The following is a 127408-nucleotide window of genomic DNA, read 5'->3' on the forward strand; positions in this document are numbered from 1 at the left end:
AGTGTATAACAACAATATATTTCCCCCTCTCTGCCTCAGTGAAATATTGCATATCGTTTTTTGACCGTGCACACGGTTTGAAACTGTCCAGACAGTTTTACGCAACTGTTAATATAAGCAAAGATGAGGGGTCGTAAGCTAAAATGATGGTGGGAGCCGAAGAATTCAATGCAGCTCCACAGAGGAATCAGACAAAAACTTCAAAGCAAAACACTTTGATGGTTTACTCAGTGAGTTTGCCAAATTACTTTTCTGGACTTTAAACTCTAGCTTTGCAGGTGATGTTTGCTTTTTCAGGAGCAGCTGTATCAGAAATAAAATATAAGCCACTGTATAGTGTTCCACTATTAATAAATGTGCAGTGAATATGTGAAACCCCTTTAATTATGTTTACTATGATAATCATTTGCACAGTGGTATATAAATCAATTTGGCGCCTCTAGATGAGTTTTCGCCTAGAAATCACAGCACAGAGAATAGTGACATTTCATCTAATGCTCAACTAGGCGTAGTAAAATGCAATGCTTGAAACGCTTCCAGAAACTGGCATTGTGCCTCTCCATAAACCCATTCTATTATTTTTTACTGCGGCAGCACCCTGTAATGCTGGTGTCACTACACTTTAGGTCATCAAGTGCAAGGCAGCAGTGGCCTGGGAGGCCAACAAGCCTTTGGTGATAGAGGAGATTGAGGTAGCCCCGCCCCAGGCCAACGAGGTCTGCATCAAGGTGAGACACGTCCACTTACAAGACTTAGAAATGTTGATACAATGCACTTTTGAGTAAGGGTTAGTGAATTTATTTCACGTAAATTGTTGAAGTTGTAGTAAATGGTTACTGAAGATTCACATCAAGGCGATTGAGCTATTTAACTCCCTCCATGGACCTCTTCACCTCTGGTGCCACGGCGGTTCGTCGACTGTAGTGCGGCATTGGCCAACTGCAGCTCGCCACATCAGATGGCTCTCTGATCACTGGACTCTTTTCTTTTAACGGTACAGATGCTAGCACTGGCCTGAAAAACCTTTAGGAGGCCAGCACTGCTAATCACAGTAACCAAGATAGCACACGGCGGTTAGACTTCCCAATAGGAACAACAAACAGTTAGCATGAAGCTGACTGTATTCTACAAGACAACAAACGGAGCGACCGGTCTCCTCCATACACACGGCTTATCGCGCTGTAACAGCAAAACAACAACGACTCAACCGGCATCACGCCGCACAAACAAAGACAGCATGCCTGCTTTTCTTTTCATCTCAATGGATTCGCCAGCTAAGCAGTATTTCCATTCATGAACTGACCCTCCACTGGGTAGTATATTATTAACTAACTAACTAATAACTTTACACGGCTAAGTAAGTATAGAACTGGTAGACAAGGTCATTCCTCTGATCATCCCTCAGTGTAGAGAATGTTGCTTCTGTAAGAGCCCAAAGACCAACCAGTGTGAGAAAGGATGGTGAGCTCACATTCTTAATTCCTAATTTCCTTATTTCATATAAGGAACCGCACAAAGCTGGTTCAAGTCCTATTTATCTGAGCGATCTCAATTTGTAAGTGTTAACAATAAATCCTCCACCGTCAGTTTTGGAGTTCCGCAAGGTTCTGTACTTGGACCGGTTCTATTCACCTTATATATGCTTCCTTTGGGCAATATTATAAGGAACCACTCTATAAACTTTCATTGTTATGCGGATGATACCCAATTATATCTATCAATTAAACCAGACGAAACCAATCAAATCGATCAATCGAAACGTATTTTCTAATGACATAGAAGCTCTGGATGGCATTAATTTGGCCTCCAGCACATCTGTAAGGAATGTTACGAACTCATCATCCGGGGTATGGTATGGGTATGATACCCCGGAGTTTCTGGGTCTCATGTGGCAGGTTGCCACTGATAAAGTTTATGTCCGGGTCAGGAATCGTGGCTGTGCCTGCTGCCCTGGTCCTGCTGGACACCTGGAAGCCTTTTTGACATTTTCCTGGATTCATCCATACTTTCTCTTTTTCAACACAACATAATTTCTGTCAAATGTTGTATTTGTACTATGTTGTTTATCCTGTACACACGACATCTATTGCACGTCTGTCCATCCTGGGAGAGGGATCCCTCCTCAGTTGCTCTCCCTGAGGTTTCTTCCATTTTTCCCCCTTTAATTATAGGGTTTCTTTTAGGAAGTTTGGCCTTGAGCGATACGAGGGTCTAAGGACAGAGGGTGTCGTAACCTGTACAGTCTGTAAAGCACACTGAGACAAATGTATAATTTGTGATATTGGGCTATATAAATAAATTTGATTTGATTTGTCCGGACGGGAGAGTCCTCAATCTCCGGCGGTGTTTCCACAAAGGGATTTTCCGGTCCCCTAGGAGTCTCTCGAACTACATTCTGCTGATGACGACCCTGTGAGCATCAAGCTTCCACAAGGTGAGAATCCTGAGCACGAATCTGCACTATCACCGCCTATAGAGAACCACTTGCCTGATTTAGGTCCTGGTTTTGAGATGGTGACGGACAGAGAGGAATCATCCATCCCTCTCAGGATGCACCGACCTGCCAGAAACCCCAGGGCCTTTGTCGGTCACTTTGAGGCATGCTGAGCTCTGGGGGAACAGGAGAAGAAGACGCTGCTGCTGCCGCTGCTCCCGCCGCTGCTGCCGCCGCTGCTGCCGCCGCTGCTGCCGCCGCTGCTGCCGCCGCTGCTGCCGCCGCTGCTGCCACCGCTGCTGCCGCCGCCGCTGCCGCCGCTGCTGCCGCCGCCGCTACCGCCGCCGCTACCGCCGCCGCTACCGCCGCCGCCGCCGCCGCTGTTCAGGGCAGGTGGGCGTGGATTCGATGCATGAGCAGAGACGACATATGGATAGGAGAGTTCATATTATGGGAAGCTGGAGCTCCCAGATTCGGCGAACAAAGTGACAGAGAGTATCCATATGAACCAGGTGTGACGTATTATGGTGGTAATATGTGGTGTGGTGTAAATTCTAATATTGTAATGATGTGTGGATTCTTAAAGTTCATATTTTCCTGGAGAAGGTCAGGCTGTGACTGTAGGCTCCTCCTGTCAGAAGGGGGTTAGGTTGTGTTTTTCTTTGTTGTTTTTATAGTTTTTAGTTCTACTTTATTTTTCTTTATTTTTTGCTAGTATTGTTTTTAGTTTCTATTGTTTTAATTTCTAAATTTAGTTCATTTTGATCTATTTTTCTTTCATATTATTTTCAAGCATTCAAAGTTGTTTTAATTCCTGTTTCTATTAAGTGTTTTTCTCTATGTACGGTATGGGTGATCCTGTTACATTAATGCTATGTGGTGTATTACATTTACACGGCATGTAAGGGCATCTCTATGTTGTACAATGGTGTGGGTTCCAGGTTCTCATGAAATGTATTCTGTGATAACAGGGGCTTACAATTGTTTTGTTGTTATCTGCTCTCACTGCTCAAGAGAGGGTGTTAGGTAGACTTATTTCAGTGTGTGTGTGCAGTGGGGCAGGTAATGTAGTGCTGCCTTAGGGTGGCAGGTTGCGGCGTAAAACGAATGACGTTCAGAATTGCATGAAAGGGTGTAGAGAGAAGTGGATAAGGGTGCAATTAATTTATTCATGTGTTCATTCATTAAGCTGTTGTTACGGCCTGATCCGTCGATGAGTGTTAAGGTACACTATTTAAATTGTAATGTGTCTTTCATATTGACTTAATTGACGATGTTTTATAAAAGTAATAGCCAACTTCCGGCCATGGTATGTTGTTATTTTATTACAGCTAACATAGCATGTTGTTTTCACCTGTAGTGAGACATTGCTTAAGTAGACGCTGGTCACACCAAATCCTTTTTGATTGGATATATCTCTGTAACTGCTCCCGAATTCAAGGTGAGTCATGAAAATGATGTTTGACTTTCACAAGAAGAGGAAAGATCGGGATTGTGACGTACAATTTCACAAAAATTTAATTTAACCAATTTTGCATAAAAGAGATACATGAAAAATCAACACAGGTGTTCTGCCCTTAGAGTGCGTATCCCTATGCGTAGCTAGATAGTTAGCTAACATTCAAAAGTCCTCCAATAAAGATGCAAGGTTTGCTTTCTTGACTTTACTGTTCTTCTTTTAGTTTGTAAAACTGTAACAATACAGAAATAAAACACATATAAGTATGCAGGCTTTACATAACATATAAGTAGCACTGTACAAACGACACACATAATTAGCTATCATTAGCATCACTATTAGCTATCAACGCAGACGAACACTGGTGGCGGCTGTATTGTACTTGCGGCGGCTGTATTTAACTTGTGACGTCATCACCCGAACATTGCCGAAGTGGATGCTCTTGGCGCAGCGATCAATTGTTGTTAGCGGATGTTATTTTTATGCTGTTATGATCGTGATTTATTACGAATACATCAATATTAAAAATATATATATGGCACATTTCACAACCTCTATCATATACCAAGCCCAATAACACTGACGAAATATTATTTCGTAGGCCCTTTAAGCAGGCTCATTTTTGTCTTAAATTGCTCATTTCAACTTGATGCAGGCCACCTGTTAAGACATACGTGCATGTTCATGATAAGCACCCACTGGCTTAATCAAGTCTCTTCAAATTGCTATACAAGGCTACATGTTCCACTATGTTTGCGTGCGACGGGGGACGCATGTGTGCGTGCGTGCGTGGTGCGGTTTCTCTTTAGTTCTCTCCACGCGGTTTCTCTGTAGCTCTCCCCTCTCCTTTCTTCCGCTCTGTAGGTGTGTGCGCACGTGTGTGTGCGTCAGGTGCGAAGCCCCGCCCTTCGCAAAACGGAGCGAAGGAGGGAATGTGAATGGCAAAGTAGACAGTACAAACTGAAACGTGCACATAAATTAGATCAATAGCATAAGTGTTTAGTTGTCCTCACCTTTTCTCCACCGTGACACAGTCACCTCTCCAAATATGTACAGAGACGGAGGTTGGATCATATTAATAGATAGATTCAGTGCAGGGAAACACTGTACTTTGTCCTACACACTTATTTCACAATATAGAAATAATAGGTCTTATATGCTTTGGCCTAAATATGAATAACACAATCATTAAAAAGATAAATCTGTCAAAGCGAACCCCATTTTAGCCATTTGCGCATGGTTGGAAATATTAGAGTGTGACACATCAAAGGCTCACTTCTAGTGTGAAGGAGAATAGCTATCTTACAATGACTAGGCTCAATAAATGTTAAGATTGATAACAGTGATACTATGTGTTATAGAGGGGATTTTGCCCGGATATGAATACAGGTGTGCCTTGAGATTTTGGCTTGGTCTTTAGTATGCCTTGGCCACAGAAAGTTTGGGAACCACTGCAGTATAGTATATAGTATAGGCAGTGGCGGGCCGTGCATTTCACACCTACGGGAGGACAGCGGGATAGAAGGAAAAATATGGGATAATCCCGGGAAAAACGGGAGGGTTTACAGGTATGGTGTATAATCGTTTATTGCAAAAATGTAACAACGCAGGCTGAAGAGATCAGGCCACAGGTGAGAGAAGAGGGGGAGGAGAGAAAAAAACACAGCAACAACAAAACACAATCTGCCTGCCACGTAACACTTAAAAACACACACACACACACACACACACACACACATACACACACACACACTCACACACACACACACACAGTCCCCGCCCATCTGATTGTTTGCACAACTGCTTTGTATGGAAGCAGTGTTTAAAACTCAAATCCAAGTTCTCTCCTCCTCACTTTCCAGTACAGCAGCTTTACTTTCTCAACTCCTTACGCACTTTCTGACACTCAGAAATGGCTACAGCTGGTAAGGTAGGTAGATAATACAATATGAGATTACTCTTATGTTAAACAGTGATGTTTTTCAGAGTATAGTATATGTATAGTAGGTTTTATATTTGCATTTATTCTGCAAAACGTGACATGTAAAGGGAGAGACTGGAAATGGGGGGGGGGGGGGGAGAGAAAGGGGTATGACATGCATTGTGGTGATGTGGCATGCACTGTAACCACTCGGTTAATACTCCATATTATGAGATTTTTAAGTGATTTATGGCTTCATAATGTGGATGGGTTAAATATACCAAGCTTTTTTTTATCAGGTTTCAGTGCTCTCGTGTGCAGTGTTAATGTATTTTTCTTTGCACACACGTTTTATTTTAAATGTTATTTTTACTGCAATAAAAAATTATAATGATGATATAAAATAATATATTTATGTCTCAGTGAAATATTGCATGTCTTTTTCTTTGCAAACATTTCAAAACTATCCAGACAGTGTTGTGCAACTGTGGATATTGGCAAAGATGAGGGGTTAGGAAGCCAAAAAGGATCATGGTGGAAGCCCAAGAATTTCTTGCTGTTCCAAAGTGGATTCAAAAAATATGACCAAAGACAAATCACTTAATTTACACAAGTGTGGCAACAACAACTCAATAGTTCTACTATACTATACTACTATAATACTATACTATATATAATACTATAATATATAATAATATAATATAATACTATACTATAGTATAACTCAGTGACACTAAATTTGCCAACCCAACAATAAATTATTCTGCTTTAATGAAAATGTATGTTTGCTAAATAATTGTGTCGACTTTAAACTGTTGTTTTTTATGTGATGTTTGCTTTTTTCAGGAGCAGCTGTATCAGAGAAATGGAAACTTATGTTAACATGTAATTCAGCCAATGCATTGAATATGTGAAAGCCCTTTGATTATGTTTGCTATGATGATTTGCATATCAATCTATTTGGCATTGAAATAATAGTGCAGAGGCTAGTGACTATGCATCTCAACTAGGCATATTAAATGCAGTGCTTGAAAGATTTCCGCAAACTGCCAAAGTGCCTTTTTTTAATCCGGCAACATAATGCTTGTGTCACTGCACTGTAGGTCATCAAGTGCAAGGCAGCAGTCGCCTGGGAGCCCAACAAGCCTTTGGTGATAGAGGAGATCGAGGTTGCCCCGCCCCAGGCTAACGAGGTCCGCATCAAGGTGAGATACGTCCATTTTTAATCCCCAAAAGGTGATATGTGTTATATGTGTATGTGGAAGAGAGAAAGAGTGTGTATGCACTTGTTGGACACCAAAAAGAATGTGTGCGCGTCTCTATATGATCTGTGTAGTCGTGCATAAACATGTAGGCTAGAAGACTAATGGAAATATTAGCGGGAGCATTGAGTCCTTATGTGTGTGTTGTTATGTTAAAAGACAATTCACAAATTATTGTGAGATCATAACGTGTATGATAATAGTGCCAGGTTAAGAAGATGGTTAGTGTGCATGCGTACAATACTAATACATGACCTGGTGAAACAACCTGATGTTACCTATTAGCTCAATACAACAAATTGCACAGCTTACACAGATTGCTTAGCTCTCAGCTGTTAGTTTAGCTCTCAGCTGTTATTTTAGCTGGCAAATGTATTGAAGGCTAGCCACCTCTGGCGGGCCACTGAATGCACTAAACTTGTTGACTTTAGACAGGCGCTCGCATCCTCTGCCATTAAGAAAAGAGTTCAGTCATCAGAGAGCCATCGGATGCTGCGGGCTGTGGTGTTATGCTTTCCGCAGGCCGCGGCCGCAATATGGTTGGGAACCGCAGTGGCACTGAGGAGGTCCATGGAGGGAGAGAGCAGAGCAGAAAGAGAGCGAACACATCTCTGTGTTCTGTTTTTATCAGCTGTGTTTTCACACCTAGGTGCAAAAGGTGCGATCAGGTTGCAGGAAGTGAGGGAGGATCTTGACACAATGCGTCGTGGGAGATTGAGTCCAATAGCTCAATCTCTATACTGTGAGGGTCCTAACAACAGTTTAATCCATTCACTTTCACTGTTGGTTTCGGAAAGGCACCACCTTCTGAGTTCCATAGATAGAGAGTTTCTACTTTCAATAGAACTCATTCACTGCTTCAGCATGAGGAGAATTCCAAAGCCTACAGAACTTATGTTTGCTGTGTTATGATTTCAATTTCGAGTTCAGCTTTAAAGCAAGCACAATACCAAACTGTTCAAAATAAACAAGGATCAGTGTTTTCATTGTGTGGTTGTTGTCTTCGGTGCAGATTGTGGCAACCGCGGTGTGCCATACCGACCTGTATCATCTGTTTGAGAGTATGCATAAAGACGGCTTCCCAACAGTCCTCGGCCATGAGGGAGCTGGCATCGTAGAGAGTGTTGGGCCTGGAGTCACTGAATTTCAACCAGGTCAGTTAGAGCTTACAACCTTAACAACCGTAGCGTATCAGATTTATTTTTGTGACAGCAATGTCACTAAAGGGGACACAAAGGCATAGTGGTGCCATTCAACCCAAAAAACCTGTTTCTCGTTTGATTTGTTTTGTAAATTGGCCTAAAAATCTTTTGACATGGCAATATTGTTTTTTAATTTCAGGAGACAAGGTCATTCCTCTGTTTATCTCCCAGTGTAGAGAATGTCGCTTCTGTAAGAGCCCAAAGACCAACCAGTGTGAGAAAGGATGGTGAGCTCACCTTTTTCTTCTCATCTCTTAATTTGCACTATGTCTCTACGTATGTCATAGTGCTCACTGTGTCAGTGGAGTAACTTTAGTTGGTGTCTGATGATGAACAGATTGTTTGGGGCTTTCGTTTTTTTGTTAAAAAACATTTGTTGCACCCTCTAATACAGTGGTTCCTAACCTGGGGTTGGGCCCGGACACCCCTGTGATCTTTGGTGCCCCCAAAGATCGCCAAGATTTGTCTGCTCTGAGGCTGTCAACATTTGATTTGCACATGTATAATTAAAATCACAATAACACACTTACTGGATACAAATACTATTTAAAAATGTATGTTTTTTAGTCCTAAAAACAGTAGGATACATGGTAGGCCTCTTCACTTTCAGCAGGTCAGATAGTTATCTTATCCTTGTTTTTCCTACTATTTTATGAATAAAACGTGATGACGTCAAACAACATTTGGGGATGTTTAGCTTTCCGTAGATACAAGTAGGGAGGGCTTCAAGGAAAAAAGGTTGGGAATCACTGCTCTAAGGAAACAGGTTTAATGCAAAAATTATAATACAAAATTCTCTATTCAGGGCTGCTGATCGTTACGATGTGATGTCAGCGGCAGACTCTAGGTTCACCTGTAAGGGGAAGAAGGTGCTGCAGTTTATGGGAACCAGTACCTTCTCTGAGTACACCGTGATTAACCAGATGGCTGTGGCTAAGATCGACCCCGCTGCCCCTCTGGACAAAGTCTGTCTCCTTGGCTGTGGGATCTGCACTGGATATGGAGCAGCAGTCAATACTGCTAAGGTGTGTATGTTTGACTGTCGGGGATAGTCCAACATTTTGAGGCTAATACCTGCTGTGATGAATTCCCCCCACATCACTCAGCTAAACATCAGACATCGGATATGAAACATACTAACTATTTAGGGAGAACTAGTGTTTTAAGAAATTATTAAGTGCAACATAAAGAGCCATGTTGATCAAAGTCTGTTATATTTTAGGTGGAACCGGGCTCCACATGTGCCGTGTTTGGCCTGGGGGCTGTGGGTTTGGCTGCAGTCATGGGCTGCAAGGCTGCAGGAGCCAAGAGGATTATCGCTGTTGACATCAATCCAGAGAAGTCTGAGAAGGCCAAGGTGTTCGGAGCGACCGACTTCGTGAACCCCAAGGATCACAGTAAACCCATCAGCCAAGTTCTGTCTGCCATGACTGATGGTGGAGTGGACTTCTCCCTGGAATGTGTCGGGAATGTGGGAGTCATGGTGAGGCAGAAAGAGAGGTTTCAGAAATATTTGAACACGCTCAAATGATTGGATTACAGGTACCGGCTGTTTATACTTATCCTGGAAAATCCAGTTTTTGTCATAGTGCACCTGCAACATGTAATAACATGAACAACAATCTAAAATGTATCCTTGGGGCAATTAAAATGTTTAATGTCCTATTTCCCTTCCAGTTGTTCTTGTTTTGGTTCATTTATCTGCATTACATTTGAACTTTCTACTATATGTATATATCTAATGTATTTCAGAGGAAAAATAAAAGTTGAATTATATTTTCTGAGCTTCTCTGCAGATTTGAAATCCTGTGGATACAAGCCCACTGATCTCACACAGTCTCCGCCCTCTACTGGACTCTATGGGATATACTCTTCAATCACGAGTACCACTGATATTTTGCAAGTAGTCGGCTAATCAGGACGTGCCTACCTGAATACGTGCGGTCCCTCACACATCGCTGTCTTTAATCCTTTTTCTGTGTCCTGGCCTTATCTACTGGAAGGACCTTCACGACTACTGCTTTGAGTGCCTCGGCGCAGACCACGGAAGTGATATCTTCACCAACCGATGCAGCACTCACTACCTGCTATGTTTCTCCCCCGCGCAGCAAGTCCCTGGGCACACAAGCAATGGCCAAGAAAGCAGCTTTATGCCTTGCAGCTCAGTCTTATCTCTCCCCTGTTGGAGAGAGTGAGACAGGAGCAGTTGTTGTTCAATCTGGTAGCCCCAGGTCACCACTCGGTGCTGTGGTATGTAGAAATGACAAAGATGATGGTGGCCAAATCCTGGACCATCCCCCGGTTCTTGGGGGCTCTGTCTCAGGATGCAGGTGCATTAGGTGCGTTGCCCACTCTGGGCCAACCTCTAAGTGTCAATATGGCGGCCCTTGTAGAGTTGGTGCTCACTGTTCTAGGCTTGCCACACCAGCATGCATTGCGATTCCACCGGAAGCCTGAAACTCCAATTCCGTCTATAAGAAACAGGGCAGTAAAGCAATGCAGTGTTTTTCCATTACAGTTCATCCTAATTCCTGTGGGCGAATGCATACTCGTGATTGGAAGAGAGTATAACCAATGAATCAGTGGAGGGCTCCACCTGTGCAAATGTAACTAGGATTACAATATCATAACCTTTGTTTCTCTATCTAGCGCAGTGCCTTGGAGTCTTGTGTAAAAGGTTGGGGTGTCAGCGTGCTGGTTGGCTGGACAGACTTGTCCGACGTTGCTACCCGACCCATTCAGCTCATCGCTGGACGCACATGGAAGGGCTCACTGTTTGGAGGTCAGACGCCCCTCTGTCAAATATGACCATCCCTACTAACTAATGACACACTAACTGTAACTGTCACATAATTCATTTTTTGATTGGTTATCAATCTCAAGAGGGGGGGTCTTTATAGTAATATGAGCAACAGCCTGCATCCTTTTCTTGTTGACTGGCAACCGAGGCATTTTTCATTTGTAAGGCCTGTTAGTAGCCGGTACAGCGATAAGGCTTAGTGGAAATGAAATCCCCTCATTTTACCACCACTACCTGAGCTGTGACAGTGACCAAAAGACTGTTGACTGGATCTCTGCAATCGTTCAACCAGTATTATTAAGATAAGACTCTATTTGCTCTTATTTTATTATGTGTGTGTTCTCTGTGGCTCAGGATTTAAGAGTAAGGACGGCGTACCTCAGATGGTTAAAGCCTACCTGGACAAGAAGGTGAAGCTGGATGAGTTCATCACTCACAACATGACCTTGGCCCAGGTCAATGATGCCATTGAACTGATGAAGCATGGCAAATGGTAGATTTATACTTTATCCACCATTGATAATTTACCAACCAGCTATTCAGACAAAGAATTAACAAGTGCAAGTCCTCTAATGTCTGTTTTGTTTTTGTTCCACAGCATCCGGACGGTCCTGAGTGTTTCTCCACAATAAGAACACTTAGTTGCTTTCAATGACACAAAACTCATTCCTGCAGCTAGAATGCTGTACAGAATTTATACACACTATTCGTAAACACAATACAATGCACATAGTAAGATGATAATAATAAGATCAAATTATGCACAGTATACATGCCTGACATATTGAAAATGTTATTAAACTAACCCTGCAGTCTAAAAAAAATATTAAAATCAGTACTTAAGTGTGAATAAAAGTAAACTTATTGATAATTATTTCATCTTGTCTTGATTTGCATATTTGGTATTGAGGTAATCTGAAAGTAATGTAAAGTTATCAAGTTACATTTTTATTATTTATTGTCATTACTTTTGTAATTTGATACTTGGATTAGGTTGCTGAAAAAATGTTTTAAACATATAATTAGTAATGTATTGGATTACATTTTTTAAGTAACCCTCCTAACCCTGACTGTAATTAACTGCTACAGCATACATATACAGTTTATATATTATATTATAAATTGTGATAATTTAAAGAAAAGCCTCCATATTGCTCTGAAATTGCTCAAATTGTTTAGTTCATTGTTCAGCTTTGTCCAGAAATGATGAATAAATGTCAAACTGGTCTTTCTCATCATACAGGTTTTAAGTTGTTTAGAAATATTGTTAGTTTATTAGCATATAGTTCCCAGCATGCATTATATTAAATCCTTCCTTTGTGTCACTTGATGAAAGTTACACAATGGGCTTGCTATGCTTGTCTTACAATGGGACCTCAATGTTTTCCCCTCTAGATGTTTAAGCCGGGTTAGTTAGATGCCAGGCCGACCTGTGCAGTGTCAGACCCAGATGTGAGTATCAGGAACTGATAACATGGCTGTACACATTTTTCTTTTTTCTTTTTTCCAGTTATGTATAACAAAGCCCACAGTCCCTGCCCATGTGAATGTTTGCATTACTGCTTTTTCTTGCAGCAGTATTCCAAGTTCTCTCCTTTTGGCTGTCTGGTCCTAAAGCTCTTTCTCTCTCAACTCTTTCCGCACATTTTGACTTAGCTTTGCTGCAGAAATGGCCATAGCTTTACAGGTAGGTGCATCATTCAATATGGGAGTTCTCTTATGTACAACTGTGATGTTTCAATGAGTTTAGTGTGAAGTATAGTAGGTACTTCACATTAACATATTTTACTTAAAAATTATGAGATTCTTAAGCGATCATAATGTTTTCATAATGTTTATTATTCACTCAAACCATCTTGAAATATTTGTTTTACAGCAATAAAAGTGTATAACAACAATATATTTCCCCCTCTCTGCCTCAGTGAAATATTGCATATCGTTTTTTGACCGTGCACACGGTTTGAAACTGTCCAGACAGTTTTACGCAACTGTTAATATAAGCAAAGATGAGGGGTCGTAAGCTAAAATGATGGTGGGAGCCGAAGAATTCAATGCAGCTCCACAGAGGAATCATTAAAAAGACAAAAACTTCAAAGCAAAACACTTTGATGGTTTACTCAGTGAGTTTGCCAAATTACTTTTCTGGACTTTAAACTCTAGCTTTGCAGGTGATGTTTGCTTTTTCAGGAGCAGCTGTATCAGAAATAAAATATAAGCCACTGTATAGTGTTCCACTATTAATAAATGTGCAGTGAATATGTGAAACCCCTTTGATTATGTTTGCTATGATAATCATTTGCACAGTGGCATATAAATCAATTTGGCGCCTCTAGATGAGTGTTCGCCTAGAAATCACAGCACAGAGAATAGTGACATTTCATCTAATGCTCAACTAGGCGTAGTAAAATGCAATGCTTGAAACGCTTCCAGAAACTGGCATTGTGCCTCTCCATAAACCCATTCTATTATATTTTTTACTGCGGCAGCACCCTGTAATGCTGGTGTCACTACACTGTAGGTCATCAAGTGCAAGGCAGCAGTGGCCTGGGAGGCCAACAAGCCTTTGGTGATAGAGGAGATTGAGGTAGCCCCGCCCCAGGCCAACGAGGTCTCTCTGTGAAGCACTTTGTAACTTTGTTGTGTGTATATGCAAGCGTTACTGTTCAGGTTGATCATTGTCTGTTCTTCTGTTGAAAATATGTTTCTACTGAGAGTTTTCTAAATCGTATGTAACTACTTCAGCTTCACTTACAGTATATATGGATGACATGTAACCTACATTTGTCCAGTGCCACGTTGTCTAGTGAAAGAATAGTATAAAAATGTGTACGATTCTCTAAGTTTTCATACACATGCTCCAGACTCATACTGTTGTTCAACAATATCATCTTTAAACTTCAAACACCAGTGTGTCGGTGTTTCTGTGTGTGTAATTCTTGAGTTACTAAGTGCTTTAGAAATGAATCGCCAGGACAGTAGAAATAAAATCTTATTTACTTACTTTCACGTATTTACATTACCTGAAGGCCTGGGAAGGGAGGGGTGACTGGAGTATTCAGTTAGTTGCAATCTGCAACCTCACCACTAGATGCCGCTAAATCCTGGAAACTGGTCCTTTAAGTTAGCCAGCCATGCTAATGTTTGCATGTTATGTTAGAGCAGAAATACACACAGTTTATGACATTGCATTATTCCACCACTTTCACTCTTGGTTTAGGAAACACCCCACCTTCCAAGTACCGTAGATAAAGAGCTTTTGCTTCCAATAGAGCTCCATGCACACTTGCTTCGGCAAGTGGGAGAAATCCAAAGCATGACAGGTCCTCCATGCCTACAGGAGTTACTGCTGCTTTACAATGTTTTAAATTGTGAATGCAGCTCTAAAGAAAGCACAATACCCAACGCAAAAAGCCACCGCTGCCCCTCTGGACAAAGTCTGTCTCCTTGGCTGTGGGATCTACACTGGATATGGAGCAGCAGTCAATACTACTAAGGTGTGTATGTTTGTCTGTCGGGGATATTCCAACATGTATTGTTGAAGGCTAATACCTGCTGTGATGAATTCCTCCAGGGCTGAGCAGTGAAGCCTATGTAGAAGAGCAAAACACTGCAGTTCCTTAAATGTCCACTTGGTGCTGGCTCCAAAATGGAACAATCTCCAGAGTTATAATGCCCAACTTTACAGCAGAAACAAACATGTCTGGTACAAAAAAACTGTTTTCGTCTTTATAGCTAATTATCCTATTCATGACAACCGTACGAGGGTGAATTTTTAAATATCTCACCTCTCACCTAATTAAGTTTAGTATTAGCTGTTAATGAAAACACTATACCTTTGTTAGTAGTAGGTAGTAATACTGATTGATGTCTGTGTGTCAGTTATGTTTCTTCATATAGATTCATATCTTGTGGATGGCAAAATGCCTCTTTTGTTTGCCTTTGATATCACTAACTTTGTCGTATCATTTACTACACATTATTGAAAAGTAAAACATCTGTTTCCATTGAATGTTTTCAGTTTAGTAGTTGGCTGGTCCTAGTAACAACCCTAACAAAATAAAAATAATTTGCCCATGTGTCTATTGTTGTATAATACTCAAAGTCTGCACTTTATGTCATTCAATGGTCATTCGTTCATTTCAAATCCAAAGTATAAAGCATTCTTAAATTCTTAAAACACAAAATGTAGAACTCTTATCAGTTATGGAAAAATAAATAAATGACGCCTGAAAATGTAATAATTTCCTAATAATGCATTATTACTTTTTCAGGGAATTATTACATCATTGATAACAATGTTATTACAATATAAGTCAGCTCATTTTATTTTATTTTCAAGAATTTATTACGTCATTGGGTGCTACAGGCCTCATTATGATACAGCCAATCAAATGTTGCATAAAGCAGTACTGTCAGTGTTCATCAATGGCAGAGCAAACTGCAGCCTGCTACACAACAGACTTTAAACTAAGCTAGTAATCTACAGCGTGCAATGATCTATGATTTATTCTTGATAACATATTCCCATTTACATTGTGAAAGAATGACTTGTACTTTGACCTCAATAAACTGTTTGAACAGAGATAGAGCCTACACTTACACATGCCCTCTGTTCAGGACATAGCCGAGATGTGAGGAGAAGTCTGAAACAGGATTTTATAAATATGTACCATGAAAGGTTGTGCTTTCTTTTTACCAAGACAAGTTTGAAGATGTGTAAAGGAGATTTCCCTTTTCTTCTTTAATAGCTCAGTAGATATCCAGGTTTGAAGCCAGATATACCCAGAGACAAACAATTATCTAAAATAAATCACATTTTCTTCTGATCAAAAACCTGGGTTAGTTTGGTGGAACAAAGGGCTGGAGAATGATGAGGGAAAGTAAGGGGATACTGTTTAACAGTAGAGAGTGGCTGAGAGAATGAATGACAAGTAATTGGTCGGAGAAAACAGAACAGACAAAGCAAGTTTACTTAAAAGCACCTCTCAAACACTGAGGCAATTGTGCAAAGAGTGCTTCACATAATACAAAATCTGGAAGAAAATAAACTTGCATTAATTGCAAAATCTTCAAATCAGAGTCCAAGTCTCTTTTATGTGGCTTCTATTCACAAAAGCCTAACCATGTTTTCTAACAGAAACTACCATGCAATCCCTCTTTATTTAATAGTTATAAAATAAATATTTTCACGCTTTATTTTACTGTAATTATCTTGTTGCGACGTGTCATCTTTGCCAAGCAGCAGCAACTGTGGCTAAGTGTTAAATGAATAGTTGGACATTTTGGGAAATACGCTTATTTACTTTATTGCCGTAAGTTGGACAACTCTTTACTCTATGTCGCAAGAGCCAGCTGCTAGTTAGCTTACATTCCCCTTTTTCCCTGAGGAAAGCTGTATCCAGGCTCTTTGTTAAGCACCAGCTACGTATTTACTTTACAGACATAACAAGTTGTTTTTTTAGCAAAAATCAAAAGCCTGTCTGTGGAAATGATTGTTTAATCAAACAAGTATTTTGGTGTAAAAAGAGTTGTACGTTCAGTTGTGGTGGTTGCTGCTTGTTTATTCCACACTAGGCTCCAGATGGGTTGCCTAGATTTTCTTATCTGGGAACTGTATGAATGGATAACAAGTCCCTGCCGCTGAATGTCAAAGTGTTTTATACTTCCTCAATATATGAGAACCTCGAGTCCAGGAACTCTTGTCTCCTCCTCATTCCTGTCCTGCATCTGCACTCCTCTCTTAACACCTCTCTCGCCTGTTTACTCTTATTTTTGCAGCAAAAATGGCTACAGCTGGTAAAGTAAGTATAATCCAACATTTGCACACGCATATTTACGTGTTTTCTTCTTCTTTTGCAATATGTGCGTGAATATTTGCTTTGTTACATGATATGTTGGACCAACCCGCCACACACACACTAAGAATTAGGGTGCTTTAAGTGATTATGAAACAAAACATCAGAAAGCCTGAAACAGTATCTCATTAATATAGTTTATGATGATTTATTACATGAACATTATCTATTGAAAGCGTTTCTGCTTGGTGTGCAGCTCTCATTTGTGTATATGAGGTTGTTTCGGTGTAATGCAAAGTTGATATCTGACAACACTATAAATAAGCACTTCAATGCTGTGCAGTATATCTGGTTACAGGCATGTAATACACTATGTAGTTTTAAAATATTAATATTAAATAAATAATATTAAAATAAATATCCTGTCATTCAGTCTCTTACTTACCATATATGTGTATCTGCCCATAGCTCATGTCCTGTTTTGACCTGGCACACAGTTTGAAACTCTCCTCTCAGCTTTGTGTAACTGTTGATATCGGCAAAACTAAGGGGATTGTTATCCAATAAATGAATATGAATTTGAGATAAACCACTTGAGTTATTAAAACTGATCATCCCGGATTATCCCGGATCTTCACAAGAGCAGTGGATTGAGTATATTTAGTGTTCAGAGTTCTACAAAGGGTCATGGAACTGTGCCTTTTTAATTTTGGGAACCCTTCCTAATATAGTTTAACAGGCCCCAGTATTATTTGTAATATCTCATTCTGAGTAATTTCATATGGTGCCCTGTAGGTCATCAAGTGCAAGGCAGCAGTGGCCTGGGAGCCCAACAAGCCTTTGGTGATGGAGGAGGTTGAGGTAGCCCCGCCCCAGGCCAACGAGGTCCGCATCAAGGTGAGATACGTCCAGTTTAAATGTATTATACAAGTAGCACACTCATTGTGCTACGTTAGCGAGCGAGTACGAAGTGAACAGTAACGTTATAGCTTTGAACGTAGTGCAGTGCAGTGCGTCTACAGTTTATTTGTTGGTAAATAAATGCTTTAAATCCTCAAGACCAAAGCCAAGTTCCTGTGACTTGACACCTGCTAATAAAAATAAATAAATAAAATATTATCATTGTGCTTTAATTATGCCACTGACAACTAACAACTATAGATTATAATAACAAAGTAGAGGAAACAACGTTTAACTGCTGGTGAGTAAAAGTAAAATGTATAAACTGTAATGTAAAATATGCTGAGAGTACAAAGGTTGTAAACAGTAAGTAACCAAGTAGTAAGTATTTAGAAACAGTGCAGTAGAATAATTATGTACATTAAGTATAGCACAAGTATGGCAGAAGTATCAAGCAGTAAAGTTTAAAGGAGGGGTGTTCAACATTTTTCAGGCCAACGATCCCCAAACTGATGGAGAGATGGAGCAGGGACCCCCTACTATATATATTGTATAACATTGTGTTTTATATTAAACTGGGCCTTCTGTCATGTATAACCATGGCTACCCTGTTATTGTGCATTCAATACTAAGCTATTCAATTATTCCTGAACGTGTGCATTGCTGACTGAAAGATAACGTCTTCTGCATACATTTATCCGTCCGTTACAATATGTTGGATTCATGTTAATGTGTATTTAAAGACATTTAAATTTGTGATTATTTTTTTTTATTGTCTAATCAACCAAAATGTTCGGACCCCCTGTTGAAGACCTCTGGTTTAAAGTAACACCCTTGTATTTGTGCTAGTGTATGCGTGAGTAAAGTGGCCTGCGGCATGAAGCTGTCCCTGACCCTGGTGGAGCAGGACCAGATGCTGCTGTACTGTCTGCCAGATGGCAGCAGGCAGAACCTTTTGTGGCTGGCGTGATGGGGTTTTCTGATAATCCTGTCTGCCTTTTTTCCTACATTGCTGGCATTGGGGTCATCTATTGATAGCAGCTCCGTCATGGGGAGATAATAAGGACGGCATCCGATCATGGAATGCTCTAGGTTAGGAGAACAGAAAGTAGAAATTATCTCCACAACTAGTTGATGATCATGAAGCAGAAACCTCCCCTGTTGGTCTTCCCCGATTCTAGTGTCTGTTGCTGGTGGTGGATGGAGAGCACCTCTCGAACAATGTCTGGGATGTGTCTGTGAAAATAAAAATGTTACCGTTCTTAGTGTATATTCAAAAGCCATCCTGCTCAACATTTCATCCAGATCCAGTGACATTGAACATTAGCTAAGAGAATACTCAGAAGAAGAGAACAGTTTGGACTTTTCCTCAGCCTGACCATCGTGTCTTCTACATTTTCTAGGTGCGACAACAAGTTATCCAAGCCATTGATATTCCTAATTATTCGTTTCTCATGTTGAAAGTGTTGTCAACCAACAATCTGAAGTGCAGAAGTTTTTCTCTATCATATTGTATGATAGGCTTTGAGGAGGAGCTTGAGATATGGCGCCATCTTTCCCACATATCCGTGTCTTCTCTGTTACTACAAATGTGTGACAAAGTGAGGCTGACATTAATGAAAGTGTGTAAAATTGTTGCAAGTACTGCTGAACCCACTCAGAGTGAACACTGTCATCAGCTGGCCCTTAATAATCTTAATGCTTTCAATGTGTGGTTACCGTCTTTGATATAGATTGTGGTAACTGCGGTGTGCCACACAGACCTGTATCAGCTTTTCGACAATACACATGAAGACGGCTTCCCAACAGTCCTTGGCCATGAGGCAGCTGGCATCGTAGAGAGCGTCGGGCCTGGAGTCACTGAATATCAGCCAGGTCTGTTTCGATTGGTACAACTTGTCTGTGTGTCTGTAAGGAGCTTGCCTGGCTCTGTCCAAAGTTGAGCAATACAGGGATCAATACTACTGTCACTTTTATTTGAAATTCAACTTTGATTTTACTTTTTGAAAATGTCACTGTCCTAGTGACAAAAACCTCTAAAGCTAACTATTAACAAGTTGTATCTCCTTAATTTAAATTTGAAATGGACAGTGTATACTTTAGAGTATTAGTGGAAGTGTATTAAGTATGTAAGCTGAGGCCTATCTGTGCCATGTAGCCAATAATTATTTTTTAAATGTTGTAAAAAGATGGCACATGGCAACATGGTTTTTGTCTTTCAGGAGACAAGGTCATCCCTCTGTTCATCGCCCAGTGTAGAGAATGTCGCTTCTGTAAGAGTCCAAGGACCAATCAGTGTGAGAAAGCATGGTGAGCTCAATAAGCACTCATCTCGTTTCATCCACTCCATTTAAAAAATAAATTAAAAAACATGTATTCAGTGAAAAAACTTGAAACTAAATTTGAGTCCTGCTCTTGCCGTGTAATATGATTTTTACATCAAAAGATTGTCTTGTTCAGGTTGGGACAACAAGACTCCAGGTTCACCTGTAAGGGGAAGACGTTGGTGCAGTTTGTGGGAACCAGTACCTTCTCCGAGTACACCGTGGTTAACCAGATGGCTGTGGCTAAGATCGACCCCGCTGCCCCTCTGGACAAAGTCTGTCTCCTTGGCTGTGGGATCTGCACTGGATATGGAGCAGCAGTCAATACTGCTAAGGTGTGTATGTTTATCTGTCGGGCATAGTCCAACATGTATTGTTGAAGGCAAATACCTGCTGTGATAAATTCCCCCCAAGTGGCAACCTCTGGGGCAGCAGTTAATACTGCTAAGGTGTACATGTAACGGAATAAGACGTTAGTGTTAACCTCTGACAGTGTGGGCGAATTTACCCGAAAATATCTACAAATGACATACCCAAAGTAAATTGAAAGCTGCTCTTCAACCATTTGCACCAGCTGCATAATTTTGGTCTCATTCAAAAGATTACTCTCTTATTGTTCTTGCAAAATAGTGAAGAATCACTCCAAGTGCTTCTGGCACTGAGTAATAGTGGTCTGAATATACTGAATTTGAAGAAAATACACTAGTTGAAAAAGATGCCTGAAAATAGGTATCGCTGGTAGTCCCGAGCTGGAAAAACACAATAGAAACATAGCACCAAGTGTTATCAAGTTCAGCTTCAAATTTCAGATAAAAGCAATAAAAACTTAACATATTAGACAGGTTTTTCTAAGATTAACACCAGGCGTTCACAAGCTGTGCATTTGGAGATATTATAATATTTATTAATAAAATATTATTTGTATTTCTCATGAATAACTATTATATAGTCATATTCCTTGTTAGTAGTAATCACACAGAGTAAGTGAAGTATAAACACATTTCTTTCAAAATGTTTTGTGTTTTTTTTATATTTTCTTCTGAACTTGAATATAATAAATATAATTTTGAAAATAAATAACATTTTGTAAACAATACATAAAACAAAACATAGGAAATGAGGTATCAAACGTTTCAGCCGTTCATTGGCTACACGATATGCCTGTCATTGGGAGAATCGGTTGCTATTGGCTCAGTCTGAAAACAAAAGAAGAGGGCTAGCACTTACTTATCAAGTTGACACTCATTGGCTCATGAAGGTTGTAGATAACCCATGGAAGCTCCGATTGGCTCAAATGAATGTCAATCTAACGCTAAGAGTCCGCCCTACATTCAGGAAGCGCCTGAACAGCGCTGAACGCTCGACATATTAAGTTTTGTTAATAAATCGATCAGCTGATTTCACAGATTAAAACAGTTGTTCATGGGCTTTTATCGATGTGACGATGTTCATGGTGGATATCCTTTTAACGGAAACGAACGTGTGAACAATGACAATTTTTTATTATTATTGCTGATTACAGGTAATTATGAGGCTTCATAGGTGAATGGGCTCAAAGTTATGATTTTGATTTTGAGTGTTCTTGCTAGTTTGAGGAGCTGATTGTACCTGCTGTTGTGATTTTGATCTCAAAATAGACGAGATTGTAAGCTTTCTAAAAATATATGACATGGGTACCACATCCAGCATGATGGAATGTACACAACGCACGCGGGCCTACGCATGATAAGAGATGTGCCTTTAAATTTGGAAATTCTTATGAGATTAAAGACTTTTCATTTAAAATTCTTGCCCAGATTGAAAAACCTCTGAAAGAGTAATTCTTTATTATTGGACACAAACCTTTTGTATTGGTATTAAATGTAAGGAGCATTAATAAGTCTAACCTAAAAAACATTATGACCAAAGTCTGTGGTACTTTAGGTGGAACCGGGCTCCACATGTGCCGTGTTCGGCCTGGGGGCTGTGGGTTTAGCTGCAGTCATGGGCTGCAAGGATGCAGGAGCCAAGAGGATTATCGCCGTTGACATCAATCCAGAGAAGTCTGAGAAGGCCAAGGTGTTCGGAGCGACCGACTTCGTGAACCCCAAGGATCACAGTAAACCCATCAGCCAAGTTCTGGCTGACATGACTGATGGTGGAGTGGACTTCTCCCTGGAATGTGTCGGGAATGTAGGAGTCATGGTAGGGAGATTTGATTTAAGATGGCTCAAGAATATAATGAAGAGGTGTTATCTAACTATTTAAACAAAAAGCTTTTATTCTGAACAAAATCAAGTAAGAGCATATGCTCTTTTCCAGGAGTATTTATTGGAGAAGAGAGTGATTCATCATACTGACAGACATCTGTGTGTGTTGTGTCATTTGTCTGTTAATCATTAGAGTGTTTTAGTCTATACGGAAGACTGAGATTTAATGGTGTAAAGATGGGTAAACTGAAGGTCATTATAGCAAACAGATAATTGTATTCTTGTGTCTGACTAACACCTGCCACCGTCTGAATTATGTACCCCTCCTTCCTCTAACCCTCCTTTCTCTACCCCTCCTTTCTCTACTCACTGACATTTTGGGACAATGGTGTCAACTTTGAAAGATAAGGAAGATGTATAAACTAAGAGGTGTGAGATTTGTAATTCAGTCACTCCATGGACTGACTCGGGTTTGCTGTACTGGGTTGATTCTTCAGTAAACTCCTTTAACTCTGTTGATTTTTGAAAGCAATACAGAAGTGTTGTTATAGTGTGGTGAAGATCCTGAGGACATCCGGCCCAAGCTTCAGGGATTTTCTCCCACACTAGTGGCCACTATTGATATTGATGACTATTAATATGTCTCTGTATGTTTTCTTTCACTAAATAATGCGCCTGTCCGTGCCATTCTGTTACCAGTGATACACAATTAAGATGTGTGTGTTAAACACGTTGCACGTTAACCCGTACCATGACAAAACATTTTCATGACAGCTTTTGCACACATGACGTGTAGACTGTAGCGTTGCTACCGTAAACGCGTGCATAGACTCACTTCGGAACTCAAGAAGCAACTAAGATAAAAGCAGGAGTATGCACGGACATCCAGAGCAAAGAGAGCAGGTGCTGAGCCGAAAATAGGGTGATCATGAAATAAACAAATAAATAACTTGCTATCACACTTCAGGGCTCTAATATCCACGTATTTATTACACCTAGGTGTCGTTTTGACTTTAAGTTACCCAGTCCACATTTCCTCAGCTAGTCCAGAGATTTGGACGGACATCCTTCTGGTTACATGCCCACTGACTTTGTCATATGTGTTTCCATCTAGCGCAATGCCTTGGAGTCTTGTGTGGTAGGGTGGGGTGTCAGCGTAATTGTTGGCTGGACAGACTTAGAAGACTTTTCTGCCCGACCCCTTCAGCTCATGGCCGGACGCACATGGAAGGGCTCTGTGTTTGGAGGTGAGACCATGACCACTGACTGATGAAACTAAATGGCTGTGGGCTTATGTTCTGAAATTCTTAAAACAGTTTTATTCCAGGTGAGACTACATTTCCTATTTTGTGATTTTGTGTCTCAGGCTATAAGGGTAGGGATTCCGTGCCTCAGATGGTTAAAGCCTACCTGGACAAGAAGGTGAAGGTGGATGAGTTCATCACTCACAACATGACCTTTGACCACATCAATGATGCCATTGAACTGATGAAGCATGGCAAATGGTAGATTTACACTCCCATACTTTCTCCACCATTCATGACTCAAAGACAACACAGATAACTTAATATGTTTAGGTCTGCTCATGTCTCTTTTCTCATCATCCACAGCATCCGGACGGTCCTGAGTGTTTCTCCACAATAAGACCAGTGTGTTGCTTTTAATGACCAAATGTAGTTCAGTAATTTACTACTATATTATATAAAATCTCATAATCAACGTAATATTTACACAAATGATGCAATGCGAAAGAGATCTTTCAAATGATAGCACACTATACATGCCTGATCTTGAACACACAACACTATCCAGTGGATTACGTGCAGATTGTAAGAGTCATCTGCAGTGCATGTAAGGAAAAGCTAAACATATCAAAAATGTTTATAGAGCAAAATAAATGGTCTAAACAGAAGGGGTCTGTGGCTTTCTTGTCTTCTGGTTTTATTGTGATTTAGATTTACACTCCCATACTTTCTCCACCATTCATGACTCAAAGACAACACCGATAACTTAATATACAGTATATCTCAAAAGTGAGTACACCCTTTAGATTTTTGCAAATATTCTGTTATATCCTTTCAGGGGATAACATTATCCTACTGAAACTTTGATATAACTTAAAGTAGTCAGTGTGCTGCTTGAATAACAGTATAGATTTATTGTCCTTTGAAAATTACTCAGTACACAGCTGTTAATGTCTAAACAGCTGGCAACAAAAGTGAGTACACCCCATAGTGAACATGTCCTAATTGTGCCCAATGATGTTGTTTTCCCGCCCTGGTGTCATGTGACTCGTTAGTGTTACAAGGATTCAGGTGTAAATGATAAGCAGGGCTGTTAAATTTGGTGTTTTGGGCACAATTCTCTCTGAATGCTGGACAACATGGCACCTCATGGCAAGGAACTCTCTGAGCGGCTGAAAAAAAGGATTATTGCGCTTCACAAAGATGGCCTTGGCTATAAGAAGATTGCCAACACCATGAAAATGAGTTGCAGCACAGTGGCTAAGATCATACAGCGGTTTTCCAGGACAGGTTCCACTCGGAACAGGCCTCGCCAGGGTCAACCAAAGAAGTTGAGTCCACGTGCTTAGCGTCATATCCAGAGGTTGGTTTCCAAAAATAGACGTGCGAGTGCTTCCAGCATTGCTGCAGAGGTTGCAGAAGTGGGATGTCAGCCTGTCAGTGCCCAGACCATACGCCGCACACTGCATCAAATCGGTTTGTATGGCCGTCGCCCCAGACAGAAGCCCCTTCTGAAACCGATGCATAAGAAAGCCCGCAAACAGTTTGCTGAAGACAATGAATCCAAGAACATGAGTTACTGGAACCATGTCCTGTGGTCTGATGAGACCAAAATAAACCTGTTTGGGTCAGATGGTGTCCGGCGTGTGTGGCGGCACCCTGGTGAGGAGTACCAAGACAAATGTGTTTTGCCTACAGTCAAGCATGGTGGTGGCAGCATCATGGTCTGGGGCTGCATGAGTGCTGCCGGCACTGGGGAGCTGCATTTCATTGAGGGACACATGAATTCCAATATATACTGTGACATCCTGCAGCAGAGCATGATCCCCTCTCTTCGGAAACTGGGCCGTAGGGCAGTTTTCCAACATGATAATGACCCTAAACACACCTCCAAGATGACAAAGGCCTTGCTGAAGAAGCTGAAGGTTAAGGTGGACTGGCCAAGTATATCTCCAGACCTAAACCCAATTGAGCACATGTGGGGCATCCTCAAGAGGAAGGTGGAGGAGTGCAAGGTGTCCAACATCCGTGCGCTCCGTGATGTCGTCGTGGAGGAGTGGAAGAAGATTCCAGAAGCAACCTGTGCAGCTCTGGTGAATTCCATGCCCAGGAGGGTTAAAGCAGTGCTAGATAACAATGGTGGTCACACAAAATATTGACACTTTGGGCACAATTTAGACATGTTCACTATGGGGTGTACTCACTTTTGTTGCCAGCTGTTTAGACATTAACAGCTGTGTACTGAGTAATTTTCAAAGGACAATAAATCTATACTGTTATTCAAGCAGCACACTGACTACTTTAAGTTATATCAAAGTTTCAGTAGGATAATGTTATCCCATGAAAGGATATAACAGAATATTTGCAAAAATCTAAAGGGTGTACTCACTTTTGAGATATACTGTATGCAGGTCTGCTCATGTCTCTTTTCTCATCATCCACAGCATCCGGACGGTTCTGAGTGTTTCTCCACAATAAGACCAGTGTGTTGCTTTTAATGACCAAATGTAGTTCAGTAATTTACTACTGTATTATATAAAATCTCAGAATACAGATATCTTGTAAATAATGCAGACTATACATGCCTGACTTTGAACTCAACACTATCCAGGTGATTACGTGCAGATTGTGAGAGTCACCTGCAGTGTTCATTAAGAAAAGGCGTTTCATGTTTAGCATAATAAATGGTCTAAACAGATGGAGGCTTTCTTGTTTGTGTTGGGATTTTGTTGTGTTGAAGTGTCAAAACTATTATGTTGTATTCTCTAATACATTGTGTTTAGTGTGACAAGTGTTCTTGTCAGTGAAACAAATGTCATTGCTTTGTCTGCTACAGCATACATATCTGCTCTGTAAATCACTTGTCCAGTCTTCTCTTTCGTGAAAAAAAAAAATCAGAAACCAGGTCATTGTTTCATTATGCACCCCCTAGTTTTGCAATAAATTGACAGAATAGCGTTAAGTATCTGTCTACATAAATGGAGACCTTATTACAATACAAATCTTGCAGAAAGCTGTAACATTTGTTTTCTATCATTGGCAAAGCAGACAGTCACACTGAGCCAAACAATCATTCACACGGGAAAGGTGCGCTTGCTGAAGCAGCATGTAAACTTACCCTTTGTCTCTCATTTCTGTTGCTGTCAATCAAACACAGAGAGCGGCCCCTCCCACCCGCTGAGATGAAAAGGAGTAGTCATCCACCTGACTTTTCAGTAGTATCGGAACAAATGGCAACATGCAAATTAATGTAAATAAAATAGCCAAATAATCAATGCAACGCTAGTTTGTGATGAAAAAAGAAATATGCTAGCTGGTAGTATACATTCCATAGCAACCATCATTCCTAAGCAACACCTGTGCAGGAAGCCAGCCTAGGGAGGGTCTATTTTATTGTAAACAGTATTTTTTAATAAAGAAATATTTAAATTGTAATGTGTCTTTCATATTGCCTTACTTGACATTGGTTTTTAAAAGTAATAGCTAACTATAGTATGTTGTTATTTTATTACAGCTAACATAGCATGTTGTTTTCACCTGTAGTGAGACATTGCTTAAGTAGACGCTGGTCACACCAAATCCTTTTTGATTGACTATATCTCTGTAACTGCTCCCGAATTCAAGGTGAGTCATGAAAATGATGTTTGACTTTCACAAGAAGAGGAAAGATCAGGATTTTGACATACAATTTCTCAAAAACTAAATTTAACCAATTTTGAATTCTAAAAGTTACTGGAAGCCAGTGTAGAGTGTCTAACACTGGACTGATGTGGTCTCTCCTCTTGGTTCTAGTCAGCAGCCTCGCTGCAGTGTTTTGGATGAGCTGAAGTCTCTCCGTTGTTGTTTTTGGAAGGCCGGTAAAGAGTGCATTACAGTAATCGAGTCGGCTTGAGATGAAAGCATGGATTAGTTTTTCAGCATCCTTTTGATTTTTAATTGTCTGATTTTAACTACAGTATATCTCAAAAGTGAGTACACCCTTTAGATTTTTGCAAATATTCTGTTATATCCTTTCAGGGGATAACATTATCCTACTGAAACTTTGATATAACTTAAAGTAGTCAGTGTGCTGCTTGAATAACAGTATAGATTTATTGTCCTTTGAAAATTACTCAGTACACAGCTGTTAATGTCTAAACAGCTGGCAACAAAAGTGAGTACACCCCATAGTGAACATGTCTAAATTGTGCCCAAAGTGTCAATATTTTGTGTGACCACCATTGTTATCTAGCACTGCTTTAACCCTCCTGGGCATGGAATTCACCAGAGCTGCACAGGTTGCTTCTGGAATCTTCTTCCACTCCTCCACGACGACATCACGGAGCGCACGGATGTTGGACACCTTGCACTCCTCCACCTTCCTCTTGAGGATGCCCCACATGTGCTCAATTGGGTTTAGGTCTGGAGATATACTTGGCCAGTCCATCACCTTAACCTTCAGCTTCTTCAGCAAGGCCTTTGTCATCTTGGAGGTGTGTTTAGGGTCATTATCATGTTGGAAAACTGCCCTACGGCCCAGTTTCCGAAGAGAGGGGATCATGCTCTGCTGCAGGATGTCACAGTATATATTGGAATTCATGTGTCCCTCAATGAAATGCAGCTCCCCAGTGCCGGCAGCACTCATGCAGCCCCAGACCATGATGCTGCCACCACCATGCTTGACTGTAGGCAAAACACATTTGTCTTGGTACTCCTCACCAGGGTGCCGCCACACACGCCGGACACCATCTGACCCAAACAGGTTTATTTTGGTCTCATCAGACCACAGGACATGGTTCCAGTAACTCATGTTCTTGGATTCATTGTCTTCAGCAAACTGTTTGCGGGCTTTCTTATGCATCGGTTTCAGAAGGGGCTTCTGTCTGGGGGGCCGGCCATACAAACCGATTTGATGCAGTGTGCGGCGTATGGTCTGGGCACTGACAGGCTGACATCCCACTTCTGCAACCTCTGCAGCAATGCTGGAAGCACTCGCACGTCTATTTTTGGAAACCAACCTCTGGATATGACGCTGAGCACGTGGACTCAACTTCTTTGGTCGACCCTGGCGAGGCCTGTTCCGAGTGGAACCTGTCCTGGAAAACCGCTGTATGATCTTAGCCACTGTGCTGCAACTCATTTTCATGGTGTTGGCAATCTTCTTATAGCCAAGGCCATCTTTGTGAAGCGCAATAATCCTTTTTTTCAGCCGCTCAGAGAGTTCCTTGCCATGAGGTGCCATGTTGTCCAGCATTCAGAGAGAATTGTGCCCAAAACACCAAATTTAACAGCCCTGCTTATCATTTACACCTGAATCCTTGTAACACTAACGAGTCACATGACACCAGGGCGGGAAAACAACATCATTGGGCACAATTAGGACATGTTCACTATGGGGTGTACTCACTTTTGTTGCCAGCTGTTTAGACATTAACAGCTGTGTACTGAGTAATTTTCAAAGGACAATAAATCTATACTGTTATTCAAGCAGCACACTGACTACTTTAAGTTATATCAAAGTTTCAGTAGGATAATGTTATCCCCTGAAAGGATATAACAGAATATTTGCAAAAATCTAAAGGGTGTACTCACTTTTGAGATATACTGTATATTTCTAAGGTGGAAGAATTATGTTCTTGTCACCTTGTTTATGTGGGATTTAAAGCTTTAAAGCTTTCCCTATGTTATTCAGCATCCTCTCTCTTTTTGTTACAGGACATACTAGTAGGATTTCAGTTTTGTTCTTGTTAAGATAAGCGAAATGAACAATGTCTAATTCATTAAGTTTACATAAGGAGCCCTATATAAAAATCCATACCATATGTAAATAACAAATATATGTTTTGACAACATGATCTCAAAGGTCATAAGAAGGTAACCATTGCATCTGGAATGGATTACCTTGGTGCCATGAAGTCTGAGGCAATGGAATGTGATTCAATATATGTTGAGTGGTTCGTGAGTTACAAGGTGTCAGCATTGGTTCAGCTCTTCTATATAAGGGGCAAGATTGTCTTTGTCTGAGGGACACTACGCGATTGTGCTTGGAAGCAGGTAGTGTTCTCATTATTATTGTTTGTTGTGCAACAAAATAATAATTAATCAATTGTATCTGTGTCTGTGCTTTATTGATTCCTCTCTGTTTCATACCACAATGTTGTGAGCGATAAATATCCACGACATTTTCATTTAATTTTAAGAAATTATTGCTCATCCATTTATTTATTGCTGACAGACAGGTGGTGATGGAGTTAATAGCTGTAGTATCATTTGGTTCAGCAGAGATGTACAGATGTGTGTCATCTGCGTAGCTATGGAAGCACACATTGTGTTCTCTAATGATGTCCCCCAGTGGTAGCATGTAGAGGGAGAACAGTAATGGACCGAGGCAGCTCCCTTGTGGAACTCCAAAGTGGGCATCATGCTTCTCTGACACATGATCTCCAAGCCTGACAAAATACTTTCTCCCTTTGATATATGTTCTGAACCAGTTTAATACACAGTCAGAAAGACCAACCAGTTTTTCTAGACGATTAGTCTGAGGTCACTAATTATTTTAGTCAGAGCAGTTTTGGTACTGTGGCATGCTCTGAAGCCTGATTGAAATTCCTCCAGGATGTTGTTTTCTTTAAGAAAGGAGTTTATTTGTTTATTTATTATTCTAGTATTTTGCTGATGAATGGAAGGTTAGATATTGGCCTGTTGTTGGTCAGCGTATTACTGTCTAGGTTAGGTTTCTTTAGCAAGGGTTTTACAACGGCTGTTTTGAAGGCGTCTGGGAAGATGCCCGTTAGAAGAGACATGTTTCTAATATTTAGGATGTGACTTGAAATACTGTTGAATATCCGCTTAAAGAATGCTGTAGGTATCGGGTCAACACAAGAGGTGGAGGAGTTAGATTCCGTCACAGTTTTATGAAGCTCAGTTAATGTGATGCAGGTGAATGTTCCCATGGTTACATCACAATGTTTGCAGATGTTCTCTGTGACTGCATCATAAGTGATGCTGGCTCAATAGCAAGATATTCAAATGATGTAAATTCACCCAGGTTAATATCATTACATACAAGCGACGCTGATAAGATAGCAGCAATCCCTCCACCTTTCTTATTTTGCCTGACTGCCTGATAGTATTTATAATTTGGAGGACACGTCTCAGTCAGTGTTGCCACAGCAGTAATGTTGTTTAACCAGGTCTCAACTAGAAACATATAGTGCAAGTTCTTTTGAACTATCAGATCATTAATGAAAAAAGATTAGTTAGACAATGATCTGACATTCAGAAGAGCCACTTTCAGCTGCATGGAGTCTGTGACAGGAGTCAAAGCCGGTCCTGGCTGTGCACTGATATATCTAAGATAACCAGATGCAGTGTGTACAGAGTGCTGATTATTTAGTCTGGTAGTAATCCAGACAGGAACGGCATGACCAGTTTGGGGGGGGTGATGACCTTGAGTGTCCATGAGTGGGCTTTTGGCATAAGCCGAGGGGGAGGTGCGGGGGAAGTCTGGGAGGGGGGAGAAAAATGGGGGGTGATGGTGGGGCATGATGGTGGGGCATGATGGTGGGTTATTTGGGTGGGGGGTTATTTGAGGTGTCAGTTTAAGAACACCTTTCACCAATGTGTTCATCCTGTCGTTAAAAATGAGGAAGGGAGAGGAAGATGAGAAGGAGGGGGAGGAGAGGGGGTAGGGTGTCTCAATATTACTCCATAGAGTTTCAACTTCATCCATGTCTGGCAGTGGAGTTGAGGGACTGGGGTCCTTGGTGTGCAGGCTTGATGTGGCTGGTACTGCAGCAAGGTCACTCGCTCCAGTTGTTTGGACGTCATCATGGTGGTTATCTGGTGGTGTGGGGGATGGTGTGTCCTTGCATTTAACCAAAGTTGGGTGGCTATTGGCGTGATCCATATTGGATGCGAACAGTTTTTCTCCAGATCTGTTGAGAGAAAGTCAATTTCTTCTGAAAAGGCCTCTACGCAGCCAGAACAGATGAAGTTGTCAATAAAGTTCACTTTGTGCAGGGGACAGGCAATTGATAGCCACCTGCTGAGCCCCAAAGTTCTGCTAAAACAATTTACTCCTGTATAGGGTGAACAAAGCAGGTTAAACCAGTCTGAGTCATTCTGAAGAGACAAAAACAGTCCAATTCACAAAGATCAGCGCTAATAGCCAAACGCAGTTACAGTGAAATTATTAGCGTCTTCAGAAAGTTGGTGGTAACTGAAGCGCATTTATAAGGGTTTATTGCTCAAACTCATTTATTTTGTGATGCAGTCACTAAATTGACACAGTGACAGCATGCAGTGATAGTTGGGTCATGAAAAGTAAATGAATAAAGAAAGTGTTCGCTTACCACTGAGAGACAGACTCTGCTTAAAGGTTTGAGAAAATAAATCTAAACTTGTCACTTTAAGTGTGTTTGCAGCACTAACATAATCAATCTGATTACAGTGTTAGCATTTGAATAAAACGAATAACATGGAAAAAGTATGCATTCTGTGTTAATAGGTACAAACATCTCACGCAGACACATCTCTAAAGTGAGCTTGAGTCCATCTCAATACAATACTCACACACATCTCACACACTCACACACCATATGCACATTGTAGAGTGAGCACAGTGGTGTGAGCACCCATTTATTAATAACAATTAATTAATAATTAATAATTATAAAATCATAAATATCAGTTGATAATAACGTGGAACTGCAACTGTGTAGGTGCAGTAGTTCAAAAGGTATTGAAATGGAGTTAGTCAGAAGGAGTCATTATTAAAAAAAATATTATTACCAACTAGTGGAGGAGTCTATAAACAAGAGGACCAAAGTGACTCACTCTCTGCCCTCTGACAAATCTCATGAATACCTACTGTCCCTCTGGGCTTTGTTCGTCTTATGTGTCACTGTTGCCCTCTATTGAGGACAAAGTTGAAATGTGATTTCTCAAAATGTCAAACTATTCCTTTGAATAATGTTCTCTCATGTGAGTTCATAAGTCTTGATAGCTGTTTGTGTATTCCACACAGGATCCAAAGCTGTTGCCTAGACCTGGGTTCAAATTTTACTTCTAACCAATGATAATCTCAAGCCAAAGTCAGAAGCATTGATTCCCTGCCAAACAGATGCAGTATAAAACCACAAAGTTTATGGTCTCTTGTTGTCTCCTCCTATGCTCCGATCCTGCAGCTTCAGTTCTCTCTTATCTCCTCTCACTTGTCTTTGCAGCAAACATGGCCACAGCTGGTCAGGTGAGTAGAGTCCAACGTAAGGCTATTTGTCTGTTATTATCAGTTTTTCAATTTTCAATTCAATCAAAAAAAATGTGTTGCATTGTGTTATGCATTGTATTTATGCACACACAATAAACATCAAAATGCAATGTAACAAATACCTTTCAAATAATTGTATTTATTTGAATATTATCCATTTGAGATTCTTTTGTGATCCTGTGTAGTGTGCAGTTCATGTTTGTGTATGCAAGGCTGATTCAGAGGCAGCAGTGTGGATCTGTGTAATACAAAGTCTATACCTGAAAAATATGTTTCCGTGCTTTCCGTGCTTTCTGTGCTTTCCGTGCTTGCGATGTATTTTACTGTGTATCTGGTTAAAGGTATGCAGGTACATAAAGTATTGAACCAAAGACAAAGTTTAATGTAAAAATCACTTTACTCACATAACATTTTATCACGTCAAAATCACATTTTATTGCAATATAATTTGTAATTGTAATTGAATAGCTAGGGAAGACTGTAGGAGCTTTTTTAAACTTTGTCAAATAATCAATGTGTTGAATTCAAACTGTTGCTTTTCATGAGACATTACAACCACTAGCGGTTTGTATGTAGTAAAAAATATAGAAGATGTAAAAAAAGAAATTGCTTGATATGATATTGTTTTACATGTAGCAGTCAGCCAATTTGAAATTGAAATGGGCCTCTAGATAAGCGTTTATTTTGAATTATACCACAAAGGATTGCAACATTTTATCCCAGTTCTTGTTAACGTAGCATGTTGCCTTTTATAATACATAAGAAAAGCTGACAATATGTAACCTATCTCCGCCTTCACAGTAATGGATTAAGTATATTTGGTGTTCAAAGTTCAACAAAGGCCCATGGCAATGTGACTAGTTTTTTCTGGAAACCCTTCCTAGTATTGCATAACAGTCCTCATAATAATTTCATATGGTTATGCTGCTGTCACTACACTGTAGGTCATCAAGTGCAAGGCTGCAGTGGCCTGGGAGCCCAACAAGCCTTTGGTGATGGAGGAGATCGAGGTAGCCCCGCCCCAGGCCAACGAGGTCCGCATCAAGGTGAGACACGTCCACAATCAGGACACACTTAGAGTGAACTCTCATCAGCCTGTCCCTGTTGTTTTTGTGTTTTTATTGTTTGGTTGCTGTCTGTAGATTGTTGCCTCTGCAGTGTGCCATTCAGACCTTTACCACCTTTTTGAGAGTATGCATAAAGACGGCTTCCCAACAGTCCTTGGACACGAGGCAGCCGGCATCGTAGAGAGTGTTGGGCCTGGAGTCACTGAATTTCAGCCAGGTCAGTTTCGATGAGTCCAACATTTTGGAATATATGCTTATTTGCTTATTTGTGTTCTTTGCAAGAGTTATGTAAGGATCGATATTGTGTGATGAGGACAGAGCCAGGGCATGTTTGGCTTACCTAAGCATTAAATACTGGAAACTGCTCTGTCCAAAGTACAGAAATAGAGTTACCAATTTGGCTGTGACAGCTTTAATGACCAAAACCTCTAAAGCTAACTATTAACAAGTTGTAACTCATTCAAAAAGGTCAATTTGGGGTATTAGAGGAAGTATATGAGGGATGTAAACTGAGGCCAATCTGTGCCATTAGGCCAATATTTCTTTTTACACCATTTTAAAAGTGGTCCCAAGATCATTTTGACTGTCACATGACAACATTGTTTTATTTTATTTCAGGAGACAAGGTCATCCCTCTGTTCATCTCCCAGTGTAGAGAATGTCGCTTCTGTAAGAGTCCAAAGACCAACCAGTGTGAGAAAGGATGGTGAGCTCAACAAGCACTCGTTTCATATACTCCATTTTCACTTTGTTCTTTGATTTCATTCCTTTTGAATGTGTTCATACAGTTATAGACAGAAACATTTATTTATTTATTTATTTTTAATTAAAATGCATTGCAAGGCAAAAGAAAAAACACTAAGAGAACAACAAGAGGATGACAACAGGATGTTTACAAAGTTAACAAAATGTTGTCAACGGATGCAAGGTTGATGTTATAATAATACAAATAATGAAAATAATAAAGATAATAAAAATAAAAATAACTACAATATTAATAATAACAATAATAATGCATACTAATGCTAATAGTAATCCTCCCTTTGCCGTGACCAAAGCCACTTCTAATACAACTAACAATACTTGAGTCAGGGGGAGTGCCACCTCTCTGGCATCAAAGCAGGGTCTGGCCACCGCCAGGGAGCTCCAGAATGGGACAGCAGGATCTGTCCAGCAGGGTCAAGCAGGTTATCCTGGTTTTTTTGTAGTTGGTGATAGGACATTGTATTTCTTCTTGTTTTTTTTGACTGATTGGTCCAGCTTTAGGCCGCCCCTAGACCTTTATAAGAGGGGGCTGGCACATTGTGGGCATGATCCCTTAAAAATACAGCTCTCAGACCCTCAGGAGGGGGCCTGTTTATTACAGATCGATATTCAGATTTATTTTAATCTAGAGATTTGAAACAGGTGAGGGGGATTGAGTTGGGATCATTGTGGATAAATCATTTATTTTTGTAAGTATTGTCATTTTGACAGTGGCTATTTTGCCCATAGGTGAAAGTGGTAGGTTAATCCAGCAGAGGAGGTCATCATTTAGGGGGTGAAGTTGGCTGTGAACAGCTCGGACAGCCTGGGGGAATTTTTAATGCCTAAACACGTGAAGTGACCCGGAAACATTTGATTCAACTCGTCTCTATCAGTGTAGTAACTTAATGTCTGAATATATCGCAGGACAGACCGTTTAGATCTTTATTTGTTTATTGCAAGTATTCAGTGAACCCTCTAATAACATAAAGCAGCACTCAAATGTCTTTTTCGTAATTTATGTTGTTCAGGGCTTCTGGTCGTCACAATGTGATGTCACCAGCAGACTCCAGGCTCACCTGTAAGGGGAAGAAGGTGCTGCAGTTTATGGGAACCAGTACCTTCTCTGAGTACACCGTGGTTAACCAGATGGCTGTGGCTAAGATCGACCCCGCTGCCCCTCTGGACAAAGTCTGTCTCCTTGGCTGTGGGATCTGCACTGGATATGGAGCAGCAGTCAATACTGCTAAGGTGTGTATGTTTGACTAACAGCACCTGTCAGTACCTGTGTGTGTGTCCCACTCGCTATATGTCGTTTACTGCAGATAACGTGATATCCCCCCAGGTTAACACTGTTTGTCAGCCTTGTTGCCATTGTTAGCACTGTTAGCACAGCTAGCCACCGCCATTTTGGCTCAGCCACCTCCGTGTCTGTGAAGTTAGAGGGGAGAACCAAGACTCTGAATGTTGTATAGTACCAAAGTGAACAATAATGTGTGTATCCGCCACGTAATATGGATTTGCTCCAAAGTTCTTCCTTGGCCCATGCTACACCCTGCCTCCAGGTTTCATGAACATTTGGCCAGTTGTTTTCTGTAATCCTGCTAACAGATAGACAAACAGAGCCATAAAATATAACCTCCTTAGCGTACACTTTATTCAAATTAATTCTGCCAATTTTTATTAGATTAGATTGATTATTATTGTAGTGAGCATTAACAAGTCTAACCTAGAAAACCATGTTGACCAAAGTCTGTGGTACATTAGGTGGAACCGGGCTCCACATGTGCCGTGTTCGGCCTGGGGGCTGTGGGTTTGGCTGCAGTCATGGGCTGCAAGGCTGCAGGAGCCAAGAGGATTATCGCTGTTGACATCAATCCAGAGAAGTCTGAGAAGGCCAAGGTGTTCGGAGCGACCGACTTCGTGAACCCCAAGGATCACAGTAAACCCATCAGCCAAGTTCTGTCTGCCATGACTGGCGGTGGAGTGGACTTCTCCCTGGAATGTGTCGGGAATGTGGGAGTTATGGTGAGGCAGATAGAGAGGTTTGCGTAAAGATTTGATGTGAGATGGCTCATTATATTTATTCTTTCCAAAGAAGAAGTTTTAACTGCTCTGGCCAGTGTTTACAAATCCAATGACTTTGTGCTGTTCCTCCATCTAGCGCAGTGCCTTGGAGTCTTGTGTGGTAGGGTGGGGTGTCAGCGTAATTGTTGGCTGGACAGACTTAGAAGACTTTTCTGCCCGACCCCTTCAGCTCATGGCCGGACGCACATGGAAGGGCTCTGTGTTTGGAGGTGAGACAAATATGACCATCACCACTGACTGATGAAACTAAATGGCTGTGGGCTTATGTTCTGAAATAACCTATCAAGTTGGATAAGACTCCATGCTCTTATTTTGTGATTTTGTGTGCATTTTGTGTCTCAGGCTTTAAGGGTAGGGATTCCGTGCCTCAGATGGTTAAAGCCTACCTGGACAAGAAGGTGAAACTGGATGAGTTCATCACTCACAACATGACCTTTGACCACATCAATGATGCCATTGAACTGATGAAGCATGGCAAATGGTAGATTTACACTCCCATACTTTCTCCACCATTCATGACTCAAAGACAACACAGATAACTTAATATGTTTAGGTCTGCTCATGTCTCTTTTCTCATCATCCACAGCATCCGGACGGTCCTGAGTGTTTCTCCACAATAAGACCAGTGTGTAGCTTTTAATGACCAAATGTAGTTCAGTAATTTACTACTATATTATATAAAATCTCATAATCAACGTAATATTTACACAAATGATGCAATGCGAAAGAGATCTTTCAAATGATAGCACACTATACATGCCTGATCTTGAACACACAACACTATCCAGTGGATTACGTGCAGATTGTAAGAGTCATCTGCAGTGCATGTAAGGAAAAGCTAAACATATCAAAAATGTTTATAGAGCAAAATAAATGGTCTAAACAGAAGGGGTCTGTGGCTTTCTTGTCTTCTGGTTTTATTGTGTTGTATGTCATTTGCATTGCATTTATGAGTCTCCAGCCTTGTCTGTTATCTCCTGGAATGCTCTAGTAAAATGTTTAAAGTGTCTGTCAAATAGTTTTCCCTCAGATTTAGTCAGACCAGACGAATTATATCAATGTTTGTTTAACTTGACAGACAGTGTTGTAATTATTCTGCTAGGATGGGCTCCAGGATTTGTCCCAGAGCAGTGCTTCTGCGTGTTTCTTGAAGAAGTTTTAATAAAGGACACACTGTATCATTAAACAACATGCACACTAAATGAAATGAAAAGTACACATAATAACAGATGATGTTTGGCACTGTGAGGTTTTATGGAGAATAAATTACAGTTCATGGTAGCTCTCTTCTACAGACACCAGGTGAGGCAGACAGTACTGTCTGCCTCACCTGGTGTCTCTTCACTGTGGTTTTATGTCACATCAGCAAGGCTTAATATGTTACACACATACATTACATACATTAACTGGACTATGGAAAGCCAGGACGCATAATAAAAGTGTCTGTTAACATTATATTGGCGACATACAGAGAGATAGCAACAGGCACGCGCCAAATGCATGCGCTCAACCTAGTTTGCGAGGGATTGCGCAATCCGAGGTGAGGCTCAGCTCGTCGCTGCCGCAGCTCTCTCCTGTTTCTGAACAGAGAATACGCAAATTCAGCGATTTTGACTATAAAATGATACATATGAAAATTGTTATTTGTTTTTTATGATGACGGGCTCTGCCTCCCCTGCATCCCCTGACCGCACGTCCCTGGGCTGAACCACATTGTCATCATTTCAAAATAACCTATTGCAATGTGACCTGATTTCGACTGTTGATTCTTGACAACTCCGATAAAAAAAAGGTGTTATATCAAAAATTGGAATTAGCTTTGTAACTCTGTAAATAAAACTTCGGAAATTATTATCTTAGTTTTAAACTAAGACAAACACTCTTTAATACCTTTGTGATTTTATTTCACTACGCTCATCTTCCCCTCTGTTAAACCATTGAAAGCAGGAAATAAGCATTGTGACAAGAGTGCATGGACACAGGCAGAGCCCTTCTTTGTGATTGGTACAAACTTTGATAAAACCTCTTACCATGGTCGTGTGAGCGAGAGTGCTGTTCTGAAACAACATGGCAACTGAAGGGAAGGTAAGCACGCTGACTTCTCCTCACATGCAATGATATCAGAATAATTAAAACTGTAAAAGTTTGAGTGGATTTGAGCTGTTCGATACACATTAATGCTGCTAGGATTTCCAGTTATTTTTCTCTACTCAGTCGAGTGTTAACGGAGCAGAGGGAATGTGTACTCCATTGGAGGGCGGGGTTTCAGCTGCTATTTATTGGAACATTTTGTTTAAATTCAACTGTAAACTCTGTTGCATAATCTGTACTTGGCAAAAGAGAAGTCCACGGAGAGTGTTGAGTGTTTCTTGCACAAGGGGGGGAAATGGTAAAAGTTTGCCTTGAAGACAGTTCATGGTCTGTTATTTTCAGCTTGTAGAGAAACAGAGAAGAAAAACTGATGGTGAACTGACCCTGACAGAAAGTTGCATTGTGTTTCCGCCATTATTTCAATCAAAGCTGCTCCCTGTACAGCCCTGAATGGGTTAAGTGTACACAGAATTGTTATCATGAGCAATGGCAGGCCCACTGAAGCTCCTGGATGTTGTGTTGTAGGTGATCCAGTGCAAAGCTGCGGTAGCATGGGATGCTGGGAAACATCTGGTTATGGAGGAGGTGGAGGTGGCACCTCCTAAAAGTGGGGAAGTTCGCCTCAAGGTAATGGATCAAGGCTTATGTGTCCGCTATTGACACTCATTTACAAAAGATTTGTGCATCTTCAAGAGAAATATGTTGCAGTAAACTCTTCAGTGAATATTCTGTTACTTAAAAAGTTAATTATCAATTAAATGAAGCATAGTGAGCCAAACATTTTAAATTGGTTTATGATCTGTAACATATAGGGGGAAAAGTTTTGCCATGTGAGTCTTTTCTTTTTTTGTCGCGAACTGTTTATTGTTGTAATACAATAAACGGGAAGGGAAGGGGAAAATCCATTAAAGTGACAAGTACGGGTGCACTTCAGCATCATGTGGCTGAAATTAGTATAACAACAAAAATTATCCTGGAAAAAAGAAAATCACCTGTCAAAACTTTTATTCTCTTGTTTTCACAGATGAAAACATCCAAAAAAAATTATAAAGATTATCCAGGTAAAACCTTTTTTTCACCTGTTATTAAGTCATAAATACAAGAGAGAAAATTTAGACTTAGAATGTTTTTTCTCATTTGGCTCTCAGGCTCTTCTCATGGCTCTTCCGTACCGTGTTGCAGCTAAAAAACCTGAAAATAATTAATTCTGATAATATGTACCTACTAACTATACAGTATAGTTTATATAATGTAATCTACACCATATGATGACCAGGTCCACCGACAGTAAAAGCTTATCTATAGTCTGCTTCTTCTCATTTAGTGTATGTACAGTCCAACACTACAGTGTACTTTGCACCTTTAGTTATTTCTGGTTAGAAGAACATAATTTGCTTTATTTTTTACTATATTCATAATTTACCATGAGCAAGAAAGATCAGCTCTTTATTGTAATACAATCTTTACAGTTGTAATTTACCCTCTACTTAAATACATTCTCACAAATTGGCTACAAATTAAGTAGAGGATTTAAATAATTACTGATAACCTTTGATTCATGAACTGATTGACATCATCCCGACATTAGAGCATATGTTTGTCTTCAGATAAGATGCGTGGTAAATGGATTGAGCATGGATCATATGTGTTTTATTTCAGATTGTAGCCACAGGGATCTGTCACACTGACTCCTACACGCTCAGTGGCTCCGACCCTGAGGGAGTTTTCCCTGTAGTGCTGGGCCATGAGGGAGCCGGTATTGTGGAGAGCGTCGGAGCGGGAGTCACCAAGTTTCAACCAGGTTCTCCCCACTCTTGTCTTCATTAAGGATTGCTGCATGCTGTGTAAATGCTCAGACATAACACACTGTTTTTGTTTCAGGGGACACAGTCATACCTTTGTATATCCCACAGTGTGGAGAGTGCAAGTTCTGTAAGAATCCCAAAACCAACTTGTGTCAAAAGATCAGGTAAACGTCCTGCCTTCAAGCCTGTTGCCTGTTGTAAACGTCAACATAAAAATCCTGCGTGTGCAGCAGATCAGCTGTCAGATCTGCGCTTGTGTCTCCAGGCTAACTCAGGGCAAAGGCTTGATGCCAGATGGGACAACCCGTTTCTTCTGCAAAGGCAAGAGCCTCTTCCACTTCATGGGCTGTAGTACCTTCTCCGAGTACACTGTGGTGGCTGAGATCTCCCTGGCTAAAGTGGACCACAGGGCCCCTCTGGACAAGGTGTGTCTGCTGGGCTGTGGCATCACCACTGGCTATGGAGCTGCTCTAAACACTGCCAAGGTGAGTCTGCCGCTTCTAATGCCTGTGTGCTGTGATCATGGCCAGTCAATGAGTGGTGGAAAAAGAACTAATTACCTTTACTCCTAATGTCTCTCAATGATCCATCTAGGGCTGTACTGAATAGTACAATCCATTGTGTTTAAAGCCGGTATTTCTGCACAGTTGCAGAAAAAGAACAGGCTACTCTAATATGTGTAATACTGTTTGCTGTGGTAGGATTGTTTCTGACTCATTTGATCCAAACATTTCCAATAACTAAAAAAATGTTTTAGCTGACGAAATATTCAACTTCAATCCCATATTTATTGGCGTTTAGCGTTTCAAAAACAACATTTCCACTGCAGTCAAAAAACTGTTGACAGATATTCAAAACGTCATTGAAAGACCTCAATATAAGCTCTGAATGTAATGGTGCAGCCCCAGATCAATCCCATCATGCTTTGCACAATCCAAGCTTTAGTCGGCAGCCTGTTCACGTGAAAGCAGAGGAGAACTCAGGTTTCTACTGTCTCTACATGGGGTTACATGCTCAGTTTCATGTACTTCTATCAGTGGCGGGCCGTGCATTTCACACCTAGGCCTTCAGTGATGTCCTACACAGTCCTATCTGAATTATTCCACCTCTTAATACCATCATTATGACGCCATGGCTCTAGAAACTATACATTTAGTCATCACCTTAACAACAGAGTTATATTAATATTTCCGAAACATTTAGTTGTAAATAGCAGGCATTCCCAGCAGTACAATGTGCAGTGCCTCTCGGAGGCTATGAGCCATGGGTACCGCTCGTAGTTAGTGATTTGAAAGTGGCGGACAAACCCTCTTCCCAGCTGTTATAGGCTCGCTAGCGTCGGGGTTGGCCGTTCTCTTCTCACGATGTCTAGCTTTTCTTGAAAAGTTCGTCTTGAAAATGGCGTTGTAATTATATCTGCGACCAAATCGATCTCTTCTCCTCCTTCAGCCATTGTGGGTTGAAAACAAACAGCTTGTAGAAATCAAGTTCAGTTTGCTAGCTCTGCATAGCTCTGCCTCTCAATAGTGCGTATCCAATCAAAAGACATGCGCATGCTGACGTTATTGTACGCATGCTGACGTTATTGTACGCATGCTGACGTTATTGTACGCATGCTGACGTTATCGTACGCATGCTGACGTTATAGTACGCATGCTGACGTTATTGTACGCATGCTGACGTTATCGTACGCATGCTGACGTTATCGTACGCATGCTGACGTTATCGTACGCATGCTGACGTTATCGTACGCCTGATAGCTGGCCCCGGTGTCCCCAACTCGAAATCTGATTGGTTAACGCCACAGTTTTGTCTCCGTTCACTTTAAGCTACAGGCGCCCGCACTGTTGATTCTGAAGGCCTCAGGGCAGATTTCGTGGACCCTGGCAACACATCATGGCTGAAATATGTTTGGATAAAAGCTCTAACATAAAGGCCAGACCTCCAAATCTCGATCTGAGGCTGGAAGCAGCGCAACCAAGAGGAAAGCTATGAATTGAAGAGAATAGACTATGGGGAATAATTTAATACATATTTGTTGAAATACTATATAAATATTAAATGTATATTCTGATGATGTGTAGGCCAGAAGAGAAGGCCTTGCTGGCCCTGACGGCCCACCACTGACTTCTATATATCGAGGACTGTAAGCTTTCTGGATAGTGTTGGTATATTTCTTTAGACAACTATTAAATGCATTGCCATGGAATTTAATAGAGACATTTATAGTCCCCAGAATATATATTCTAATGACTTTCCTTTAGCGCCAACATGAGGTTACATTTGTTATTTTGAGTGTAATGACTCAAAACTATGGGATTGATTTTCATTGTTAAATATGGTTTGTAATAACTTTAGTGATCGCTTAACTCTTCATCTAGCACCATCATCAGGTCAAAATCTGTGACTAATACTTTTGGAGCAAATACCTGCAGAACTAATGACATTTCCCATCAGTCTCAGCTTTACTTTGTGTTTAGTGCTTCAGCATGATACATTGTCATTGTGAGCATATTAGCAGGTAATTGTAGCAATTAAGTCAAAGCATCCCTGCGCATAATAACCGCCTCACTGGACTGCTGGGATCATTTTTTAATATGTTCATTTATTGGTTATGATCCTATGTACAGTGAACACACAGCTGAAGCCTGAAGAAGCAAGCATATGTTAAATGTTTTCTAATCGTTGTGTATTCTATTCAACACCAATCTTATTTCCCCTGCAGTGTGCAGAAATGTGCTGACCTGTATTTGCCTGTCCTGTCCCTCCACCCTGCAGGTGGAGGCCGGCTCCACCTGTGCAGTGTTTGGCCTGGGGGCGCTGGGCCTCGCAGCCATCATGGGCTGTAAGGCAGCCGGAGCTGCCAGGATTATTGGAGTCGACCTCAACCCTGATAAGTTTAAAACCGCTCGAGAGTTCGGTGCCACAGAGGCGGTGAACCCCAAGGAGCACAGCAAGCCGATCCAAGACGTCCTGGTAGAGATGACGGATGGAGGCGTGGACTACTCTTTTGAATGTGTGGGCAATGTGGCAATCATGGTGAGTGGGGAAATAATAATGCCATGTTATTGACCAGCTCCCGTTAAGTAATGCATCTCTGCATGCTGAATAACCCCACGGTGGCAGTGGGGTGTGGTTACGGCGCCGGCTGCTGGTGGAGAGATGGGAGTGTCTCAGCTGGAGATCAGTCAGCTGGACCAGAGCCAGGTTACCACAAGCTTATATTATTTAACTGATTACCTGATTATGTCCAGCTGACACTCCCAGCAGCCGGCGGTCACCACAACCCGCCGCCACACGTGAATCCATAAACACGGCTTAATGGGCAGAGCTTTACAAAGACTATATTAATACCCGTCATTTTTAACACAATACTTTTTTTATATGGCGGGTATTCATTTTAAGACATTTTTTGCTTTAACTTATGATTATAAATGTTTGCGCATTAAAAAAACAGGAAGAGGATAGCACTTTGTTTTCCCCGTTATCGAAGAGTATCTCCAGAAATGTTGTATGTTTTCATTTATTGTTTGAATTTTAATTAACTTTTACGGAATAAAAGTATTTAGTGTTTTTAGCACAATTACATTCTTGGCAGGACGGGAAATGTACTAAACCTCTAGAGGCAGCATGCACACACTCACAATCTTGGTTTACATCAGGCCTTTAAAATAATAAGAAATGCATGATAAACACAATTAAGCAATGTCCAGATACATTAGGGTGAGGTTGCGGAAGCGGTCTGGTGCTGTTTGGATCAGCTTGATGTGATACTGTCTGTCCTCATATTGTGTCTCGCTGGCAGAGGGCAGCCCTGGAGGCCTGCCATAAAGGATGGGGCACCAGCGTCATCATCGGGGTGGCAGCGGCCGGACAAGAGATCTCCACACGGCCCTTCCAGCTGGTGACTGGCCGCACGTGGAGAGGCACTGCTTTTGGAGGTTACAAGCTGGTTGTTCTGAGACAGATTCGTTTTTAGATGCTGATGTGAACAGAACTGTTTTTACGCCACAGTAACACACACACACAGAACCCAGCTCTCACAGGGGCACACAATGCACAAAGAAAAGCAGTCATTCATTTTCTGTAATGAGTGCTTTTTGACTCTGGATTGAAGCCCACATAAGCAATTATACTTGTTCTGATAAGCGAGAGTGACATTCAGTATTCTGCCCAGTCAGTCATTTTGTGCAACCACTTGATGGAACACACATCACTCCTCTTCTCTTACTTTAATGAGCTCATTTACACTTTCCCCCAGGATACAAGAGTGTCGAAAGTGTTCCCAAACTGGTGGAGGAGTACATGAAGAAGAAGCTCAAAGTGGATGAATTTGTGACTCACACTCTGCCCTTTGAGAAGATCACTGATGGTTTTGATCTCATGCATGCTGGGAAATGGTAAGCCTAAGATACATTTTGAAGTTGCTTGTTCTGTTAACGTGCGTCGGGATCTAGTGTCTGTTGGGAGACGTTATGCGTCACCGCTTCTTTCATCACTAATGTATTAACCCTTAATAGAACACAATCTAATCCAATTGTCATCTTTCAGCATTCGTGTCGTCCTTCAGTTCTAGAAGCGGAGGAGCACAGGAAACCATGATCTCACTCCAAGTTTATCCTACTCGGTTTAATAAATCCTTCAATTCCCAAGTCGAGTGTCTTTCATTTGAACAATACGCAGTCCGACACCTCTTTGATCAGCGTCTCGCCCCCTGAAGAACACACATGCAGGGAGAGAACAAAACCAAGGAGCCACACCAAGATTCTTCTGAATATTCTTTGATCTAGACTGAACGGGTAATAAGATGGCACAACCAAATGGCATCAGTGTTGGAAGGTTGGTAATCCATGAGGACTTTCTGAGTGGATCTTTTGAAGCCTGATGAAGTTGTGGAAAGTAAAACTTGCCTGCTGGAACACTTGCAAAAGATCCTTTGATTATTCTCCCTGTGGGGTTTGAGAACAAGGCTGGTTTTAGAGGTCGGCAGTTTCATAAGTTTTCACTGTAAACGTCAGTGTCTCTCCAAGCTTGGGTGATGCGCTTTCATTTTCCAAAAATGTAGACTCAAACTGGAGCGGACTTGAGAGTTTACGACAACGGCTTGTACTCCGCTATGTCAGACTCAGTTAGGCGAAACGTGTCAACGGCCATGTTTCCCAACAGCTCAGTTCATGCTCTATAGCTTAAACCCAGGAGCAAAAAGTTGTTTTCCTCCTCAGTATATCTGTGGTGATGAAGAGCACTCTGCTGTCTGCGAGGCAGATATAGGAAGGATTCTTTGCTCAAGGACAATGAGGACAAAAGGACTGTAAGCCTGTTCGCTCGATCTATTCCTGATTCTTCAAAGTACACAAAAGCAGAAAACTAAAGTGTAATAAGGAGCATGAACGATGTGATACGACGCAAGCTTTTCTGGATTGTGAGGGCTGAGCGTGTGATGTGACTTAGTGTTTGTATGCATGGACAGTAGTTTGTGTTTTAAAGCGAAGAATGTAATCTCTATACACAGATTCTGCATATGAATGTTGGCGATGGGACAGGATTTGGTATCGGAAGCGTTCTGGTTTGTTTGTAGTCCCATCATGTTTGAGCGGGCTTTGGTTGAATGCAGGTTAACGGTCCACGTGAAAGAGACAAAACCCATCGGCTATCATCTGATGACGATTTAGCCTTTTTTTCTCGGCACTTGCGAAACAATCTGTTCGTAGACGACGTTTCTCAATTTCAACTCTATTTTCAAGTTGCGAATCGGAACCCCAGAAATATTGGCCCTTGCCCCCAGAGGATAAATCATTGTCAGACACAAAGATGCAGTTTCATTGCACTTGTGCCTTTTCTGTAACGCCAAGTTGCAATACAACTTTTGTTAAAAGCCTTCACAAATGTACCATTGTTCATTGATGTGCCGGATGTATAACATCACTGCAGTATATCGAGTCATTTCTGCTGAAGTCAGTTGTTTGCACTGAACGACCACAAACTTCAGTCCGTGGCAGGAATGATCTTGTATGAGTCAATGCAGATGAAATACTTCATTCGAAATGTTTGAATGTTGTCGTGACGATGGGCTGATAGCGTTGTGTATTTTCCAGAAGCAGAGAACCTTTATTGTAACTTTATGAAGTTAAATGTTTACCGGTATACTCATCCTATTGGTTTACGACACGAGCATAATAAATCAAATCCTAAAAGGTTTAGAGTAGACCATCAGTGTACTCCACTTCAAGTTTAAAAAGGCTTTAAGGCTCACAGGTACCCAGTACAACCAACGCCTGGTAAATTAAACCACTTTAGATGTGTTGATCCCCAATCATTTAAAGGACAGACTCGCCCACACAGCTACATAAGAGTCATTTATTACTCCATTAGAAGAAATACAAAGATGGCAGAGAAACTGTGATCACATTAATCCTCTGAAAATAGAAAGAAAGAATGCAGCTCACACCAGGAAAAGCCCCACGTCAAGATGAATGGTGACCGTCGAGAGAAGGGAAACACGAGTTAACGTGCCGCGAGACATCCGGCATGTTTATATTCCTAGATTCACACATTAAGGCTCGATTTGCTACACCAGGGCTATTGAAAACATGAGACATTAAAAAGAGTATTCCTCAAAGCAGGATTAACAAGCTCAGTGCTTCAACGGCTTTGTGCTCTATGCCGTGATTCTCATTCTGGACATCTATGAAGATGCTCTGAGGTTGCATCACAATTCTCCTAGCAACCATGGCTGACGTAATCTACTGAAAACTAACTGCTCTAATAGCCACATTCAGGATATAACCATCGAGTTAGAGTGCTACTGGACACGTCATTATATATTATTGTGATTAAATACCCAGCAGGCTGGTACAAAGCAAGAGTTCAATACATTATTGATTATTTTCCACATGTTCACAATTGGTACAGAAATTATTTCATTTGGAAAATGTTGCTTTTTACTCTTGTGACAAAATCCACCTACCAGCACATAAAAAGCTCACTAATTATTAGTTATTTTTGTTTGTGTAATCCATACAGAAAACTAAGTGTAAAAATGACAAATAACCCACTGTGAAAACAACAGATCGAGACATAATCTGTTAATTAGTGAGCTTTCTGGGAGCTGGGAGGCACATTGTTTTAAGAGGAGTCAAGCCAACCGCTTCCTCCTGCTTCCAGTCTTTATGCTAAGCTAAGCTAAGTGTCTCCTTGTGACATGAGTGGTATTGATCTTCTCATCTAACTCTGTGCAAGAAGTGTTGCCTGAAATCTAAACTAAATCTAAAATAAGTTTTACATTTCTGGAATTTTTGAGACTTGTTGACCCAGTTTCCAGGAACCCTCCCTCTGTCTCTAGTATTGCTGATTCTTCTCAGTCCACCTCTGGGAGATTCATATGAAGTTAGCAGAGGCTGAGAGAAAAGAAGCTTGTTTACTAGTTGGATCTGCCCTGAGCACCACACACACCAAAAGACAACAACTAGCCAGCCAGTAACAACTCTGGGTGACATGACCACAAAGGTCAAAACAGGCCACTAAGCAAAACCATATCTCATAAATATGTTCAGGTTTTTCTTCAGAGGATACAGTTTTCACTAATAAAGCGATCCACGTTTGATATAAGACACATTCAAGTACTTCCATTTAATTTTGAGGAACCGATATTTAATTCAAAGAACAATGAGAGCAACAGTTAAACTGAGCTCTAGGAGTGGTGCTTCTTGTTTGAGATGTGCGTGTGTGTGTGTGTGTGTGTGTGTGTGTGTGTGTGTGTGTGTGTGTGTGTGTGTGTGTGTGTGAGAGAGACCCAGAAGTGCTGGGTGTGTGTGTCTGGCAAGTCCAGTCTTTGGATGCGTTCAAGTCCAGCCTACACTTGGTTGAGGAAATGAGCGCGACCGTTGTCCTCCATGCGGCGGGTGAGGATCTCGCAGCCGGTCTCCGTCACCAGCAGGGTGTGTTCGAACTGAGCAGAGCGCTTCCCGTCTCTGGTCACCGCCGTCCAGCCGTCGGGCCACGTCTCGTCTTGCCAACCACCTGAGACATGACACACAAACACACACGGCTTTGACTGGCGCAGCATTAATTAAACAGAGTTGTAGAAACAGACACTTCTCTGCTGGCACTGACTCACTGGATACCTACCAGGTGAAGAGTGGTTTAAGATTGTAATGAGCTGCTTTAAAGCATGACTGGCTCTGCTTACACATCAGTGAATCAGTGAGCCAGTTAACAGCCTCAGACACTCTCGGTTTGTGAGTTAAAGTGACCACGTTTTCAATACCACACCTGAGGAACTAAGGCAATTACACAAACTTGCTTTAAGACGGTTATATTTGTATTGCTGTATCTCCAAATGTGGTCAGTTAAACTGGAGAATAAAGGGTTCCTTTAAAAAGGTTGACAACTATCACCTACATGTAGAGCCAAATAAACCATTCAAAACACCAATAAATGATCTGGAAAAAGCATTGTGATACAGCTTTAAACTATTTTCCTGACTTATGAAAAGTTGACATTCTTCACAGAACAGATGTTTTACACTGATGTAGTATTTTACCCTCTATTCTTGCTTTTCTGTGTCTTAACTGTGATATGTGTTTAATTAAGGTAAATATTTTATATTTGTATCAATTCAAATAGTTATTAAATCTCTAATTATCATAATTGTATCACAAAAGGCTTCACTCACCTTCACATATCATGGGCTCAATGGTGAACACGTGGCCGGGCTTCATAACTCCAACTGCTTTGTTTTCTGGGGAAATAATGAACAAAGAAATCATCCTGGTGTAGGAGGGCATGTGGGAAATTTAGAAGTGACTTTCATATATTTAAACATGATGGCGTGCATGATGGCAGGCACGCGACTACTCACTGGCATAATGTGGCACATTGGGAGCTGTGTGGAAAAGTCTATGGATACCGTGTCCACAGTAGCTGCGCACAACAGAGAAGCCGTTGGCCTGAGCGTGCTTCTGAATGATGTTACCTAATTCTCTGTAGCGAATGCCAGGCTTCACTGTAATACAAAATATAAAAAAGTAAGCATGAGGGTTATAGGTAGGGCTGCAACGAACAATCATAAAACAATCTTTAAAATGTCTGAGAAACTGGGATGGATGTTTTCAAGGTGATGTCTTTTAATGTCTAACAGTTGTGTCAGTCCAAAACCCAAACTCTGTTTAATATGGTACAAAAAAAGAGAAAAGCAGGAAATATATTATATTAATATCCATATTGAGTGGTGTGAACTGCATTTTTGCATTCAAAGAAAAAACCCATTAAAAAGCAACATTTATGATAAGGACCCTTTACAGAATAGTGACATAAACTTTGTCTTTGTTAGTTTAGCGCCTTGAGATGCTTTTAGCTTTGAAAGGCGCTTTACAAATCCAATGTATTATTATTATTATTATTATTATTATTATTAATAAAAGTTGATATTGAAAGTTAATTCTTCACCTTGTGAACAGGTCAGAAACAGAAGAATACAGTTTCCAAGGTCAAAAATGAACTTTAAATCCCAACATGCTGAAATGTCAGCGCTCTCTGGTGGACAAACAATAATGACGATACCTTGTTTAATAATACAATAATAATTCAATCTGCATTCCTTTACTGAAATGTCTTGTAGGACTGCACAAACGCTACATGGCGTGCAGTGAGGGTGGGGTTACTTTCTCCCTGGTGGTGCAGTATTCTGAATGCACATCAGTAAAAATGAAAGAAAAATCCAGATGAGTTCCTACCAGAGTCGATGGCTTGCATAAGGCATTCATATGTGGTCTGCACCAGTTTCTTTGCTTCTTCCTCCACCTCGCCGATATAGAAGGTTTCATTGAGGTCACCATGGAAACCGTTGTGGTAGACGGTGATGTCCACTGCAGAACAATGAGAGTCATTGTGTTACATGACAATCTACATTCCATTATGTTTAACACAAACAAAGTACTGTAATAAATAACTGCAATCCAAACATAACGCTACGTATGGGTGAACGTGGATATTTATAAAACATCAGCCCATTTACGAGGCCAAGCAAAATGTCTCTTTTTTCAAATTGGCTGATTGAATTGGAATTGCTAGTGGCCATACTGGGACTTTTCCCACTTAAGGAGAAATATAGAGAGTAGTGGATCCGACAGGCACATCCCCACTGGTAAAGGTTGATGAAACCATTTGTCTTGTCGGACCACGCAGTGAGAGATGAGTTGTTGGCAAGTGCTCCATCAGACACTCTGAGGGGAGTGGCGGCTGGAAGACGTCGCCTTAGCAGAAATATTCATAAAGAGGCTAAAATTGGCCAAACTCCCGCTGACACCATTTAAGGATGCTGGTACAACCATTTGTCAAGGAGGAGGAATCGGTTTTTCCCCCTCTCTCTTTAATAAATCATTTTCCAACATCTAAACTTAGTTTAACTGTTTCTAGGACTTGGTTTGAGATGGAGAATATTACATTATGTTACATGAGAAAACATTAGTGGGAAAATGTGGAGGTTTATAAACTGAAAAAGGAAAGATCTAAACTCATTTATTTTCGGTTAATTCCAACAAATAAAACAGATTTAACCGTAAAGCAATCGCAGATATGAGAGAAACAGCTGTTCCCAAAATCATGTAACGTGTAGAGCGGTGAGCATACCGTTGAGGATATCTCCTTCTTGTAATGGTCTTCTGTCTGGGATGCCGTGGCAGATGACTTCATTGACAGACGTGCAGCAGGATTTGGGGAAGTTGTAGTAGTTGAGAGGGGAGGGGTAGCAGTTCCTCGCTGTGCAAGCCTGTTGACAGCATGTTAGCACGTGGGTTATAGAGATGAGAGTATGTGTACACAGATATTCTTTATATTTATATCGTATTGGAATCATAGTGTTCGTGTGATGGCTACTTTGGGTAAGAGAGGACACAACATCCCAGCCTTAATAACGTGCGTGTGTGTGTGTGTGTGTGTGTGTGTGTGTGTATGTGTGTACCAGATGCACAGCATGGTCGATTTCTTCTGTTGTAACACCCACTTTCACCAACAAGGCTGCAATGTCCAGGACTTCTCGTGCCAGCTGCAAATAATATACACGTCAAAACCAAAATATGCATTAAATGGAAACAATGCAAATCATGCAAAGATCATGACGGCAACAACAGTCAGTTGCGTTACCTTGCACACGACCCTCATGCCTTCAATGTCCTCAGGACAAAGGATCTTGATCTGTGACGTCCCCTTCAGGAACTGCTCAGACTCAGATATTCCTGTGTGAAGGAAACACGGACAGACAATTGGCTTCATTCACACGTCGATACACCAGCCGAGCTGATGAGCCTTCTCAAACAGGACTTAGACTTCCAGCAGCTGCTTTGCGATCGACTTTTAGATGCAGCACCAACTTGCACCGTCACAGCCAGATTTACATACTTGAGAGCTGCTCCCTGAAAGTCGCTGAATCAAATCCGCAGGGACTGAGGGGAACAGTGTGTAAAGTCAAAATCAGATTCATATAAAGAAATTCTGATTTGAGTACAGCCCTCACATGGATTTTGTTTTCACATCATAAGTGACAGTTGGCAATTTGTCATTTGGTGGTGAGAAGGTCATTCTGCCATTTTACAATCACATAATAACTGGTGCAATTTCAACCAGTTTGTTTGGTAAGATTAGATAATGTGGATGGTTTATATCAAGACATTGTATGCACTCGTATTATAAACTTTGACCTTGTGTAGCGTCAACAGAGTACATAAATACAACTCCAGACCATGAGTACATGAGGAGATTTATTTTCCTACTGATGAATCAACATCTTACAAAACATTTCAGAAAGGGACTTTAACAATTTCACAAACATATTTAGTATTTTTAGTCGTTTGTTGAATCTGCATACATTCCACCCCTTCAGTACTTAGTAAGACTTTTCTGATTCTGTGTCACAGCTGTGGAACTCTTTGCTTTGAGATTGCTCAAGGCATGTAACGTCGACATCGTCTTTTAAATCCCTCATCAAAACTCATCTTTAACATAAGGCCTTTTTTCTGCTTTATAAATTACAAACATTCTTTTGTTATGGCATACTTTGGACTTAAACCGTACATTTATAACCTACATGAAAGTGTGTTGCGGTGCTACAGTACTATGGACGACTGGCTGCTACAGCATCTGCTCCTGAGCAGAGGGAGACTCTAATGACACTCGCACGGTCGACTCTGAGGAAGAGAGCAGGACTGTTGCTGTTATATGGAGAACAGAAGCACAGGTGTCCGTGCAGTCGGCTTGGCAACACATTAGACTACCTGCAACTTAACTATAAATTAAAAACACAATTGTTTCATAATGTTTGGACTGAAGAGCACATTGGGACAGTCTTTAAAGACATGTTGTTCAAGACACTGGGGTCATCAACAATTCGCTGATCTATAATTTATCAACTTGCAAGATGATTGCCATGAACAGTTGCCTAGCAACAGAGACTTCAGACAGGTTTGTCTACAAGTCAAATACAGTCCTCCTTTTGACCTGCAGAGCCGACGTGCGAGTGAAACAATCAATTACTTACTTACGCTTTGACACAGCTGCTCAGAAAAAAAGAAAGGGATGAGACTCACAGAGTGTGCACATCACAATGTCTCCATAATGGTACGGTCCAATTCCATGTTATTAGAGGTAATATGCATAAAATGTGTGTGTATATATATATATATATATATATATATATATATATATATATATATATATATATATATATATATATATATATATATATATATATATATATATATATATATATATATATTCTTTTTTAAACAATTCCAGATTTGACATCAGCTCAATAAGTTTCATGTAAAAAAAAAAACATTAGCCTGCAACAATTGTGCTTCAGTCCCTGAGAAGGCGTCACAGGAGAATGAAAGGAGACTGTAACCATGACTACCAGAGTGTGGATCTATGCAGTCAGATATCAAGGATGTAGAGGTTGCCATGGTTGCACAAGGAATGACTTTCCCAGAGTAACCGGTGTAAATACGGCAGGTTACAACGTCTGATTAATAACACAGAAGAGATTCGTCAAACTGGTCATAAAAAGGCCGCCAGCAGGTAAACTATACCCGGCAATAAATCTGAAACTATTAGCGGCAAGAAATATGGGAGTGAGATTTTATTGGGTTGTTTAACAGAGAAAATCGATTCCAATTTATGGTTTAAAAGAAATGTCATCAGGTACATGCATAACATTTAATGATTCTTAAACAGAGAAGCTGGGGAATTGCATACAACTATAATGCAGTGTTTCCCCTACCATTGTCTTGGCAGGGCGCTGCGCCCCGCCAACGGAGTCCAGCGCCCTGCCTGAAATTCAAGGTGGTTTTTTTTATTCTCAAAAAAATAAAATAAAAATATTTTTATTTTCATTTACAACTCAGTTTTCACATTGACAGGTGCTCTTTTATTAAATAAACTAAACGCTTATGCTATTGATCTAATTTCTGTCTCCTTCGCTCCGTTTTGCAAAGGGCGGGGCTTCGCAGCTGACACACACACACGTGCGCACACACCTACAGAGCGGAAGAAAGGAGAGAACTAAATAGAAACCTCACCACGCACGCATTCTCCCCGCGCCATGCACACGCACGCAATCCGCCCCCCCGTCGCACGGTGAGCGATACTAGTACTACTAATAATGTAAAATCATTTGTCTTCTTCTCTGTCTTCAGCAGTGCCTACGGACGTACCGGCGCTCAGACTATTCTGCTGTACAGAGTTCTTTAGCCTACAGTGCGAGACATATCGGCTTATCTGTGTATTCATGCTAAATGTTTTATACAGTTACTGTACAACACATGCATGGATGATCGCTTTGTCTGCTATTGTAGCCCAGACAGAATGTGCACTTACATGTCATCCAATCCATGCCAACAATGGCTAACGGTGATGTTGAAGTTATCTAAAAGAAATCTGCAAATCTCAGATGTGTCATTGCACACCGTTCACTCTGCCACTAGGCAAGATATTTGATTGCCTCTCATTCAGGATTGCACAAAAAAAACATCTCCCACCAATATAGCGATGATGCTATACGATATATTGGGAATTTTTATATATATATATTTTTAATAAAATCGATTCACATCATGATAACTATTCTTATCTTCTACGACTATCAATTCAAAAACCCCAAAAATATTATTTTAGTAAAAATGTAAATAAAGAACAGTATGTTAATGAAAGGAAAAGGCAGAACTCAAACACTGCGGCGCAGTGCAGCATCCGGTTGTTCATCCTCAAAGAAGGCAAGCGTTTGGGTGAATTATGGATTCAATGGCGAAGCTTTGCAACACAAAGGTGAAGCGTTCTGTGAATACTTCATACCCCACCACCGACAGACTAACGTCAGCGGAGCACTAATAAAGTGAGACTGGCTGACCAACACACACTGCAGCACTTTTACAAAACTTCAACCAACTCTGGTGGGGGGAAGAAAATAACTCTGCCCTGCGCCAGCACAGCATTTTGGATAACAATAGCTTTACTCTGTACTAACACTGCAGTGTGAATGTCATGGGGAAACCTTGACAGCAGCATAAAAAGGAGCATGAGAGGAATGTAAATTATAGTTTCAGATATTTGCATTTGTTTCCTTTTTTGTTTTTTTTACACAAAAAGGTGTTTCTGGTGATGCCAGGAAGGCTAAGCTTCCAGGTAAACAATGTCAGACTTCATTTGGTGTCGGTATTTAAATAAACAAAGCTACATTTGCAGTATCCTACATTTTACAGTGTCAAAAAATTTGAGTTTCAAAGAAGATACCAAAGTCTCCAAAGAAAACGATGAGCCGATGTGATCAACTGAAGACACATTTCCTTGAGAAAGAGGCATAGTTACCTCTGGGATGATCCGCATAGTCAGGTCTTTGGATGTCACCCGGCACAGGCCTCATGGGAGTCTACACCAGGGGGAAGAGGACAGAAACGTTATGGAATTCACATAAATCAGCACATTGTTAAGAAAACACTCGAAGCCATTTTTTAACATTTCCTGTTCTTCTGCGTTTTCTCTGTCCGTTTCTGTTTTCCCTTAGTGCCGTCCTTCATTCTTTTTAGGAGGCAATTTGGTGTTCCAAAAACACACCGACAGGCATCAGTGTTTTGGATTATTCCACTGTTTCCGATATATAGTGTGGTGTGTAGCAGTGACTGCTTATCATCTCTGATTAAGAGTTAATGTAATGTCCAGAGCCTGAAACCTGTGTGAGTATACAGACATCCTTTCAGCCAACAGAGTGCACAATTGTGTCACAAGGGAGAAGTTAAAATATTAACTTTCTTTTCCCAGTTGCTACCATTGTTGTTAGTGGGAAATAATCAGGAAGATTGTGACACAATGTGCATCAGTTCAGCAACACTGAGTACAACTAATTGGAGGCATAGAGGGTGGCATTTTTTATGCATGTCTGCACTTGAGTCTTCTTTCCATTTTTCATTTAATGAATCACACAATGCACATTACGTTAAATTATAGAGCGGGTTTTTTTAACAGCAACTTACCAGTGGGTAGTAAGGGTGTAGTTTCCCTGTGTAGCGGTAGCCCGGCCATGGGTCTGTGTTGATGTCATTCTCCACACAGTTCTTAGACTCATTCTGGTTCTTGTCCTCCTCTAACAAGACACAGAACAAGGTATCTGAAGCATCTGGCACCACTTTGTTAGTTCAGTCAAGGAATATCAAATGTTCTTGACTTTTGCAACAAGTGCTTATTGTACACCATGTATACTAAAAAGGTTAAATTGTTGGTTTATAAAACCTCAACTGCATCTATCAGTAGCCTACTATTAACAAAAACATGTAACATATTATTTTCTGTGAAAAGGAGTCCACTACAGATGTTAAAGTACAGAAAAGGCAATAATCGGTAATACATACTTGCTTTTTTGTGCAGCAACTTGTGAGAGACCCAGCTCCCTTTGAAACATTCCTGGAAATGAAAACACAGACTTTAAATGGAGATGTACAATAACTGATGCAGTGCAAATTGTACTCAAAAGTACACTTAACTGATGTCTGACAATCACATGCATGGTCGTGCACAACCTATTCAAACCCAAGAAAAAAAAAAACAATCTTACTTAGTTGCACTGTGACAGATATTGCACCTAAGTTATGTCTCTGTATGTATTTTTGACACAATCACTACCATTTAATGCTAAATTCAATGGTGTTTGTGCCTTTATTGGACAGTTAACAGCAGAGACATGAAATATGTATATAAATATAACAGGGTCAGGTTGCTCAGACAAAAATGCAATCACAGCAAAATTCTCTTGGGTCAAATACCATGCCACCACAAGATCATTTAAACGGTCACACGACCATACTATTTATAAAGTTTTTGACTCAGAACATGGCAGAGCCCTTCTGCAGAGAGAGCAAATGCTGTAGATTAATGTTTAATGCTTTATTGGCAGAGACCTTTTCCAATGTAGTGTCTGCAAGAAGACATTGCCCAAAGCAGCATCCCCAAACTGTATCAATAGGATATCAACTCTTACATGTCATACACATGATTTATTACAAGCCTTAGTATTGAAGTGAAAGACAACTGCAATCAAAATGGTTCTGTCAGTACTAAGAGTTGTCATACTGCTCAAAAAAGTCCTGCTCAGGTGAACATGTGAGGGTTTCAGCCAAGTATAAGGTTCCGTTGACAAAGAAACACATTTTTTAACTGACAGATTTGTGAAAGGGGTTTGGTCTTGGAGAGAAAGTACCAGGGTGAGTCACGCAACAGTAACTGTGGCACTTCACAAGCCATCATTATTTGCAGTCTACTGCTAGATTATTACTATATATTATTATATCCTACACACTCTACATTATTTCATACAGTTCGCGTTGTCTTTGGGATTTTCATTATGAGCAGGGACGCTATATCACTCAATGGAGCTAATCAGCCAATAGTTAGCTAGCTAAACGTTTACCCTCGGCCTACAGTGAAGGTACGGATATAGCATCAATTACAATCGCTGACTGTATTCATCCACTGTAATCTGTGTAACATGTCACAGCCAGAAGGTATCCATTACCGTTAAGCAAAAACGTTATTAGCAGTTAACGAAGCACCTAACGTTACACATGTCTACCTAGCTTGACAGTTAACGTTAGCAGCCTCGTGATAAGACAGAGGGCCTAGTTGTGTGGCTACAGCCGACGTTTAAACCGAACAAGCCCAAAAAGCAGGAGTACCTGTGAACAGAAATAGGAGCCTTGAATACCAAGCTTGATACATGTGGGACACTGAAGTTTGGCGTCCTCGCTGCAGCCCTCTGTCTCACACTCCCTTCTAGCCTCGGTGCTCGCCATGCCTTCGTCTGCAGGAGGGGTGGAGTCGCGGAGAAGCAGCCAGCCAGCGAAGGCACACAGCGCATGTCCGCAGCGGAGCCGTCACGTTGCACAGTTCGGTCCAATGAACAGAAACTTTCCCAACAGAGATTTGTAAGATGGCGACCGCCGAACCGGTGAGCACTTTCTCCAAAGAACATATGAAAACGTTTGGGGGGCTTCTTGCTTTAGTTACAGGGCGAATTCACATGTAAAGTGTATGTATAACTGTGAACATTAGTTTTCAAAAGGAAATTGATAGTTGTTACAATTACACGTGCGTTTTGGACTAGTTTTTCAAGTTTGTCTTCTGTGCCACGACCCTAAGCGTAAAAGAGGAACGCTTGTGTGTGGAGATCTCCCAACTTTAAGGCTGACGTTACAGCTAACCGACGGCACGTTCACCTTTGCGAAGAGAACCACACCAAGTTCCGTTACAAAATGAGTTCGCTATTATTTAGGTTAACCGCAAAAGTACCTGAGTAACAATTATTCAAGACGGGTATGATTATTATGAAATATTATTAAATTCGGCGTGTAATATAGGCCACCAAATACAAAAAACTTTAGCAGTTTGTTTTTGTAGCTACAATTTCAACTGTCAAAATGGGCTGACAGTGCTCCCGGCTGACCTCTACGATGCAACGTTTGCCACTTTAGTAACTTGCTGAGGTTAATGTTAACTTGGCTAACGCTAGATGATGAACAGCTAGAATGGCAGTTTGAAGTTTTTTTTCTTTTTCTATAAATGCACACTATCTAGTATATAAAATGTTTGCCGAATTCAAGACTGGTTCAACATTGTCGGTTGTAAGGTTATGTGATAGCGGATACTTTGTACCAAGCGAGAAAGTAACGTTAGCGTAACTTAAACTGGCAGATATGTCAACGTTATTTGAATGGAAATTGTGTGATGTTCTTTTTGATGATCAAAAAACATCTTGGGAATGAATACAACCGTACATAACAATGAAGTTAACACTTTTCCGAAGTTACTTGCCACCAGAAGTGAGTAATGTTAGCAGTAAAGTTACCCTTAGTTAGCCAAACTCTAGCTTCCCATAGCGCTGAAATGTGTAACAGATGTTCATATCGGGTTTCACTAGTAAACGCTTACGTCATGGATTTAAAATGTTTAAAATTATTAAAATGTATTCGGGAGATAACTAATATATTTTGAGCTGAAAAATAAATTAAAAAGCAACACTATTGTTTTGTCAGGTTGACTTTTTCTAAATTTTGACTTGTATTTAAAAGTACCACCATCTAGCTGCCGTGGCTGAAGGCTTCACTTATGTAATCAACAACTGGAAAGTTGTTGCTCAAGAGATTAGATGTCATGTTGCGGTTACTGGAGAATTTCCACCAGTTAGACACACACAGTGGAATGTATGATTTTGCACTGGGACTAGAAATCGAGTGCCAAGGCTACTTCCCATGTATCTCACCTCTACCAAACTGCTTTTTAGGAAACCAGCCCAAGTCCAACCCAGCTTGATGAAGATGGAGCTGAGGAGACTGGACAAGAGATTGTGAACCCAGAGTCCTACATCAAACACCCCCTCCAGAACAGGTTAGGCTCTGTAATTTAACATGATAAATTATGAAAAGCATTAGACTACACATTTAGCAGGTATAATGCCCAATGATCACTCTCTAAATCAGTACACTCATATTCACTGTGTGACATCAAATAATCAACTAGTGTCAGTGCTGCAGGACTTACTGCAAGCGGAAACAAACGCAATATTTAATTTTGTTTTTCCGTTCAATCGAACAGAAGTTTTTTATAATTAAAAAAATAATGTCTTTTGGGTTTTGTACTGTTGATGTTTGAAGACATCATCTTGGGCTTTCAGAATTTGTCATGGATATGTTTCACACGTTTTTGGATTTAAATTAAAATAATAATTAATTAAAGAAAGTATTGACAGATTAATTGTAAATATAATAATAGTTAGTTTTAGCTGTATTCTCTGCTATGACTTGCCAGATGAATTGAATTGAATTGATTGACAAGGTGGGTCAGAATGTAATTATAAAGAACTTTCACTTTTGAGGCAAAATAGAGAAACCCCATATATTGGTCCTGTTCAGGTACACCAGTATTTGATCACCAACTGGTTGTACTGGGCTGCTCCCAGATGTGAGTGTGTGCAACTGTATAAATGTGAAGCTGGAAAAATGTATACATAACTAAATTCAAAGAAAGATCCTTGTTCCACCCAACATGCAGACAACACAGTCTGCCTAAAAGCGAGACATGAATTGACCATTCCCCAAAAACAGTGAACGCTGTGTTAACCAGGAGGAAGCTGAACAATTTAAATTATAAAATTATAAAAACATGTAACCTGGGCAAAAATCAATTTTCAAATGTATAAGTAAAGTTATGTGAAAATAATTATAAATGACTAATTATAAATATCAGGTTTTGATAATTTCTTTAATTCTGGGTTTGTTTTTGCAGCCATTTATATAAGAATATATGGTATGATAATAATATAATGCTTTATAATATGGTGGTTAGCAGTGTTACTCATGGCCCCGGTCCAGTCTGTGTATTTTCATGTTCTTCATGTGTCTACGTGGATTTTGTCTGTCTGCTGAATGAGAGACTTTATTTCCCCACAGTAAGACTTTGATTGTCTGTGATGGTCTGGTGACCTGTCCAAAGTTCTTCAGCGCTCTCCTCTCAATCGGTACTCTGATACATTCCAACTCCCTTATGTGCTGAATACAAACAGGCAGCAATTGAATATTTTCATATATATTTAAATTCCACAGGGATATTTATGTCCAAAAGGGTCAAAAAGAAAAAGAAAATCACTTTGAAAGCCAGTCGGCTAAAGAAAAATATGGACTGAAACCACTTGACTGTGAGCTTTGAAATGCATCGATGGCATTCTAATGCCAAATATTGCCAAAAATTGACCATTAAAATGACAAAGAATTTGTTTAGATAAACACAATTTGTCTACATGCATGATGCTGCTTATTTCTTTATAGGGTCATTTGTGCATGAGGCTATCCCAGCATGCATTAGAAGGCCAAGAAACACCCTGTAGAGGTCCATCTAATAGATTATACAATATATGCCGCCTCAGATTATTGCCTATAATCAAACATTTAAATATTTTACCAGACAAGTGAACAAGAATACATAAATGTGCCATAAACTGAAGCCTGCCGACTGCTGGGTTGTCCTATTTGCTCCTCAGACGTTCTGTTATGCATATACAATGCCACTCAAGGGAATTACATTTGTATCATTATTCCATTTCCTTGCATTTGTTTGGACTGTCCTCTCATTTAAAAACATGACCTACTGACGGACTTACTGCTTTAATAGCTTTATAATAGTGTCAACAGCCAGAGCTTTCTTTATCATTCCTCAAACCAAAGAGCTTCGGTCAGTTCGGCCACAAGAGGCTTCAGCGTCCACACAAGTATGACACAGCGTTCACAATTAATTGACCAAGACAGCGATGACATGATTTACTGAACAGTTTGTGTCTGCTGCATTCATACGTCCATACGTTTGCTCTGAAGCTCAGCGGCTTTTGGTTACTTTTGTTTACCTCATGTTTAATGAGGGGCTTGTTACAATTATGCAAATTATTTTTTTGTTTTCGCCCCAAACAGCTGGTCCCTGTGGTTCTTCAAGAATGATAAGAGCAAAACATGGCAGGCCAACCTGAGACTCATCTCTAAATTTGACACAGTTGAAGATTTCTGGGCGTAAGCAGCAATAAATCTCAAAAGTCTTTTTGTTTTCCTGTACTTCTGTGGAGTAAAATATCACGACAGTTTTGAAATACTGTACGATCAGCATGTTTTGGTAATGCTATGCTTTTTATTTCAGTCTCTACAACCATATCCAGCTGTCAAGTAACCTCATGTCAGGCTGCGATTACTCCCTTTTTAAGGTTTGTTTGATTTATCTACCATTTATGTAACTGTGCAGTGATCAAATACAGATTAAAGTAAACCAGCATTTAGAATACTTTTGCATTTGAATATCGTCTCTGGTGCTGAGATGAGTTACAGCGGTGTCCATAACTGCTGTGTTTTGTGTTCAGCAGTATGTACGAGGACAGCCGTGTTTTCCCCCTATTTCTGATCAATGAAACTAAAAGAACCATAGAAAAGGCCACATTTACATCACAAGACACTATATTTTGCAAACTAACCAACAACAGCAACATTTAATTTCAAAGTGATATCCTCGTGAGAAAAATGGAATAAAAACGTTTTATCACCAGTTTACCAATAAAGCTAGAGCTTGCTAGATTTTAACAGCAACAGAATCAAGTAAAGCTCCCGCAAATAGAAAAATACCTGATTTAAATTGTCAATACAAAGGGGGGGGGGGCTGTCGGAGCAAAAGTCAGGGGCATCTAGGAGCGCGATTAATCTGCGTTAATATTTTTAACGTGTTATTTTTTCTGTGATTAATTAATCAAAGTTAACTCGTTAATTCGACAGCCCTAGTTACAACATGGAGCTTTTTACAAAACCCTGCTGTGTGAGTCAGAATGTTGAGGCTAAACTTGTGTCAAAGGGCATAAATGTAACTTGGGGGAAAAAGACTTTAACCAAATCTTAAACCATCACTGGACACATGTTGAGCTCCAGCTACCCTTTTTAGTTTGAATCACATTTTAAGAATTTCTGCTGGGATTATTGAAGAGTTGAAGAAGATCTATTTCTTGCAGGCAGTGTTAAAACCTTATTATGAAAGGCTGTTTTTTTGTGCAGTGGTTTGGAATGTGTATTGACAATTTGAACCATTGCTGCAGGACGGCATTGAACCCATGTGGGAGGACGAGAGGAACAAGCGTGGCGGGCGCTGGCTGATGACACTCAACAAGCAGCAGAGGAGATTAGACCTGGACCGCTTCTGGCTGGAAACTGTAGGTTTGGCTGTAGCTGCTGTGCTTTGTGTTCTGTTCAGTGTTGTGACACTATTACTCATTTCCTGAACCTCTAGAACATTTATTACCTACATACCACTCTATCATTATATTTGTCACAATGCTGACACGGCTGATGATTATATCTACTGGGAGCTTCAGATGTAGAGACTCTACTATGACTTGACTGTATGCTGAGCTGATGATAAGGGGTCACAACACAGTCAAATGAGAAAAGCTGAAAATTGGCTTACTTGCTGCTAAGTCTGCAGTCCACGCAGTGTTGTGGTGAGCTCTCTTTCTGCTCTAAAGGTCACTGACAGTGATACAGACTTCTAGCAAGCTCTGACTCGTCAGTGAGCAGACAGCACTGACTTCACTGTTAATACCATAAGCACTGGTCTTCCTGGGCTGAAAGAGGTAACTTTGTTTTTCAATGACATCCACACTACATGTTTTACCATATGTTGGAAACAAACATATGTAATTGATCGTCGACAGTTTCAACAGTGGTTCAGATGTTGTCAGTTGTCATCGAGGGTGATGCTTTGCTCTGGTCCAGGACCTGCAGAGATATCTGCCTGAACTTCGCAGATCTGATCATAAAATGTGTTGCAGGAAGAATGTTGCAAATTCAAACTCATCGGAAAGTCTTCTTGGCGACCTGTAAACTGGGAAAAATCCACTTCAGGAGTGCTGCTGAGCCGTGTTGCACTCAGTGCTGCCTCTGGTGGACAGAATCTGTATTGTAGTAATACTAGTGATTAAAACCATAAAAATTCACATACTAACATACTATTCATACGAAGCATAAGGTAAAATTGAGTGCTTGTCAACTGCATAGAATGTGGATTTTGTGTACGCGAGGAATGCTCTGATGCATGCTACATTAGGATTTCTGAGCATGTGACGTGAGCTTACTGGACATATTCAACCGCCCCAAAATACATTGCGGCTCTTCAGACTTCCCCATGGCAGACTGCGAGGCAAACAGTTTTCAAATACTTTACCATTGGATAAAATAATTACAAATGATGGCGAGATCACTCGTATAATGTATTGTAGAAAAAATATTTAGCACTAAAATATTGAATCACTTTCATTTGCCATAAAATATTACTGGAAAGGAAGATCTGGATCTGGCAGGTGATGCTGATCATCGTCAGTCTCAGTCCTGTGCAGGGCTTTTATTTTCTGGTCTAGGCTTTAGATCAGTCATGCTGATTAGTTTGCTTTAATAGTACATATTGTGTGTTGAAATGATGTTTCGGTCATCATCAGAATGCTGAAGTGAGTTTGTTCCTTACTATATTTAAATAGAAATGTACCAAAACAAAAGATATTCAAATATTATTCCTGAAATTAAATTCAAATGTATTTTTTTATGTTTGTTACTGGATAATGTAACAATGTCACTGTAAAATGCAACTATATCATACAGTGCCCTCCAAAACTATTGGAACAGCGAGGACAATTCCTTTATTTTTGCTGTACACTGAAAACAATTGAGTTTGACATCAAAAGATGAATATGAGAAACAAAGATCAGTCTTTCAGCTTCTATTTCCAGGTGTTTACATCTAGGTCTGATAAACAACTTAGAAGATAGCACCTTTTATTTGAACCCACCCATTTTTCAAGTGAGCAAAAGTATTGGAACATGTGACTGACAGGTGTTTTTCGTTGCCCAGGTGTGTCCTGTACATTGATAATTCAAACAATAAATAGCACTTAATGTCTACTCTCAGTTTCAGCTTTGGGTTTTCCTGTACATACTGCATTTATAGTGTTAAAGGTGTAACCAACATGAAGACCAGAGAGCTGTCTATGGGAGAAAAGCAAGCAATTTTGAAACTGAGAGAAGATGGAAAATTAATCAGAGCCAATGCACAAACATTGACCATAGCCAGTACAACCATTTAGAGCAGGGGTGGGCAATTAATTTTTACAAGGGGCCACATGAGAAACCCGAGCTGTGTTGGAGGGCCGAATCAACAATAAATTGAACTTAATTCTGCTCAATATTAATTTTCTCCCATTGTAAAAAGCAGTACATTATATATGTTGTTTAGTTGTTACTGGTAATCAAAAGAATAAAGATATTCTCTTCCAATAAATATATGAAATTGTGGAGTGGGTCAAATATGAAAATACTCCTAGAGAAGTAATAAACAGTAAAAACAATCATTACATCAGTATTCTTCACAAACCAATACTGAAAAGGTGTTTTACAGGATGTAAAGATAAGCAATTAATCAACTTTATACAAAAAGCAATAAGTGCTTTTGATGTTTTTCAGTTCACTTTACTTCAATCCAGTCTGTCTTGAGCTTGAACAAGTGCACTGAAATGTGGTTGAATGTCTGAGGTGGATATGCGCAGGACAGCTGACAGGTGATCATCAGTGATAGAGGATCTGTATCTGGATTTGTTGAACTTCATCACTGAGAATGTCTGTTCACATATGTAGGTAGATCCAAAGAGGACTAGAATCTTCTGAGCATGTCTCCTCATGTGTGGAAAGTTCTCCTCTTTCAGGAAAGAGTACAACTCAGGCAGTGAGACTGACCTAAAGTGCTCTGACAGAAGTGTGTCAGACTGCAGGTCAATGAGTTCAAGCTGAACATCACTGGGTGCATCATCCACATTGCATGTAAATGGGGGATAATCATGTGCATTTCATTCTCAACTGTTTTAAAGTCTTGAAATCGCCTCCAAAACTCACTGACATTTAGTTAATTCATTAGTGCAGTCACATCTACAGCAAAACCAAGGTCTGCCATCCAGTCTGCATCTGAAAGCTGTGGGACGTCTTTTCCTTTCTTCACACAGAAGTCTTGACTCTCTTCTCTCAGACACTCTTTGCCCAGGCTGAGCACCTGACAGCGGCGTGGTAGCCTATGTCACGATGTTCAGTCTCATTTTCCTCCAAAGGTGCAACAAACTGTCTGTGATTCAATGCTCTTGCCCTGATGAAGTTAACTATTTTAGTTACAACATCAACAACATGGTTAATGTTTAGAACTGACTTACACAACACTTCCTAATGTATAATACAATGCAAAAATACCCATTTCTGTTCAGGGTTCATTTCTGTCACTTTATACTGCATTCTCTTCAAAAGTCCAACATTTCCCCGTCAGATTTGGACAACCATCCGTTGTCACGCCTGCCAGCTTGTCCCAATTCAGTCCCAACTTGTCCACACGTGCATTTACCTCCGTGAACAAATCACTCCCATGTCTTCTTGAAAACGCGGCATTCTGTCTCAATCTTTCTTATTTTGGCGTCAGCGGACATTTTGAGGTCTAGCCGGCCAGCATCCCTTGTAGCTGTTCACGCGTGTATACGTAAATAAAGAAAAACGGCACCCTTTTCAAAATAATAGCAACACAGTTAGAAAGTTATTTACACCATGCACGCAATACAATGGTGTTGCTTTTATTTTGAAAAGGGTGCTGTAAAAAAAATAAAATAATATATATATATATATATATATATATATATATATATATATATATATATATATATATATATATATATATATATATATATATATATATATATATATATATATATATATATATATATATATATATATGCTTTTTCATATCTGTTATAATAGGGCCGGATGTGGCCCACGGGCCGTACAATGCCCAGGTCTGATTTAGAATGTCCTGAAGAAGAAAGAAACCACTGGTGTACTGAGCAACAGACGTTGAACTGGTAGACCAAGGAAAACATCAGCAGTTGATGACAGAAACATTGTGAGAACTGTAAAGAACCAAAGTACAGAGGCTACACCAGAAGATGCAAACCACTCATTAGCAATAAGATCAGGAAGGCCAGATTAGAATTTGCCAAAAAGTAGACAAGGCTCAAAATTTCTTGGACAAAGTTTTATGGACTAACGAGACAAAGATGAACCTTTGCCAAAGTGATGGAAAGGCTAACGCGTGGAGAAAGAAGGGATCTGCTCATGATCCCAAACACAAGCTCACCTGTGAAACACGGTGGAGGTAATGTCATGGCTGGGGCTCGCATTGCTTCTTCTGGGACGGGCTCATTGATCTTCTTTGTAGTCTAGGACCTGGCTTAGACATGTATGCACATAATTTAGGAGAGGATAACTCAACTGTTATAGACTAATATGACCCCAAGGAACAACTTGGGATGTGTGCCAAATTCACTATACAGGGCGAACAGCCTGAAAATGACCACACCCCTTTTTAAATGACCACGCCTCTTTTCTATCAGAAGTGCTGCTTCCAACATAGCTGTATCTTCTAAACCATAGGAGCTACAGATTTTCTAAGGTGCTCAAAATGTTCAGAATAGCCATGACATGTTTAGGGGGTGTCATAGAAGAGTGTCAAATTTTATAATTGAATATTTTAAGAGAAAATGGCTAAAACCGTTAGGTCAACTTATTACCATACAACGACCTACATACAGGAATTGCCATATTTATTTATTATCTTAAACTTTCCGGGCTTAGAACATGTTCTAACTTTGTGTCATCCATGAACGGACAATTTGGAATTTTAACAAAACAAGGGATTTTTTTTAAAGAAAGAAAGCCAGCATTTGATTAATATAAAGACATTCTATTTTCAATCATACAATTATCAATGGAATGTTAACTTAAAGTGAAAATTACAAAACAAAACGTATTACCTTAGTAGCCAGCTTAGCCCCTTTCGGGACTGTAGGTATACGGCCGCCCTCCGTATCTACAGGATTAGGGTTAGATGAAGATACGGAGGGTGGCCATATACCGACAGTCCCGAAAGGGGCTAGTAGCCAGCAGTGTATCTAGAGAGCTTAAATGTTTCAAAGATCAGCAGGGAAATTGCCCAACGGTCAACAATACAACTTTTAACACCACACTATTACAGTTTATGTGTCATCTACATGTGTCATGGGTCAGGAACATGAAGAGTAACACAACAGAGTCCAGGTATGAGGATGATGAGCAGTTTTCAATCAGTGATGGGGTTTTTACAACAATTACCTCCCTTGCATTTGCAGTACTTGCAGCAATGGATCCCAGTTACCCGGCAGGGACACCCATTCTTGCGCGCACACTTGCCGTATGTACAGGGATCTGGCAGGCCTTCAGCTTTTGAGATCACAATCTCAGGGTCTAATAAGCTGCCCCTTCTTACAAAACCATAGCATTCACAGCTGCTGTTGGTAATAGCTTCTATGGATATGATTCCTTGCATTAGTTGATGTGCAAGTGATTCTCTCAAAGTCCATCTTGAGGCCACTGCTATCAAATGCAGAAATACGCAGGTCGTCAAACGTATCCAGGTCTGTAGATGGTTTGAGACACTTGACCAAGAATGTTTCTGCCATCTGCATTGCGGTTTCTGTTAGCTTTGGACAGTCGAAATGCAGGATCAGAGAGGAATTTCCAGGTTTGCGGACAGCATTCAGGGCTGCAAGTTTAGTCGATATCTTGCTGGTTATATCGCACCCAGTCAGCGCATGGAGTGCACACATCCCACGTTGCTCCTTGGGGTCATATTAGTCATACAGTTGAGTTATCCTCTCCTAAATTATGTGCATACAGGACTGTCTCAGAAAATTAGAATATTGTGATAAAGTTCTTTATTTTCTGTAATGCAATTAAAAAAAACAAAAATGTCATACATTCTGGATTCATTACAAATCAACTGAAATATTGCAAGCCTTTTATTATTTTAATATTGCTGATTATGGCTTACAGCTTAAGAAAACTCAAAAATCCTATCTCAAAAAATTAGAATAGTTCCTCAGACCAAGTAAAAAAAAAGGATTTATAACAGCAAAACAAAATCAAACATTTGAAAATGTCCATTAATGCACTCAGTACTTGGTTGGGAATCCTTTTGCACGGATTACTGCATCAATGCGGCGTGGCATGGAGGCAATCAGCCTGTGGCATTGCTGAGGTGTTATGGATGCCCAGGATGCTTCAATAGCGGCCTTTAGCTCATTAGCATTGTTGGGTCTGGTGTCTTTCAGCTTCTTCTTCACAATACCCCACATATTCTCTATGGGGTTCAGGTCAGGGGAATTGGCAGGCCAATCGAGGACAGTAATGCCATGGTCAGTACACCAGTTACTGGTGGTTTTGGCACTGTGGGCAGGTGCCAGATCATGCTGGAAAATGAATTCCTCCAATCTCCATAGAGCTTTTCAGCAGACGGAAGCATGTAGTGCTCTAAAATCTCTTGGTACACAGCTGCATTTACTCTGGGCTTGATGAAACACAGTGGACCAACACCAGCAGCTGACATGGCTCCCCAAACCATCGCTGACTGTGGGAACTTCACACTGGATTTCAAGCAACTTGGATTTTGCTCCTCTCCAGCCTTTCTCCAGACTCTGGCGCCTTGACTTCCAAATGAAATACAAAACTTGCTTTCGTCTGAAAAGAGGACTTTGGACCACTCTGCAACTGTCCAGTGCTTCTTTTCCATAGCCCAAGTCAGACGCTTCTTCCGTTGTCTTGAGTTCAGAAGTGGCTTGACCATGGGAATACGGCTATTGTAGCCCATTTCCCGGACACGTCTGTGAACAGTGGCTTTTGATACCTGGACTCCAGCTTCAGTCCACTGTCTTTGAAGCTCCCCCAAATTCTGGAAGCGACTCTTCTTCACAATGCTGTTAAGGCTGCGGTCATCTCTCTTGGTTGTGCAGCGTTTCCTGCCACATTTCCCCCTTCCAACAGACTTTTTGTGGATGTGCTTTGAAACTGCACTCTGTGCACAGCTTGCTCTTTGAGAAATTTCTTTTTGTGTCTTACCCTCCTGATGGAGGGTGTCAATGATGGTCCTCTGGACAGCAGTCAGATCAGCAGTCTTCCCCATACTTGTGATTTAGTTTACTGAACCAAGCTGAGTGTTTTTCAAGGCTCAGGAAACCCTTGCAGGTGTTTCGAGTTAATTAGACGATTCAAGTGATTCGTTGAACACCCTACTAGTATACTTTTTCATGATATTCTAATATTTAGAGATAGGATATTTGAGTTTTCTTAAGCTGTATGCCATAATCAGCAATATTAAAATAATAAAAGGCTTGCAATATTTCAGTTGATTTGTAATGAATCCAGAATGTATGACATTTTTGTTTTTTTAATTGCATTACAGAAAATAAAGAACTTTATCACAATATTCTAATTTTCTGAGACAGTCCTGTACATGTCTAAGCCAGGTCCTCGAGTATTGATAATACAACACATGATGGCAGCAGCAACATGAACTCAGAAGTCTACAGAAACATTTTATCTGCCAACTTAAAGAGAGATGCAACCAAACTAATCGGGAGATCCTTCATCATGCAGCAAGACAATGACCCAAAACACACTGCCAAAACAACCAGGGAGTTCACCAGGGGAAAGAAGTGGAAGGTTTTACACTGGCCAAGTCAATCTCCAGACTGAAACCCTATTGAGCATTTTACCTGCTAAAGAGGAGACTGAAGGGAGAAACCCCCGAAACAAACAAAAACTGAAAGAGGCTGCAGTGAAAGCCTGGAAAGGCATCACAAAAGAAGAATGCAAAGGTTTGGTGATGTCAATGGGTGGCAGGCTTGAGGCAGTTATTGCAAGCAAAGGATTTGCAACTAAATATTAGGTATTATTCACTTTTCACACTATTTTAAGTCTCCGTTCCTATACTTTTGCTCACCTAAAGATTTGGTGTTACGTTAAAAACGATGCTATCCTTCTAAGTTGTTTATCAGACCTAGATGTAAACACCTGGAAATAGAAGCTGAAAGACTGATCTTTGTTTTTCATATTCATCTTTTGATGTCAAACTCAATTGTTTTCAGTGTACAGCAAAAATAAAGGAATTGGCCTCGCTGTTCCAATAGTTTTGAAGGGGACTGTATGTGACTGCCTTACTGCTCTTAAAAGAGTTGTGACAACATCCCTCCACATCCTTTCACCAGCTCCTGTGCTTAGTCGGAGAGGCCTTTGACGACCACAGCGATCAGGTTTGCGGAGCCGTCGTCAACATCCGCACAAAAGGAGATAAAATAGCCGTGTGGACAGCGGACTATGAGAACCGGGATGCTGTAACACACATAGGGTGAGGCGTGTCTTCAGTGTCTTAAGTTTTCACATTCATACCTACAGGTGATACCATTGTCTGCTGTCTGCTCTTATGCTCTCTGCTGTCTGCCACCAGGAGAGTTTACAAGGAGCGCTTGGGGATTCCCATGAAGATGACTATCGGCTATCAATCTCACGCAGACACAGCTACCAAAAGCGGTTCAACCACCAAGAACAAATTTGTCGTTTAAGAAATGCCCTATGTGCCTCTTTTGTTTTCTTGTCTTATTTGTTGTTGGTTCATACGTTTACTTTGCTGCAAAGACTCTGCTGAATGCAATCTGGAAGAAAAAAAAATCCAATCCATGACTACGTACCAAATGTTTCCATAACCTGCCCAGGACTTGAACCAAATGGAGAAAAAAACAACATGGAAAACAAGAACATGAATCTTCCAAAACACTAACAATGACAGGTATTAATAGTTGTTGAGATGCAGACTCTACTAAATAAATGTTCTTGATTTCTTTTTCTTTTTTTTTTAATGCCAGGGAAACCTGAAATGCGGGGGAAAGAGTATATTTGTCTCCCCTACTACAGCATTGTTGCTTTGCTGTAACCCTTAATGCCATTAAAGCCTTTTAATTTATTAATAATCTGCCTGCATATCATTAGATTGTTAGATTTTTTTTTTTTTCTTGAACTGCTGCACGTAATCAATCTTTTAAAAGTATTTCATGACTCATATTCATTTTTGAGTGTTAATATAATTAAAACATTGGTTTTGCAATTATTAGTTGTTAAATTGTGTGATTCTTCTTTGCAAGCTGTAATTGGTACATTCTTTGTTATACATTATTTGCTTTTTGACTTGTGCAGCGTTGTAGGAATTGACTTTGACGTGCTGAGGTGGTTTATAGAAGACCACACGATAGGGTCCCGACCCCTGGTCTACTGTATACAATTAGAAAAGGACTAAAAGAGACACAATCAATCTCAACAGGAAACAGGAAAGTCCCTTCTTCAGCTTCCAAGTAGCTTAGGTTTCACCGTTTGCGTTAGTGAAAGTACCAACCTGCCCAGCTCCACCCCATCGTCCCCAGATCCCTTGAAATGTCAGTATAAAAAGAACTCTGAAAGAAAAGGTTACTTTGGGCAACATTGGCTTCCCATCTCAGTTCATTGCCACCTTTAAAAATGTCACATCATCATGACAAATGTCATCACAATCTCAAGGATGGGCATTCTTTAAGCCAGCAGGCAAAGCTTCTACAACTAGATCCTTGTTGATCTGATGAAGCGTTAAGTGACAGTCGAAGCTTCATTAGGTTCTTGTTGAAGTTATGGAATGCTTGTGCAAGTAACCTTTAAAGGCCAGCTGATCTATCATGTAAGATCCTTTGCAAGCATGCATTCAAATGATAAACTCAGTAGTAAAGGAAGATTTATGTTTATAGCACCTTTTAGAGCTGATATCAAAGTACCTAAAAATACAAGCAATATGAGGGTGCACAAATCAAGTCCAAAAGTGAATGATGCAAACTCCAACACACCAACTCAAATAATAACTGTAGTTAACCTCCGAAAAACCATGTGGTGGGAGTCGACAAGTTACACGCTCTTAAGTTCTACATGAATAAAATAGCAAAAAATAAATCCGTTGAGATTTTACAGTATGTTGTTTGAAGTGTAAATATTTAAAACTATGAGACATATCTAATAACTCATCTGCTTCGCTATGTGTCTCATACTTTGTGACGGCTCTTCATTTGCAGAATGTGTGTATATAATGGATTCATCTGTTTAGTGAGCGTCATGAAATGTGCATACAGTGAACTCTACATCCAGCTAAAACTCATGCAGTCTAACACACCAGCCCTCCAATGACTTAATGAAGCCTATTCATAAAGGCTATGTTCATATTTTTGTTAAAACGTTTAAGAGAGCTGTTAATTTAACTTAAGTCATTTATATCGAGGGCTGCAGTTTGTGGTGATGTTGAATTGTGTCACATCGCTGGTTATAATATTTAGTCCATGCTCTGATATAAATGGAATGGACACATTTAATCACATCTACATATTCAGTGTCACGCAGCAGTGAAATAAAAAATACAATTATTCTGTATTATTTGTAAAGCTGTGGCATATAATTCAAGGATCCTTTTTTGTCATTATGCAACACAGGGTTACAGAACTAAATGCAGTTGTAGCTTAGTCCCTTATGCTACCCACGAATAACATGACAGAACACACACAGCTGTTGTAGTAGAATTCCTGAAGCGTATTCTTTGAATCTACAACAGAAATCAATTTTACAACAGTCATAAAATATAAGTGCAGGTTTGTCCACATCTTGCATTTATTAAAAAACTGTCAACCAACACAGATGAATATAACATGTTTTCATCTTTCTGTTGTGAATAGTAATAAAAGCCAAACGCCTCAGTCTGTGCAGACAGGTAAACATACGGCCACTGACACGGTCACTTTATTAAATGGGGTTACAGACTAACATTGGCAGCAATGAATGCAATCAATGTGGTAAATTGAATTGAGCACAGTGTCTTGGTCTCCAGTCGGCCTCGGTTGCCACAGGCAAGACCTCCTTGTTTTCCAATCAGAGGCACTTATCGAAACCCCAAACCCTCCGATGTGAGATAAGCGGTCAAATCAATCGGGCAGAAAGACATAATCCAGCAGGGGAAATATGAAATGAAGGCTAAAATCAGAATAGACTTCCATAAGAAAAAGTATTGCTAAAGCAATCTGATTTACAGCTATAACTCAGACCCGAATCCAGCAGAAAAAAAGCACACAGAGCCTAAACCAAATATTATTACTGTGAAATATTTATGCAGCTGACTTGTTTTAGGGCTGCACTGGGGCATTTCTGTTGATGCCGTGGCTTCAGGCAGGTTTTAATAGGTAATCATTTCACTGCTGTCCATCACTTTACACTGGAGGGAGCTGCAACCCCATTTAACTTTAAACTGGTGCTTGTAAGGCCAGTAGGCAGTAATAGGGATGGATTTGTTTACAGCCGTAAGTCTACATCCCGCAGGCTTTCTACTTAAAAGGCATTGATTTAGGGTGTCGTTGTTGTGTGGATTACACTGTGGTCTTGTCTGTCTGCCTGGGTATTTCCTATCTGGGGCTTTCATGGTGGCAGCTCACAATTCAAAGAAAAATAAATTAACTTTGGCAGCAACTAAAGCTGGAAAATGTATTTTGTGTGTGCAGAGGTGAGGAGGGAGTTTCAGACAATCAACAAAAGCATATAACATCAAGAAGGAACTTTTTGTGCGTTCGTATGAGTGACTTATGATGTCTAGAAACAGAATGAAATTACATGTTTAACAGCCAAGAAATGTGTACTATGGTGTATGTTGCCATCAGGTATAAGTAGGACATTACATTATGTAATACCCTTACAGCTAAAGGAGCTAAGCTGTGACCATTTGTGAAAATCAGTGCTTTATCACCTTAACGTTCTGTATATGGCTGATCAATTTCCCCAGGCTCCGCTTGTGCGCCCATTTCTCTCCCAGTAGAATAGGGATCAATGGTGGGATTTGTTAAGATTAAATGTATCAAGAGGGTAATCAGACAGGAAGTTAGCCTACTTGTGAACATGAATGCTTTAATTACATTAAAAGCCCATACACATATACTTCACACATGTAGAAGTTCCCATGAAACACAATCAGTAAATTAACACAGAACACAATGGTGCTGTGTAAAGCATGGTGGGGTTTTAAATCATTGATCCAAACTCCCCGTACACTTGTCTTAGTATGTATTGTATCTAAAGCTCAACTCCTGACAGCCAATTAAGAAACACCACATCATCCCTGTTTTAGCTTCACATAGCTGGCACATCTTTGAACAACTAGTTATTTCTCTTCACTTGCTACTGTCTGTGAGATCCGAGGGGCTGAGGGAGCTTTCTTGTCCCTTGGGCAACTTTAGAACTTTGTGTCCTGCACACTCTTGCAAGGGTATGGAATTCAGGAAGCCTGGAATGTCAGTACCTGGCCAAATACTTGTTTGACATTTTGGGGAATGAGCTTATTGTCTTATTGTCTTATTGAGTTGGTTTAAAAGTTATATACTACTCTGTCCATTAAACACGAGGCTAAATCCAGGAGACGTTAGCTAACTTAGCACAAAGACGGAATAGGGGAAAAAAACTAGCCTGGCTCTGTCCAAAGCTTAAGATACGATGTTAAGAAGCTCACCGATGCTGATTCGTACTTAATTCAAAGTATAAAAATGACATGTTGTGCTAGCCGACTCCTACCTGTAGCTTCATATTAAATGTACAGATATGGGAATGATGTCTTCTCGTCTAAATCTCTGCAAGAAAGTGAATAACTTTTCTTTTTAGCCATTTGTAATATCCAAACTTATTCCACGTGTGGTCATTTAGTGACTTTCAGAATCTGACTTTTACTCATTTAATCATTGCTACAAACCACTTTGCCCTTTTCTTCTTTCATTTACTAATTGAGAAATTGACATTTAGTATGCATTGTGGTAATTAACACAGTGATTGGTTTCTTAAATAAAGTGGTTCTCCACCCTGTCCTCAGGGCCCACAGAGCTACTGGTTGTCTATCTTACCAGGTTTTATTGTAGTTGATCACAGTCACCTGGCGTCCCTCATTTAGACCACAGGATGGAAAACCACAGCTTTGAAAAGTAAGTGTGGAACAAAGATTGGTTGTTTCTGCTAAAAACAAGTGGGTCGGTCAATGAGTTTGAGCACTTTCGAAGCAGCTTGAAGATATTCAATTAATAGAATTTCTAATATATTTGAGCTATTAATATAAGCTTCAAATTGTGATAAGTTCACAGCTGGCAGGGCTCACGCAAACTGGAGATTAATTAGCGTAGCCTTTTGTGACGTTTCACAGTATTTGCGCTCACAGTTATGTATTAAATTGACTGGTGAAATAACCCCATGTGCACTCCCTGCCTAATTCATCTGTGACAAATGAGCCCGAGAGACTCAGTAGTCATATTTAATTAGTTGTTGTCGATTCATTGAGGTGAATATTTAATTTCATACTATTTTGTTATGTCCCACCCACAATCCACTGGCAAAGTAAAAAATATTATTTCGTAATTTAATTAGTTATGACCAAGATACATACTGAGCAGGACATTTTACAGTCAAAAAATCAACAATGTAATGGTGACAGTGTGTCCAAATGACTAGATTACTGTGCTGAGGAGGGTCTGGAGATATTTAACTAAAAGATGCGTCACATTCTACTGCATCTATGGGCGCGGTGCCTTCCCCTGCAGGGGGCTTATCTTGAGTTGCAGACCCCCGCCTAACTCAGTATGCTAAGCATGGATAAAACCAAAAAAAGATAAGTTTTGGAGGAAAATTGTGTGTGCTTGATATGTGGCGAGAAATGAGCAAACAACAGAAAATGTGATGTTGAAAGACATATTGTGGGACATTTGTGAGGCTGGTGTCTGTTTAAAAGCCAAATAAATGATCATCACCTCCATGTGGATGAAAACACACTGAAACGGACATATTTAAATACAAACTGGCCTATTTTGTTATGTTCACTCATTTTAAGATATTAGACTGCAGCTATACGTTTTGTTTATTTCAAAGTGGGCTACTTTTTTTATTAATTTCATTTTCATTCTAAGTGTGCATTCTAAACATGCTGTGAGTGTGCTGTTTTTCCACAATCCAATGCATAAAGGAAATGTAATAAGCCACGCAAAGCTGCAAAAAAAACGTAACTTATTGCAGGTAGTTCACAGAAATATCTAGAAAAACAAAAGATCCATATTAAATCTTTAAAAAACATCTGCCTTCTCTTTCTGAAATTGAATTGATATATTAACTGCAAAGTAACTATACATGTGAGAATTAGCATATGGTGCATAGTGTATACAGTTAGTTAGTATAAGAATTGGGACACACTAATATCCCAGTAGACTTAAAATAGAAGAAACCCTCTGAGATTCAATTCAGAGAATGATCCCCTCCTTGTAAAGTTAGTGCACAAGACAATTCCAGAAAATAAATAGAAAGTTGTACCAAGTAGAAGAAAATGAAGAAATGATGTGATACTTTAGGCACTAAGAATGCACTGTATGCATGCAATAAAAATCGTGGAAAGCATATTATGTTGTCTGCCACAGTTTTATGGATTATCTATCCTCGAGGCTAATACTACCCTATAAGGACTTCAGCAACATTGCCTGCTGTTGTGAAAAGTATGGATGTCCTTCAAAACATGGTTTCATTCCAGTATCAGTATGAGTGCACAGACTACATATTTATTATGGATGTCCTCAGAGGGTAGCCCTAACCTGAAAACAAGTGTAGTGTTATACTGAACTTGGTTGGCCTTTATTTGAATAGATTAAAGAAATGATTCATTTAAATCAGCAGACATTTATAATACATCATTGTCTTTAATTGAGTCTGGTGAGATACAGACTATCTCTAAACCAGTGTTCTAGGTGTTTTCTGGTAAGTTACAGATAGATGTTTTTGACAACATTCACATTTGTTTTTGCTGCTTCTTTTTAATACCTCGAGTACTTTGCAGTCGGTTGCTGCCTTTGTGTACTTGGCTTGCATTCACCAACTAATGCAGCCTCCAACTATTCAACGCTCACTTCGGAGCCACTTGTCACTTTTTTCATGGTTGTTACCGCTCAGTAATTTTACAAGCAAGTGCATGATTTGTGAAAGACTGGATAAAGGATTGGGTTGTGTGAATTTATTTTGCACAATAAATTGGCTTTGCTTTTCGTTTACCTGCTACTCTGAGGTGTATACAGTACAGAATGTTGCTTGAGATACACGACTTGAGCTGAAAATGACACAATATTCTGAGCCTTACTCATTGAAAGTAATTACTAACACTGTGTTGCAATAGAGAAACACGGCTTAATACAGGTTATTTTTATTTTATCTTCATTTTAGTATCTTGTTGTTCTATAAACACATTTTCACTGAGCAGACAAAGCATTTAAAAGCGTTAAATTTGACAGTTATCTTGAAATGATAACCACATGCTGAGGCTCAGTCTGTTTCTCATGTCATTCCAATAATGACCTGTTTATAGCTGTGTGGTCTGAATCCTCATCCTCTGATCACTGCCTCAGTGTTCTCATTTACTGGTGGTAAAATGATTTCATTACACGTCTTGTTCACCCAGCCGCTTGTTACTACAGGCGGTCACTGGGTTTTGCTACTTTCTCCTTATCAATTTGCCTCCTACAACACAGTAAAAAAAGAATAGAGGTTGCAATATTCCTTGCAGGTGCTGTATAGTCACAGGTACAGGTGACCAGTGATACAATGGTTAATACTCCCGCATCTTATGCTAACCAGACACTTTATCCTCTACTCTACTACAAAAATGATGCATCTCTTTCCCTATGGGCTAAGTCTTAAAATGATGCAATTGGTGAGCTAAACAGAAATATTTTAAGATTTAGGGTCATTGCAAATTCTGCCTTTTATAAAACATACAGTACACGGTTTAATGTTTGCTCTCTTGTGTTGTGGCGGTGTGTTCAACGTCCATTTATAGATCATAAATGATATCCTGCAACTGAAGCCTCTGCTTTTTTCCCTATGTGATTTTTTGCACACACACACACACACACACACACACACACACACACACACACACACACACACACACACACACACACACACACACACACACACACACACACACACGTGATCTACATATTAACTGGTTAACTCAGCTTAGCATACAGTATGGGGGAAACAGCTAGCCAGGCTCTGCCCAAACATAAAAAAACACCCTATCTAATAAGCACCAGTGACTACCAGGAGTCTCCACTGGTTGCCTGGCAACCTCACGGTCTAACCTCACCTGCTGGCTCAAGCATCATATTTAGCATACAGACATTATAGTGTCCATGTTTCTCTTCCATTTCTCTGCAGGTTCTTTTTATAAATATATAAAACTGTTCCTTTAACAATACCTTGTCCACAAAGTCCATTCCAGACACATGAAAACTATTTCAGTATTCAGCAATTATTAAATGTCAAGTAACATTTCACTTTTTGCAAAGAAGTAAGCCAGAGCAAACCCAACATCTCTGCGTTGTGTATTTGCTGTGGAGCATGACCATTAAACAGATTTTCTGACTGCTTAGAGTGACAATAACCAACCTGATTCAACCCCTGGACAGCAGCAACATCAGCTGGAGGTGCTGCTGTTTGTTTAAAGGTGACCTGTCACACAACCTAACATCTGAGGCCTTACGAACCCCACTGTGGTTCACAAGATCACCAGGAGGCCAGTCAGGCATCAGCGAGGCAGGGGACATGCCACTATGGAAGGGGTAAGGGTTATGTAACTTCCCACTTTTTTGCCTCGATGCGTACAATTTCTGATGCATATTGACAGTTTCTGACCTCCAGAGAAGGAATGAACGAGCTATCCAAGATCTGTTCGTGACACTGCATTGTCTTCTAGAAGATCCATGTACTCAATACACCATTGTGACTCGAACATTGTACAGCCAGCGTCGTCCCAGGGCTCACTCAGACACGGAAGACCTTTGGGATAATGAAGTCAAGATGGCACTATTCTTTTCTTGGAGGCCTTGGAGATGAAACCAAATGGTGTGCCTTCTGTCTCTGTTGTTTCTGCCTGTCTGCACAACCTCTGCGTGAGAACAGTCGACATTTACAATGTGAGCCAGATGCTTGTGATCCTGAGGCTCCACTGTCACCAGGCTTCTGGGACAGTGGAAGCGACTCATGTTGAGAGGAGGGACCTGCAGCCTGTCACTTTGTCCCTTAGATCTTTTAAATGAGAAGTATTCCTTCCTTTGCTTTTAAGATACACACAAACAAGTTCAAACACTCTATTAGCTACATTTGAAATATAACAATACATCTTAAGTTTTGTTTTCTTTTTACATTCTCCCATTTCTTGACTTCAGGCGGGGGTTTTTCTCCATGGCCTATCTTCCTAATAAAAAGTCTCCTGGAAAGAGCGGCTGAAGCAAACAGATATTAAATGTCTCAGGTATTCATTTGAGGACAAATTAGATGATTGCAAAAGTGACTTTTACTTCATAAGGCATAATTACTATCATCTGATCGGGCAGTGGGTGCTCTTCATTTATAAAGGGGCTGTCAGTCTCAAATTAAGTTTACAGTCTCCTCATCTGACCTTTTAAATTAGATTAGAATAAAATAAAATTGAAATGTCATGTACCCTATGTTTTAATCACTCGGGATATTAAAACAGTGAAATAATATCTCCTGTTTATCAGTCTGAAATGTCAAAATGCAAGTTTCCTCCGACAATATTTGCCATCAGTCAAGTAAATATTCTCTCAAAATTGGCAGGAGTCTGCTATTGTGCAGACATGAGTAGAATACTTAGTATATTATTTGATTATTTATTTGCTTACTTACCTTGTTCCACTACCCTGTCTATCTCCATAGTTCTCAGGGTCCTGCTCATTATAGCTTTACTTAGTCCCTAATGTCCACCAGGTACAACAGAGAATACAGAGTAAGACAATAGACAGTAAGCTATCATATTTAGTTGTCTTTCTGTTTTTAAATGGAAACGTCTTAATATTTTGTTAAGAAGAATTAAGATATAGGCTAAATTTCTTTACATGAAAAAACTTATCATGATAAAGTTTAGGTTTGTTACATTTCTTTTCTTTATTCTGCTATTTATCTTTGCACAATTTATTTGACAGTTAATACATAATCAATGGAGGAATAAATTCCTCTCATTTAAAGTGATAGTTTTTTTTTCCTTTTCTTTTTTTGAATGAGTTAAAGTTAATATAATTAAAATTGCTTCACAACGTAAAAGCTAAGGCGAGGACATGCATCAAACTAGGAGAGAAAAAAATTGATGTTAATATCATGAGTAATTGGGAGAGTAATGAATTATGGAGCAATGAAAAAGTGTGAACAGCTACAGACATTTTAGGTTCGGCTTTATATCCTCCTCAGCATGGTTGCCATAGATGCCAGAGCTGTGTTCCTCTTTGGTCTGTGGTTCTGTCTTTTCCTGCTTCTATTTTGGTCTCCCTCTCAGTCCAAAGTGTCAGGCGGTGCAGGAGGGGAGTGGCAAGCCAGTCTTTCACCACAGGGACAGAAGCAGAGTTACGTTGTCTAGCCAGAACCCCATAGGAGACATTAGCCCCACAGGTACATGCTGATGAAGACAGTGGAATCAATATTCCTGCCATCCTCCCCACAGAGACACACATGCACACGCACAAACACTACTCTTAATCCTCAATCCTAAACCTGAAAGGTAAAGTACAACCTGATTATGTACAGTTAAATATCATTCATTCATTATATTTAGTACTTTTTGCTTTAAACTGCCTTTGATACTTCGGTTAGTTACATCTCCTTATTTCTCAGAATGCATTTTGGAAAACACCATATGCTTTTTTTCCCTTATGTATTTGAACAAGACCAATAATTTTAAAGGAACATTTTGGGAAATGCCCTTTTCCTCTTTTTGCCGAGAGTTAGAGGAAAGAATAGTCATGTCTGTCTGTCACATACAATGATGCTACAACCAGGAGACAGTTAGCTTATCTTAAAGGAGCAGTGTGTAGGACTTGGTGGCATCTAGCGGTGAGGTTGCAGATTGCAACAAACTGAACAACCCTACACTCACCCCTCCCATTCCAGGTGTCGGGGAGAACCTACGGTGGTCTTCAAGGTAATGTAAAAAATGCTAAAGGCCCTCTCCAGAGCCCGAGTTTGGTTTGTCAGTGATGGGCTACTGTAGAACATGGCGGTGCGACATAACCAACTCTGTTTGGTTTTGTCACATTTTTCTGCTGTAGCATCAATGGACTAAGCTACAACTGCATAGCCCGTATTGCATAATGACAATAAATGATCCCTATGTAGATATGAAGGGCTCATTCTACTAAATACACAACAATTTTCAGATGATTATACACTAACAAAAACATAGTTATGAATAATATATTCCATTTCTGCTAATAGTTTCCCCAAAATCCAAGGTTTAAAAGATCAGCCTACTAGCATCTCTAAAGCTTGCAATTTAACACGTTATACATTCTAAAACTCCCCATAATGCTGCAACTTGTAGCTTTCTTTTATGTATGGATTATTCAAAACAAATATATAATGTGTTAGTCTTTATGCAAAGCTAAACTAACGTCTCCTGGAACACAATCTAAATCCGTTCCACAAAACAAAACCTGTATAAATATGTCAAACCTGTTCCTGAATGATTTCCTTTTTTCTTGCTGCCTTTTGGTCCTCATAAGGATAGAAGCGTAAGAAAACCCGCTGACACACATCTCATATCTTCATTATGCCACATGTGAGTCGGGGGTCCCCTGTGACTCACAGTGTGAGGGTATGTCACAGAAGATTAAAATACAGGAAAGATGAGTGGGAAGTGTGATGTGCATGGGGAACAAGGATACAGGGTGAGAATGGATAAAAGCTGATCTCCAAATAAAAGTTGCACAAAGCAGAGTGAGACAGAAAGAAGAAATAAAAGGTGAAGTGAAAGTAGAAATGAAATTGATACCACAGGCGCTGCTCTTTTTGGCGTCATGCTGTGAGCTGCTGTGAGCTGGTAATAGCAGACTGATTAACTTGGAAGACTGGATTCCCACCATCCCTGCAGTAACCTAGTCAGAATATGAAATAGGACTTCCTATGAAAACTTTCAAAATAAAACATTAAACGCAAGTGATTTTTATAAAAATAATTTCAGACGTGTGGAAAAAGAAACCGCTATATATACTGTATAAATATTTCTTTAAATGTCTTGTTTTACTTTGAAACTCTCATTGCAAAGTAGTTGCTGCCGTCTATATATAGACTTGAAATTAAATCCTGCTTAGGAAAGATGTGTTCGGGTTTGAGTGATAAGCGAGCCAGGTATTGACCTGTTCTTAAAACCCAGACAAGCTTATCCTGAAGTCAGCGTATACCACCTCTGATGCAATGATTCATCTGTTTCAACAGAGATTGATTGGAGAATTCATCAGTGCTGGGTGTCTATGAAGAAGCCTTTCTCTTGATGCAAATGTGACATTTTGATATGATTCCACTGGTCACCATCATGTCCTCTTCGTTGTCTTTTTGTGCTTCTCATTAATCTAAATTTAGGGTTGACACAAGACAACCCTGACTTCTGAATCCGTTTTGAGGGAAACATAATTTCTCCTGCATTACACACGTAGTAAATGTTGTAAATTGAAACAGAACCAAACAGAAAAACTACATGGTTATGTTTTGGCAAAAAACGTATTTAGGTTTAAAAAAACAAAACATGTTTTGGATTACAATCAGTACGTTTTTTACGTTATTTAAGTTATTTAAGTTATTTAAGATTTAAAAGAGATTTCACCGGGAACACAAACAGTGCGATCTCCTGTGTTCTGGATACATCGAAAACAAATGGGACAAAAAATGTTTCCATTGAAACATAAATGCAGTCCAGTTGTATGTCAACACATATCCTAGTGAATAATTTTTTGCATGAAAGCTGCCATGCAGTGTGTTGTTGCTTTGTACCTCTGTCGAGAGGGCCAATAATAACTTATTTGAAAACGAATGAAGGAATAGATGAATAGATGGATGGGTGAATAAATGGTGGGTGATAAATCTCTAAAATGACCAGAGAAATAAAATAAATAATAATAAATTGACGATGTGATCAGATCTGAGAGTGATGCTGGGATCTACTTAGGTATTAGACATTGACAAAGACTCCCAAGACAAACAGCTACTGAAAGATACCTGGACCTGATGAGACTAAATAGCCTGACTAAGTTACCAGTGAAGACCTCGACCTCATTACCTTTACTTACAGTCCTTTCCTGTTCCCGACCACCAGCTGGTGTTCACCAGTAGCCTTTACCTTTTCCCAGCGGTTAGCTAGCACCTTTAACTCTGCAATGTGACCCCTTCTCTGCTGACCTTCATCTCACCGCTGATTTACTATTAATGACTTCTTAAATCGATCCTCTGTTTCTCCTTGTGTCTGTATTCGGGAGAAAATTCTGTCATAAATAAAACCAATTTGGTTTTTTTTATTGTCACTTTAAAATCTCACTGTTCCTGCACCACTTTATTTATTTATTTGACTTTTTATATTTTACCTTATTTGACCTTGTTATTAGCTATAAAAATGTGCGGCTTATGTGCCAATGGGGACATTTCCCCACAAGCAGTTACATGCATCTGTGTGATGGGGCTACTTTTGAATAAAAGCTTCATAGGACAATAGTTTGATGTGCTGGGTTGGACTCAATTAAGCATGATTTTAAAATGAAATACTATAAATAATAAGTATCATATTAAAAAATGAAGAAAGTAATTGTGAAATAAAAACAAAATGAGAATGAGACACATTCCATGACATATTTGTGTATTCTATCCATCTTTTATTTTCTGAATGTATTAAACAAATGCATTCATTCCTTCCTCCACATGTCAGCCGCAGGAGCAGGCCTGACTTGCAACCATAATTAAGGATCACTGTATAAGCAATGTCCTGCAGGGTTTTTCTGTGATCCTCTATACTAACATTTACAGTGCATACACGTGACGTCAGCACCTTGTATTTCTGTATTTAATGTTTTCATCTGTATTAAGGGAATCGTTTTTATTCTATTTCATGCTTTTACTTTGAAGGAAGATGCACCTCAGACTCGCTGTGTCTGCAGCTGCTGGCTTTATGCATCTCTCTCTCCTCTCCCTCCCTCTTCCTCTCTCTCCCCGCCGTCACCCAGCGCTGTGCAATGCCTCGTTAAACCTGGAGCCGCCGCCAGGAAGGATGCGCTGCCCGCTTCCCGGAGACGAAACCAGATTTAAAAAATATTAAAAAGAAAAAAACGGATTTTTAAACATTTTTTTTTAGGGAAGGTAGTTTTTCATGGAAGACATAGTGGAAAGACACCGACTCAGCAAGAGGATTGCGTTCAGAGTGTGAAAGTGTGGGAGTGTGTGTCAGTCAGAGTGTGTCCCTCGGACTCAGACCCACTCCAGTGATGTAAAAACGTGAAGGTGGATTTTGGCATGTGGAGGAGCAGGTAAAAGGTAAGACTCATGACACTTCACTGAGCACAGAGCAGCTTTCACACTCTCAGTGTGGAGCTCCTGTGGTTTCAAGCTGTTGACAAGATGAATTAAAATTTTACCTTGCACGACTCAATATTAACTGAAAAAAAAGATATTTACACTTGGTTTCATCAGCAGACTATAGGCGTAGTCCCTACCAGGGCGTGAGGTGTGAGGAATTTGGGGAGGATGCAAGTAAATAAATAAATAAATAAACAAGAGAAGTGATGAGGTCCCCATGACGTCTGTGATGAAAGAGAATGGAGATACAAGCTCTGCCTCAGTTTGGGAGTGCTGTAGGTGTTGAAGGAAGAAAATGTGGTGCAATCACTGTGTGAGTTTGGGTGGATGACGACACTTCCCTCCCTCTAACAGTGTGGGATGAAAATGTAATCAATTAAGTGAGGTTAAAGTGTCAAATTTGCCCTGGGTGAATGGTTTGAAGCCTTTGGATGTGACTGTAGTGTTTTCTTCTTCACTGAAGCAGCATAGAGATTGCATGTGTAGCCTGGACGACACGATGGAACCAACACACTTCACAAGCTGGATAAAACCCTCCCTGAGCTGCACAGCGGGGATGACACATGCACTGTGTGAAGTTGGCGGCTGGTGCTCTGCTGTGAGTCAAAGTGGCCCTGCAGCAGAGGAGCACAGTCCTTTTTTTGTACCCCCCCCAGAGTGGACCAGGATCTCTAAAAGCCTGCAGGGGAGGGGGGGTTATAGTGTAGATATATTCTTTCATGCGGATGAGTGCTCACAAAAAAACTCACTCCACACACTTTCTATCCTGTCCTTAAGTATGAGAAATAGGACTGAATTATAAATGAGTTATGCTCCAGCCAGCTTCTGTCTCCTGTCTGACTTCGGCGGGCATTAATTGAGTATGGCATTGCTACTGTAATTGTGTGCAAATTAAATCTTATCTTTATAATGGAGAGCAAAGTTCAGGGGGGGAATTGCCAGGAATGCATTTGTAATCCATATCTAAAAATAAAAAGGAACAACAGTTTGTCGAGCTGGGTCAAATAACTGACCAAATTCTTACATCTTGTGCCCACGAAGCTAGAATATCAAAGTAGGTTTTTTTTAAGTTTCCTTGTGACGAATGGAAGTCGGGTTTTACATTTGTATTTTTTTAACAAATGCGGCCACTGCTGTCTCCAAGCCAGAGGGATGCTAATGGAGGAGAGAGAGAGGATACAGGCGTCACCGCTGCAAGAGAGAGAACGAGAGAGAGCGTGTGTCTGCGAGAGAGTGTGTGAGGCGTTTCCATGGCAACCTGTCAGGGGTGTGTTTGGTCCCTGGAGACGGTGAAGGAAAGGAGGGGAGGAGAGAAATGAGAAGCGAGGAGAAAACTATCCCTCGTTAAGGGTGAGAGGGGGATGGGAGAGGAGATAATGGAGGGAAAGGTGGGATTGCCCCCCGCCCCTCCTATTGTTTGTTCTTCTTCTTTCCAGTCGTCCTCGCGTGCTTCCTTTCCTTTTCCTCACGCCACCTCCTCTCTTCATTTGGAACTAACTGGCAGTGCTTGTCATGGCTGCGGTTGTGTCATATGGGAAGGGTGTCACGCTTACCATCAAGTGCACGAAGTGTTTGAACTCGTTCTAGCTCGTCATCATTCTCTGTCGACTTTGTTTGACACTTTTCTTCAACACTTCCTTGACGTGTCTTTAGTGAGTCATACTACCCATGACCAAGTGTGGACCTCACAGCTCAAGTTCAACCCCCCCATTTATCACTCGTCTTCATGAGCCATCCGACTTACCATGCACCCATGTGGCTGCATCAGCCAGCTGGTTAGCTTCTTAACACTTTTATTTCCCCTCAGATGGAGCCAATAATGTAAAGAAGCAACGGCATTGAGTATTTAGTGCTGTTTACTTCTACTAATGACCTTTATTGGTATCGTTAGGACCTCCGTGATCTGTGGCTTTTAGCTTCCACTCAACACATGTGTATGACACACCCACAGCCAACTATAAAGAGCACAACGTGTCTGTCCAAAAGTCCAAGGAAATTCTCCTAAACCAGATGTAATAATTTAGGCATGAACATGAAGGCTTTAAAATTGATAATGTAAAAATGTATCCTCAATATATATCGTTATTGGCACATGGTGCAGCAACAAGTGTCAGCTAAAGATCCAGATTTTTTCTTTTAGTGATGTATATATGTAAATGATGTATATGTCTACTTGCATGGAAGATAAGCATATTATGCCTCAAAGAATTGTTCACAGTCATACAGACATTTTAAAATTTGATCCATACGGTATCATTTTGTGCCTGTCTGTCTCACATGGTGCTAATGCAGGCTGAGGCAGCTTAAAGAAATGCAAGGTGTGTGGCACTGACACATACTAAGCAGCAGTCCACTGTGTTTAAGAGCAGCTGCTGCAAATTCATTTTTAGTAATAATTAATGATCAGCTGTCAGCCTACTGCCGCCTGTTTTCTTGTGCTTGCTAAAGTGAGAATTGCATAAATTAGCTAAATTAGAGAGTAAAATTATTTGTATTCAGACAAATTAAAGCTATATTTCTGGGTCTCTTACATCCTTATTCTATATATATTAGTGCACAAATTGAAGTCATTGTACTGCGATCAACTATTGTAATCAAAATAAAAGAACAGCTGGCTGGCTGAACAGCACCATTATTAATGCAGGGACTCACACAAAAAACTTTAATTGCTTTAATAATTATCGTTTGAGTTTAATTTTCCTACTGCATAATATCCCAGATGTTGGAGCTTCCTGCCAGCACATGAACGTACTATAATATAAGTCAGAACAAAATTGAATCATTCTTTTAATTGGATTACTATGTACTGATATGGTCAAATGTAATGGAATAACCCAGGCCCAGCAAGTTTGAATTTTGAAATTTATTTAAAGGGACAGTTCACTACAAAATCATGAATACATATTTTTCCTAATACCTGTAATGCTATTTATCAATCTAGATTGTTTTGCTGTGACGTGCCGAATATTGGAAATATCGTCCGTAGAGATGTCGGCCTTCTCTCCAATATAATGGAACTAGATACCACTCGACTTGTGGTGCTCAAAGCACCAACAAATGACATTTGAAAAACCCAACAGCAATGTCTCTTTACAGAAATCTGGACCCTATGAGGGGCCGTGTCCATCAAAGCGTTTTTTCCCATAGAGCTGCCGTATTTTTCCCAATTATTTTGCAATGGCAGATATTTACGCTGCACGTTTTTTTGCGTTTTTTTCTGGTCGCTGAGAATTTTAAAATGTTCAACTTTGGGTAAAATGATGCGCTCGTCACTGTCACTTCTTACCGAGCCATCTAAACACAGTGGAGGAGGTACATATCTAAATACTAAATGATACACGTGATATAGTGTTTCAAATTGTATTGATCTAAATTGGGACTGCCTTTTATGTGACATGAAAAGCTCCCTGACCACACCCTCCTCCCCCCAAACACAGGTTTATAGGTCGTCTGTGCGACCCATATTTCCATTCAGTGTTAGTCCGCGACCTCTAGTGGCCGTAGTTATTATAACGGGAGCAAGGGAGGACGTCAAGTAAAAACAGTGTTACTGCGTACCGAGGCGGGATGGGTTAAAGACATTGACTTATTACGTAAGTTAGGAAGCAAGTCCACTTAAGCCATATGCGTGCCTTATGTCATGTACGTAATGTATCTACTGTAAGTTACGTAACAAACGTACTTATTTTAACACAAACCAGTTTTGTTGCTTTAATATTTCAATTAACAACTTTAAAAGCTGCGACCGTTTCACAGCGTGTGCCTGTTGCTGGTACTCTCCAATGGTCATATACTGCGTGTCATTATTTTAGCTTTTCTAATACTAGGTGTTCTGCCAAAACTAAAAGACTATAATAGAAAACAAATCCACAGATCATGCAATGTTTGAATAATAATATAATAAATTGAATAATAATGAACAGATAATGAATTGTTGTGTAAAGGAGGTCACAGATGTCTGAATTAAGATAAAAGCACAGAGAACATTTGCACATTCTCAACTAACATCACAGAGCAGCAAAAATAGAAACAACATGTATGAATCATGGGATAAAAATGAGGCTGTACAGTCAGTGTAGCAGACAGTATCCTCTTGTTCTTATTACAGATTGGGCCAAAGTAACAGGACAGTGAAGGCTCTCTCCTCATGTAGCCCCGCTACATTAGCCATGCAGCGAGACACGGAGGACTCGGTTGTTATTGGAGACACATTTTTAGTTTGACAGGGAAGACAAGGCTAGTCTTTGGGGCCCTTTACTTGAGTGTGATTAGCATTGCAGATGTGAGTTTCTGTAGGCGTCAGTTTCAACAAACTCAAAGTTCCCCCGTCTCCAGTGCATGATTAAAATGTAACAATTGTGCGTGGGAAATTCACAAGAGCAGAATTATGCTCCGACACTCACACAGCCTATTTCTTGCTCAGGTATGTTGCACCTCTTCCTGCACACGCTTTCTTGCTCTTCCACAGAACAGAAATACACACAAGGGCTCGACCCACATGGGACCTTTTTTATTTCCACGGTGGAGCCAAAATCGTCTCCGAGCTGTGAACAGCTATTATTTTCTCCAGATATTCAAATCTATCAAAAATGAACATGTGAAGGAGAACATTGCTGGAAATGAGAGTCACGCTAATTTCCCAGAGACACAAAGGATGAAGACAATAACTGTCAGCGTGGAAACTGGTCTACACCAGGAGCACTGATGAAACCTTTCAAATAGTGTCATAATCATAAGTCATATTAAACACAACAATAATCATTTAACCGACATACCCATTGCCATAATAATAATCATCATGACAATAAAACCATATTCACGCTTATGTAATCCTGTTACACTAAAATGAATTCAGGTCACGGCCCTCACGCCAGCCTAGGATTGATCCATTTTAAAATAAATATATGATCAATAAAACTGCATCATATCCATTGCTGAAGACACCAGTGTGAAGCTGATTCTTAATGAAAGCCTGCACTATTGTGGGCCATTTATCAGAAAATCAATATACTGTATTGGTGTCAACCTACTGTAACACAAACACACGAACACACACAGGCACCCAGCTGCACATGAACACGGATCGGGGTCGGAGTTTGTTGGTGCACAGATGGCATGATATGTTGCAAATAGAGGAAGAGCTACATATGCAATCATTGTAGATCTGCATGTTTTATCAAACCAACTGTGCTAGCTGCAATTTAGAGATTGATATATTGTTACAGCTTCTCTCACACATTTCTGCTTTAATAATAAATGCATTCACATTAAAATGCCACATGGGACGTCTTAATGAGCACAATGTCCATACTGCTCTGTAAAGTCTTGACCCAATGCAATTACACATCGCATTAATAACTAATGAGGTTATTTGTTGCCTTAATGTAGACTAATCTATATTCCGTCCTGTAGCACAGCACATACTAGAGGAAACTGCTCCTGAAACTTTGAGGTTCTGAAAGTCAAAATGTTTAGAAGTGCCTGTCACTCGTGCTGCCAGATATAAAGACGCTCAGCTCTCAGTGATGTCAACAGCTCATAATGGCACACATCCTTCCCCATTGAGAAATGAGAGAACGAAAGCAACAGGCAGATCTCTGGAGGACGCACTCCTGCAAGAGGCGCCAGTTAAATGGGAAAAGGCTTTCAGCATAATAAAGTTCTCAGGTTAGGAGTGGGCTTCCCTTCCTCTACCATTATCACATACACAGGAGGAAGGTTGACATTGAGCGCAGTCGGTAAAAGGAGCCGGGTGCCCTTTTTAAGCAGTACATTCATTATTACAGTCGTGTAGTTTAAGGAGGATATTTTTCCCCTCTGAGAAATTTTCGGAGCTTTTTATGAAAGTTCTGTCAGTGTTAGCTAATGAACAGTTTTAGCATGCAGTATGTTTGTCCTGGTCGGCTATTAAACTGAATATCCTAACAATATTACCTTAAAGGGTAACTTTGGTATTTTTTAAGCCATTGTGTTTTCGGCTTGTCCGTACATTCGTCTGTCCCATACTTGTGAACGTCTTGAGGGATTTTTTTCAAATTTGGCACAAACGTCCACTTGGACTCAAGGATGAACTGATTGGAATTTGGTGGTGACCTCACAAAACATGTTTTTGACCATAACTCAAGAATTCATACACTAATTGTGACAATTTCACACAAATGTCTAACAGGATAAAATGAAGCTGTGATGACATTTTAGACATATAACAGTTCACCTGGACCCTATTTTCCAGTGTTTTTGTGTGTAAGTAACTAATGGGGACAACTTGTCTTTAAATTTGTTTAGTATGCAGCAAGAGAGCGGCAGCCGCACAATGGGCTGCAATGTATTCATATCAGGCAATTACGCAACGTCAATGTACGTCAAGGCTTAGATTGTTATTATAAGAATATGAGAACATAATGGGAAGGACCATACAGAGAAATAAAATGCAACTGCAAAGAGAGGAGTGGCGGTGTTTTGTTTATTGTGTTGTAGTAAAGAAAGCGTCGCTCAGTGTTAATAAAAAGATGTACAATGTTTTCAATGTTTCAATGTAAATATTTCAATAGCTGAATATTTAGGTAGGTGAGGCCTAACCCTCTCGCAAGATTTCAGTAGACAGTGCTCCCGCTCAATATTGGAACAATTTCATAAATTGTTGTCCCCATTAAAATATGGGAAATAGGCTCCAGGTTGAATAATACCAAAGTTACCCTTCAACAAAGTATTTTTTCCAGAGAACTATAACTCTGACTTCATCCAACGTCTAATTTAATTTAGCATTAGCCAGCAAGCTACATTAGAAACGGCTTTGTGGTGGTTGTGCAACGTTAGCTAATTCACGAAACTTGCTAGCTGCTTATGGACAGCAGCATTATGATATTAGTTTGTAGTTGTAACGCAGTCATTTATTTTACTTTAAAATACAATTTAACACCATGAACTTCAAAAGTCAGTTCAACCAAATTACACATTGTTACACATGAAAATTACATTTCATTTAAAATAAATGTGTTTTTCCATAAACAACGTTTCCATATCCAATGTGTAATCCATTGCAGTTTCATTATTAACTCTACTTTCTGATGAAAGAAATAATAGCTGAGTTATGGAAATTGTGTTCTTTAACATCTAACAGAAAGTCAAACTTTTTATAATGCTAGAAATAAAAGATTATATGCTGCCTGATATTTGTGTTCCACTGGGTTTTGAAGCAGACAGATTATTGTGGAAACAAACACCAGATGTGAGGAATTAAATGTGACATAAGCCAAGAGGCAGATTTGATATCAGAATGTCAGAGTACCTGCCGGTTCCCGCCCTAACCCTCATCTCTTTCCACTTTGGTATTTATTTATTTCAACAGTGAGGCCTGTAACCCTGCACCTCCAGGAGTTCTGCCTGTATCCGGCCCATAGTCTATCATTACCTCCCTCTGATCTCTCCCCCGCTGCCTCCCTCCATCTGTGCTACAGCAAACCTACTTCAGTGACAAATACAGTAAAAATGATAAGAGCGAAATACATATTACGCATTGTGCAGGGGATAGAAATGAGAGCCCAGAGGGGTTTATGAAAGTAAAACAGAATGAGACCAAAATGAGCAAGGGAAGGTTATAAAGACTTTCCTGAATTGGATAATAGAATGGAAATGATGCCAAAAGTCAACAGGGAGGCATTTTGGAGTGTACGAACGGCACAGAGTAACATAAAATTAATCTGATACAGAAATTGAAAGTGAGAGCAGTGGTATGTGAGTGGGGAGCCTGATCTAAAGGATATCTTTTGACTTAAAAGCGTAATGTTAAGACCAATGACATCTTCTGCTGTCCTAAATGTTGAATCCTACCATGAGTGTGCAGTAACTGGAAGGATAATATTGGTTGTTTTTGCTTAATGTTTTTCTCATGCATCATGTATTAATTGTGTTGGATTCTGCAATGAAGATACACGACACACTACTCGCCATTTAAGCTCAATGCCCTGTTAAGTAAAGATAAGTCAACCTCTTCAACAATGCTGACATCATCCAACTTGTATTACTAGCAAATAACATTGCAGTATGAATGAATACTCTACGATAGGCGTCCCAGCCCTACCACACTGAAATAGATGACACCAGGTGATAGACAAACACAAATCATCCTGATTTCCTGACATTATATGCGCGGTAATAAAAACAACTGCTGATTGCCTGTCATGTATGATAGAGGGCAATAGACGGCCTGCTGTTGCACATCTCAGAACAAATATTGTTTCAATCTAAGATGGTCAATATGGTTGTGTTAACCTCTGTGACAGGATGCAGGATGGCTCTGCTGGAGAGCTCAGTAATAACACAAATAAAAACAGTGAGTGTGGATACAAACAGGTTGTTTGCTCAGGCAGGGAACAGAGCAGCACTCCTAGGGAACACCAGCTATACTTTTAGTCACAGTCCTGTCAATGCGGTTGGTCCAGCGAGCTTTGGTCTTAATGCATTCACCCCCTCATCATTACAAAGCCCCTCAAAGAACACAAAAGGCCATTAGACCGACAGTGTAGCGCCCGGCCTGCGTGTTTCCAGTTGTGGAGCCTGTGGCCTCTCAGCTGTCCTCTTGTGTGGACGCCAGCGCTGTGTCTGATTCTCTGTCTGAGAGCACACTCCTTGCCGTGGGGCCATGCGGCTGGTTGACGGCCAAAGCCACAGCTTCCGTGGCTTTATTAGGATGACAGCATCAGCCCCACAATAGCTGTGTCCTTCCTTGCTGCTGCCACACTGAGCATCTGAATGTAAAGGTAGTGTGCAGAGCTGTCTCTCAATCAGGGTAATTAGAATTTATAATTTTCTATTTTAGTTTATCTTTAGATATATAAGTGTATACATTTTTTTGTTTACATTCTATTTGGTGTATTTCAGCCCGGCCTCATTCGCAGAGCGTAAAATACCAATGCTTCCGATGTAAACCCATCTGCGTCATTATTAGATGGTCACATCACATTACGTAAAGTAGCTTAATTTATTTCAAACAAAACCATGATCTTCTTTCTAACCCATACCAAGTACTTTTGTTGGTAACTGTGACCGTTTCACAACGCTAACCTCATGTTACAACACTAATCATATGTTACAACACTAACCTCGTGTTACAACGCTAATCACATGTTACAACACTAATCACATGTTACAACGCTAACCTCATGTTACAACACTAATCACATGTTACAACGCTAACCTCATGTTACAACACTAATCACATGTTACAACACTAATCACATGTTACAACGCTAACCTCATGTTACAACACTAATCACATGTTACAACACTAATCACATGTTACAACACTAACCTCGTGTTACAACGCTAATCACATGTTACAACACTAATCACATGTTACAACGCTAACCTCATGTTACAACACTAATCACATGTTACAACACTAATCACATGTTACAATGCTAACCTCATGTTATAATGCTAACCTCATGTTACAACGCTAACCTCATGTTACAACACTAATCACATGTTACAACGCTAACCTCGTGTTATAATGCTAACCTCATGTTACAACGCTAACCTCATGTTACAACACTAATCACATGTTACAACACTAATCACATGTTACAACGCTAACCTCATGTTACAACACTAATCACATGTTACAACACTAATCACATGTTACAACGCTAACCTCGTGTTATAACGTTAACCTTATGTTACAACACTAATCACATGTTACAACGCTAACCTCATGTTACAACACTAATCACATGTTACAACGCTAATCGCATGTTACAACGCTAACCTTGTGTTACAGCACTGACCGCGAGCTACTGCATACGCACATATTGGTGCCATGTTTTATATATAGATAGGTGTTGTGACTGTATACAATGTCCTCTCAATGATACACTCAATGATATTTTATTCTGGCTGACAGACGTTATTTTCACTGTTGAAATGTGCATGCGGCATATGTGAAAAGGACTCCAGGCGAGAAGCAGCAACAAATTGTCCTTGGCATCTGCCATTGTTCTGATTCCCTCTGAAAAAGTGCAGGTGACCTAAGAGCTCATTTAACTTAAGAAGTTTTTTGTAAGTATGGAGGTAGATTTTGACTTTCTCCAATGCGACAAAGTCACTTGAGGGGAGTGTTTTGTAATGTGTCTCCCTTAACTGTGACCTGTAATATTCTTTAAAGTGTTTTACAGAGAGGAATGTGACTGGAACTTTGGATGCAGAAAAGTTGCACTGGTTGTTTGCCTGAATACATCACAGATGAATTTTCATAAATCATTTTTGCTTTATCTGACAAAAGAGTTTATATTGTAAGACAGGAAGAGAAGAGGAAGACAAAGGAGTGGAAAAAGTAATCATTCAAATTCCATTTACCTCCATTTTATTGCAGTGGCAAATCTCAAAGCCTCAGCAAATAAAACTGAAGCTGTAGTCAAGCCTTGGCTAGTGACTATGAGTGCTTTTTGGGGAACAGTTGGCCATTAAAGAGTGATGTCATGGTGTACTGACACACCTTAGAGCAGACTTCTACATCACATTACGTTAGAAGAGATCATTTAAACTAGGGAAAGTCAATAAAAACAACATTATTCAGGATAGGCATTATTTAGAATAATCTCACACCTTCACTAATGCAACTCCCTCCTCGCTGGACTGCCTACATGTGACATCCGATCTCTACAGCTCACCCAGAATGCAGTAGCCCGACTGGTCTTTAACCCAAGTTCTCCCACACTAGACCACTTCTCCGCTCCCTTCACCAGTGACCAGTAGCGGCCCAAATCTGCTTCAAGACTCTGGTGCTGGCCTACCGTGCTGTGAATGGATCAGCCCCTTCCTACATCCAGGCCATGGTCAAACCAGACACCCCAGTGCGTTCACTTCGCTCTGCGTCGACCAATCGGCTCGATACTCCCTCATTGCGAGTGGAGCCCAGATTCCCCTCAAACAAAACCGCCTGTTTACTATCCTGGCTCCAAAATGGTAGAACGACCTCCCCATTGATATCAGGTCAGCAGAAAATCTACACATCTTCTGTCACAGACTGAAAACCCAACTGTTTCGACAGCACCTTGGCCAATATTTTTTCTTGTTTATCTATGTAGCAATTAAATTGGTTGGCTTATTTGAAGTTAATGGTTGGGGTTTTTATTCTATCGTTTCTGTATGTTGCACTTACGTTGGTTCGGCTTATTTGAAGCTATTGTTCTGCACTTAAAATTATTTCACCAATTTGAAGCTAATGCACTTGCAAGATTATTGCTGTTCGTAGTTGTATCCTCATGATTGTCTGCACTCACTGTAGTGACAAAACAAAAAAGTAACTGGAGACCATTTTGCAATGGGATCACACCAGATGTGACGCCAAATGGTATAAATTGGGGGGGGGGGGGGGGGGTCCTGTAGAAACCTCCACTAACAGCACAAAGTGTTCGGTGACAACCAGACTTTGAGGAACAAATATTGCAGAGTAATCTGAATGTCACACTTCGGAGTGGGTAAGCGAATAGAGGGCTGCTGTTGGGACAGTGACAATTGGATGAGAGAACATCCTGAATGTGTTGCATTTTCCTAATCTTGCATAAATGTGCAAGCAGTCCTTCTTGCTGTGTTTGTCAGCTGCTTTGGGGATTAATTAGCATAGCCGTGTTGGAAATGGATCCACTGCAGAATAAGACTGTCCCTTGTTTTTCTTGCTGTTAGTGGGCCAGCATCAAGCTCTCACAGAAACAGACAGCTCATGCTTCAGGATACTGAGAGATAGAGACTATAAACAGCAAGGTGTTACGTCACACACGGCACATTTCACTTGGTAATGATGCATTGAGACCTTTCTGTAGAAACACGAACTGTAGGGAACTACCACATAGGAGGTTTTGAGTAATTTGCCAGGTGTTTATATGTCTGTCTGTGGACAGATTTTGTCACCACAATAGCATCACAAGATGCAGTCACAAAACTTTAGATGGTTAGTTGAGATCAAAATGAAGGTCGATTTTGAAGATGGGCTTGGTCTGAGCAAGGGAAGAATTGATTGGTTTCAATCCTGGTTGATTTAACAATACCTGTGTATACTGGTGGAAACCCTTAGAGTATTAATAACACAAGTTCAAAAGTTCCGTTTGAAATGACACTTTTATCAATTACTGGGGAAAGGAAAGAACGTCCCTAGATGTCTTTATACGTAATGTGCGCATTCGACCGCTCTTGTCTTTGGAATTTCCTGCAGAGCAAGCATGCGTAATTTTCTGCAAATCCCTTGTGCATGTGGATTCCATTTGAATCCAGCACGGGAATGGCGGACCCTTCCACTGACATGTAAACTGTAACTAATGGGTGTAAATACATTTAATGGCTATAGCAGAATAAATGCAAACCATAAACAGTATCAAATTAAATTTGGTTGGATATGGTGAGAATCCTTAATGAATATGAACATAAGGAAATAAAGCGGATTACAGAATAAATGCACTGAGAGTTCCAAGTACTAAATGCTGATACAAACAAAATCATAAACTGAAAAGAATATTTGGGATGTTGTGGGTAAACACCTCTTCTCTCCTGTGTTTAGAGACCAGTAACTCCGCATGGGATTCGTTGGAGGAAGAATGATTGCTTAAGAACAATGATGTTCCTTCACTTAAATTTCCCAAAGTCTGAGTTTTCACGAGAGGATTGCCTCTAATTTCACCCTCAGACGTTTACAGTGTTACACAATATGCCATTATTGTCTTGTTAAGTGCATTAGGGATTTCTGTAGTAATTTACCTTTTTGTTGTATCCACTTGCCTTTAAATCGCCTCGCCTATACATACAGTAAACACGTTTTCTCATATGCACTCCTCACAATGTCCAGAGAGGTTCCCTTTCACACATGTAGCACCCATCAGCAGATAGCAGAAGCGTTCTTAGCTACCGAAAATACTTCATTTGGTTTAGGCAAAGGTAGAGCGTACAGGAGGCACGCCATGATGTGGATTACACTACGGTCACGTATCCGGATCGTAATATAGTCACAAACAACTGAGTTTCTTCCGCATAACAACAGAATTTCCTGTATCTCGTCTGGTCTCTTCAGGTAGACATTTGTGTTGCCATTTTTGTGTAAATGACCCTTCTTCTTCATCCTCGATTGTTTATTTTCTTCCGGTTTCACGCCATCGGACATTATAAGGATTTTGTACTATGGAGATGGCAGGGTAAAGTACGTCGACATTTGCATTGTCGGGTAATGTCTAGATAATTTCAGGGTTGCAGTGCATGTTTGAAAGGGGCTGTGTTCATTTCCCACAATGGGACAGAATGGGACATGATGATAACAGCATTCAGTATTTAATAACAACGATGACAAATCCAATGAAGAGAGTAAAATATCCTTGTACAGAAAAAAGTCTTTGTGTAAATATTGTGTGGCTTCATTGCATCGATGTCTATTGAGTCTAATTTCCCATGGAAAAGGAAAAACCTACGTGATAAACTAAGCCAAACAGATCAGATGGATCACGGGGCTTGTTGAGCTACAAAAGCTTGAAGGAAATTAATTAGGCAATTTGTTGCTGATTGCTCTCTGAAAAGTAAGAATACTGTTTCTGTGAGCAAATAAGTGGTTGTGATGTTTCCGGCCCTTTATCAGTTTTAATGGGTCATTAAAGGAAAGGGAGCTAGCAGGGTGCACTCCGGTTGTCAAGCCATGTGCTAAGTGCACTCAGAATCTCCCACACGGACCTCCATCACTGGGATTTGCCATATTTGGACAATAATGTCTCTAAAATCAATATCTCTTCTTGTGTTATTTACACGCTTACCATCTCCTAAAAAGTTGCTTAGATTTGTTGTAGTAGTATTTTTTTGTTTTTACCACAAATGTTGATCTCTATTGTGTAACGTAGAGAATATTCAGTTGCTTTGTCATAAAGATGTGGCAGAAAGAAACAAGCTGTGAAATGTATAGCGTGTGACTAAATAGGGAAAGAAATGCCATCAGAAACCTCATCTGTAGATTTCAAATATACTATGTTAGATACCCAAATTCTTCAAATCATTTTTCAGTAAGTAAAAATAAGAGATGGTTACAACCCAATAATAAACACCTGAACAGTTTCATGCTATTAAGGCCAATTTGACTAAATGCTTATGTGAAGGGTTTGGTGAGGAAAAGTCACACCCAGAATTCCACTACACAGCTTCTTCTTGCCTAAGATCACCTTCACAGTGATCTGACTTGGGCTCTAGGAAATAAAATAAAAAAACAGGATTATGTATTAATGTCCAGATGTGAAATAACACTAGAAAAGGGTGGTATCAATTGATTAGAAATGTCTCTTGTAGCCGGAGCAGCTGCCACCATTTACACTGCTGCTCTGTGTTTCGTTGATAGAAAATAGATGAGGTGCTTCTGGATGCATGCCACTTTTCAAGCTTTTCTCCATCCTGTGTAAAACACGAGCCTTGCTACAGAAGCCCCTTTGTCCTCAGCTTCTCTGTATTGATTTCCTGGCATATACTTGGTTTTCTTGAATGGTACAATTTGTAAGATGCAGAATGTTGGGACAGCTTAGCCGCTGCAGAAGAAATGTCTGACTTCACTTTGCCAAAAAAGAGTCGAGCTGAATTATTTTATGTGCTACTTTCTCAACTGGATGGTTTTTAAACTAGCTTCCCCAGGAGATTTGCTTTTTAGGATACCAGTGGTTTTGACGAAACACTGTTTAAACTTATAATAGAAGCTCTATCCAAACCACACTTCCTTCCAGCACAGACGGTATGAACTCAGCATTGTGCAGTGGTAGAATGTTTCCTTCTCTCTCGGCCACAAGGCTTTCAAGTGAATATCAGACTGTGCATAATGTTTGGTAATATTTATGCATGCGTGTAGATATGAGTTAGCCGGGGATTCGGGGCATTTAAGCACATTAAAGTGGTCCAAACCCGCTTCATTCCCACAAGAGTTCAGTCTCCAGCCATGTTTGCAGGAAGCTAATTATGCGGCAGGTGTAAAAGACAGGTAATATCCTGTGAAAGCATCCAGCAAGCTCACACACACACACACACACACACACACACACACACACACACACACACACACACACACACACACACACACACACACACACACTGATTTGATGCTTTTACATTAATTCTGTTGATCTGCATTCTGGCGTAAACAACTCACATGAGAAGTGCTTCTCAGTCTCAGTGAGCCTCAGGCTTCTGTCACATTAGCAGTTAGAAATCCACAAACTGAACAGTGAAGTCAATGCTTTTACTGCTGCAACAGTTTCACATGAAGAACAGATACATTAGAGAAATTAAGTCATTATTGATCTTTGCTGCAAATACAAATTGCAGCATTGCTAATATTTTATTTCTTGGAAAAGTCCAACTGAGGAACCTGGTAAGAAAATAGTTTGTATTTAAACAGTTCTCAAATAATGCCATTAATTATTGTCTCACTGGAAAACACATTTTTAGAGCAATAATGCGAAACATTTACTGGTTTCTTAGATGAGAGGATTTGCTGGTTGGATGGAGTATCTAAAATGGTGGACTGCATGGATTAAAGACTATGAAAGGGGGGGGGGGGTGTTCTACAAGAAGTAGTTTATACGATGTGTCTCCTTTCATCCCACTGGAAGGTGGGATGAAAGGAGAGGCTAGATGCAACGTTTGGTCAAATACTGCGACACGCGCACACTTTCCATCTTCCCTCGAAGGCATTCATAGTTTTGCACACAAAGAGTAACAGAGTCCTGCTTACTTTCTCACTTCTGCACACCTGGCCATTTGATGCAGGAAGTGGGCATGATTGTCGTTTTAGGAAAGTAACAGAGATTGTCGGATGCAGCCCCCAGCAATTCCGACATTGAAAAGATGTGGAGAGCAGTGCCTGAGAACGCCAACACCATCCGACAAGCTTGTTGAAAGTACAACTAACCTTAACTAAAAAGGGGGTTCAAACCAAACTAACCCTAAGGAACTAACCCTAACCCTAACCCTAACCCTTCTCATTGTCATTGTGCAAAACAAATAAAGCAATGGTATTGTTGCAAAGTGGTTCCGAAATGTTAAACTCTGGTTCTTTGATAAACAGTTGAAGGTACGAGCCTGTGTACAACACAACTACAGGGGGAAGTTAACTTTGACTCCCAAGGTGCATTTCTACAAAAAAACATCCAATGACCAAGCATAAGCTTCTTTCACAAAGATCATGCTGGTGAGAAAACCCACTTTCACTTTTAAGTTTTGGTTCAATTTTAGGGGAATTATAGCAACTATAGCGTCACGTTTTGTTTACAACTGCAAAGACAAAGCGTTTGAAATCACTCTTCTTCTTCTTCTTCTTCTTCTTCTTCTTCTTCTTCTTCTTCTTCTTCTTCTTCTTCTTCTTCTTCTTCTTCTGCCTCAGATTGGCTTTGTCTCCCATGCAACAGCAGCTGAGGTGCATGGGTATTGTAGTTTATACACTGATGCCCAAATGACAGACAAACGCGGTTGAAATCATTTTAACTGACGACAATAACAATAAACCTTCAGGATTGTGACATATCTGTGAGTCTTTGATGTTCGGTAACATTGGGGATATTGCTTAAAGAATATGATTCAGAATTATATCTGACAGATATTACGCAGACCTCTGTGAAGTAATCATCTTGAAAAATACTTAAATAATAATACTGATTTGGTTTTTGTGTACGGGCTAGGGAACAATACTTCTAAGCTTGTTGGAGTGCAATGTGTTGTGGAGAGCCAGGGCCGATTAAGCTGTTAGGGGATCCCGGGCCAAATATGTTTTGTCAGGTTCCTATTAATCCCCCCCGTCCCCATCGAGTACAGTTCGCACAGAGACCAAGAGGGCAGTCCACACCTCGATGATGGAGTTTAAATGTTTTTCTGTTTTTTCTGTTTTTCTCAGTTAGAACTAAGAAATGTCGGCAAGATTGGGTGGTTTCATATGTTATTGTTTCAGCAGTGCACAATCCCAAACATATTGCCAATTAAGAGAATGTTGAAACCCCCAGAGAGATAGATTTTGTGTTTTACTTAGATTTCCACCCCCCTTACTTATGATACACATTGTGCAGCTGTGACTCTTGATCTGCAGCTGATGTACTCATTCAACAGACTGTAAACCCACCTGATGCTCGTACTGTCTATTGACATCTCCTACTAAAAATCCGTCATGCTAACATTGTGCATGCCGAGCGGCTGCCAGACTCTGTCGGACAGGGTTGAGGAGAATGACTCGTTCCTTTCCACTCCAATGTCACCTTGGCTGTCACACCGACTTGAATTTGTTTGGAGCCGGAGTGACGGTGGAGATTACTAATCCGTCAGAATGATTTGGTGACAGGGGAAAGTGCTAATCCTCCCATGTTATTCAGAGCCAGTGAGGACGGCCTAATCCCTCGCTGAGGGTCTGATGTTAAAAAAGAGATGACGCTAACTAAACAGCTCTCTGGGAAAATGATGGGAGAAAGTTCACACTGATATTAACAGGGCCAATATGTACTGCTGCTGCGTGTATTTTGTTGTGAATGTCTTTTGATTCCAAGACAAAAACTTATTCATGTTGACGATTGAATTGAGAGAAAAGACATTTTGTTCCTCAGGCGAATAGAAATCACGACTGTAGAAACCTTTAGGAGAAGTTTCTCAAACCTGTTTTAGGGTTACATTGTGTTTGTTCAGTATAACTGACAGTTCTTACATATAATATCAAGTGGAGTTGAGTTCTTCTCTCACAAAAGGTTTAGTTACTGGGAGTTATTTCAAACTGTATTTACTGAAAGAAGCCATGAATGCAAGTGATTTCTCTCACCCCCTTCCTAAACACAAACTGATCTGAAGGCACAAAATGTCCACATGAGTTCAAACAGCTGTCTGAAAAACGAGCCGATCCACAGATCCACCCAACATTTAGGCTTTCATCAAATACTTGTTATTAATAATTGCTAACAGGCTAAATTACATCCTTTAAATGTGGAACTAAATACAGAGAACATATCAGGCCCCATGCCGACAGAGTGGAGGACACTTTCCAGGGAATGGGAGGAGTGTAAGTTCTAAGAATAAAATAAATAGGAATGAGAGCATTTCATGATTGTGAATCCCTTGGCAGCTAATAGGAAATGACTGACTTTTAAAGCTAGTATTAATTATAAAGCTGTCAGGAGCATCCTGCTTTAGCTTCGGAGTCATAATGTTTAATATCAGTTGAATACATTTATTTTGAAGGGGAAATGATGGAGATGAGGTGTGCAGTGACCCAGAGGTCGTGTGCTGAAAAAAGAAGTACGATGTCCCCGAGCACTGCCAATGAATTGGATACTTCTATGCAAATTGTACGAGCTAATCACCTAATTATTAGCACTCGGATGCAACCGCAGTTCTGTTCACTGCGTCCGCTCATTCACAGTGATGAATCATCGTTTCTGACTGAATGAGTCTGAATGAGTGGTTTGACAAGAAAAGGTCTAAAAATATCTTGTGATTGTATGAACTGAAAGGAATAGTTTGACATGTTGGTAAATAAGCTTATTCACTTGCTTGCCAGGAGTTAGATGTGATGAAAAATATTTATTTTTACTTTATTGAACCTTTTCAAATAAAAATAAAAATGTAATTGAAATAAAATGTACATATATAATTTACTGTTTGTATCATAGATTATACTTTATTAATCTATTTATTACTTCAATTTATTTATCTCAATTTGGTTTGTTTTTTTAGAAACAAACATGTGTTTTATTTATATATTTGTTTACAGTAACACACATTATAAATATTGATATGCATTTTATTTATTTATAAAAGCATATTTCAGTGCAGTTTATTGCTATTATATCTATTACTATCTCACTATCCTCAGGTATATCCACTATTTGGTAAAATACCTTTTTCTGCACAAATATTACTAATTTCTAATACTAATGCACATAATAATGTGTCTCATTTTAATTGATTCTATAGTTTTTCTACTTTATTCTCCTCAATTTATCGTATCTGTAAATAGCTTTGCCAATTTGATTCACAGCTCTTCATCAGTAGTGATTTGCCATCTATGTATAAATACCCCAATGTCCACTCTAGATCTCTTATAAAGATTCACTTTTATCTGTAATTAATTGCAATAAAAAACTAATTGAAAGAGTGTATTACATTTAAAATGATAAAAACACGAAATGCATGTTGATTTTGGGATTACACACCCACTGTGTCATATTTGATCCACATATTTCCAACACGATATTACAACAAAATAAAGTACACTTTTTAAATATGCTGCTTCCATCAAATGTTTATCAAAGAAAAACCTTCCCACAACTTTCTTAATATTAGCGAAATGATTGATGATTAAAGTCACAACACAAGAAGCAGAGAGCCGTCTACTTCCTGCATTACATAGGTAGAGTGCAGTGCACACGTGGCAGAGTGTATACAATAGGTTTGTCCTAACTATTGATCTTCTTCATGGTGTAGAGGTCTCAGAAACAGGTGCATATCAAATATGACACATGGAGTTTAGGGCTGAATATAAAGTGAGTGGCAGCAGCTGGTATGCTTATCTTTAACCTTTACAACAGGGGGAACCAGCGAGTTGGGTCCGTCCAATGTGCCTCCCAGCACCTCTACAGTTCGATAATTAACACGTTGTATCTCGTTTGTTTAATCCGTACAAACTTAAAAAGTAAAAAAACAGCAAATTGTGGTTTCATGGGGGGTTATTTGCGGCACTATTTCTTGTCCAAGAGCAGTGATTTGCTGAAGTTTCCGCTGACTGCCAGAGCAAACTCCTCAGTAATGACAAGACCTCAGGAATCACAGAACAAAAAGGTCTGGCACATAACTTTCCATAATTAATTCAAGCAAACAAGATGCTGGCACCAAGATGTTTGTATTATTATCTTTACCTTTGGACAGAGCCAGGCTAGCCGTTTCCCCCTTCACTCCGCCTTCATGCTAAGCTAAACTACCCATCTCCTGGGACCAGCTTCTTTTTGTATACACAGATATGAGAGTGTTGTCGTCTAACTGCCAGTAAGAAATTAAATAAGCATGTTTTTTCAAAAATGTTGAACTATTCCTTTAATCACTGTTTTGGACATTGGAAACTGACAGTGTACCAGTAGTTATTGTATAGCACAGTAATGCTATGATGGGTTGAACTTTTTAACATACCATCATTTAAAAAAAGAATAATATGTTATTGCATCATATCTGCTTATCTCTCCCAATAATTAACCCCGCTGGTTGTATTGACTCTTTTCAAAGCTTCAGTTCCTATGAACACAACACAGACATTAGGTGAAGGAAGTCATTTATGTTTCTCTTCTTAAAGTAAATAAAAAATGCCTTATTGAGATTCTTGGCTGTTTTCAAATGAGAGCACTTTCCATTGTTCTCATTTCCTCTGAGAAATGTCTGTTGAATCTTAAAATCAAGGACGAACTTTAATCAATACTGGGGATCGATGTGGGCACCATATAATTGCAACAGGCCCCTACTAGGACAGTACAAATGCCTCCCCTGAGTTTTGTGGCGAACATAAAAATGTTGACAACAAGAGAGTGTCTAACATCACTGGGCTCTTTTCCCCCTTTGGATGTAAGTTAACACTTGACCTTTTAAAGCGGCGACGCCTCTTTGCCGTTGTGGTTTGGCATCATCTGAAATTGAAAGAGACAGAGTTTTGAATGTAGTCACGAGAGTTCCTTCACCTACTGAAGAAAAAAAAAATCATATGTTACATTGTGTGGAGATCTTCTCCGGTTCAGTAAAACCCTGTGTTTGGGCTATTTTGGTGTTTTTATTACGGTTTATTAAGCTTAACCGAAGGCGATACTAACCCCTGCACCTGCTGCAGTGAAGCTCGGGTGGCACCACAAACTGCTGGAACTTGGAAATAAACAATAATGCAGTTTTGAAACAAATGACATGGCACTTGTTTGCAGTAGATAACATTATAAGAATGGATGCACAAATAAAGCTGCAATATGCTAAGACAAATCTCATTTTGGTGAATGGGGAAGATGCCTATGAATCAGTGTGGTGATACACATATAGCATGAAAAATGGATGAGTTCTACCTCCCGAGACTAAAATTAGACAGGAACCTAATATGGCGAGTGTCCTTCAAGTAACACTGTGATTTATAAGCAACAACAAGAGACACAGGGTGAGAACAAAATTCCATCAAACACTGGCCAAGATAGGGAGAGAAACGTAATACCAGACGACACACCGTGGAAAATCTGATTATTCCTTTTAAAAGAAACCTAAGCAGCTCATTGAAATGAAGCAATGGCATCTTTTCACACAATATGATTACTGTGTGACTGTCCTTCAATGCTGAGGTAGAATATAAAACAGCATAAAGGATGTTTAAAGGAAACGGCATGTTTGTACAATGTTTGTGAATATTGATAGATGATTTTCTGTACCAGCTGCAGATTTCAGTGTGTGGATGTTCATGTTTTGGGGGAATACATTTCGAGTGGAGTCATTTGGAAAACATCTAATAGATGAGCAATTTAAGTAGTTCATTAATTAATGAGGAAAGACCTTAATGGACGTTTTTGCTCCTTAAGAAGCATCAGTATCAAAAGCCAGTAATTAATTACTTACTAATATTTAAAAGTGCACGCTAAATGGCATATTAATTTACACATCGCTGTAAATGAGTAACTCACAAAATAGCCTGAACCTTCTCCAACATTTTAGTTGTGGCTGAAAGCAAAAAATAATTGCTTTTTTTGTACATCTTTGTCATGCTTTTATACAGACATGACAGGATTAGTGTGGAAAGAAGCCACGATGCTTGCACGATAATTCGTAATTGCAGCATTAATAACCACCATGAACATAAAAATGAGGAAATATTAGTCCTGCTTTAATTGATTTAGTTTTTTGGCTGCTTGGGGGCTGTGCGATATTAACATTCATTTGTAGTCGTGGTTGCATTACCTGACAAATGTAAGAATAATAGTAACTCCAAAGTGTAATGGGTTCTTCCTTCTCCAATGCTACACCCTTACAACAAGTTTCATGAAAATCGTGGAAGTTGTTTTTCCGTAATCCTGTTTACAGACAAACAGACGAAGCAAAAGCCAAAAACATGACCTCCTTGGCGGAGACAAAAAAGACACTATCTGCTCTGGAGAGCTGAGCGAGCTGTGTGATAATTCTCTGTGGGTTTACGAGTGACACCTTTCACGTTATACACAGTCATTTGATCCATTGTTAATCTGACGGCATTGGATTCAGACTTGCTACGTTGAAAGTGTCACAGAAATGTCATAAATTCTGAGCTAGCAAGTTTGCCGCCACAACTTTTACGTCAAATTGACTTGAGGTGCTTATTCAGACGTGAGCGCGAAATGTAAAAGTCCATCAATTCTATGTAACGAGAAGCACATCTAAAAAGAAGCTCACACTTAAATTGAGAGTGACAAAGAGGAAAAAATGGAACATGCTGCTGTGACATAATTCAGCTGGTGGAGGGACGTTGTGTTCACATTATTCATGCCCACACAGCATGAAGGCTCTGGTAAAGAATGTTTGTGCTCTTTGTTTCAGTTCTGGGGGCTGTAGTTTAGAAGCACTATGTGGTCCCTCCCTGTGTCTACCAGTGTGAGCAAACACTGACTAAGTATTAACTGGACTAAATCCAGAGACTGCAAGGTAAAGCAGCCTCCCTTGTGAGCCTGCAGCACAGCAGACGTACAACAAGCCACACGGTGGAAGACAGGATACACTGTTTATGGCTCAACAATGCACCTGCTTCAGAGGAAACATGGCCAGTGGTGCAGAAAGGAGTTGCTTAATTGGCAGAGTTTGAATGCACAAGCACTAATTAGCCGCAAAGAACACGGTTCAACTTCCGATTCCCAACAGCATCCTGAAAACTCCGCTGACATTTTGCACTGTGTGGGGTGGTCAGTGTGCAGAGGGCTATTATTCCCAGAATAGAAAATGCATTTGGCTTGTTAGCGTTTGTTGTGAATACACAGTGAATTGTCATTAAGCTGAACTCAGGCTACACTGACAGTGCAAAGTATTAAGGATGTTTGCTTGTGCTTTTGCACAATCCACATCTTAAAAGTCCTGTAGCTCCTCTGCTTCTCTTTCTCTACATCCTCTGTGTAATGCTATGGAAATAATTAAAAAGGACAATCAACAGGGATTTGTTTTTGCTCCATCAGACATGATGAATATAATATGTAACGCTAATGTTTTCTTAATGCAGTGTAATATAACAAAGTTCCCCTGAATCAGCATCATTTCACATGTACGACGCTGCTAGCGGGTCGTAAACACAGTTTGCACGCACGTTTTTTTGTGCAACAAAGCGCAGAAGCAAAAAAGGATGACCGGTTTATTTCAGCTCAATTATCATGCAGAGTATTTCATGTTATGTGCTTCAAACTGCGGCAATAATTGCCTACATGTGCACTCTCTCATGTGAAATAATTCCATTATTCATGCCACTGTTATATCTGGAAATGAGCAGAACAGTCAGGCCCATGTTTACAAGTTCAAGGGAAAACAGCGGGATAGATGAACACTGTGCACTCTTTGCAACTCCAGTGATCCAAAGTGGCAAATGAAAACTTAAAAGAAATACATGCTTCATTTTTTTTTTAACATGAATTAGCAAACAAGTGGTTGTATGGAATACGATTTATGTTGAGGAAAATAACAATGGCTTCTCTCCGAAGTGGCAGGGGGAAAGTTAATTGCCGCCGTGTAAGAGAATTCAAAGGCTCATGTTTGAGGAGAGAGGATTTATAGTTGAGATTATTTTTGCACAGTCTCCACAAAAGCCCCCTATGCTTGTTATGCTGTATAGCTCAACCACATATATTGGGCTAACTGTGCTAATAATATTAGCTTTCAATTGTGGTACTGCAGATGGTACTTCTCACTAAGATAAAACACAAAGCATTGATGTAATGGACACCAGAGAGAGAAAATAAAAGTGTCAGGCACACACTCTGTCAATAAAAGTTATTATTAATTAATATGTAATTATGTGGCAATCAATGCTGTAATTTGGAGTAGTTTTAAACATGTATTGGTACACTCCAATTAAGACCTTCTCAGTCTAAAATGCATTCGCTCTGCTCCTGTCAAAGGCCCGGATTTGGAAAGTGGTGTGATAATGATCAGGGCTTTAATGGTGCTCGTCGTGACAGATTAAAATCAACATGTACATCGCAGCATTGCTTGAGAATCTCCTGGAAGAGCTGGAATCACTTTCTCAAGCTTTACTTGGTTAAATTAACATTAGAAATCACAGTCAAGTCAAGCAAACAAGGGTTTCATCTAATCTCGTAAGTGCGGCTTTCCTCATTTCTTCATGTATTTCTGCTCTATCTTATACGCCTCTCTCTTTATTCTTCCCTCTTCTCTCTCTCACGCTCACAGTGACTCATGCATCACCCTACAGCTCCTTTTCGGCTGTCAGATTTTCTACAGTTTCACTGACTCTAATCCAATTCAGAACCAAATCCCAAAACGCTCAACCCTGTTGGCTGCCCTTCTCAATGACCCTCCTCACTATTACCATTCATCCAGAATTCTGTGGGATCTTGTATGTTTTCAATCTTGCCCATGACACGGTTGGCTCCAAGTGTTTAGAAAAAAAAGGTTTGTCAAGAAATGACCACAAGTCAAGTCAACTTTATATTAAACAGCCCAAAATCACAAATTTGCCTCAGGGGTTTAACTATCTGTAAAGCTACGACTGTGTGCCACCGAGGTCAGCCTGGGTCAGGCTATCAGAGACATAGCTGTATAGAAATAGGCCAATCAGGGGCGAATTCACAAAGAATGGATCGCGGCCGCTGATAGCATCATGAATGGCACATTATTTGCAGCCGCTATGTGCCCCTTCTCAAGTTCCGATTCACGAAAACTATTGCGCTTATGATATTACAGCGTAATACTGCGTCATGAATACGTTTCATATCAAGCCTCGAATCACGCTTGCAAAAATGCTCAATGCCATGTGGTTAACGTTGTGAAACGATCGGTTAGGTCTCGAAAAAAAGATCATTTTTTGGAGAAAAAACGTAACGTGACTCAATGACGTCGCGTCAAATGACAAACTTACATGACACGAGTCACATGACAACGTTGTCAGTAAAAACAACTGAAACTTTGGTTTCACACGGTACACAAACAGCTGTCTCCTGGGTGAAAGTCTTGTGCTTGTTTGAACCATCCATCCTATACAGAGACTTTCTCCCTTATTATAACACGTAACATTCACTAACGCTCACTAGATATACTACGTTGCTTGTTGTACTACGTCACTTGCTAATACATTGACATTCAAAGTATCTGTGCTTTGCAGAAATGTACATTAGGTTTACAACATTTTTCATTTGCAGAGAAGTTGCCACTTTTCCCCAAAATATATATTACCTCATTTAAATATTTTCAAATAGCAGAGGAGCATCAAGGAGCTTTTTGCTTGGCAGCCCAGTCAGGGGTGTATTCCACCCTTTGGGGGTGTTTCTAGAATGTAGGGTTTCTTATTAGTGCCGGTTAAGGGGCCGCAAAAGCAGTGACATCCTTTTGTGAATTTGACCCTCAGAGTATAGTCATTTGCTAATGATCTTCATGATATGTGTTCACATAGACACTCAACAATTGAGCCAAGTAAGCCTAACATTTCAGTTTGACATAAATAAAAAGGTCTGTGCGAAGGCATTTATTAGTTTCTGACTCTGATAATGTGGGAAAAACTACTGTATCTCTGAACTATCTCTAATCACACACATGTAGGCTGTTCTATGTGATCTGCTTCTGATAATTAATGTAATAACTAATGTAGTATTTGTTCACTTCCATTCACTGAGCTTTCCCTGAAACTGCTTGGAGCCCTGCTGCCATAGAAAACTTCAGGTCTGTAAATTCTTTATTTGAAATTTCATTCACATGTTTTGCCGACATAACATATAATGAAAATGATATTATCACCTTATAATGTTGATATTGCAAACATGTTAGCTTTTAATATTTACTCATACAACAGACATGGAGCATATGTACATAAATATGAGTCCAATATTCACACAGGTAAGCTGCTAGCTGTGTGTGTCTGCTGTGTGGTGTTGGCAGGTAGCGTACAGTGGGTTTATCACAATTGTTAACCGTGTTGGTACGCAAAAAAACAAAACATTAGCAGAAAGACACTAAAATGCTGCAAAGTTAAGTAATAATTCTCACTATGAGCAACACATTTTACATTACACAGTCATTTTCTTTATTTTTAATATAGAAATATTGGTGCAGCTCTAACAGGTCATTTTAAATATCTGCAAATACCATTAAATGTGATTCGCTGGTTTAATGAGCGCAAATGAATGAGAGTACAAATTGGGTATCCTATTCGGAATTGCTCCTTATTGTTTTCTTAAATTTGGGACCACATTTCCCATGAACCCAGCAGCTTTCCTTATTTCTCTTTACTCCTTAACATGTTGGAAAGGATTTGTATTTCCAGACTGCCAGTGGCAGAAAGTTTGAAAAGCTTCAGCTCTATTTAGCAGGAAAAACAGAGGCCGCGTTAAAACACGCTTCTAAATCTCCGGCTAACTCTGAACAGGTGCCACACAAAAGAGAAGAGAATACAAGCGACAGAAGCCACCATTCTTACTTTTAAACCTGGCAGTGTTGGAAGAAATGAACAAAATTGCTAGCTACGATTGTCAAACTGCTTTTTCTTGGATGTTTGTTTCTCTATCATTTTAAATTCTTTGAAATCAAATTCTCCCATACAGACATACTATCATATTATATTACATTCTGTCAAGCCTCATCAGCTGTCCATTCAGTCATTCTGTGGTGGGAGGAACATGTCTTAAAGGCAACTGAAAACCTGAAAACAAAAAGCAGTTGGAGGACAGTGGGCTGCGTATGCCAGATATGGATTGGGACATCAAACAGACTGCTGGTCTTCAGCAGAATCAAAGCTACATCATGTTTCAAGGTTATGCACAGGTGCTGAAATAATATTTAAACCCAAGGACATGATTTACATTCTTTGGGGAATCATCTTTATTTTATCAGTGTCTGCACCGTAACATCTGGATCTGGACAGATCCGTCAGATTTGTTAGGAGCATCACAGCTTTAAATGTCTCTGTAAAAACAAATACATTACCTGTCAAGACATTTGATTTTGGTCTGTCTCTGTATTTTGAACTTTCTGTCTTTGAAGGTTTAACTCCAGAAAAAGCAGGTCCAACATAACAATACTCATTTTATCCTATGCTATTTCCTGACATGAGCATGAATAACTTACAAGGCGGTGGTGTTTTTATACGCGCGCCAACTCTCTGAGCACCGCCGGGGTGAGAGACTGCGTTGCCTGACACACAACTCTCCGACAGATCACCAAGACCAGTTCCCCACTGCAGCAACACACCACTGGACTGTAATTATTAAACAGAGAGGCAGAGAGGAACAGAGGCTGATGGGTAAAGGCAGACAGATAAATACACAAAGACAGAAGCAGGCTTGTGGACGGATAATAAGGTAGACAGACAGAGATAGTTACCAGAGCAGCAGATGGATGGGCAACAAGACAGCTCGACAAATAGCAAGGCGGCCAGAATGACAGATTGGAAACACCTTAAACTAGCCTCTGCTATACCAATGAAACTGCATTTACAGGAATATATTCAATTTGTTTGTTCTCTCAATGTGAGGACTAAAGGAATATGAACAAATGTCACGCTCTTTACTCTATTTCCTCCATTTTCCATTAATGTGATTGGCAGACTACATAGAGCGGATGGGAGTAAGGGTTTGTAGTTGCTGTGGCAACGGCCTGCTCTTTGTTAAAGGCTACATTCCTGGCATCTGATGTTTCTGCGCTGCGATCGATAAAAAAGCCAGCCAGCAGGGACTGATGAACGGACCGGAGCTTTTGCCAGGCCAGACAGGACCGGGGAGAGAAAAGGAGTTAGGTGAAAGATGTGTGAACAGGAGGGCTGAGAGATAAAACAGCGATAGGAAGAAAGAGGAGAGATATGGAGATTCGAATGGTGCAGCTGCTGAGCCGGGTGGAGGGGTGAGTGCCGAGGGAAAGAGAAAGAGTGTGTGTGTGTGTGTGTGTGTGTGTGTGTGTGTGTGTGTGTGTGTGTGTGTGTGTGTGTGTGTATGTGTGTCTGTCTCTCCGGCTCCTTCTGCCTCATCTCGGCTATTTTCTGAATGTCACTCACTTCACTATCAAAGTAAGGTATGTGTCTGTCTATGCGCTCATCATCTGCTTACCTTGGCTGGATTTGCTTTGCTGTGATTGACAGAGCTCTGCAGGCAGTCAAAAGCTTTTTAAAGGCACCTTTCATATTTCTAGCATTTTTCTTTGCCTTTATGATGTGCAGTCAAATTTCCTGCGCTCACAGATGTGTCTTCAGTTTGCACACCTAATTGGCAAAGATAGCCATGAGCAGAATGCAGATACTACTGGTAATGAGGCAATTATGGTCAGCCTAACTGTCTACATAGCCATCTGTCAATTCAACAACCTGTGGCTGCTAGAAGGTGTTTTTCTGTTAAGGTGTCTTTCCAAGATGTGTGGAGGCATGTCTTTCTGAGAACACAAGGTTTTACAGTTGAACTATGCCTTCATCCCCTCATTAACCCCACCGTTATCTTCTTTTCCCATAAAACCCCTGTGTATGGTGGCTGGGAATTGGAGCCATTGAGTAAATGAGTACATTTTTTAAGCAAAAACAAAACCCTCACAAATCAACCAAACAAACAGAAAAAACAAAAGCACAAAATATTTCAAAAATCATTGCAAACTTACTAAATACTAATATACTAAAATACCGTCCAATTTATAAAGACAAAATAATATGTGTCAGTTTCATTTTAATTCTCAGTTTTCATATGTGAAGTGTGAATGTGAAGTTATCCTGTTATGTAAAGCAGGAAGTGCTGCCATACCAATATGCTTTTTATCATAATGAGCTGAGACTGTTCTACAGAGACAAGCACAGTGACTGATGTAACTCTGCTTTACTGTATAGACTGGGATTTAGCCTGCAAGTAATGCGCGTAAAACATTAAACACCAAATGTCTGGCTTTGGAAAAGTTATTTCAGGAATAAAGGTAATACAGCAAAATACAACAAATATAGCATATAAAGAAGCTTTAATTTGCATAAACTAGCAGTAAAGAGAAACTAACAGATCATTAAAGCAATGAAGCAAATAGAAACTGTTGTGGGGATTATATAAATGTATGCATCTGCTGTTTTTCATAGTTCTTGTGCTCATTGCTTGCTGTTTTATTTATTATTAAATTGGAGATATGTGTATTCTCTATATAAAAATGATGTACGTTTAAATATAAGAGTTTATTGATAACTATAGGAATCAGTATATACGTATATTTGTTGCCATTCTGGGGTTTTGTAGGCCTGCCTGGCACATGCTGCTGTAAACTGCTGTGTATTCACTTTTCGAAGCAAACACAAGCTGCTATTTTCATTACGTTAAGTTTGTATTTTAGTTTGAACACTTGAAACATAGTCCATTCACCACGCCACCCCCTCAGACACACACACATACAGTATACACACTATTATCGTTGATGTAAAATACACAGTCACACACATACGGCAATACCAAATCCACATGGGCGTTTAGCCTCACTGCACTCTAACGAGGGTCATTTCTCGCCATCGGGCTGAAACATCTACCATCCTCGTGAAGCATCCCCAGTCAGCCTGCAACCTTTTGTGTTAACACAGTGATGAACGTTCACATTTTTCTGCAGCTGATATTTCTCTTGCTGTGTCTTGCCCTGCTGTGAGTTTAATTCCATTATATCCACTTTGCCAGGAAAAAGGGACAGTTCATTAAGGGAGAAAGCACTTGGCAGTTTAAAGAGACATAAAGTGTAAAAGGTTAAAAATGTAAAAAGCAGGGGGGGGGGGGCAAAGAGGTGAAGACCGACTGAGTTGAGTGTAGAGTATTCTCACACATTTTTTTATTCTGTCTTGCAGGGCTTGTTCGTGATGGTGCTCTTTATGGACAAGAAGCTGTGCCATGACAGAGGGCAACGTGGGTAAAAGAGACATGCGACACCCAGCCCTGAACCACTGCCACCTCTTCCTGGGCGGGGCCTTGCTGCTTCTCATGGCGAGCCCGGTTCTGAGCTGCCCCGCCCGATGTGAGTGCTCTGCCCAAAGCAAGTCGGTTAGTTGCCACCGGAAGCGCCTCCCCACCATCCCTGAAGGCATCCCCATTGAGACGCGTGTTCTGGACCTCAGTAAGAACAAGCTGCGTATCATAACGCCAGACAACTTCTCTTCATTCCAGCAGCTGGAGGACTTGGACCTTAGCGACAACCTTATCAGTGTCGTCGAGCCAGGCTCATTTCGTTCACAGCTTGCTCTCCGCTCGCTCAACTTTCGCAGTAACTTGATTCAGCTGGTTCCTGCTGGCGTGCTGTCAGGCCTAACCAACCTTACCCGCCTTGACCTCAGCCACAACCGACTGGTGGTTCTTCTTGATCATGCTTTCCAAGATTTGCGCAGGTTGACGTCCCTAGAGGTGGGTGACAACGAACTGGTCTTCATCTCTCAGCGGGCCTTTACAGGATTACTTGGAATCGAAAGTCTGACCCTGGAACGTTCCAATCTGACCGTGGTTCCTACTGATGCTCTGGCACATCTGCACAGCCTGGTTGAACTGCGCATGCGCTACTTGAGCATTAGCTTTCTGAAGTCTTTCTCCTTTAAGAGGTTATCCCGTCTCCGCCGACTAGAGATTGATTACTGGCCCTGGCTGGACACACTGCCTCCCCTTTCACTGCATGGCCTCAACCTCACAATGTTGTTCATAACCAACACTAACCTGTCTGCCTTCCCAGGCGCAGCACTGCGCAACCTGCCCTACCTCACACATCTCAACTTGTCCTACTGCCGCATCCAACACATTCATCACGGAGAGCTGGGCCCACTACCACACTTGGTGGAACTCCACCTCCAAGGGTCTCAGCTGATTTCTATTGAGCCCTTTGCATTTGTGGGCCTAAAATCTTTGCAACTTCTGGATGTGTCGCAGAACCGCCTGGACTCTCTGGAGAGTGGAGTGTTTGCCTCACCAGACAGCCTCCAGAGGCTCTGTCTGGGTGGAAACCCATTAATGTGCGACTGCAGATTGCTTTGGCTGCTCAACAGCCATAAGCCCCCCTCTCTGCAGATTATGGATGTGCAGCCAGAGTGCAGCGGCCCTGAGCACCTCCTGGGGAAACCGCTCCGTGACCTCAAGGAGCCTCTGGTCTCCAGATACATGACCTGCACCAAACCACGGATTGGACCCAACACGACCCAGCTGCTGATGGTTGATGAAGGTCATCCCGCTCGCCTGAGCTGCATGGCAGAGGGAGCGCCTCGGCCCTCAGTCGTATGGATTACACCTCACAGACGCTACATCACAACCAAGAGCATTGGCAGGGTGGAAGTCCAACCAGATGGTACCCTGGAGATCAAGACAGCGGAGCTGCACGACAGCGGGATGTACTTGTGCATCGCCAGTAACCCTGCTGGCAATGCTAGCCTGTCGGCCTCTTTAGCTGTGAAGAGCCTGGGCCTTGGGGACAGATTTCACTATACCAACAGGAGCTCAAACTATCTGACAGACTCAAACAGCACATGGGGGAATGGGACAGTACTGTACAACATGACTGTCCCTATAGACATTAAGACTATCATTATATCTACAGCCATGGGCTGCCTGTCCTTCCTAGGTGTGGTCATCTTCTGCTTCCTGATTTTGTTCATCTGGAGCAGAGGGAAAGGACGTCATAAGAGCAACTTTGATATTGAGTATGTCCCTCGCAAATCCAACGGGGCATCAGCAGACGTGACAGAAACAAGTGGCCCACGACGGGTCAACATGAAAATGATTTAAAAATGAGGCAAAATGACGCATACGAGGGCACTACAAAGTGCACACATATCAGATGAAAAAAATAAGTTTTTCTATGACACAGTGGATTTGTGACAAACGAAAGTGAAGTATTAATATAGTGGGTGTCGATATGACAGTGATCTAGTGATAAAGTGGGCATGTGAATATAAAAGTGATATATGAAACTGTGGACGTGTTTATATGAAATAATGTTCTCATACAGTACATTGAATATAATACTATAACCAACATATCAATATGGGAGTGATATAGTGCTGCACTAGGCATGTGTTTCAGTGGTGATGTGATGAGTAATGATGTTGTCGACTCACCGTGACATCAAGGTGAAGAAGGGGCCGCTGGGAGTGACGGGACATCTTGGCGTGGCAATCATGTCAGGACTAAATCGTCTAATACCCATCTTAGCTGCAGTATGAAAGGTGTGTGTTCTGTTCATGTATGCGCGTGTGAGTGTATGTGTGAGGGCATCAGTGTGCGCATGTTGCATTTGTGCGTTTCTTTGTGCATGTGCACGCATTGCCTTTCTCGTTGGACAGACCAATGAAAAAGAATGATAGGGTCCAAAGCATTTTTCCAGGCCTTTGTTCTTGTTCGGTCATTGTAACAACAGTATTGTCACTGTTGAGTAAATCAGAGGATTATCTATGTTTGTATGCAAAAATCACAATTATTGTATTGAAGAGAAATGCTGCGTACATTTTGAAATAGGTCATTGTCCCCCTTGGAATGACTTGGATTTGTATTAACTCAAGGAAATGTTAAACACACACACAGTAGTTACAATGTGAAGTCTGAGCTTTGTCTTTACCATAGAGTTCACTTACCAGCAACACTAGACACTGTTCCTGAGAAATAGCAGTGGTCAGTGTTGTTATCACTCTGGAAAAGCTTCCAGCTACAGAAATGGGATGTTAAACCCATTTTATAACATAATAAATCATGGGCAGATTTTCCTGCCAGGAAAATCCCTTGATATAATATAAGAGTTGGTGGCCAGACACAATGGCAAAGATTTAGTGGCCGGTGCCCTCTTTGAGACAAGACAAAGTTGAGCTTCACAGATTTATGGGTTGAATTTCCCCTCTCTCACATTTTTCTTTGATCGCAGCACCTCAAGCTAGCGTGGCCAGATTCTTCCCTAGGGCACCATGGGGTTCTGGGTATTTAATAGATGGCAATTTGAAAGTTGTAGTGGAATCTTGTATTGTTTAGTTTTTTTGTTGAAAATGTTTTAAATGTAAAAAAAAAAACTTTTAAAAAACAGTAAAACCAATTAAGGGCAATTCTTTGTAATGCAGGGATGTGGGTGTTAACTTGTGTGATCCTGTTGTGATAAATTGTTCAAGGTTGTATAATTGTTTTCATATGGCAAATTTATGGGTATATTTTCAAAAGGAAATAAATCTTAATCATACCCCTAAACTGACTTTACAGTGATGTTAACATATTTCATTTGAAATCCTTTCCTATACTGTAAATCCTTTTCCCCTAAATTTATATTACCCATAATATTTTAAAACTCTCATATAACCCATGATATTTTTCTGTCACTGAGTATTGTATTGATCTACAGTCATGACTTTTTCCCAGCTTTTTATTTGCTATTATATCATGTCATATAGTAAACATTCTGTTGTAACTACTCAACATGTATGTCCTTTTTACTCATATGATCAGTAAAATATTATAGGGACAATGGGATTTATATATTACTGTATCCTTCTTTGGCTTGTTTAACAGCTCTGTCTGCGTCTCCTTTCCAGATGTTGTCTACCAGTTGGCTGTTACAGGTGTTCATGCACTAGTCAGGCTGGAACACTGTATTCATTACACACTCACATCAGGAACAGCGTACATAACCAAACATGGTGAATAAGATAGGGTGACACAACAATAAAAACATAGCGTCTGGGCATTATTGGCTGATGCCTTCAATGTAGCCACTGATGTCCACACTGTGGCCACCATGAAGTTGACATTTTTAGCTTCTAATAAAATGTCTAAACCATTTTTTGGATAGATTGCCTTGAAATTTGCTGTTGGCCTACTTTGTGTTTTGTGCTAATTAGCAAATGTTAGCATGCTAACACGTTAAACTAAGATGGTGGACATGGTAAACATTATACCTGCTCACATCAGCATGTTAATATTGTCACTGTGAGGATGTTAGCACGCTGACGTTAGCATACAACTCGAAGCACCGTTGTGCCTTTGTAAACTTTAATTAGGAGTGCTCGATGCATGACGGCGCTGAAGGGCAAAAAGTGTAGGGAACACTGTTAGTCTACGTTAGCTTGGATGTAGACTGTAGTAAAAGAAGACTTCCCGTCTGAACTCCAAACCTGCTTCTTGTCGGCACAGTTTACTTACTGTTGGTAATTGGTGTATCTCACACAGTAACAGAGTCATGGCAGTACTGATACATTCAGAATTTGTGTATTCATATTAAAGCTGCCAGAGTTTGCAAGTCCTGATCTGACTGTACATCACACATCCATGTGGTCCAGATGGGAACTGGTAAACTGTGACTCATGAGCTTTTTGCAGTTCACGCTGATCAGAAAACATCAAAACTGGGACACTTGGAGGAAAACCATCAGAATTGGGACACCTTGAGCTGCGTAACATATCACATTACATGATCCAGGACTCTTAGTTAAGGTGCATGCCTGTAGGCCAAGTGTTACACTGATAAAGAGTTCTCAGCAGCTGCCTTCTTGGCTTCCTCACCTGACAATCAGATAAAAGGAAATGCTAATTTGGCATCCCGATCAAACAGAAAGTCACATTCAGACAGCACATTATGCTCTCATGTTAACGGTAAAAAGAATATCTGTCATTTGTGTGTGAAAGCTCACAGGGAATATTCAGGCTGCTGCCGTGGCATCACGAAGACAAGATCAAAGTCACACCAATCGGTTTTTATTATTATAGTTGCAGTTTCCCTTTTACAGAGAGAGCGCTGTAAACAATGGAGAGGAAATGTAATGAATCTATTACTGTCTAGTTTCCTCACATCGTATCTCTCATTGATGGAGGATTTCCGAAACTGTTTTGTAATGATTTGAGCTAAAGCAGTTAACAGAGTGTAATTTACATTAGAAGGTTAAAGATTCCCTTGCTCAGTGATCTGGCAAAGAAACATGTTATTAGCATCAGCTATTGCAGTAAATATATCATGACAGGACTTTAAGTGAATAAAAATAGTTGAGTGTTTGGTGGCTCTCAAGTAGAGGTGTTCATGCTCACGTCCATGCACCCCTAAATGAATAATTTCACACATCATAAAGGATCTTCATAAAGAATCTGTCACAACGTTGCAGCCTCATCAAAGAGCATGAATCAATGTGAACCAGACTCTGTGAGCCTGGGTGCTGCATCAGTGTGAGTTTAGCTTGGTTGTGAAAGAGGAGCTCAGGTGGCAACCTCCTGGTTTGAAAAATGAAACCAATCCCTTTGATATCCAGCAGGAGGCTCCACTGGTTGCAAAAAGAAGTCAGATTGTATAGAAGTCTATGAAACTTTGGTCAGCGCATGCATCAAAATCCACACAACATTGCGGCCAATATAAAAAGTCTCTGTATGTTTATATTCATTACGATGATAGAAATGTGGATATGTGTGTGTGTGTGTGTGTGTGTGTGTGTGTGTGTGTGTGTGTGTGTGTGTGTGTGTGTGTGTGTGTGTGTGTGTGTGTGTAGAACATGTTATACGTTAATCCGTACAAGTGCCCGGAGTGGCCATGCAGCAGCGAGAGACATTACATTGTCATTTACTCCCATGCTCCCAGCTCTTCTGGCAGAAGCCACCCCTCTCTATTTCTCCGCTCGCCAACTTTTTCTGAAAAACTCAAACGAAATGTACAGATAGAATTCACCATCTCTTTCCAAATCTGTCCAAGCATCTGATGTAATTCGGCAAACACATAATCCACCAAATAGCATGTGTTGAAGTATTATTTTAATTGTCCAGGTATTCACTGAAATGGACAGAAGGGAAAAGTCAGGAAAAAGTGGCATTCTTTTCACTAACACCACCTCCACACAACACAGTGTGTTCTACAGTTACTGTGGTGACTTCCTGACTTTAGCACCTTTTCCTCACCAACTTCTCACAGAACTTCTTCTGAATTTATTATCATTTGAAAGGCTTTTTCCGTCTCCCGTGCTGCAGTACCATTCTCTGCCTGAACGGTTACTGGCGCTGTTTTATCGAACACAAATATGACTATGTGATACCGACAGAATTGTTATTAACAGAATGCAGCTGTTTCTTGACTTAATCCAACAGGTTAGTTGGAGTAGAAATGCAGGACATTTGTTTAAAATTACAATTTACACCCCCACCAATATGTATCTTTCCAAGTTTGCTCCCTCATTTTAAAAGAGAAGGTGATCATAAGGCTAGAGGGAGGTCGAGTGGGTCACAAAATAATACCTGTAGATGTCAGAGTTAATTAATTCACCAACAGGTTTGTCACAATTTATCAACAATTATGTCCTCATTGCACCCTTGTAACCAAGCTTGATACCGAACTGCCCCTGCCTAACTGTTTCCAATCATTTCACTGTTGCTCCAGACGTCTGTGCTGTTTTGATGCATGCTTAACAAAAACCCAAATCCATAATAAATATTGAAGTTTGGTGCAGTGGCTCTTCTCAGTGCCCTGAGGCTCGCTGATGATAGACAGACGATAATGAAAGGTCAGTCGCTAATCGAGCTGCCCTGCCGGTTCATGCCACACAGGACTCCAGAAGACCCTCAGCAAGGAGCTGGAAAAGTGCAATGGTATAGCTGTCATCGTAAAAATCTGTGGCTCTGTAGCCACGTAGTTGAACTACCTTTCCTCAGACCATCAATCAACACAGGAGTACAACCTTCTTTGCATTTACAGTACATTACTGCAGTACATTAATCACTCTTGAAATAACATTAAATACTTCAGTTATCACTTCGCTAACTATATTAAACTTCTATAACTAAGAAATCAAAAGATAGATATATAATTGTGTTTACAGCTCATCTGAAGCATAAGCGGATAATATATCTGATGGTTTTATGAAGAAGATGAAAACATTCACGAGGCTTCTATGTATAAATGACAAGTGCTAATTTGTAGTTAGTTTTCCATTCAAATGTAATCCAAAAACCAGCAAAAGAAAATGCTAATTAATTTGAGTTTACATCCACTACTGTTGATGTACAAATATAGAAGCTGGCCATAATTCCCACCACTGGAGCACTGAGGGGTCCAGTATCTTGGCCAAGGCTACTTCGACATGTTGACCACCGGGGCTGGACCGCTGACCCTCCAACTGGTGGACGACCACTACACCTGTACTGTACCTGAGACACAGCCAACTGCTGTAATTCATGTTTGTTTCATGTATGAGGGACGATAGTCATCGTAACAGAGTTTTAATTAAGTCACAAACTTCACGTATGTCACAATGTATTAATAAGTCTAATTCCATTACATTCATCGCATTCCAAATAGATATTTTGACTTTTTTTTCAAATTTCCAGCATTTCCACTAAGCTTTTTTCTTATGGGCAAATTGGAAATGCAGATTAAAACCAGTGGATGGAAACACACTTTGTGACACTCAGTGCAGCTCTTTCCTGTTCTGTGGAAATGTAAAGATGTTTCATGCTGGAGAGCACTCACCAGTAGCTTCCTGTTAAACCCTGCTCTAGTCAAAGACGAGCACCGCTCATCTCATTTCTGTGGAACTGCCCCATTAAAACACAGCTTGTGGCAAGTGTCAGCGAAAGGTGCAGTGTGAAAAACGAGAGCAATAACAGAAAAGAAGCACATCACATTGCGTCAGTAGTCAACCCCTGGGGTGTGGATTGTATTGATACGTCGGCCAAATCTCTGGGTGTAGAAAAGGTTCGGTGTGACGTTATTTTACAGACTTCTCCCCTGAGTATATGAGCCTGGGACGGGAGGTTATGAAGGCTGCAGATTGTTACATGTGTCTGAATGCAGCTGGGTGCCTGAAGGCATGTAGTGTGTTTTATGCTGAGGCCATGGAGAATTACAGTCATATTAGAGACGTCCTCTGGGCTTCACTTGCAAGCCATGTGAACACTAATGCTGTAGGCAGCTAAGTGTTAAAGCTCCCTGAAACTCAGCACCACTGCAGTCTTGCTCCTATAACTACCAGAGCAATAACTTTATTTTGAAGGATAAAGGAGAGAAACATGTCATTTACATATCGATGCATCTTATCGAGCATGTTAACTCATTTTTTTAGTGAATGATTGAAAATGATTAATTTGTGAGTTATGACTCCCTGCCCCATTTCCTCCCGCAGATACTAAATCACAGAGGGAGAAAAGCTAATAGTGCTGATTAATTCAAGCATTAATTCTCCTTACAACAAGCCTCCCAGTCAGCTTTAAATAGGCCCTTTGTTCAACTGAAATTCTCTCTCACAACACACAGACATCTTTTCATGCCAGTGATCGTGTCAGTGAGTCACAAATTAATTTGGTGCATTCTGGAGGGCTGGCCAATGGCAGTTGGTTTTACACCAATGTATCACAAGTTGATTTTAACACGAAGATGTGACCTGCATGCAACCTGCCTGGACTGGACTTTGGGACACGTACAACAAATGTGTTAACATAAGCACAATTGAAACTCTTTTAAAAGTGCTGCAAAAGTGCACGTCTTGGCCCAAGAGGGATCCATCCTCTGTTTAGCGCTGGTCAGCCAGCAGTCAAAGTGATGAGGCAGAAGTCAGCGCCTTTACTGGATAAAGAGGTCACAGCCATGCTTAGAGGGTCAGGAGAGCTAATTAGACAGAATGAATGACAGGGACCTGAGGGGGTAAATGCAATTACCAACAGAATGAAAGGCATAAGAAGAGAAGATAAACCCACGAGATATCCGCTGGTGAAAGTATAAATTTTTTACTTTAAGCCCTGAAATACCTGAAGTTAAAATCAAATATATGCAGCGCTAGGTGGGCAGAGCTTTGAGATAGCAGAAAGCTGGCTGCACAAACAGCTTTAGGCTCATTACCACACAGCACACACTCTGATCATCGTTTGTGTATCATAGTTATTCGCAGGGATGAATATACGGCCGTTCTGTCAGGAAATTTATGGACAATATGACAACTATGATGACTATGTAATAATTTTCCTGCTCTCCAAATTAAAGGTTGAGCTAAAAAAGCTGCAAGAGGGGTTTCACCTGCTCCTAAATATACATCCCTGTCTCAGCAGGTGCTGCCAGATGATTTGGACTGAGCCTGCAGACGGCAGAATGGCAATTCAAACACGTCGGAGAGAGAAGCAGCCTGAATAATCATTATAGCTTGCTCAGCTCTTTCCCAAAAAGGAAGCAATAAGCAGGAGAAGTACCGACACTGCGTGTTTCATGTTGCCTGTTTGATTGTTTGATCCAGGATAAAAGACGCACAGGAAACCCAGACGGCTGTCTGCTTGGCTTCCTTCCAAAGACTGTCACCGTTCTGAAACGACTGGGAGTCCCTTAATGTCTAAGCAGTATAGTATAGAGGAATTTGAATCTGCAGAAGTAAGACTGGGTTTGCAGGCACAATGGAAATAAGAGCAACAGGGCATATACCACACTTCATAGCTTCTGTTATGAATTGGTTGACTCAAAATGTCCTACATCTCAATTCTGATAAAACTGAGGTCCTTGTGATCTGCCCTGAATGTTTTACTAAGGAGGTCAGTCACTCACGAGCAACATCAAGACTGCGTCTAAGAATCTTTGACCAACATTTGAACTTTGAACCTCATATAACTAAACTCATTTAGTTTAGTTTCTTCAGCTGAGAAATATTACAACTTCTAGAGCATACATTAACCTTGTTGTAACTACCTCTTTATTTGCATTTCTAAGTCCTCTCTAGCTCCTCTTCAATTGGTGCAAAATGCAGTGGCTAGTCGTCGGTCTAACGTTATTCCAATTCTTACCTCCAGCCCTACAGAATCTTTTTCAAATGTTACTTATTACACACAAGGCCTTGGATGGCCCCTGCACATATACAGCAGGCTATATATACAGTATATATATATATATATATATATATATATATATATATATATATATATATATTGTATATATATATATATATATATATATATATATATATATATATATATATATATTGTATATAAGCATAATCACAAATTAATTTGGTGCATTCTGGAGGGCTGGCCAGTGGCAGTTGGTTATCTATATATATATACAGTATATAATTATATATATATATTATTATTATGATTATTGAAGCCCAAAGAAGCTTGATGAGTTGGTCATGTAAATATCACTAATAGAATAAAAAGAATAAAAAATAACGTAGATACTGGAAAATTCTGCTAAATCCCAGAACATGTTAAATGACATTGTCCAACGCAAACAAAATTCTTGCTTTCTACAATACCTATATACAAATCAATTATTAAACAATGATACCATTTAAAAGCTTTGGCAACTGAACACATGGTTATTGTTGGTGAAAGATTGTGGTTAGGGTTCATAAAAAGGTGAAAACAAACTCTTGTCTCACACGCTTTACTTTCTGCCTTGCTCTGGTACTCCACATTAGCATACATTAGCATTAGATGTAAATCGTAAGGTGGTGGAATCATCCAATATGGATGCAGTTCCTCTGATATGGGCTCATACAAACCTATATGTGAGACAGGGCTACACAGTGCTGTTGTGTACAGCAACAGAAAGCAATATAAAAAGTTTTACAGAATGCTGAATGAATTCTGTGCCTGACTGCTCAGGTCTGAGTTCTGAGTAAAGCAGTCCCACCGAGTGCCACTGGCACTTAAACATAGGGAATTGGAAAACAAGTTCAAAGGGATTGTGGAAGCTTTGGTCTTGACCCAAGAAACCTGCGAGGAACAAAGCAACACTCATAGAAAACAGCATGCTGCTCGTAGAGATGGTATATCGCAAGAAGGTGCAGCAAGGTGAGAATAATAATTAAAATAGACTCTCAAGCAGAGACAGAGGACGCACTGCGAGAACTTAGAGAGTAGAGCTCTTTGTGCCACAGGGAGACGTATTAAAAGACACATGAAAGGTAGGTACAGTACTGGGCTACTGTAGCAGCTGTTGATGTAAGGCTAGAAGTCCCTTGCAATTTGTGGTAAAATAAATGTGCAGGCTCATTAATTTACAGTCTACTATTGAGGTGAGGAATACAAAGCCAGACAAGGCATCTTCGAAATCGGCTAAAAAGAGCATGTGCACAGCCTTTACATCATGCCTCATCACATCCAGTAATGTACAATAGTATAAACAAATGTTAGCCACAGCACTTAGCATGCAAATGCATATTTGCATGTGAGGGTGACCAGAAAACACCAGTATAAACAAATTATATAATCACAGCAAAATTGTAGAGCAGAGGCAGGTGTTCAAAGGATTCACAGCTTACGGCAGAGCAAATAAAGCATGATGAGCACATGTGGGGCATGAAATCCCTACACAAACACAGCTGGTAGGTCTGGACTGGACAATAACGTGTGCCTTTGAGCCAGAGATGCACGGTTCATGACTTCTGCAACAACATATTAAAAGATATCAGAGCAACATGGTATGTGTGATATTAAATCTCTTTATGTATGCATTTGAAGTGGACTTCAAACCTGAAGTGATGCATTAAAAATCAAGGAAGAGCATAGGTACACTGTTGTCATAGCATCACCATGATGAAGGCGTGTTCAAGGTCAGATGTGTCACTAAGTTCAGTACTGAATAAAAGCTTTTGATTTTTGCTACTAAATTCTTTGTGGGATGATCTTGGGCCTTTAATACATTCGTGTAGTCTCCATTTAGAGGAGCAGCTATTGATTCCTCTCTGCCAAGGACTTTCATGTTGAAATCTTTACAAACACTCAGGTAATTTGTATTGATCCAGTTCAAAGTTTTTGGAGTTCTGGCAGATTTGAGGGAAATACGGTAAAAGAAGTAAAACACAAGGTCAGCAATATTAATATCACGTATTATTTAATATCAATGAATGGTCGGAGTTTTTCTGACAATGCAATTTAGCAACGTGGGGAAACTAAATGCAGTATGTTGTATTCATATGTATATATTCATTTTGTATTATAATATTTGGTCCAGTATGCAACCATTTACAGTAACTAATTTGTTACTCAGCTTTGCTGACTCTTGTTGTTGAACATTATAAAGTGTAAATGTTTGCTTACACTGACACTTCCACTGCTTTAGTCTGTGTCCATTGAGTGGAACATATTTGTAATATGGTGACCAAGCAGCAACCTCCGGGTCTGAAAGGTGAAGACAACGTGGAAGTGCCTTAAACTTACCTTCTTTGTAATGGCCAGCAGGGGGTGGCTCCACTGGAGTTTTCAAAAAGAAGTCTGATTGTATAGAAGTCTATGAGACAATGATCCTTCTC

At 40.3% G+C, this 127408-nt stretch overlaps 7 protein-coding genes and 1 long non-coding RNA gene across 14 annotated transcripts; 6 read left to right on the forward strand and 2 right to left on the reverse strand.

Annotated features, from left to right (window-relative positions):
- The first annotated feature begins 5749 nt into the window (after positions 1–5749).
- On the forward strand, positions 5750–11940 carry LOC115027329 (alcohol dehydrogenase 1). The gene is made up of 9 exons (XM_029460593.1): positions 5750–5823; positions 6918–7019; positions 8089–8230; positions 8418–8505; positions 9084–9303; positions 9501–9761; positions 10928–11060; positions 11433–11571; positions 11677–11940. The coding sequence occupies exons 1-9, from the start codon at positions 5806–5808 to the stop codon at positions 11708–11710; spliced, it is 1137 nt and encodes a 378-aa protein (XP_029316453.1). The 5' UTR covers positions 5750–5805; the 3' UTR covers positions 11711–11940.
- Positions 11941–14324: 2384 nt separating this feature from the next.
- On the forward strand, positions 14325–26965 carry LOC115027239 (alcohol dehydrogenase 1-like). Of its 2 annotated transcripts, XM_029460438.1 has the most exons (10): positions 14325–14572; positions 16857–16879; positions 17669–17770; positions 19507–19648; positions 19996–20083; positions 20234–20432; positions 22021–22281; positions 23401–23533; positions 23653–23791; positions 23897–24198. In XM_029460438.1, exons 2-10 carry the CDS (start codon positions 16862–16864, stop codon positions 23928–23930), a joined length of 1116 nt encoding a protein of 371 aa, XP_029316298.1. In that variant the 5' UTR covers positions 14325–14572; positions 16857–16861; the 3' UTR covers positions 23931–24198. The 2 variants fall into 2 exon arrangements, with proteins under 2 accessions (XP_029316298.1, XP_029316299.1); XM_029460439.1 differs by lacking the exons at positions 14325–14572; positions 23897–24198 and adding an exon at positions 25975–26965 and having other exon boundaries at positions 16634–16879.
- A 5885-nt stretch (positions 26966–32850) lies between these two features.
- LOC115027340 (alcohol dehydrogenase 1-like) lies at positions 32851–37332 on the forward strand. 2 transcript variants are annotated; one of them, XM_029460612.1, is made up of 8 exons: positions 32851–33826; positions 33923–34064; positions 34466–34553; positions 35623–35842; positions 36359–36619; positions 36756–36888; positions 37022–37160; positions 37266–37332. In XM_029460612.1, the coding sequence occupies exons 1-8, from the start codon at positions 33776–33778 to the stop codon at positions 37297–37299; spliced, it is 1068 nt and encodes a 355-aa protein (XP_029316472.1). In that variant the 5' UTR covers positions 32851–33775; the 3' UTR covers positions 37300–37332. The 2 variants fall into 2 exon arrangements, with proteins under 2 accessions (XP_029316472.1, XP_029316473.1); XM_029460613.1 differs by lacking the exon at positions 37266–37332 and having other exon boundaries at positions 36761–36888; positions 37022–37159.
- Positions 37333–38379: 1047 nt separating this feature from the next.
- On the forward strand, positions 38380–45227 carry LOC115027339 (alcohol dehydrogenase class-3 chain L). Its single transcript, XM_029460611.1, has 9 exons — positions 38380–38764; positions 39296–39397; positions 40430–40571; positions 40652–40739; positions 40841–41060; positions 43354–43614; positions 44381–44516; positions 44837–44975; positions 45127–45227. The coding sequence occupies exons 1-9, from the start codon at positions 38747–38749 to the stop codon at positions 45149–45151; spliced, it is 1131 nt and encodes a 376-aa protein (XP_029316471.1). The 5' UTR covers positions 38380–38746; the 3' UTR covers positions 45152–45227.
- Positions 45228–46912: 1685 nt separating this feature from the next.
- On the reverse strand, positions 46913–57936 carry metap1 (methionyl aminopeptidase 1). 3 transcript variants are annotated; one of them, XR_003834350.1, is made up of 13 exons: positions 57789–57936; positions 56601–56636; positions 56469–56520; positions 56094–56203; positions 55432–55492; positions 51718–51809; positions 51536–51619; positions 51205–51343; positions 50310–50441; positions 49436–49579; positions 49250–49315; positions 48360–48594; positions 46913–48329 (listed from the first exon to the last, which is right to left on the reverse strand). XR_003834350.1 is itself a non-coding variant. In XM_029459978.1 (12 exons), exons 1-12 carry the CDS (start codon positions 57903–57905, stop codon positions 48428–48430), a joined length of 1200 nt encoding a protein of 399 aa, XP_029315838.1. In that variant the 5' UTR covers positions 57906–57936; the 3' UTR covers positions 46913–48427. The 3 variants fall into 3 exon arrangements, 2 of the variants coding, with proteins under 2 accessions (XP_029315838.1, XP_029315839.1); XM_029459978.1 differs by having other exon boundaries at positions 46913–48594; XM_029459979.1 differs by lacking the exon at positions 56601–56636 and having other exon boundaries at positions 46913–48594.
- On the forward strand, positions 57907–71678 carry eif4eb (eukaryotic translation initiation factor 4eb). 2 transcript variants are annotated; one of them, XM_029459981.1, is made up of 7 exons: positions 57907–58060; positions 59393–59496; positions 61569–61664; positions 61789–61852; positions 62726–62839; positions 70783–70922; positions 71022–71678. In XM_029459981.1, exons 1-7 carry the CDS (start codon positions 58043–58045, stop codon positions 71134–71136), a joined length of 651 nt encoding a protein of 216 aa, XP_029315841.1. In that variant the 5' UTR covers positions 57907–58042; the 3' UTR covers positions 71137–71678. The 2 variants fall into 2 exon arrangements, with proteins under 2 accessions (XP_029315841.1, XP_029315840.1); XM_029459980.1 differs by lacking the exon at positions 57907–58060 and adding an exon at positions 58822–58931.
- A 6183-nt stretch (positions 71679–77861) lies between these two features.
- Positions 77862–82510, reverse strand: LOC115027446 (uncharacterized). Its single transcript, XR_003834380.1, has 2 exons — positions 82157–82510; positions 77862–81104 (listed from the first exon to the last, which is right to left on the reverse strand). It is a non-coding gene; the product is annotated as an uncharacterized LOC115027446 (long non-coding RNA).
- Positions 82511–84718: 2208 nt separating this feature from the next.
- On the forward strand, positions 84719–118937 carry lingo2b (leucine rich repeat and Ig domain containing 2b). 2 transcript variants are annotated; one of them, XM_029461103.1, is made up of 3 exons: positions 84719–84997; positions 110884–110929; positions 115047–118937. In XM_029461103.1, the coding sequence occupies exon 3, from the start codon at positions 115090–115092 to the stop codon at positions 116956–116958; it is 1869 nt and encodes a 622-aa protein (XP_029316963.1). In that variant the 5' UTR covers positions 84719–84997; positions 110884–110929; positions 115047–115089; the 3' UTR covers positions 116959–118937. The 2 variants fall into 2 exon arrangements, with proteins under 2 accessions (XP_029316963.1, XP_029316962.1); XM_029461102.1 differs by lacking the exon at positions 110884–110929.
- The last annotated feature ends 8471 nt before the right edge of the window (positions 118938–127408 follow it).

Source organism: Cottoperca gobio, chromosome 22 (genome assembly GCF_900634415.1).
Source record: "Cottoperca gobio chromosome 22, fCotGob3.1, whole genome shotgun sequence".
NCBI lineage: Eukaryota > Metazoa > Chordata > Actinopteri > Perciformes > Bovichtidae > Cottoperca > Cottoperca gobio.

What these genes read in the sequence shown, in the direction of transcription:
- lingo2b (XM_029461103.1), top strand. Translation starts at nt 115,090, where the DNA reads ATGACAGAGGGCAACGTGGGTAAAAGAGACATGCGACACCCAGCCCTG.
- eif4eb (XM_029459980.1), top strand. Translation starts at nt 58,893, where the DNA reads ATGAAGTTAACACTTTTCCGAAGTTACTTGCCACCAGAA. An exon ending in ACAGTTGAAGATTTCTGGGC is followed by an intron (nt 61,665 to 61,788) that starts GTAAGCAGCAAT and finishes TTTTTATTTCAG; the next exon opens with TCTCTACAACCATATCCAGC. An exon ending in GCGATTACTCCCTTTTTAAG is followed by an intron (nt 61,853 to 62,725) that starts GTTTGTTTGATT and finishes CCATTGCTGCAG; the next exon opens with GACGGCATTGAACCCATGTG.
- LOC115027239 (XM_029460438.1), top strand. An exon ending in AATCAGTGTGAGAAAGCATG is followed by an intron (nt 20,084 to 20,233) that starts GTGAGCTCAATA and finishes TGTCTTGTTCAG; the next exon opens with GTTGGGACAACAAGACTCCA. An exon ending in CAGCAGTCAATACTGCTAAG is followed by an intron (nt 20,433 to 22,020) that starts GTGTGTATGTTT and finishes GTGGTACTTTAG; the next exon opens with GTGGAACCGGGCTCCACATG.
- metap1 (XM_029459978.1), bottom strand. Translation starts at nt 57,905, where the DNA reads ATGGCGAGCACCGAGGCTAGAAGGGAGTGTGAGACAGAGGGCTGCAGC. An exon ending in CATGTGATTGTCAGACATCA is followed by an intron (nt 56,521 to 56,600) that starts GTTAAGTGTACT and finishes TTTCATTTCCAG; the next exon opens with GAATGTTTCAAAGGGAGCTG. An exon ending in AGAAGGAGATATCCTCAACG is followed by an intron (nt 50,442 to 51,204) that starts GTATGCTCACCG and finishes ATTGTTCTGCAG; the next exon opens with TGGACATCACCGTCTACCAC.
- LOC115027339 (XM_029460611.1), top strand. An exon ending in GTGGGGAAGTTCGCCTCAAG is followed by an intron (nt 39,398 to 40,429) that starts GTAATGGATCAA and finishes GTTTTATTTCAG; the next exon opens with ATTGTAGCCACAGGGATCTG. An exon ending in GAGAGGCACTGCTTTTGGAG is followed by an intron (nt 44,517 to 44,836) that starts GTTACAAGCTGG and finishes ACTTTCCCCCAG; the next exon opens with GATACAAGAGTGTCGAAAGT.
- LOC115027329 (XM_029460593.1), top strand. An exon ending in CTAACGAGGTCCGCATCAAG is followed by an intron (nt 7,020 to 8,088) that starts GTGAGATACGTC and finishes TCTTCGGTGCAG; the next exon opens with ATTGTGGCAACCGCGGTGTG. An exon ending in AACCAGTGTGAGAAAGGATG is followed by an intron (nt 8,506 to 9,083) that starts GTGAGCTCACCT and finishes TTCTCTATTCAG; the next exon opens with GGCTGCTGATCGTTACGATG.
- LOC115027340 (XM_029460612.1), top strand. Translation starts at nt 33,776, where the DNA reads ATGGAGGAGATCGAGGTAGCCCCGCCCCAGGCCAACGAGGTCCGCATC. An exon ending in TCGGGAATGTGGGAGTTATG is followed by an intron (nt 36,620 to 36,755) that starts GTGAGGCAGATA and finishes TCCTCCATCTAG; the next exon opens with CGCAGTGCCTTGGAGTCTTG. An exon ending in CTGATGAAGCATGGCAAATG is followed by an intron (nt 37,161 to 37,265) that starts GTAGATTTACAC and finishes CATCATCCACAG; the next exon opens with CATCCGGACGGTCCTGAGTG.